Source organism: Onychostoma macrolepis, chromosome 19 (genome assembly GCF_012432095.1).
Source record: "Onychostoma macrolepis isolate SWU-2019 chromosome 19, ASM1243209v1, whole genome shotgun sequence".
In the NCBI taxonomy this organism is placed as follows: domain Eukaryota; kingdom Metazoa; phylum Chordata; class Actinopteri; order Cypriniformes; family Cyprinidae; genus Onychostoma; species Onychostoma macrolepis.
Genome location: NC_081173.1, coordinates 6,411,860 through 6,556,038, shown reverse-complemented (window position 1 = coordinate 6,556,038; position 144,179 = coordinate 6,411,860). Strand labels below are relative to the sequence as shown.

Here is a 144,179-nt window from a genome sequence, read left to right as displayed (position 1 = left end):
GGACGTGGAGGACTATATTGTGATAATGTGATAAGAGCTCACTCAAGTACTGAGGAGCTAAACCATTCAGGGCTTTAATTAACAAGATTTAAAAATCTATCCGATGTTTGATAGGGAGCCAGTGCAGTGTTGACAGAATCGGGCTAATATGGTCATACAGTACTTCCTGGTTCCAGTAAGGACTCTAGCTGCTGCATTTAGTAATAAACCTTCTGATCATGTTCGTGAATTTCTTTCACCATTTCAAATCCATGACTATATGTTGTTTAAATACTTTAGTAATTACTAAACCAGTCATAAGGGTCCATTTTTTTAAATTGAGATTTATACATCATCTGAAAGCTGAATAAATAAGCTTTTCATTAATGTATGGTTTGTATAGGACAATATTTGGCTGAGATACAACTATTTGAAAATCTGGAATCTGAGGGTGCAAAAAAAGTCAAAATATTGAGAAAATCACCTTTAAAGTTGTCCAAATTAAATCTTCAGCAATACATATTACTAATCAAAAATTAAGTATGTGTGTGTGTATGTATATATATATATATATATTCACAGTTCATGGAACATGCTACTTAAGACTTTTTTTTGTTTGTTTGTTTGTTTTTGGGATTTTTTTATGCTTTGCATCCATGCAAATGTCACGGACACGCCAGGCTCTTCCACCTATCAGCGCTCACAATCACCGGAATACTGATCACCCACACCTGACTGTCATTCATTAATCACCCACAAGCACTATAAGAACACATAGTTCACACAGCCACATCGTCTGGTCTCCCAAGTGGAAAAGGACTCAAACCTATGCAGTATTACCCTAGTGAAAAAGAAAAGAAAAGAAAAGAAAAGAAAAGAAAGAGAGTATACTTGCAGCCAGACTAATTGTCAGTATACTTAAAGTGTGTTAATGATTAGTTAACTTGAAGTGTGCTATTTTGGAACAACTTTTTTTGTGCTAAGTGTATTTTAGTTGTAATTAAAATATGCTAATTCACCCCCCCATGCTGAATCCACTTTTTAAGGTCATAACAATAAATACATAACTTCAATGACAGACAGAGACAGATTATTAACAATTCAAACAGTGTTTATGTAAACCTCAAATGGTTTTAGCATTGCAAAACATAAAATACACCAACCATGTTTTTAAATAAAAAGAACGCTGAAAGAAACAAACATTAAAAAAAAAAACATTTATTTCGAACATGTAAAATAAATAAAATTAAACAAAACAAAAACAATACAAAACCATTTTAAATTATACATGTCCAAAAAATATTGCAATTCTATAAAGAATTGCTCTTTGTTACATTTGCGACTGATGGCCGCTCACACATCGGATGTACAGGTGCATCTCAATAAATTAGAATGTCGTGAAAAAAAAATTCTTGTAACATTTCAAAAAGTGAAACTTTCATATATTTTAGATTCATTGCATGTAAAGTAAAACATTTCAAAAGTTTTTTTGTTGTTGTTGTTTTAATTTTGATGATTAGAGCTTACAGCTCATGAAAGTCAAAAATCAGTATCTCAAAATATTAGAATATTTACATTTGAGTTTGAATAAATGACCATCCCTACAGTATAAATTCTGGGTATCTCTTGTTCTTTGAAACCACATTAACGGAGAAGACTGCTGACTTGACAGTGATCCAGAAGACAAACATTGACACCCTCCACAAAGAGGGTAAGTCACAGAAGGTCATTACTGTAAGGTCTGGCTGTTTACAGAGTGCTGTATCAAAGCATATTAAATGCAAAGTTGACTGGAAAGAAGAATTTGGGTAGGAAAAGGTGCACAAGCAACAGGGATGACAGCAAACTTGAGAATACAGTCAAGCAAAGCTTATTCAAACACTTGGGAGAGCTTCACAAGGAGAGAACTGAAGCTGGAGTCAGTACATCAAGAGTCACCACGCTCAGACGTCTTCAGGAAAAGGGCTACCAAGCCACTTCTGAACCAGAGACAACGTCAGAAGCGTCTTACCTGGGCTGTGGAGAAAAAGAACTGCTGTTGCAAAGTCCTCTTTTCAGATGAAAGTAAATTTTGCATTTCATTTGGAAATCAAGGTCCCAGAGTCTGGAGGAAGAGTGGAGAGGCACAGAATACAAGTTGCTTGAAGTCCAGTGTGAAGTTTCCACAGTCTGTGATGATTTGGGCTGCCATGTCATCTGCTGGTGTTGGTCCACTGTGTTTTCTGAAGTCCACAGTCAACGCAGGAAATTTTAGAGCACTTCATACTTCCTTCTGCTGACAAGCTTTATAGAGATGCTGATTTCATTTTCCAGCAGGACTTGGCACCTGCCCACACTGCCAAAGGTACCAAAAGCTGGTTCAATGACCATAGTGTTACTGTGCTTGACTGGCCAGCAAACTCGCCTGACCTGAACCCCACAGAGAATCTATGGGGTATTGTCAAGAGGAAGATGAGAGACACCAGACCCAACAATGCAGATGAGCTGAAGGCCACTGACAAAGAAACCTGGGCTTCCATACCACCTCAGCAGTGCCACAAACTGATCACCTCCATGTCATGCCGAATTGAGGCAATAATTAAAGCAAAAGGAGCCCCTACCAAGTATTGAGTACATATACAGTAAATGAACATACTTTCCAGAAAGCCAACAATTCACTACAATATGCTTTTTTTATTGGTCTTATGAAGTATTCTAATTTGTTGAGATAGTGAATTGGTGGGTTTTTGTTAAATGTGAGCCTAAATCATCTCAATTAAAAGAACCGAAGTCTGAAACTACTTCAGTCTGTGTGCATTGAATTTATTTAATACACGAGTTTCACAATTTGAGTTGAATTACTGAAATAAATTAACTTTTCCATGACATTCTAATTTATTGAGATGCACCTGTACTTGTGTGTGGAAACTCCGCAAGAACAGCATTTGTTAAAGTAAAAGAGGTATGTTCAAACAACTTTTTCTTTTTACTACATCAGACTGTAAATATCCTGTATTAAACCCATACTACCTAATAGAATGAACATCATGATTAGCAGTGAGGAATTGTATCAGTATGTCACATCAATATTGCTTCTAGTTTATTAGTCAAACATACAGTAAGAAACGCAGTGTCAGTTTAACACTTAAAGTGTCAATTTTAGCACTACTAAAGATCATATATGGTCCCAATCTATCTATTGTTAAAAGTACACCATTCATAGTGTTGAATTTTTAGTGTTAATGTAGCACCTTACGGTGTAGAAAAATTACACTCCGAGTGTGAATTGTTACACTTGCAATTTTTGTTCAATTTTTACACTCTGGGGGTATTTAACACCCCTGGTGTTGTTTAAATCCTTTAAGTGTTATTAATAAAGTATTCTTTTCAGTGCAAAAATAAAAATGCTATTGTATGGTGTTAATGTACAAGATTAGACATAAAATCAAGAGTCTTCAGACAGATGTACAAATTCCAACGTTTATTTAACAAATGGGCAAAGTGGCAACTTTAAAGCATATACAAGATGTGTAGAGGTTAATTAGTCAGTCACATTCATTAAGTGTTGCACGGAAACATAAAATAGCTAATAAAACACAAAAAATCATCAAATGTACCTAGACATTAACAAATATGACAGGTAGATTTGAACAAGATTGCAGCAAGATACTTGTCAACAGTTGTGTAGCATCCATGAACGCTGTTCCTCGTTGTCCCATCAGCGAGCAGGTACGGCTGTGTGGTCTCTACAAGGTGTTCTTCTGGTTAGTGCCTGCAGATCAAAGACAAAAATAATAATTAAGGTCAGCTCTCCAATTGATTTTATTTTTATTAGTATTTCATAAACAACACATCTGGCATTATTTTGAGGCAGACAATAGGTAGTGACAGAAATTTACCTTTTTGAAGATGTTTTTCAGCTTGATAGGAGGACATTTCTCCAGGTCCCTTGCAGCCTTGTGGTGGTGGTGGAATCAAATGAAGGAGCAGACAAATTGATGCAATATTGCTGTCCCATTCTAAATAACAGATATGACAACTTCAGGAAAAAATGCATGAACACAGAACATAGATAATAAATGAATATAGATAATCTTATTCTGAAATATAGTCTAACCTTAAACATCGGTTTCATCCTCCTTTACAGCTGATTCCGAGGTCAATTGTGTCCTTGAAGGTCTTGAGAAAAGCCAGGAACTTGGCTTCTTGGGAAAATAAATAAATAAAAATAATGACTATGTCTCTCAGGAACCATTCTGCTAAACTGATTGTGTAGTCACACAGTGGCTCTGTTCACACTTGGCATTAGCATGCATCTTGGGTGACGCACAAGTGAACACACACAAGATGCATATGGCCACATTCTTTTATTACAGGGTTAGTTCAAAAATGAAAATTCCATCGTTTACTCAACCAAGACTTTCGTTATCTTTGAAACACAACAGAAGATATTTTAATAGAATATAAGATTTCTGTGCCTTGATTGACGGTCCACGCAACTACCACTTTGATACTTCATAAACTTGCACTCATTATTTGTCATGCACTCATTATTTTTGAGGGGGCACGAGTTGGGGGGGGGGGGGGTCGTCATGTGACACACAGCAGGCAACAGCACTTATGATTTATTTATTTTTTTCCTTTATATTCTAAACATTCCCAAAACGCATTAACTATATCATGAAATATCTTGATTCTCACCTTTATAGATTATGATCAAAGTAACCTAATAATGTAATCTATTAAAAACCTGTCTGTTTATGGGTGTCATGCCATAACATTTTTTTATACGACTGACTTTATATTTAATGTGAATTTAACATTGAAAGTTAATGTAACGTGTTTTCTGGTCTTGTCCATTCTTAAATCTGTTTTGGTCAGAAATACATTCTAGCATAGAGAAAATCTTGGAAATTGAGATAGAAAAAACAGCTATTCAGTCAGCGAGCGAGTGAAGAAAACGCCAACATTTTAGCGATGACTCATCTGAACGCCTATGATTGGTCATTGCATTCATAAGCTCAACAGAATCGCGTGTGATTGGTTATAATGCACAGCGCTGTAAAAACGCGTCTGTATCTGGCTCAGCGCCAGCCAGCGAATGCAGATTTGAATTTAGCAGCTAATGATATGATGCGCTGAACGATTTAATCACGCTGGTGTGATTGTATTAAATATAGAAAATATTAATCGGCTATTTTTTCTCTTTTGGAAGCTGCATTCAAAATCCACTTGGTTCAAAAATCTGAGGGGGCACGTGCCCCCTCCCCTTCAATGGGCATGACGCCTCTGCTGGTTGTGACGGTACAAATAAACTATTAACTACAGCGAGCGAGCAAAATAGGGGTTATAAACACTTGGAATATGGAATGAGTTGCATGGGATAGTTTTATGTTTGTAAAAAGATTGACAATTTTTACAATTTATTAAATGGATAAAAGTGCACGCATTTTTCTTTTCTTTTTTTTCTTTCTTTATTTATTTTTTGATAATGTCTTCCTTTTGTGATTCGAAAAAAAAAAAGGTAGCCTAATTTGGCTTTAGAACAGCAGCAAGTTGACTAATTACTGGTTGTGAAGGGATAAATAAACTAAAAACTAGAGCGAGCGAGATAGGGGTTAAGCATAAAAGGACACATAGTTATTGTATGGGGGCCCCATACCTGGAATTTGCTTAGGGCCCCCAAATCGCTAAGTCCGCCTCACGAACTTAACACTGTAAACCTGACAAAAACACTCGCAGTTAGTAATTTCCAGAGGTGGGGGCAAGTCACACATGTTCAAGTCTCAAGCAAGTCTCAAGTAAGTCTCAAGTCACAGTACAAACAAATCAAGCAAGTCAAGTCAAGTCAGTGGCTCACCTCAAGCAAGTCAAGTCGAGTCCTGATAAGGGTCAAGTCAAGTCAAGTCACAGTATCAAACAGGAACAAATATATTTTTGCCACACGACCTTATTCATTTTTCCTCAGAAATTAACTTTTTTAATTACACATTTTAAATAATAATGTTTTAAATATAACATTTTGAAAATAGGCAAAATACTACTTTGTATACTGATAAGTCTGTAATTGAGAAAATATTGATAAAAATACAAGATAAAAATATGTATCTCATATTTATGTTATATTGAGTTTGACCATCCTAGGAGATGAATTTGCACTAAATATCTCCAGTGAAGCCTGGGATTCAGTCTCGGAGCACGCTAAAGAAATTTCAATATTTTATTCAGAATATAACATAGATGATATATAAAATGTTTAAACTGAGAAAATGCATCATTTTAAGGGAAAAATAAGTTGATTTTAAATTCCATGGCATCAACACATCTCAAAAAAGTTGGGACAAGGCCATATTTACCACTGTGTGGCATCCCCTCTTCTTTTTATAACAGTCTGCAAACGTCTGGGGACTGAGGAGACAAGTTGCTCAAGTTTAGGAATAGGAATGTTGTCCCATTCTTGTCCAATACAGGCTTCTAGTTGCTCAACTGTCTTAGGTCTCTTCTTTGTCGCATCTTCCTCTTTATGATGCGCCAAATGTTTTCTATGGGTGAAAGATCTGGACTGCAGGCTGGCCATTTCAGTACCCGGATCCTTCTACGCAGCCATGATGTTGTAATTGATGCAGTATGTGGTCTGGCATTGTCATGTTGGAAAATGCAAGGTCTTCCCTGAAAGAGACGACGTCTGGATGGGAGCATATGTTGTTCTAGAACTTGGATATACCTTTCAGCATTGATGGTGCCTTTCCAGATGTGTAAGCTGCCCATGCCACACACCCCATACCATCAGAGATGCAGGCTTCTGAACTGAACGCTGATAACAACTTGGGTTGTCCTTGTCCTCTTTAGTCTGGATGACATGGTGTCCCAGTTTTCCGAAAAGAACTTCAAATTTTGATTCGTCTGACCACAGAACAGTTTTCCACTTTGCCACAGTCCATTTTAAATGAGCCTTGGCCCAGAGAAAACGCCTGCGCTTCTGGATCATGTTTAGATATGGCTTCTTTTTTGACCTATAGAGTTTTAGCCGGCAACGGCGAATGGCATGGTGGATTGTGTTCACCGACAATGTTTTCTGGAAGTATTCCTGAGCCCATGTTGTGATTTCCATTACAGTAGCATTCCTGTATGTGATGCAGTGCCGTCTAAGGGCCCGAAGATCACGGGCATCCAGTATGGTTTTCCGGCCTTGACCCTTACGCACAGAGATTGTTCCAGATTCTCTGAATCTTTGGATGATATTATGCACTGTAGATGATGATAACTTCAAACTCTTTGCAATTTTTCTCTGAGAAACTGCTTTCTGATACTGCTCCACTATTTTTCGCCGCAGCATTGGGGGAATTGGTGATCCTCTTCCCATCTTGACTTCTGAGAGACACGGCCACTCTGAGAGGCTCTTTTTATACCCAATCATGTTGCCAATTGACCTAATAAGTTGAAAATTGGTCCTCCAGCTGTTCCTTATATGTACATTTAACTTTTCTGGCCTCTTATTGCTACCTGTCCCAACTTTTTTGGAATGTGTAGCTCTCATGAAATCCAAAATGAGCCAATATTTGGCATGACATTTCAAAATGTCTCACTTTCAACATTTGATATGTTATCTATATTCTATTGTGAATAAAATATAAGTTTATGAGATTTGTAAATTATTGCATTCCTTTTTTATTCACAATTTGTACAGTGTCCCAACTTTTTTGGAATCGGGTTTGTATATCGCGGGAGCGGGTGGGTGCGGGATATAACTTGGGTGGGAGCAGAACTTAAAAAAATAGTCCCGTGCAGACCTCTACTTTGATGTGTGTACGTCCAGAGAGAGAGAGAGAGAGAGTCCTCATGGACTCTAATGGAAAATCCCTGGACCCTCAGAAACTCTTTCCACACCAAAAAATCACTGAAAAGCAATGTAGCACAACAGGCCACGCCCACCAGATCATCAGAGACTTCACAGGACACCCCTCATGTATTATCATTCACACTGGGACTAATGACCTTCACTCACTGCACAACAGTACTTCTGATGCAGTGAGGAAAATGGCAGAAATCACCAGCAAAAAGCTCCCAGAGTCCCGAATCATAATCTCCACGCTTCTCCCAATGTACACCTGGCTCACCAACACCACATCGGCTTCCAACACCTGTATGATGGACTTCACCTACACAAAGACGGAGTCCGTATTTTTGCAAAGACTCTAAAAGATGCAGTCCTGGGCCACAGTCCAGCATCACTGAGACATCTCTTACCAACTCCACAATACCACCGGCCCATTCACACCTACATGCCCAGACATCCCCCTCCGGCCCCGTTGAGGACAGACATCGCCTGGATAAACACCGCACGTCGTCCACCACACCCACCAATGGCTCCCTACACACCTGTAAACCTGCAGTCATCAACTTCACATCCACATGCTGCCCAACAAACCCCGTAAGAAAGAAGAAACCAAAAACCACCTCACACCAAGAGAAGCCCCCATAGCCAAGAGCACAAAGCTACGCTGAAGCTGCAGCCCGGCCCCCTGCTGCACCCAGCACCTCCACACCTGCCAGCGAACTGAGCCAGATCAGAGAGATGCTGCAGACACTGTGCAACCAGCTCCTCAACAGATAAGGACAATATGCACAAACACAGTGCGCTAAGATTGACAAAAAAAAAAAGTGCACTAGATGTAAATTTTCTACCATATACATTCTCACAGATTATTTTCTCTGTCTTACCAAATAGGTTTATCTTTAATATTACTAAAATAATAATGCGTTCATTTCATATAAGTTGTTGGAATATTCAGGGTCTTCATTCTTCAACCTTTGGTCCTAAAAGCACAGACCCAGTTTTCCTGAAAAATAATAAAGATGCTGACATTATCATTCCCACCGAGACCTGGTGTAGAAATGATGCGCTTACCTACTGTCCCTCAGGCTACTATGAAGTAATTGTACCCTCAGTTAAATTAAGTACAGTCCACCGTGGACGAGACTCGGGAGGAATTTTGGTGTGGTACAGGGAAGCTCTGGCCAAACACATTTCTATTATTACACTTAGTAAATTTCATTGTTGGTTAAAACTAAACAATCAAATTGGCATTTCAACCACTGACACTTATCTTTGTGCCATCTACATTCCTCCAGCAGAAGCCCCTTACACATAATGAGGAATATCTGAACAACATCCACACAGAGATCAGCTGTTTCCAGGCCCAGGGAAACGTGCGGCTGTGTGGAGACTTTAACGCAAGAACTGCATCTGAACCTGATAACATAGATCCAAAGGGCAATGAACATGTATTTGGCCAAAACCCCCTGAGTCTCACAAAAATCCTCCCACCAAGAAACAATCTTGACCAAACTGTAAATAAAAACGGTAGAGAATTAGTGCAGCTCTGCAGAGCTTGTACATACTTAATGGCAGGATCAGAGGGGACTCTTTAGGGAGGTTCATGTGTTGTTCAGGTCTTGGAACTAGTGTAGTTGACTATGCCATCACTGACATGGACCCCTCCTCCTTCAGTGCATTCACTGTCATACAACAAACTCCACTTTCTTACCATAACCAAACTAACATTTATATTAAAACACATCACACACCAACACAAAACATACCCAAAACCTCTAAAATGTATCAAATCCAGCCAGGATACAGATGGGCTTCAGACAGCACAGACAAATTTATTCAAGCCCTCAATTCTGAAGAAATGAAAAATCTAATCACTACATTTATTAACAAAAAATTAAAGAGGGTGTTAATTCGGCTATAAATGAAATAAATTACATATATAAAAAAGCAGCTTGTAAAACTGAGTTGAAAAATATATATATTTTTTTGTAAAAATACATCAAAAGATGAAAAATGAAAACAACTTAGAAAATTATCAAACCTGAAACATAAAGAACCAAACAACACTGACATAAGAACTGAATACTGTTCAAAATTAAAACAATAGAAAGACACAATCAGAGCAAAAAATAAACACCATCTGACTAAAAGTTTACAAGAAATAGAACATTCAATAAATCATAATTAGTTCTGGGATATGTGGAATAATCTGAGCACAACAAAACCACAAGACATATCAATACAAGATGGAAACATTTGGACACAACATTTTGAAAATTTATATAAAGAAATCCTACCAAAACAACTCATTAACAATTCTGGTCAGATCAAACAAAGTCTACAAACTTATGAAAACACAATTAAAACTAATCAAAACCCTCTTGACTTCCCAATTACACATGAAGAATTGATGAAAAAACTCAAAAACCAAAAATGTAAGAAATCTTGTGGTCCTGACAACATTCTAGGTGAAATGCTGAAACACTGAAAGCTTCAGACAGCTGTGCTCAAATTATTCAACCTTGTACATAGTTCAGGCTGTTTTCCTGACATCTGGAGCCAAGGACGTACAGTTCACAAGAGTGGAGACAAATTGGACCCTAATAATTTCAGAGGCGTTTGTGTGAGCAGTAATCTGGGGAAGTTATTTAGCAGTATTTTAAACAATAGAATAGTAAACTTCCTTAACGAACACAGTGTCCCGAGTCCTAGTCAGATTGGCTTTCTTCCTAATTATAGAACTACTGACCACATTTACACCCTACACACCCTAATCAATAAACACGTAAAACAAACTAAACACGGAAAAATATTTGCATGCTTTATCGATTTAAAAAAAGCATTTGATTCTATTTGGCACGACGGATTATATTATAAACTTTTACAAAGTGGTGTAGGGGGTAAGATTTATGACATTATTAAATCAATGTATTCAAACAACAAATGTGCAATACGAATTGGCAACAAACATACAGAATTCTTCACCCAGAAGAGAGGAGTGTGGCAGGGCTGTAGCCTGAGTCCAACACTGTTCAACATCTACATTAATGAATTAGCGGTGCAGTTGGACCAGTCTACAGCCCCCTGGACTCACTCTACAAGACAAAAACATCAAGCTTTTGCTGTACGCAGATGATCTAGTGCTGCTGTCATCCACCCCACAAGGACTACAGCAGCACCTAGACCTGCTGGAGAACTACTGCCAGAACTGGGTCCTGGCTGTAAACCTCAAAAAGACCAACATTATGGTCTTTCAGAAAAAGCCCAGATGTCAGGAACACAGATACCGGTTCAGTCTAGGCAGCACCGCCCTAGAACACACGATGCAGTACACTTACCTCGGCCTGATCATCACTGCGTTTCAGTACGGCAGTGAATGCTCTCAAAAATAAAGCTCGAAGAGCCATAATATGCCATTAAGAGAAAATTCCAAAATATTGATTTACCAATTCCAATTTGGTGTAAAATCTCTGATAGTGTAATTCAGCCCATAGCGCTGTATGGAAGTGAGGTATGGGGTCCACTCAGTGATCAGAGCTACACTAGATGGGACAGACATCCAACAGAAGCCCTACACACAGAATTCTGCACAATGATTCTAAAATTACAAAGGAGAACACCCAATAATGCATGTAGGCCGAGTCCCATCGATTATAAATGTACAAAAAAGATCCCTCAAATTCTGGATGCATCTAAAATCAAGTCCCACAGAATCGCTACATTTTGAAGCACTACAAACCGAAGAACTGAACCCCGAAAAAAGTCCCCTAAGTCAGCTGGTTCTGAGACTTACTAACCTGACTAACTCTACTAACACTAACCAGTCTCAGACCAGCACTGCTTCTCGCCCAAACATCAAAATAACAAACAATCTAAAAATATATATCTGGAACATTGTATATATAAAAAAATTAAAAATTAAAAATTAAAAAAATAAATATATATATATACATATTATAATCTTATATTTAAATCAAACAAGGACAGTAATGTAACTTCATAGAAACTGGTTAAAGAACCATTCTATTTGAGGCTTATGAATTTGAATTGATGAGCATGGTTTGCAGTCAGGAAGAGCTTTATATACACAGTATTACATTCAAGAATATGATCCTCTAAATGCATTTGCTTTATGATCTTCCTTTTGGTTCACAATAGTAACAATGCATTTAGTAAATTATGTTAACCCTATATTAAATAGACAGAGCATATGAAGTCTTTGTATCATCAGTGCAAGAAAAACTGAACCACCGTGCAATTAATATTATTGCTTGCTTGTATTAAAATTCCAGGAACACTGCATTTGCGGTGCACTTCTAAGTATTGTTGTGATAGCTATATTAAGTTTCTGTGGCTTTTAAGTATTATTCTGAGCTTCAGCATTTCACACATCAGTTGAGCTGAAGTGAAGTGCATTTAGCACTTCTCTCTGTCATGCACACCACTTTGGGACTTATCATAAGAGAATCAAACTTACTGTAGCAATAACCACACTTGTCCTATTAGTTGCTATATCAAAATATTTGAGCCTCACAAGAGCATCATTATCATGAAGGCAAAACTAGTGCTGTTACAATGGATTTGTTTTTTGATTCATAATGCAAGCATAGTTATGCTGGTATGTGCTTTATATTGTATATGCTTATATCCTTGTATCTATCAATCAAGATCTTACTCCAAGTGCACATTTTAAAACCACATTTAAAATAAATTTATTTGTTTGTTTGTTTTGTTTTAGTTGGGTTAGATTAGGTTAGGTTAGTGATTAAAGATGTAGCAGCGTCGTCCGTCCCTCCAAAACACATATTTACGTCCTCTCGCGACGTCACAGTAATTCACAATTGTGATTGGCTGCTGCAGAAAGGCGGGTCTAATCTACAGCGCCTAGGAAGAAGAAGACGGCCATCATCGTGAGGTCGCAGGCCTTTGTGGTGAGTTTTATTGGTGATTTTGAAGAGAGAAATCGCAGCATATTATTTTCTAGAAAGGCAGCCAGCATTTTTATTGAATAGCATGGGCTTATACTGGGTTCAGATGACCAGCTTGTTATTTATCGCCTCAGGTATCGGCTGTTTTAATAGCCTGCTATGTAGTTACCTAAAGACGACATACAGTCCCAAACACACCACATACATGAGCTGACAGCGAGACATATCGATACGGGCGATCGCCGATAGTCGGCTGCTTGGAAAACTGCAAATACAGAAAAGTTTACGATAAATGGTCTTTTTACCATCATATGGACTGTCAGCAAATAATTGCCACGAAATTATAAGTAAGACAACTCAGGAAAACGTGTTAGGTTTAGAGGAGTCTGTCAAAACCTAAGATGAATAAACTAATTACTCTTAAGTGATACACATCTTGAAGTGTTTGTGTTATTGAAGTTCTTTATTATTATTATTATTGGTGTGTTTTTTTTTTTTTATTATTCTTTTACATTCTTTTACGTTATTACATTATTATATATTAGATTATTATACAGTATTTCTATAATTTTAAGTCTTTTTTTATTTATTTTTTTACAATTTACATTTCAGTGCATCTTATTGACATTTTATTTGATCTAAACTAATTTAATTAGATCATTAAAAATGCTGGGATAAATTTGTGTGATTTAAAAAAAAAAATTTTAAAAGTATGCTGGGGTGATCAAAGTTAGCCAGCCCTGTAGTGCACATGTGGTGTTGTTTTTTACAAATTTGTTTAAAATTTTGTTTTTGTTTTTCCCTAGATGCCAAGACATTGTTCTGCTGTAGGTTGCAAGTCACGTGACACAAAAGACATTAGGAAATCTGGGATCACTTTTCACAGGTGCTGCACATAGATATTTCCAAATCAGTAGTCAAATTTACCAACATTTTATGTGCTTTTAGCATTTTATTATATGCTTCCTGCTGTTCCTGTCCCTATCAGAACAGACCTTTGATCAACCAGTTGAGAACCACTGCTATACAACATGTTCAGATTTCCAGATTTGTTTATGTGGTTTCATTTTGACTAAGCATTAAGCAGCTCATTTTCATTGTAACAACTGCTGTAAAAAGTTTATGCAATGACTCAGCATTCAATGCATAGTCTGGTAGTTTGTATACTACCATGCCCTCTGGATCAAAATGTAGCAATTTGGTCCGCTCAGGACAAATTATAATGATTGCTATCTGCCTCCTAGTGACCAATTCACTGAACTACATGTTTACAATCATTTGCATCTCAACTCATTGTGAGTTTTCTTGTTTTATGTAATGAAAAGCAGTATAAAAGAATATAATGTGTCTCAACAGTAGTTCCTCAGGGGGTAATTAAATGATCTTAACTTGTTGTTTATTATGTTTTCCAGATTGCCAAAGAAGGGAAACCCACGACGCACAACGTGGATTATCAACTCTCGTCGCAAAGGCCCTGAGGGAAAAGGACAGTGGGACCCCCAGAGTGGATTCATCTATTTCTGCTCTAAACACTTCAACCCCGATAGCTTTGAACTCTCTGGTGTCAGGTCTGCAAATAATTACTCTCTTTACATTTCCTTCAGAGTCACTGAGGCAATGACCAAAACAAGTTTAAGGTTAATTTTGTTGTTGAAATACAATATATTATGTATGTATGTACAAATAAATAAATAATTTAGATTTTCTCCTTTTTTAGTGGCTATCGCAGACTGAAGGATGATGCCATTCCCACTGTATTTGAAATTCAGCCTCATGAAAGAGGAAATGCTGGGAAATGTGCAACAAAACGGAGAGGCAGACCTCGAAATGTGGACAAACATATCAGGTATTTTACATAAAGCTGAAAAAAGAAAAAAGAAGTGTGCTTAATTGTATTCAGTGTGCACTTGTAGTGTACTTCAAACTGAAACATGACTTTGCCTTGTCCAAATACCCACAACTTATTTGACGTATATCCTGTGTTTGGCCCAAGTGTTCAAGTGAGGATGAAGACCACAAGTGTGTGTCAAACATTTCATTACTTGATGGGACACACTATAGTGTTGTAAAAATGCAAGTGTTTACACAGCTTTATTTGAATTTGAATTTTAAATACTTTGCATTTTAAAATCAACTTCTAAATGTCTGTTCAGTAGTCCCTATAACATGACATTATTTTAATTTGTGGTGCTTCTAATTAAATGATAAAAAGCAGTTGCAAATGTACAAAATAAATATTACCACTATGCACTATCTATGCACCAATAAAACGTAAAAACACTGTTTTTCTGCCAAATTATTTGTAATATCTAATTATTATTAATATTTAACTTACATTGGAAAGGTTTCCGTGACCTCTCGCAAGATCTCAGCAAAAAGTCTCACAATTTATTTCCAGAACATGATGCATGATGGGATACACTTAACCTCTACACTTAGTGTGCATTAAGGGTACTGCGCTTTGCCGTTTTTAAGACCTGTGACAGTCTTGCGCACTTACTTCCTGTCGCGCACGCGCTCTCAAGTGGCCAAGCCCGTAAGTGTGGGTATTTGGACAAGGCATTTGTTTCTTAACATACTTAAGTGCACTTTACAATAATGTCAAGTAAATGTTTTACTTTAAAGTACATTTTATATCATTATGTTTTAATAATCTTGTGTTGTGCTTTAAAAAAGTATACTTACTTTGGTGAGTCAACTAACATACTAAAGCACAAGTACTTTATTTGAACTATAATGTGTTACTTGATATTACATTTAAAGTTAGTATATTTTAAATGTACTAAATTGTCAACTTTACAATTAAAAATGTGTAATTACGGATATAAAAACATTTTAATAGAAATGGCATTCAAATATTTTAGTTTATCATTGTCAGTGTATTCGGCAGTCCACTTTAACCATATTTCAAAGACATAGTAATTGAAATTACATTTAAATATGTGACCCAGGACCACAAAACCAGTCATAAGTTTTTTTTGTTTTTTTTTATTGAAGCTGAATAAATAAGCTTAGGATAGGACAATATTTGGTCGAGATACAACTATTTGAATCTGAGGGTGCAAAAAAATCTAAATATTGAGAAAATCGCCTTTAAAGATGTCCAAATGAAGTCCTTGGCAATGCATATTACTAATCAAAAATTAAGTTTTGATATATATATACGGTAGCCATAAAAGAAAAATCGATAATTTTGACCCATGCAATGTATTGCTGGCTATTGCTACAAATATACCCGTGTTACTTATGACTGGTTTTGTGGTCCAGAGTTGCATATGTACTTAAGTCTTACTTAAATGGGTCAATAAAGCACTCTTGATGTCAGCTAATTGCAGTTAAACTATAATAATTAATAAGCCATTAGGTGTACTGTTAGATTCTGTTTGCAGGTATATTCTATTTAGTAGACTCTTTTTATAATGTGTACATTTTCACAAACATTTGTGTTTTTTTTAGTGTATGTAGGTTTTTAACCTGTTTAAAAAAATACTAAATGTGCATATTTTACACCAAATCTCTTCAGTGTCAAGAACTCCTCCAATAATGAGGACTCAGAAAGCCAGGAGATCTTCAACAATGAGAGTGTATTGCAAAAAGTAGCAGAAAATGAGTGTGAAAAAGGCGAAGGGGAAGACAAGCGTGCTCAGACTCCTCCTCAGCCTTCATCCGAGGCTCCCCAAACCTCTGAAGAGACGGCACTAGATGACCAGCCGCCTTCTCCTCCTCGTCCACCTTCTCCATCCTGCTACATGAGACGTCTCCCGCCTCCTCCTGGATTTTACTTGCCCAAAGAGCACAACTACGCTCAGCTGTGCCCTCTAGTGTGGCGCAAGCGCTACGACAAAGCCATTGACAGCTTGGAAAAAGCACTGCGTCTTCTGAGTGCCGCTCGACGGCGGGAGAACCGCCTACGCCACGCGTTACTGCGCCTCAGAGAGAACCGACTCCGAAGCACGCTGTTTCGCACACGAGACGGAGCCAAAGGAAAGGAGGCCCGAGCAGGCAAGTTTTCAAGCTGGGCTGCTCAAAAGGGACAGGGGGCGAAGGTGGAGAGAGGTTGCAATCTTGAGGGATTGGAGGAGAGCGCGAGTGATGAAATAGACCTTCTGGCTGAGGGCTGGAACGGACAGGCACAGACGAAAGGAAAAGTCGCTGGGGAAGAAGAAGAAGGGTGCTGCTTTTACTGCGGAAGAGACAATGAAGGAAACAAAGTAAGTGTATACAAAGAAGCAACTGTAGGACCCGATGAGATTCAAGGATCCCATACAAGACATAAGCCCAAGAGAATCCAAGCAATCAAAAAGAAAGCCAAAGTGCTCAAAGAACAAAAGTCAGAGACCTCAAAGACTGATGTAGCGCCTGTGGAGCAACAAAGCTACTATTTATATTACTGTGAGAGCGCAGAGAACGAGGACACGATGCAGGTGGTCACCATGGAATTGCAACCGCACCAGCTGAGCACCGAGGAGGAGACATCTCTCGAGCTTCACAGCGATGCAGAAGAAATCCAGCAACTCGCTCTGCTGCATCCTCAGACTGACATGCACACTGCGCCTGGGCCTGTTCAGTACTCCACAACTCTACAGGAAACTTCTGCACCATTCCAGCTGCAGCAAATCCAAGTGCTTCAGCCGCAACAAGGACTTCTTCTCCCTGACCTCAACGCTAAGGAAAAGAGCGAAATGGAGCAAGGACAGCAGTTCTTCTGGGTGCAGGAAGGGACTGATGATCACGTCCTTCTGATGCCGGTTTCTGCCGAAGTGGGGGAAAGCAACAGGGTCAATATTGAGACTGTGATTGAGGCTGTGCAGCCTCAGGTGATATTGGAGAGGTATCAGTCAAAGGACTCTGAAGAAAGGGACGGACTGGCTGTCAAGTGTGATGCTACAGCGTGGGAAAACGGTCAGCTCACACATCAGTCGGACCTGAGGCCCACGGCAGATGTCAGAGAGAGACTGAAGGAACATCTGGAGGGGTTTCAGCTTGAGCTTAGCAGCGAGTTTATTGACTGAACCGATCGACATGACACGTTTTAATATTTTTTATTCTCCGGTTTCAGAACATGCACAGACTGTATCATTTGAGATATTTCAAAGACATCAGCATAATTTTCATATGAAGGCCGATTATTGATAAAATTGAATATGCTTGTATTTCAATTGGAAAGCCATAATACAATAAAACTCTTCAGTCAGTAAAATGTGCATGTTGTATATGCAGTGTTTAGTAAATTGGATTCACTAATACAGATAAATGCATCATTTGACATCGTAGTTAGACTGTTCAGAAATGCCAAAATTACACAGTAAATCATTTGCATTCAAGTTTGAAACTTGCTCCGTTATTCTTCCCTGTCTGCACACCCACAAACATGGCTTACTGTAGTGGGTTTTGAAGCACTTGTTTGTTCCCTCAACCATGATGATCAAGTTTTCCTGTCATAAAGAACAAACGAATATTAACTGCCTGCATTCCTTGTTGTTTTAGGATGGGCTCCAAAGATTTTAATCATTATAATTTTTAATCTTACTAGAAGAAAAACAATAACACATTACATAAGTTCTTAAATAAAAACTTGACTATTATTTCACAGATAATAGAACTAGTTAAAGTATGGACATTGATTTAAATACGTCCCAGGCCAGAGATTAATGGGCTTGTCCCAGCTACCTTTTTTTTCCTGCATGGATGCATTAAATTGATCAAAGTGACCATGCATGCATTTATGCTTTTCTGAAATCCTAACAAAAAAAAACATGCATAACACAAAAATAAAATTAAAATTGAAAAAAAAAAAAAATTTTGAGGATATATGCTGACTTTATTGAACTTTAGTTTGCCTTTTTCATTTAAGAAAGCAAGAGAGGGCTGATTCGGTTTCTCTTTGAACATTCTGGGACTAAATAATGGAGTGAAAAAGAAGAGTTTTTGAGCGTTATGTCTGCTGTTTTGCTGCAACAGAAGTTCAGTTTGCCAGGTTTACTGTCTCACTCAGATTCTGAGCTTATGTTTCCAGATTAATATAAAACCTACAACCACTCAGTGATCTTCTATTTCTGCCCATTTTATCTTATGTGAGGTGAAGTCCTTTAAACACTTAACCATATCATCTTTCGGATGTAAAGGTGAATCTCTGTATTTTCTGCACTGGTGGGATGAAGGAGTTAAAACATGTCCATGTGACTGGAAGCGCATATTGCACGTAGGTCGATTTACATGTAACAATGGACAATATTACCATAACGGCCCTTATTACCATAGTGAATTTCCTCTCATTAGATCTCAAAAACTCCCTTTCAGTATTTACCAACACTGTATTTTAGACTAGTTTACATTTAGTCTGCTTTTTAATTTATCCAAATGTTCTGTTTCCGCTATTTGTAAATAAAAAGCTTGATTCCCCGTCATTTGTTAATGTGACCACCAGAGGGAGCAGATTTTATTCCTTACTCCTGAAATACGAATAGATACATTTGTGTTATTTGTCACATTTTATTTAAGACTTAAACACATATTAAAAACGTAAATAAAAAAAAAAGAAGAAAAGAAATATATATATATATTATTATAACATTTTATTACAAATGTATTAGGATATAACATAATGTTGATCTTTAAATTTAAAGGAGACAGATGTCTTGCCCAAAAAAATATATATTTTTTTAAATTGTCAGAATTGTTTCTCCACGAGGCGTCGCTCTTTATTAATTAATAGAGTAGCCTATGCTGTTGTTAAAAAGGACTCAAGGTTGCAGCAGAACGATATTCATAGTATGAACACAGCAGTGTAGTTTAGAGCAGGATCCGAACTACATGGTGTATATTTTAGAAAGAAAAAAAAAATGCAAATTTTAAGCAGAAAGGCAATGGCCTATGCATCTGGAGAATTACTGAACTACTAAAGTATTGTCATGAAAAAGCATTTGCCATAACAGTTTAAGGAGGGCTATGGCTCTGTGTTGAATTGCTAATTTAATGTCGCGGTAAGTATTTGCGAAAGACAACTTGTCATTTAGAAGCATTTGCAATTCATAGCCCTTCGTAATTGGTGTCATGCCTTGGCAAGACCCACAGCAGCTAGTTACAACCTTACTGAACTGTGATACGCACTGAGTTGTAATAATAATAATTATAATAATAATAATAATGTAATTTCATGAATTATTTTATTGCTGACATCCAAATATTCCATATATTTCACAATGGCAGATTCGGAAATGAATTTCGGTTTTACTGTTTATCAACCTTAAATACTGAACTTTAAATAATATATATATTTTTTTTTTTCATGTGCGCTAAAAAAAAAAAAAACCGTGCTGTACTAGCTCAAGAACAGACGCTCTTCGCTCTGATTGGTCAGTATACAGAAAGCCCCGCCCACACATATCAAGCCTATTTAAACGCGCTTTCTGCCTGTGCTTCTCTATGTTCAACACCTGCTCATTGTGGGAATCTACCAACAGGCTTTACTACCCACCAATGGTTGTTCAAGTGAAACCACGCATTCGCTACAGCAGCAAAACCATGGAAGGCAACCAGCAGAAAGTGGAGGCCAACATTTTGTTACTTGGAGCTGAGAACGTTGGAAAGTCTGGTGAGTTCTGCTGCAAATGTTGCCTGCTGTTTTCATGCATTTAGTCTGAAATACAGCACTAACAATCTCTTCTTCTTCACAGCTCTCACCGTGCGCTTTCTAACCAGGCGGTTCATAGGAGAATATGGAGATATAGGTAAGCATAATCACTTACTGCGCTTGATCTCCAGTATGATCTGCAGTGAAATAGCCTTCATTTTGCTTAACGGTTTATTTTCATCCACAGAATCAATATACAGCCACACTGACAAGATCGACGGGCGTGATATTTGTTTCAACATATGGGACTCACTTTGCCCGCAGGTAAGCATCTTTTTGCACATTCCGAGATAAAATAATGATTAAACGTGTTTTGCATGACATATGGCAAGCTATTTTTACATTAACTCCTTCAAAAGAGGTACTAGCCTATCCATTTTATCTATTGATAACTTATTAATTTTATAAAGTAAATTGTAATTAATACTTGGGAAATATATTTTTGTGTCTTTTTTTTATTTTTTTTTTAATTTTTTTTATAAATTGAAAACTATGTACTAATAACTTGAGGATATTTGCAAGCAACTAAGAAATAAGTAAAAGAACCTAAAGTACTAGTATAGAGCCAGCAACAATTGAAATGCATGCTAGTCAGAAGTGAATAGAAGTAATGCATACATGTCTTGTTTCAGAATGGAGAGGAGTCGGGATATATCAGCGACAGACAGCTGCAGTGGGCAGACGGCTATATCCTTGTTTACAGCATCTGTGACCGTGCCAGCTTCAACGTTGTGCGGCAACAAGTGCAGTGCATACGACAAGCCAAGCAGAAACTGGCCAGCACAGCTCAGATCATCATTGTGGGGAATAAGAGAGACCTCCAGCACAGACGTACAGTGTCCAGTGAAGAGGGCCGGCTGCTGGCGCTCTCGGCGGACTGTGGGTTTTTTGAGGTCTCCGCTGCCGAGACGTACCACGGCGTGCTGATGGTGTTTCACGAACTGTTTGAGCTCATCCGAGAGGCCAGGGCACTCAAGAAGGGCCCCGCGGGGTTCAAAGGTATCGTGAGGAGCATGTCGGCAGTATTTGGAAGGAAGCGGACTGAATAGTTTCCCCTCAAAGCGGTGGAAGAATCAGGGTTAAGCTTTTTATGGAATCCATATTGGAACAAAGACAGACTATTGAGCTCAACTGGATTTTTGCAAGTTGACAATCTTGGGGGGCCGTTCACAAAGTTCAGTCTGTGCTGTTTTTATTTGCTGGACAGACATCTTTGGCCATTGCATCGCTGTGTTTTTTTTGTTTTTTTTTTTTTTGCATCTCACACCATGAGCATCACTATTAAGTTGCCTGTCAAGTTAAAAGTAGTTCATCTTTTCATCTTCCAGTTCCATTTTTCATTCTGTTTTGGAATGCAGAAACATGTTCTGTGTGAACGGCCCCTAATTCCTGAATGTTCTAAGAATGTTCAAATTGGATTTAAGTATACAAACAATACTGTCTCGTTGCTCACTGTGTTCCAATATATTATAAACTGTCAGTTCTCTCTTTTTACCACTATCAGTTTTACTGTAGCTAATAAGTGCAATTGGTGGCTCAATCCTTCTTAGTCCCTATGCAATTAAATGAGACCGATTATAAAATGTGGCCTATAACATGTGATGCATGAATGTTGTAGTAATGTAGCATTTCTGTGCTGAAATGTTCATATTTAAATTTTCTTGCCCTAAGTTGTCCATGCATTAGGGTCCTATAAAGTGCTACAGTCATAAATTGAAGTGATGTGGTAGAGTGTTCCATTTCAAAATGATGCCCACTTTTGCATTGGTTGATCTTTAAATTTGTTAACTATAATGTGTTTTTGAAGTCCTCTTTCATTCGATGCATACTGTCAAACACAGATTGTTGTGTATATTGCAAGTGTAAAAACGTATGCTTTATATTGTTTTATAATAAAACATGAGAAAGATTTTAATATCTCTATTGCTTTTTAAGGTAGTACTAGTCCAAATGAGCCATTTTTGGTATGTGACAAACGATATGTTTTGCCAAATGCATAAACATGATACTTGGAGCAGAAAGGTAGCCGTTAGAATCTGCAGGTTGCCCATGTTTTAGATTTGGGATTGGCCTCGTTCCTCCCAGCTAATAGCTGACTTTAGTTAGGGCTGGACAATAATTCGATCTCAATATATTTTTGTTTCAATAACGGTGATATGATTTTTAAACACATCTCTGATATTTCGATATACATTACCAGTGTTTCCCATACATTGATTCATTTGTGGCGTTTGACTTCGTTGAATAAACATGAGCACTGCATGTTTCAAAATCAAAACGCGGTGTGGGTGATTTATATGAATGTATCTCTGAAGGAAACCAACTGTCTTCAGAATAGTTTTATATAGAAATGATATAAATTAATACTTTTATTTAGCAAGGATGCTTTAAATTTGCATTTATGTTACAAAAGATTTCTTATTTAAGATAGATGCTGTTCTTCTGAACTTTCTATTCATCAAAGAAACCTGAAAAAAATTATACTCTGCTGTTTTTGACATAAGAATAAATGTTTTTTTGAGCAGCAAATCAGAATATTAGAATGATTTCTGAAGGATCATGTGAGTGGAGTAACACTAAAAATTCAGCTTTGAAATCACAGGAACAACTTGCATTTTAAAATATTTTCAAATAGAAAAGAGTTATTTTAAATGGTAATAATATTTCAAAACGTTACTGTTTTTATACAGTCCATGGTTTTTGCTGTATTTTGGATCAAATAAATGCAGGCTTGGTGAGCAGAAGAGAATTCTTTAAAAAACTAAAATCTTACTGTTCAAAAACCTTTGACTGGTAGTGTATGTTAGCCTATAGTTTGAAGTTAAAGATATTAATATTAATAAGGTGAGTCTGAGATGTTTATTTGACAGTAATTTCACATTTCTTGTTTGTATGAAGGCCAAATACAAATAAAAGGTGAACATTAATTTATTTGTGCTGTATTTTTCCCCCCTAAAATATTATATAGTTTAATAGGAGTTCATAGACTTGGAAAATTCATTTTTCATAAGTTTGTAGGTACAGACATCTGTTGTGGGCATTCTTGGCAGTTTTTATGAGGCTTTTTTTAATAGTGTTCATATCGATATCGGAATTATATCATATCGACGGAAATTAAGAAATATATCGTTATATAAATTTTGGCCATATCGTCCAGGCCTAACTTTAGTCACCACTGACAATTGCGTTATATATTAATTCAAGATAAGCTGGACAATGTTCTGCTCATTGGATGAACACCAACAGCACATACATTTCAGACTTTACTGGATTCGCTGGTATCCACAAAGTTGGGTCCTAGAAAACTGACCTTGTTTGACCCGTGATTGAAAATTTTTCAAAATGTAATTGAATCATTAGCAGAGAAAGACCTAGTAGACTAAATAACAGACTGATTTGTAAACTACACTGAACAAAATTATAATTGCAACACTTTTGTTTTGCCCCCATTTTAGTACACTAAAGGCCTATTTCTCTCAAATATTGTTCACAAATCTGTCTAAATCTGTGTTAGTGAGCACTTCTCCACCTGTGAGATGGATGGAGTATTTTGGCAAAGGAGAAGTGCTCACTAACACAGATTTAGACAGATTTGTGAACAATATTTGAGAGAAATAGGCCTTTTGTGTACATAGAAAAAGTCTTAGGTCTTTGAGTTCAGCTCATGAAAAATGGGGGGAAAAACAAAAGTGTTGTGTTTATAATTTTGTTCAGTGTACTTGTAAATATACATTTACATTTAGTCATTTAGCAGGAGCTTTTATCCGAAGCGACTTACAAATGAGGACAATAGAAGCAATCAAAATCAACAAAAGAGCAATGGATATACAGACCACCAAACCCTGTCATTTTATTAATATGTAGACTTTGACCATATGAACTACTGACCTAGTGTGCATTTTTCTCACCTTTTAAGTTCCTTGCATGTCACAAACCCTAAAAATAAGTTAGTTACTGGCTCAACCTTAATCTTGGCCCTTTGAAGTTACTTCCTCTCAGTTCTTTTGTAAACCAATCCATTTATATATGTAAATAAAGTTAAAATGGACTTCCCTCTAATGGAAGTAAAGCTGTTATGTCTCAAGTCCAGAAACCTGAGCATCACATGTTCATTCATTCACATATTAGTGAGCTCAGAGCGGATAAGATCACATGTAGGGCCCATTGCTCGCAGTTATGTGGGATTTCTGTAAATGACTTTAATGTTCCTACAAGAAATATGACTGACTAACACATACGTTGAGTGCAATGAGTGCAAATGTGCATCATATGTGACCCTGGACCACAAAACCAGTCTTAAGTCGCTGGGGTATATTTGTAGCAATAGCCAACAATACATTGTATGGGTCAAAATTATCCATTTTTATTTTATGCCAAAAATCATTAGGATATTAAGTAAAGATCATGTTCCATGAAGATATTTTGTAAATTTCTTACAGTAACTATATCAAAACTTCATTTTTGATTAGTAGTATGCATTGCTAAGAACTTCATTTGGATAACTTTAAAGGCGATTTTCTCAATATTTAGATTTTTGCAACCTCAGATTCCAGATTTTCTGGCCAAATATTGTCCGATCCTAACGAACCATACATCAATGGAAAGCTTAGTTATTCAGCTTTCGGATGATGTATAAATCTCAATTTAGAAAAATTGACACTTAAGACTGGTTTTGTGGTTCTGGGTCACATACAGTATATGCCAGACTGGTCAACGCATATAGCCTAATATATATGAAACCTTCAGCATGTACAGGTTTTCCACAATTCAAAAGCTTTGAGAAGGCAAAACAGTGCCATTTTGCTTGTCTGTTTGCACTTGTAATAAAATCATTAAGAGTGAATGGGAGTATAGCTATATATCAAGTCTCATCTCCAGTATTTTGATACAGAAAAGAATGAAATGGGAAAGAAACAGATTGAGAAAGAGTAAGGGGCAGCTGGGTCTTTCTGAAAGACCCCCCTCCAGCCAAGTGGGCGCTTTGCGGGGGAGCTAACTGAGACCGTGAAAGCTGTTGCTACGCGCACCACAATAACCCTCGTCGGTGAGTAATGACATCACTGACGCAGACGTGTCTCCGTCCACAGAACGCCTCGGTGACACACCAGCCTGAATTCCTCCCACAATCATGTGTACGCTAACGTTTACACACAAGCATACGCATGAATATTCACGATGGGCCATGAGGCACAATGTTCTGGCATATTTTATCATGCTTTCGCAGCAGAGACAACAATAAAAGGGTCTTCCTCAGGAAACGGTGCCATCTTTAACATTTATTGATTTCATTTGAAAAGGTTACAGCAAATCATATTTTTTCCTCCTCAAGCACTAAATGCCAGGACTGTAAGTGCCATAGACATTGGGAGTTCACCTCAGGAGGCACAAAATGAAAATTCACGTGTAAATGCATGTTATAGGTCTTTTTTTTTTTTAAAGTTTGACCTAAAAATTTAAGTAATGTTTTCAAAATGTCAAAAATTAAATCTTGCAATTCTCATGGTGGCGCATACAGGACTTCTCCAGTTATTTGGTCTGCACGTCACAATACGGAAGAAAAGAAGAAGAAAACACGTGAAAATATCTGCTTCATTGCAAATTTAAAACTTTTAACACCCCGTATGTCTTTAATTCACATACATTTTACATTTTGAATATGTAAAATAATGATGATAGTATTAGCTTTATACTCAATCAGATTATAACTAACAAAAAATTTTTTATAACTAATGGTATGTTTTAGTCAAAACACTTTGTGTCACTTGTCTCAGTGTTTTGGGGTTGAATGCGACAGGTTTGAAGATCAGTGCAAAATCTAATATTAACAAGGAAGCCAGAAAATATAATCTCACCACACACCACACTATTTAATTATTATACTTTGTTCCAAGAGCAATATTTTTTTTTTTGTAAAAATGACTATGGTCACTATAATGAATTTTAAATGTTACTGTTGAACTTGTTAATATCAATTTAAGTGTAAATATTATAAAATACTGATAAAATACTGATATTGACCGTAAAAGGAGCTTATGTCTAAACCTTTTTTTTTCAGTTTTTAATTCATCAATAGCAAAGGTTTAATTTCAATCAATAAAACATAAGAAAATGGGGATACACAAACTGACTGATATTCTGGATGAAAAATAGTATTTTTAGAAATAAAATCAATGTTTTATTTAGAAAATAGTTCAAAATAGTTTTTAGTTAAACATTTCAGTATCGTTTTAATTATATTAATATCATTTTATAATATATTGTAAGGCACGCACACTGTGATTCACGTAGTAAATTTCAATGTTTCCTGAGAATGACCTGCCCTTTAGATCAAAATAATGATATTCAATTAATTTATTCGTTATTGACTTTTTATTTACGTATTTTGCATTTTGTCAGTGCAGTGACACTTTCGGTGCCTGTGTGTTCAGGTTTTGACCTTAAATTGATAAAAGGAAATCTCTCTCTACCATAGAAAAGCCCAGATTGCAAGGTCATATTTGCCTTTATATGAGATAACAACATCTCAAGGTCCTCGACTGCAGAGGCAGGGGAACAATGAAGATGTTTCTCCAACCCTATCTCTCTGTCTCTCTCTCTTTGTCCTTTTGCTGTTCTCCCTAATTTCATTTTAAGAGATAAAGAGTGCCTACAGACTCTTGGTGATCTGTACCTCAGCATACGGTGAAGTGTGTGAGGTGAGTCAGGGACATCAGGGATTGTGGGAACAGACAGGCTGTGAACATGTGGGATCCTGTGCGTACGGATGTGGTACACTGAGTCAAGGGCTCTTCAGGAAGGAAGAGTGTTCAAATCAAACAACAGCCACTGGGTACAGTGTGTAGAGTCTGTCACCATTTATTTGAGGAAGATTCATGGTACAATCTGAATGAAACATGATTGCATGAACATCTTAAGTTCTAAATGAACAATACACAAGCAAAAAAATAAACAAATAAGCAATCCACGATGTAGAATTCATGTAGTTTGTGTAAATTGCAACAGACATGCCTTAGAATATCTCTAAACACAATGAGCCAGGATTATAACTCTGATTTTGAGGAAGATGGGCTGAAGAAACAGGGTCATGTTCATATAACAACAATAGCAGGATGCAGAAAAGAGTTGTGCAGTGCAGATATTTGATTTGAACCGTTTGATTTAATAAGAGGGATGAGATGAGAGAATAATTAAGGTGATGGCTCTTGACCAGCCACTGCATTACAATGAGGCCTGATTACCGGATATTGTGCCTCACTGTAAAATGTCTTACCTAACGCTGAAGAGAGAGAAAAATCTGGTCCAGTCTAGATCGAGAAATGATGTGTGCATAATTTCCTTTATGGGCTAATGAATAAGCAAATTAGGATGTTTTAAATGTCAACTTGCCTGAGGGAGAGATTTTTGTGCTTTTTGATCGTTTCTAAGATTTTTTTACAGATTTTCTCTCAGAAAATAATAAGCCTTCATCATGCTCCAAGTGGGATTTTACCAGGAATTCAATTAAGCTTTTTTTTTTAAGGCAATGAAGCAATAATTATAGCATATTATTTGTAATATATACAGAAATTAAGCATATCTTTTGGTATCCACCATGTTTGTGAAAAACAAGTGTGCTTAATTGTATTGAATGTGAATTCAAGGTATTAATAGTATATTTAAAAACTGGGCGACACTTTATTTTACAGTGTCCTTGTTACATGTTGCATGTACTTACTATATTAATAACCATAAATCATACATAATTACATGCAATAACCCAAAATCAAATCCTAATCTAACCCTAACCCTATAATTGGTACATGCTGTTAATTAATATTACTCAATACTAAAAAGTACAATTACACTGTAATAAGAACACCGTAAAATAAAGTGTGGTAACACTTTATTTTAAGGTGTCATAATACGGAATAATTACCTAATTAAGTACTTCGTAGTAGCCGTTGTACTTACATGAAACAAAATGTACTTACCATGTAACTAAGTTATGGAACAGAATGTACTTACAGTTTGTAATTATGTAGATGTAATAGGCAGCTACTGTTACACATATGTAACAGGCCGAGTCTGTTACACAGCTACAAGTACACTTAAGTACAATCTTGATACACTTTATTTTAAGTATCTTATGTTTGTGTAATATTATGTAATTGTAATGTAATAAGAAATGTATTACATGTATTTAAGCTGTGTACTGGTGGGTTAAATCAAACTAAGATGCAGCTGGATAAGGTGTATAGTATAGATACACATGAAGTACACTTAAGTACAATCTTGATACACTTTATTTTAAGTAGCTTATGTCTGTGTACTTAACATTTATAATTACGCTGTATAAAGTCTGCAACACATATGTAACAATCTTTTGGTTACATAAGTAGCTGTGTGACAGACTCGGTCTGTTACATATGTGTAACAGTAGCTGCCTTTTACATCTACATAATTACAAACTGTAAGTACAGGCTGTTCCATAACTTAGTTACATGGTAAGTACATTTTGTTTAATGTAAGTACAACGGCTACTACTAAGTACTTAACTACACTCTCAGAAATAAAGGTACAAAAGCTGTCACTGGGGCGGTACCTTTTCAAAAGGTACACTTTTGTACCTATTAGGTTCAAATATGTACACTTTAAGTACTAATATGTACCTTTAAGGTACCAAAATGGACCCTTTAGGTACAAACATGTACCTTTTGAAAAGGTACTGCCCCAGTGACAGCTTTTGTACCTTTATTTCTGAGAGTGTAGGTAATTACTCTGTATCATGGACACCTTAAAATAAAGTGTTCCCTAAAGGGTAACCAAAAACTGTACTTGCAGATAATATAACCAAAGTGTACTTAAGGAGAGTTCACTTTTAAAAAGTGCACACTGAAATAATGTCAAACTAATTGAAACTTCATTATAAATGTGTAATTAAATAAGTAATAAAATAAAAAACACTTCAAGTATATTATTTCCATAACAAGTGCTCTTATTAAAAATATGTTAAAGTGTACTTCATTTTTCACAAGGGTTTAACTATTGCGGTATAACTCCACCCAATCTCTATAATGTCCTGGTATTCAGTGTGAATTAGACCTGTGCTCGTTGCTGGCTCATCATAGTCAAGTGTTTGCTTTCTACCAGTCCTGAGTGTTTTTTAAAGTGTTTAAGGTCATTGCACTTCTAGTAGACCCATGACCTTTGACACACACATGGCTTTATGATCCCGGGTTTAACCTTGTGCTTCAAAGGCTTTAGCAGTGATTTCATGATGCCATTCGTATATACAAGGCAACAGTATCTGTGTCCCAATTCAGGGGCTGCATCCTTAGAAGGCTGTGAAGGCTTAACTGAATGTTGTTAAATGGGATTGTCTATAGCGTACGGAGGATTGCTCTTGTCGCCTTGCAACTGTGACAGCTGCTGTTGATAAGCGGCACTAACTTTTGTACTTTTTTGAAAGTGAAATTTAACTATCTGAATAAATATGTTCACCTTGGTGTACTGTATTTGTGTATATAATTTAAAAAAAAGCCTAAACTATCTATAAAATCACAGTTTTGTAAGATATGTCGATATTTAAACCACTTTTTTGTAACATTAGATATTCGATGAAACTGAAACCCAATACTTACATGTAAACCTGATCCTTGTTCTTTAAGATGCTATGAGACTTTAGCCCTGACCTTTGACCCCAAGTGGGAGGCATATACATGTAAACCTTTTCACCTTAGCCTGATGGCCATCCTATCGCCTACATACATTGATTCACAGGAATGTGACAGGAATTTTGACATAAACTGACCAAACCAAAGGTTGTTCCTGTTATGAGTCACATCATTGGAGTGCCATAGATGTACTTGTGCTTGGGTTTTCACTTTGTAGTGGAAAATTACTTGAAACTTGTGTGTAACTCATTAACATCCACCAGGGGAGTATGCAATGGACTGGTATGGCTTGGAAAACCTTTAAACTAATTTTGTAGGCAAAGAAAACCTATTTTAATTTACAAGGTAAGCTAAATATGAGTTTAATAATACAGATCTTTATGACTGGTGTTATACAGTAATATTAACTGTTATCATGGCTGCATTTCCTTGTTCAAGTTTGTGGGAACGATTAGGATTTTGGAAGCCTGTTTAAAACATATGACTGAGGCGATCAGAAAATAAAAATATATTTAAGGTCCCATAATAAAGCTTCTGAATGTATGAAGTCTTCTACTCAAAGCTATGGCAAATCACTGAAGTTCATTGTGTTAATGTTGATTCAGCTGTAAATCTTGGCCTCCCAAGAGTGTAATGGACCTCAAGCAGCGTAAGCTAATGATTAAACTCCGTGCTAAATCCTTAGGAATGTCAATAGAAGTCAATACGCAAATACAGCACAATAATAAAAAACAAGTCTTATAAATAATGTAGTGAACATATTGCATTAAAAGTATATTCTGGTTTTAGAACAATCTGTAACATATGCCATTAAATACTACCTAAAATGATTGTATTATAATTATCCCTTGGTTTATGAAAATAAATAAAATTGCAGTAATTCTATTGGCATAGCTTAACATCTGAACCTGGAATGTTAATTTGAGGCCTACAGATTGAATTAGTTATGAAAAGGTGAAAGGCAATTTAACATTGACAAATTTATTTGCAAATACATATTTGGACAAATCTGGGTATGCAAGAAGAAGATACAACATTAGTAAAGCTGCAGTGGCCTTGTCACGGGTCACACAGGATATGCAAGTGTCCTCATCAGTCTCAAGGTTTCTATTTTATCCTTCCTCTGCATCAATGGGGTGTCCGTTCTTCAGGACTCCACTGGGAAATGAGACAGGCCTGAATGAAAAGAGGGATTTGGTTTCTTTATCTTTTAATACTAAATAGTCTGTCGTATCATATTTTGTCACCAGCATCACTAGTGACCATCTCAATGAGCCACTGAATGCAGGACTCACAATGGGATCTCTGCCTCTGCAACAGCAACATTATCTGAGAATCATTGCATTTTTATTTTTCATTTAAGTTTGTGTAAATTGTTGTACTATTTTGGCTATCAATCAAGAATGAGATATTAAAGGAATAGTTTACCAAAAATTAACAGAGCATCCAAGATATTAATGAGTTTGTTCATTGGAACAGATTTGGAGAAATGCATTGCATCACTTGCTCACCAATGGATGCTCTGCAGTGAATGGGTGCCGTCAGAATGATAAAAACATCACAATAATCCACAAGTAATCCACACCACTCCAATCCATCAGTTAATGTCTCGTGAAGAGAAAAGCTGTGTGTCCGTAATAAATCCATTAAGATGTTTTTAACATTAAACCGTTGCTTTCTGCTAAAATACAAGTCCTCATTCTCCAGTGAAAACAGTGAAGAAGTCTTGTGTGAATCAGGAGAGAAATATGCACAGATCGAGCACCATTTACAAGTGAAAATAGTTCTAAACAAGTTGGTGGGTTTTGATGTGAGAGGACAACAGGAGATGGACTTTTTCACTAGAGGAAGCGTAATTATGGATTATGGACTCATATTTTGTCCAGAAGATATGGTTTGAAGTTAAAATGTATTAATGATTTGTTGATTACAAACATGCAGATTTTCACTTCACAAGATAAATTAATTGATGGACTGGAGTGGTGTGGATTACTTGTGGATTATTGTGATGTTTTTATCAGCTGTTTGGACTCTCATTCTGACTATTGACTTTGTAAATGTCACAATTAACTCATAATGTCAAGCTGCAGACTTCATGAAAGAGCTGGTTTACTGACGTCTCTCAACCAACAACCCATTCTCACACACAACTCGTCACATATTGAAGCTTGGTCAGGACCACTTGGCGTCGCTTTTTGACGCTCAAGGTACCCCTTAGCGTCATTTTTCGACTTGCAGGGTCCTCCGTTGTTTTAAATAGGAAACCCTTAGCGTCAATATGCCGACGCCATACTGGGAATTTTATCGTCATTATTAAATTATATATTGGGTAATAACAGTGCCATTATTGCATATATGTTGGGGTGTGATTTTTCAATGTAAACAGCCACAACAGTTTTATTTATATTACATTATTTACACATTTATGAGCACATAACCCAACCCCTGCCTCTAAACCTACCACTTGTCAATAAAACACAAGATTTATTCAAAAAATATTAATATTCCAAGTCTTCCGAGGCAAAACATTTGATTTGTGAGAGGAGTAGACGCGATCGCCGTCTCCGTCCGCCGTTAATCCTGTGTGCTGCAGTCTGACTCTGTGCGCGAATTCAAAAAATGCCGCCAGAAGAAGCCTTACGTCAGCCTTGGTTGTGAAATGCTATTGGCTCTTGTGTGTCTCGTGACCAATTGCGTCACGCTACGGGACGGTAGTATCTTTTTGAATGAGATGTGAGCACGTTAACAGAGCGGGGTCATTTTCAGCGATTAAAACCTTATGTTTTGCTCTCTTCTTCGCATTGTTACGTCCTGTGACGTAATTTGTACTGTTCTGGAGTCAGTTAAGAGTTTTTTTTTTTGGTATGTTCTCTTCTGTGCTGCTGCTTTAATAGGAGTGGATTACTGGCACCTGATACTCGTTTGCTGATGACCAACCAACTCCTCATTCATTGGCTCCCTCGGAGAGGAAACCAGCTATAAGAGCAATCAAGAAAGCACAGTTGAAGAGAGAGAGGAAAGGAGGCTTGAGCCATCTCTCGCTCTCCACATGGACCTTCTCTGCAGCCCCAGACAAGTGTTGTTAGTTAGTTAGTTAGTTAGTTAGTTAGTTAGTTAGTTAGTTAGTTAGTTAGTTAGTTAGTTAGTTAGTTAGTTAGTTAGTTAGTTAGTTAGTTAGTTAGTTTAAAGTCAATCTGTGCTAGAGTTCAAGTTAACATACTGTTGTGCTCCTGTCTAGATTGTTAAATCTAGCTCCTAATAACGCTGACTTTTTGATAGTTCTTTATTTTATATTTAAGTTGTTTAATTTATAATTTGTAGGGAGGTGGGTGCCATTTTCTTTTGTCAATCCTTTTGCCTCTGTTTTTGGGTAAGTTAGGGAGTTAAGGAAGTGCTATTGTCTTTTTGTTAATTTTATTTTCCCCTGTGTTAGGTAAGTTAGGTTTAAAATTGAGTAAGATTCTATTTTGTTTGTTATTTTGGCCTTGCCCCCTCCTGAAGCTTATTTGCTTTGTTTCTGTGGTTCTTTTATGTAATCAAAATTGTAGTAAATCTTTTAGTGGTTGGCAGTGTTCTTTAGGGCTGGGACTGGGATGAGAGGCTCCATGTGGACTTTCCTTTCATTTTGTTATGTATTCCTTAATTCCCCTAGACTAATTATAGAATGGGAACGTAACAAATTGGGGGCTCGTCTCATGCATGTTCTGGTAACAAGTGATTGTACATTTAATTTTCCTTACGTAGGTAAGTTTAGTTTGGCTGCTTTGAACTTTAGTGGGTGAGGAGATTCCATATTGTTTTTGAGCAAAAATGGATTTCGATTTAGTGAAGTTCTCACTGTCTCCTATGATAGAGGAGTTTAATCGTGGTAGAAAAAAAGATCTGTTAGAGCTAGCTGACTTCTATAACATAACGCTACACAGATCCTACACTTGGAAAATGTGTTCGTTGTGCAGTAGATCATGGCAATCTATTAACAGCAAGGGTAGGTTACTTTTGGGATGAGGGAGTTTTAATGCACAAATGGGAACCAAAATCGTTAGAACAAAATGATTGGTTGACTATATATCAGGTTGTTCTGCCTGCCAGTTACCGTTCTCAAGTTTTGAAATTGGCACACGAAAATGTTCTCGCGGGGCACCTCGGTGTAAACAAAACTTTTCAGCGCATTACAAAGCACTTCTATTGGCCCGGAGTAAAATCTGCTGTGTCAAATTTTTGTCGCTCCTGTGACGTCTGCCAGCGGGCAGGCAAACCAAATCAAACCGTCCCAAGAGCTCCCCTTAATCCAATTCCTATTATTGGTGAGCCGTTTGAAAGGTTGTTGATTGATTGTGTAGGACCTCTTCCAAAGTCAAAACATGGGCATCAGTACATTTTAACAATGATGTGTACTACTACTCGTTACCCCGAGGCTGTACCGTTATGTACATTAAAGGCACAGGTGGTGTTGAAGGAAGTTTTAAAGTTTTGTACAACATTTGGTTTGCCCAGAGTAATTCAAACGGATCAGGGGACAAATTTCACCTCAAAAGTTTTCGGGCAGATGTTGAAAGAGTTGGGTATAGCGCACCAACTGTCTAGCGCCTATCACCCTGAGTCACAGGGGGCGATAGAACATTTTCATCAAACCCTGAAGTCCATGATCCGCATTTATTGTGTTGAGACTGGAAGAGACTGGGTGGATGGCTTACCACTACTCATGTTTGCTGTGAGGGAGTCTGTTCAGGAGTCCTTAGGATTCAGTCCTCATGAGCTTGTGTTTGCTCATACGGTTCGTGGACCTTTGAAATTGCTAAAAGAGCAGTTAACCAGTAAGAGTAGCCCTGCTGTCCCAATTTTAGACTATGTCACTTCTTTTCGTGAACGCTTACAAAAGGCTTGCAAGATAGCCAAAGCCCACCTAACCACAGTGCAGTCTAAAATGAAAAGTCATTTTGACAAGAAAACCGTACAACGCAGTTTTCAACCGGGTGACTCTGTTCTTGTATTACTTCCTGTTCCCGGCTCAGTTTTTGATGCCAAGTTTTCTGGTCCGTATGTCATTGAGCAGAAACTTAGTGACACAGACTATGTTATAAATACCCCTGATCGTCGTCGTAAGAAGAGAGTGTGTCATATTAACTGTGTTAAAACGTTATGTTGCACGTAATTCTTCCGAGACTCCTCTTCCCTCACCAACACTGAAACCCAGTTTTACAGTAGCTCCCGTTTGTAGTCCTGATGTTGAGGAGTTGTTAGTTGAACCTCATTCACCTGGTGTTCGTTTGAATAATTCAGCTATATTGAGTAGTTTGGACTCTTGTTTATCTTATTTACCTGAAGATCAGCGTAAGGATGTTGAAATGTTGGTGTGGAAATATCCTACCCTGTTTGCTGATGTGCCTGGTAGAACCAGTATGTTGTTTCATGACATCGATGTAGGGAATTCAATTCCAATCAAGCAGCATCCATACAGAGTGAGATCTCTGCATTTGTAACACCTGATGATTTCCTACAGTATAACTGTATGGCATTTGGGATGCGAAACGCACCTGCCACATTTCAACGTCTTATGCAAAAAGTTTTGCTGGGCCTGCCTAATTGTGAAGCTTACTTGGATGACATAGTAGTCTATTCAGATGAGTGGGAAGATCACATCTGCAGTTTGGAGAAACTGTTTACAAGGTTAAGTGACGCTGAATTAACCCTCAATTTGGCCAAGTGTGAGTTTGCTAAAGGTGTTGTAACTTACCTTGGTAAAAAGGTTGGTCAGGGTTATGTCAAGCCTACTGAAGCAAAAGTATCTGCTATTATTGAATTTCCTACACCCAGCACCAAGCGTCAGCTACGCAGATTTTTAGGAATGGCAGGGTACTATCGAGGATTTTGTAAGAACTTCGCAACAATTGTGTCACCCCTCACTGATTTGCTTAGCACTTCAAAGAACTTTGTTTGGAGTCCTGAGTGTGACCGTTCCTTTGTTGCTGCCAAAGACCTTCTCTGTTATAGTCCTGTTTTATCAGCTCCTAACTTTTCTTTGCCTTTCAAGCTTCAAGTTGACGCAAGTGCTGTGGGAGCTGGTGCGGTTTTGCTGCAGGAAGACAGTGCAGGAATTGAGCATCCTGTCTGTTATTTTTCTAAGAAGTTTTTAAAGTGTCAACAGAACTACAGTACCATCGAGAAGGAAGCTCTGGCATTAGTGATGGCACTCAGGCATTTTGAAGTATATGTTGGAGGTAATTGTACCCCTCTTGTTGTTTACACTGATCATAACCCCCTTGTCTTCCTGTCTCGCATGTGCAATTGGAACCAACGTTTGATGCGTTGGTCCCTGTATCTGCAAGAATACAACTTGGACATTCGACACAAGAAAGGCTCTGAGAATGTTGTGGCAGATGCACTCTCTAGAGCCTGTGATGGGGACTAAAGTGTATCATATATGTAAAGTATTAACCGTTTATAAGCCATGGGTTATAAACTTGGTGATGGGGGTGTTACGTCCTGTGACGTAATTTGTACTGTTCTGGAGTCAGTTAAGAGTTTATTTTTTGGTATGTTCTCTTCTGTGCTGCTGCTTTAATAGGAGTGGATTACTGGCACCTGATACTCGTTTGCTGATGACCAACCAACTCCTCATTCATTGGCTCCCTCGGAGAGGAAACCAGCTATAAGAGCAATCAAGAAAGCGCAGTTGAAGAGAGAGAGGAAAGGAGGCTTGAGCCATCTCTCGCTTTCCACATGGACCTTCTCTGCAGCCCCAGACAAGTGTTGTTAGTTAGTTAGTTAGTAGTTTGTTAGTTAGTTAGTTAGTTAGTTAGTTAGTTAGTTAGTTAACTTAAAGTCAATCTGTGCTAGAGTTCAAGTTAACATACTGTTGTGCTCCTGTCTAGATTGTTAAATCTAGCTCCTAATAACGCTGACTTTTTGATAGTTCTTTATTTTATATTTGTTAAGTTGTTTATTTTATAATTTGTAGGGAGGTGGGTGCCATTTTCTTTTGTCAATCCTTTTGCCTCTGTTTTTGGGTAAGTTAGGGAGTTAAGGAAGTGCTATTGTCTTTTTGTTAATTTTATTTTCCCCTGTGTTAGGTAAGTTAGGTTTAAAATTGAGTAAGATTCTATTTTGTTTGTTATTTTGGCCTTGCCCCCTCCTGAAGCTTATTTGCTTTGTTTCTGTGGTTCTTTTATGTAATAAATCAAAATTGTAGTAAATCTTTTAGTGGTTGGCAGTGTTCTTTAGGGCTGGGACTGGGATGAGAGGCTCCATGTGGACTTTCCTTTCATTTTGTTATGTATTCCTTAATTCCCCTAGACTAATTATAGAATGGGAACGTAACAGCATAAAGACTTTGTATGGCTTCAGAAGACTTGGAATGCAACACGACTTGTTTGTAATGCTTTTATACTGCTTGTTTATGGTCAGTTTTTGCAGTAAATACCTGTGACTGCACTTACATTTGCCTGTTACGTGTTTTATGTTGTTCAGAAGTGGGTAGGTTTAGGGTAGGGGTGGGGTTAGGTGATCCAATAAAAGTATAAATGTATATAAAATTATTTATATTTTTTACAAATGCATGCAAACCATTAAACTAAGACAAACAACTGAAAACAACGGAGGATAACGTTGTCATTTTCCATAAGCGTCTTGACCTGACGCATAAAGCAAGCAATTGAAAGCAATGGAGATCCTATTTTGTCATATAATGACGCCTAGGGGCACTTTTGGCGTCTTCATAGTGACGTGAAAGGCGTTTGACCATGCTTCAGTTTTTGACGCCTCGGGAGTGAGAATGGGTTGCAACCAAGGCTCAGCATGAGAACAGCTTTATGAACTTGAGTTGAACTCATTTTAGGAGGGGTTGTTTATTTTCATGCATATTCAGCTTATTCATATAAGTTGAACCAAACAGTGCCATTTTCTTCCTAATAACACCTAAATATGGCATATGTTGTCTGTGTTGTAGACAAGCTCCAGCTGACTGTTTAAGTGTTTTGTAAAGAAGTGACTCTTTTGGTGTCGGTGAGGTCATAATGATTTGACTTAAAATAGAAAGCATTCCATTCATTCCATTCTCTGCTGCAATTCTGACGAAACTCCAAAGCCTTCATCTTCCTTTTAAAGCAGATTCATATTAGCTGAGAACCGCTGTACTTTGCCCCCTGTCAAACTACGCAGGGGATCCGAACATTTGCTGTTTAGAGTTTGACCAAGAGATTAATAACCAACCGAAAACAGACTCTCAGTCAAGGTTTAACTCAACAGCCCCCTAACAAGGAATAACACCCTTAAAACTACAGTTCCCTCCACATTATTAACTTAAGCCAACACAATGAAATCAAAGTTCACAGTAAACCAAATCTGAACTGCACTTCCCTGCTGAGAAACTCTGAAATCATGAGAGCAAGACAAACATTAAAGGCCTCAACCGTGACCTATTCAAGAGTGCTTCCTTTCGAAAAGTGTTCTTTATTGTGTACTTAAAATCATAAAAAATATATTTTTTAAAAACAGTACTTGCAGATGTAAATAGGGTTTAAATCATTGTTTTAATAAACTTTTACAGCGCTTAAAAGAAATACATTTATTTTGATGTGTTGACTAACATACTAAGCACATGAAAAGTACTTGATTATAATTTTAACTGTGTTTTGTTATTCAGTATTACATTTATTTCAGATATTTTAAAAGTAATAAGCTGCAACATCATCTTTACAAATGTGTAATTACAAATATATATAAATACAGGTCAAGTTTTAAAAGAAATGTAAATAATTTTAGTTTTTTGCATAAATGCTTGATAGTACATTCAGCAGTACATTTTAATCATATTTCACAGACAGCAGAAATAATTATGAAATTGCTATTTAAAGTCAGTCTTATTTTAGATCATTTATTTTAGAATAGTTATTTTTAGATCATTGAGATACTATTATAGTTTTTAATATTTTTAATTAGTTTTTGTACTCTCTATTTTCAACATAATTTTAGTTAAAGTTTTGGTCATTTTGTTTTGCATGTTTTTCATTTTCATTTTATTTTTTATTTTTATTTTTTAATATGTCTATTTAGTTTTGGTTTTTATTTCAGTTTTAGTTATTTTAGAACATTGAGGTAATAGAAAATGGTAAATAAAAGAAAATAATAAACGTTGCTTTGGCAACTAGCTCAAAAAGTTTTTTTGTTTTTTTTCAGTTAATGTCTATTGTATTTCAAGTAATGAAAAAAACGTGTAATGTAATGACAACCCTTTGTAAAGTATGATACATTTTCATTTAATTGCATTTTGAAAATATAATTAATTGGCAACAAAACAAAACATATTCTTTAAAAGTAAATTATTTCTATAATAAGTAAACATTTTAAAAGTATGCTAAAGTTTTCACAGAAAATCACAAATGGTGATCTCATTATCTCAGCAGGCTCTCAAAGACTAAATGGACAGCAAATGGAAATGTCTTAATTAACCCTCATGTTCTGTTTTGTGCTGCAGGGTCATAAAGAAAAGACTAGAAAAGTACATAGCTGGGATTGAAACCTAGTTTCATTAGATTCTATTACGCCTCTTGAGCTATGAAAGAGCAATAAAATTCTCCTCTGGGCTGTGACCTCCACAGTGTCCGCCGAAACCAAGATGCAGATAAAAACACCCTGAGGCTTACAGTAGGTGTGCTCACACTGAGGCACTGTAGGCAGGTGTGTGCTGAGACGGGCATTCCTGGCATTCCAGCGGGCACCTCGTCCCCCTCCGATCCAGAATTCCACTCATTTTAGCCTGAATGCTGTGAGGCAGCGCCGCACAGAGCTGCTTCTCACCGGACCACGCACCTGTTCAGCATGACACCTGTGCACCTGTGCTGCTGATCGCTGCCGCTGACGGCTAAATTATACACACGTGCGAGATGTTCTCCTGCGGTCTGATTTTAATTTGACAAAAAGTGAACAGTAACAGCTCAATCTGTAGGAACTAATAAGCAGCAGGCCAATATCAGCTCCGTGGAGAGGTAGACAAGTGAAGCTAAACGCTCGCATGCTTCACTGATCCAGCATGCTTTCAGATGGTTGGATGTCCAGCATGTTGTACAAGTATGACAGACACAAGCACTTGCACCTGTGAATGGAGCCCATCCGTCTGAAAAAGAAGTACAATTTAGCATACTTTTAAAAAGAGTACTTTAAAGGAATATACTTAAGTCTGAATGTAATGTTTTTGGACACTTATTATGTTATTTACAATTAAATCAAAATGTATTATAGTTCAAGTACTAGTTGAACTTAAGTGTGCTTTTCTGACCCACCTAAATAGGACTTAAATACATTTTTATATGTAATTTCATAATTACTTCTATTGTTATTGAAATATGCTTAAAGTGAACTGCTGAATGAACTGACAAGCATTTATGTAAATTAAAATATACTTTAATGCCATTTCTATTGAATTGTGGATGTCATATGTTTGTAATTACACAATTTTAATGATAATTTGTAATTTAGTACATTTAAAATGTACTAAATTAATGAAATATTAACTTTAAGTGTAACATCGTATAATGCAGTTAAAAATATAATCAATGTGCTATGTTATACATCACATCAAAATTAGCAAACTTCTTTAAATCACAACAAAAGATTGAAATGATTGAGATTTAAAATGTACTTTAAAGTAAAACGTTTAATTTGACATTATTACATTAAAATTGGAAGTACACTACAAGTGCATAAAAATATTTGATATATTACATAATCTTGCATATTCTAGCATTTTATGCTAAAGTTTAGTTGAGGCAACTTTTTGATGCAGAATAAGGAATCTATTCAATAAACATGTTTCTGTCTTACTTTGTGGTCATGTCTTCTGAGTAAAAATGGCAGAGGCTATTTGCATACAGTAAGTGCAAGTAATGTAGAAATGCTATTTATAGTTAAGTGCCAGATTTACTAAATGGGCAAATTAGCAAACAATTAACAAACAAGGAGAGCCGGTGATAATCAGGTGTGTTTATACTAACGGCATTGACGCTTCTCATTTACTTTGAATGGGTGATATCATGCGTTGCCAAACTGAATTGTGGGACTGTTGTGTCGCACCACTGGCGTTGCTTGAAATAAGAAGGAAAATCAGAAAAAGTAGATTCAAATTTGATTCGGTAGCATTTTGCAAGCAAAATTCACTCTGCTTTTTTCCACAAAAACTGTCTCATTTACCAGTTTGGTTTCAAAATTAGTGGAAATAGCTTTTGCCAACAAAATGGCCAATTTGTACTTATTGTATATAGATACTCTGATAAAAAAAAAACACTGTATCCATCTCAAGCGAGTGCATAGGTTTCAATGCATATTTTGGACAGTTTATTCACATCTTTGTGTTTCCATTTATCATATACAATTTCCCAAAATATCAAGCAAGGCAATGCCAGAATGTATCAGGACAAACTTCGTATAAAAAAACAATCACTATGGCGGACCGCTGCACTGCATTTGGCCAGATGTGTCTCAACATGTCTCCAGCTGCAGCAAAGAGATGGCAGAATCGATAAAGCAATGGCTGCCAGATCTCTCTCTCCACAATGCCACCTTTGGTTTTCACAGCACGTCTTACACGTGTACATCGTTCAGTGCCAGGCAACATCAGAGCATGCTGTCCTCAGTCTGAAGTGCTACTGCATGTGCTTGTTTTGCTCACCTAGGCTTGTTAAATAAGTTTCTCTGTCAAACTTTACTCTTTTCTTTTTGAGAAACTTTAGATGTACCTCCAGACACGTTATTTTCCCCATCTGACTGAAATAAAATGATTACAGACAGAAAGTCTATTTTAAAGGGGCCATGAACTGAGAAACATATAAGAGGTCATTGTACTATAAAAACATCCTGTAAGTTTCAGAACTCAAAACTTTCTCATTAGTCTAAAAACAGCTTTTATTGAAGCCGATCTGCCAAAAAGACAGCTTGTGGAATGTTCTACTCTATAATGAGTAGAACATTCCACGTCACAGAAGTCAGTTAACTCTCAGCTCATAGAAACTTTTTCACCTAGATATCACTCTATAGAGACTGTGCTTGTTCCCCCGAACTAGAAAATACAGAAAACGTCCAAACCAAAGTAATAGTAACAATTTAATTGATGTTCAACAAATAAAAAACCAATATAATACAGATAAACACATGATAAAGCTCGGCTTACTGAATATTAGATCACTTTCTTCAAAAGCACTTTTTGTAAATGATATGTTCACTGACCATAAACTAGATGTGCTTTGTCTGACAGAAACCTGGCTAAAACAAGATGATTACATTACTTTAAACGATTCTACACCACAAGATTACTGTTACAAACATGAACCGCGTCCAAAAGGTAAAGGGGGAGGTGTTGCTACAATTTATAGTAATATTTTCAGTATCTCTCAGAGGTCGGATTTCAAGTATAATTCGTTCGAAGTTATGGTGCTTCATATAACGTTATCCAAAGAAACAAGTGTTAATGATAAACCCCCTGTGATGTTTGTACTGGCTACTGTATACAGGCCACCAGGGCACCATACAGACTTTATTAAAGAATTTTCTGATCTTCTATCGGAGTTAGTGCTGACTGCAGATAAAGTCCTAATTGCTGGTGATTTTAATATCCATGTTGATAATGAAAGAGATTCGTTGGGATCAGTATTTATAGACATTCTACCTACTCATTGTCGAAATCATACTCTAGATTTAATACTGTCACATGGAATTGATGTCAGTGGCATTGAAATTTGGCAGCAGAGCGATGATATCTCAGATCATTATCTAGTCTCCTGTATATTCCATATAGCTAAAGCTGTAAAGCCAACTCCTTGTTACAAATATGGTAGAACCATTACCTCTACCACAAAAGACTGCTTTATAAATAATCTTCCTGACTTATCTCAGTTCCTCAGCATATCCAATAGCTCAGAACAACTTGATGATGTAACTGAAACTATGGACTCTCTCTTTTCTAGCACTTTAGATGCGGTTGCTCCTTTACGCTTAAGGAAGATTAAGGATAAGAGTCCAACACCGTGGTATAATGAGCACACTCGCGCCCCAAAGAGAGCAGCCAGGAAAATGGAGCGCAGCTGGAGGAAAACTAAATTAGAGGTATTTCATTTAGCTTGGTGGGAAAGTACCCTATCCTACAGAAAAGCATTAAAAACTGCTAAATCTGATTACTTTTCGTCTCTTCTAGAAGAAAACAAACATAACACTCGGTATTTATTCAATACAGTAACTAAATTAACGAAAAATCAAGCATCAACAGGTGTTGGCATTTCCCAAGAGCATAGCAGTAATGACTTTATGAACTACTTCACTTCCAAGATCGATACTATCAGAGATAAAATTGTATCCTTGCAGCCGTCAGCTACAGTATCGCATCAGATAGCGCACTATAGATCCCCTGAGGAACAATTCCATTCATTCTCTACTGTGGGAGAGGAAGAATTGTATAAACTTGTTAAATCATCTAAACCAACAACATGTATGTTAGACCTGATTCCATCTAAACTACTAAAAGAGCTGCTTCCAGAAGTCATAGATCCTCTTTTGGCTATTATTAATTCATCATTGTCATTAGGATATGTCCCCAAAACCTTCAAATTGGCTGTTATTAAGCCTCTCATTAAAAAACCACAACTTGACCCCAAAGATCTAGTTAATTACAGACCGATCTCAAATCTCCCATTTCTGTCAAAGATACTAGAAAAGGTAGTATCCTCACAATTATATTCCTTCCTAGAGAAAAATGATATCTGTGAGGAATTCCAGTCAGGATTTAGATCGTATCATAGTACTGAGACTTCTCTCATTAGAGTTACAAATGACCTGCTTCTATCATCTGATCGTGGTTGTATCTCTTTATTAGTTCTACTGGATCTTAGCGCTGCGTTCGACACTATCGACCACAACATTCTTTTGAATAGACTAGAAAACTTTGTTGGCATTAGTGGAAGTGCCTTAGCATGTTTCAAATCGTACTTATCTGACCGCCATCAGTTCGTAGCAGTGAATGAAGAGGTATCATATCGATCACAAGTGCAGTATGGAGTACCTCAAGGCTCAGTACTAGGGCCGTTACTTTTCACGCTTTACATGTTACCCTTGGGAGATATTATCAGGAGACATGGTGTTAGCTTTCACTGTTATGCTGATGATACTCAGCTCTATATTTCTTTGCGGCCTGGTGAAACACACCAAATTGAGAAACTAACGGAATGCATAGTCGATATAAAAAACTGGATGACGAGTAATTTTTTACTGCTAAATTCTGAAAAAACAGAGGTGTTAATTATCGGACCTAAAAACCCCACATGTAATAACTTAGAACATTATCTAACACTTGACGGCTGCTCTGTCAATTCTTCTTCATCAGTCAGGAACCTAGGTGTGCTGTTTGATAGCAATCTTTTATTTGAAAGCCATGTTTCTAGCATCTGTAAAACTGCATTTTTTAATTTCAAAAGCATATCTAAATTGCAACCAATGCTCTCAACGTCAAATGCAGAAATGTTAATTCATGCGTTTATGACCTCAAGGTTAGACTGTTGTAATGCTTTATTGGGTGGTTGTTCTGCACGCTTGATCAACAAACTACAGTTAGTCCAAAATGCAGCAGCTAGAGTCCTTACTAGAACCAGGAAATATGACCATATTAGCCCGGTTCTGTCAACACTGCACTGGCTCCCTATCAAACATCGGATAGATTTTAAAATCTTGTTAATTACTTATAAAGCCCTGAATGGTTTAGCTCCTCAGTACTTGAGCGAGCTCTTATCACATTATAGTCCTCCACGTCCAATGCGTTCTCAAAACTCTGGCCGTTTGATAATACCTAGAATATCAAAATCGACTGCGGGCGGCAGATCCTTTTCCTATTTACGGCCAAACTCTGGAACAATCTACCTAACACTGTTCAGGAGGCAGACACACTCTGTCAGTTTAAATCTAGATTAAAGACCCATCTCTTTAGCCTGGCTTACACATAACACACTAATACGCTTCTATTATTCAAATCCGTTAAAGGATTGTTAGGCTGCATTAATTAGATCAACCAGAACCGGGAACACTCCCCATAACACACGATGTACTCGTTACATCGTAAGTAGAATGGCATCTGCGCTAATATTTGTCTGTTTCTTTCCTATTCTGTTTCTCAGTCCGTATCCGGTCAGATGGTGGATCAGCACCAAGAGATGATGTCTACAGCCCTGATCGTCAGCGGAGACCAAGACACCCAGATGACCCCCAGAGACATATCCCCAGCGAAAACCTCGATTGAATACAATAAAACTAAAAAAAATATAACAAAATAACTAAAATATAATAAAATACCTAACTACATAATACTACTATTGTTAACAAAATTAAAATAGAAATATAAACTTTTGAACTGCGGGTTTCGTCTGGTCAGAGGAGAACTGGCCCCCCGACTGAGCCTGGTTTCTCCCAAGGTTTTTTCTCCATTCTGTCTCAGAGGGAGTTTTGGTTCCTTGCCGCTGTCGCCTCTGGCTTGCTCAGTTGGGGACACTTAATTTCTAGCGATTATCGCTGATTTGATTGCACAGATAATATTTAAGCTAAACTGGGCTAGACAATGACATCTCTGAATTCAATAATGAAATGCCTTTAACTGAAAATTGAAAATTGAGTGTTTAATCTTATCATTATACATTACTGACACTCTATCCTCTAATTTGATACTGTTAAGTGCTTTGACACAATCTGTATTGTTAAAAGCGCTATATAAATAAAGGTGACTTGACTTGACTTGACTTAATGTAATAGTGTGGATAAGCACCGCTTCTGCAGAAGAAGATCAACTGCTCCTACATTGCTGCCTGTTTAGCCCCGCCCACCGATTCTACATCACGCTGCCTGTTTAGCCCCGCCCACCGATTCTACATCACGCTGCCTGTTTAGCCCCGCCCACCGATTCTACATCGCTGCCTGTTTAGCCCTGTCCACCGATTCTACATCACTGCCTGTTTAGCCCCGTCCACCGATTCACGTATGTAGTGTTTTACGAGAGAGGCCAACGCCTAGAAACCAAATGATAAAGATCTGAAGACAAGGCACTGTACAGTTGCATTGTTGTGGAAAAAATAGTCTTTGTATCGCCTTCCTTCTGATCCCAACATTAGGAAAGATTGGATGAACTTTATTTTTAATGAAAATCCAGACCGCATCAGTAAGAATTTAGTCCTTAGTCCTTAGTTCACTTATTTTACCACGGATTCGTTTACAAACAAGGCACAATTCAACATGGGATTTTCAGAACGATTGAAACTAAGGGTGTATTCACACCTGTCTTGTTTGGTTCGATTGAATTGAACTCAAGTTCGTTTCCCCTCTTGGTGCGGATCTTTTGGGCAGGTCTGAATACAGCAATCGCACTCAGGTGCGGACCAAACAACTGTACCGAGACCCAGCTGAAGAGGTCCGCTTCCAAACGAACTCTGGTACGGTTAAATGGGTGAACCAATGAATGGATGACCTTAAGCACACATGTGGTTTTGTTTACAGTTTCTAGTTCACTTGCAAAAAAGGCAGTGTGAAAGCGAACCGCATCAAACAAAACAAAACAAATTGTATTTGGTCCAGACCAAAGCAAGTGAACTAGCCGACTTTCCTGGTGTGAATACACCCTAAAAGACGATGCTGCGCTGACTATATTGAATCCGACGGTAATGTTGCACCACACAGGTGTGTTTTTATTACGTGATCACTATTGATTTGTCTGTTAAACAGAGTGTTTGATATGAGCATTTATGCGTTTTTAACCTAAATCATAGCAGCATCCATCTGTGAAGGATGTAGACTGTCAAAAAAAAACAGCCTATTACTTCTAAATTATGTTTTTTGATGTAAATCTTGATAACATTGTAAGTGGACCTCAGAGGCAGTTCATGACCCCTTTAATTCAACAGGATAATATATCCCGCCTTAATATTTAATACCTTTCCCTCAAATCTGAGCCTTCTAAATCTTCTTAATTAGTTTAAGTGAATACAGTTTAAGTGAAGCCCCTCATGGTTGTTTATTCATTCTGTGGTGAACTAAAGTTGGCATGGCTAAGACTAAGAGGGTGTTGACTGTATGAAAGCCTCTAAAGTAGCTTTTTAATGCTGAACTTGAGCATGGGACTAATGTCAACCAGTTTATGCTAAATCTTGTTGTTGTTTTTTTCTTTTTCCATATGATCCAGTCCCTCCAAATGAGGGGTCACATAAAGAGTCGATGTGGCTACTCACGTGCTGCTATAAAAATCAACACTGTTCCCAGTTAATGACAGGAATAAGTAGCCATAAGCAAACATTAAAGTAGGAATCAGATTAAATGCATTCTTGCTGCTGTAAAACCCAGCAGAAGTTAAAGGGGTAAAGAAAGGGATAAAGCAGCAGTTTTGTAATCCTCTTAGATAGTTAAGTGTTTCAGATATTTAAGCAAATTAATAACTGTATGCTGAGGAGAGAAACGTGAAACATTCTCTCTCCAAACTGCCATGATATCCTAAATCAAAATTATCAGATAAAAAGTCATAATTATGACAAAAAAGACAAAATTATTAGATTCTAAGTCTAGTCAAAATGACAATTATGACATACTGTCATAATTTTGACATAAAAATACAAATTATGACGCAAGTCAAGTTTATTAGCTAAAAAGTAAAAGTCATCATGAGATAAAAGTTTAAAATTATGATATACTGATAATTATTCAATTAATTTATGAAATGAAAAGTATGACATAAAAAGTTGAAATTCTAACAGTCATAATTATGACCAAAAAATATGACTGTCATAATTACGATTTTATATTTCATAATTATAGACTTTCTATTTCATAAATTAAATTAAATTAAATTAAATTAAATTAAATTAAATTAAATTAAATTAAATTAAATTAAATTAAATTAAAATTATGAAATAGAAAGTCTATAATTATGAAATATAAAATTGTAATTATGACAGTCATATTTTTGGTCATAATTATGACTGGGTTAGAATTTCAACTTTTATGTCATACTTTTCATTTCATAAATTAATTGAATAATTATCAGTATATCATAATTTTAAAGACGCTTTTATCCAAAGCAATTTACAAATGAGGACAATAGAAGCAATCAAAATCAACAAAAGAGCAATATGCAAGTGCTATAACAAGTCTCAGTTAGCTTAATGCAGTACACGTAGCAATTATAATTATATAATAAATAAAAAGAAAACAGATAGAATATAGAAAGAATAGAGCAAGCTAGTGTTAGAGGCCTTTTTTGCTTTTGTTAATTGTATAATAAATGAAAAGAAAACAAATAGATAGAATAAAAAGGTTAGAAAAGCTAGTGTTAATATTTTTCTTTATTTTTTTTTAAGAAAACAAGCAGTAAATGAATAGAGTGCAAGTCTAAAAGGGACAAGTTTTTTTTGTTTTGTTTTTTTGTTTGTTTTTTAAGAATAGAATTAGAATAGAGAGTGCTAGAGTAAGAGGGTCAAATAAAGATGGAAGAGGCGTGTTTTTAGCCGTTTCATGAAGATAGTTAAGGACTCAGCTGCTCATATTGAGTTGGGCAGGTCATTCCACCAGGAAGGAACAGTTAATGTAAAAGTCTGTGAAGGTGATTTTGTGCCTCTTTGGGATGGTACAATACAGTGACGTTCACTTGCAGAAAGCAAGCTTCTAGAGGCACATAAGTCTGAAGTAATGAATTTAGGTAAAGGGGTGCAGAGCCAGTGGTGGTTTTGTAGGAAAACATTAATGCCTTGAATTTAATGCGAGCAGCTATTGGTAGCCAGTGAAAATTGATAAACAGAGGTGTGACGTGCATTCTTTTTGGCTCTTTAAAAATTAATCTTGCTGCTGCGTTCTGGATTAATTGTAAAGGTTTGATAGAACTGGCTGGAAGACCTGCCAAGAGAGCATTGCAATAGTCCAGCCTGGACAGAACAAGAGCTTGAACAAGGAGTTGTGAAGCATGTTCTGAAAGAAAGGGCCTGATCTTCTTGATGTTGAATAAAGCAAATCTGCAGGACTGGGCAGTTTTAGCAATGTGGTCTGAGAAAGTCAGCTGATCATCAATCATAACTCCGAGGTTTCTGGCTGTTTTTGAAGGAGTGATGGTTGATGTGTCTAACTGGATGGTGAAATTGTGATGAAACGATGGGTTTGATGGAACCACAAGCAGTTCTGTCTTGGCAAGGTTGAGTTGAAGGTGATGGTCTTTCATCCAGCAAGAAAAGAAGCTGAGATGCAAGCAGCTATCGTCGGATCATCAGGATGGAATAAGAGGTAGAGTTAAGTGTCATCAGCATAGCAGTGATATGAAAAGCCATGTTTCTGAATGACAGAACCTAGTGATGCCATGTGAACAGAGAAGAGAAGTGGTAAATTAAATTAAATTAAAACTTCCAATTCCTCAAGCATGGATGTTCACTGCTATATAAAATGGTACCTGGATTTCAATACATGTCAGTTTTTTTCAACAAAATGTTCCATTTCTAAACAAATGGAAATTTAATGTACACTGGGTTGTTTCTACTCCAGTATGCAAATGCGATTAGTACAAACAAATCTTTCCAAAGATAGAGCATAACCTGCACATTAACACCAGCTTCTTGATATCATTGCACAAATAGGCCTACATCAAAGGGATTTCAAATTAGAATCCTAATCACTTTAGTCTCGGCACATGACCATATTATACAGTATATCCCACTGTCAGATCTCTTCAAAGGCACACTACAGCTAGAAAAACATCTCTCTGGGTACAAAACCACCCAAATAAATGTTCCAGGAAAATCTGGCGTTGTATTGACATAGAAATGGGGACTGGTAGGGCAACATCAGGAATCTGAGCAGAATGAGGGGGCGGCCTGGATCATGGGAAAGAACAGTTTGTGAGAAGTCACCCTTTGGTGCGATCAGAGAACAGGTTTACGCTGCCTCTTAAAATATATACGAGTTTAGGTTTGAGTAAATGAAACTGGGTCTGGAACAGTGGAAAAAGGCACGTCATTCCCAGGACACAGAAATACTTCCTTACTAAATATAATGGAGACGTGCGTGATGTTTGTGCACTGTGAAGTACATGCGTGCAGCCACTGCTGCCAGAGGAAATGAGCAGTTATTAGAAAGAATGTTGGACAAAGATATTTTGAAAAATATTCAATTCAATTCAAGTTTATTTGTATAGCACTTTTCACGATACAAATCGTTGCAAAGCAGCTTTACAGGAAATTAAGTTTCTGCAATATATTTATATATTGTAGAAACTTAATGTATTTAACTTATGGCAAAATTTGGTAATTCTGTATGTTTGAGTATGTCCAAAGTGTTTTTATCCATACAATGAAAGTCAATGGGGTCCAGTGTTTTTTTAGACGCGTTGACTAATTGCATGAATAAAAACAATTGAAACATTAAAAATATATTATTTTGTGTTCTGCAGGAGAACATTATAAAATTATCCCTTTAAAGGAATAGTTCAAATGAAAATTTCAATAATCCACAAATAATCCACACCACTCCAGTCCAACAACTGAAGCGAAAAGATGCGTATTTGTAAGAATAGCCACTGTTTCCAGCTAAAATACGAGTCCTCTATCCATAATGTTCCTTTATTTCAGTGAAAAAGTTGCCTCATTTGAATCAGGAGAGAAATATGCACAGATGCACAGATCATTTACAAGTGAAAACAGATCAAAACAGTTCTAAACAAATATGTTTTGATTTTGATGTGAATGGACTACAGGGAATGGACTTTTTTCACTGGAGGAAGCATTATGATGCATTATGGACTGGTTTAGAAGTGACGTTTTGAAGTTAAAAACATCTTAATGATGGATTTGTTTCTTACAAACATTCAGCTTTCCACTTAACAAGACATTAATTGATAGACTGGAGTGGTATGGATTACTTGTGGATTATTGTGATGTTTTTATCAGCTGTTTGGACTCTCATTCTGACGGCACCCATTCACTGCAAGAGGATCCATTGGTGAGCAAGTGATGCAAAGCTGCATTTCTCCAAATCTGTTTTGATGAAGAAACAAACTCATGTACATCTTGGATGGCCTGAGGGTGAGTACATTTTAAGCAAATTTTCTTTGTTGGATGAACTGTCTCTTTAAGTCTCTTTAAATTGGCATGACCACCCTAGCTGGACCACCCTCATCTGAGCAGTCCTGTATAATGTAATCACTGATACTCATTAGAGCCACCAGCCTCCTGACCTGCATCTCTTGGCTGCTTTTCATAGTTTTCATTACTGCTCCCAGGTGTCCAGTGGCTGCCGCCCTTGTTTTCTGTGAGCTGAGCTCTGGAAAACGAGACAATAATGGCTTTTTCTGTGTCCCTGTGTAACACAGAGAACAGCAGACAACAGCACATTCTCAGATTGCATGAGATCTTTGATTTGTGCTATACTGTGTGTGTGTGTGTGTGTGTGTGTGTGTGTGTGTGTGTGTTTCTGAGATCCAGACCTCTTTGCTGTTGGTCCTTTTAGGGCTTTCTGCCCAGCCATGCCAAAGTATCTGTGCATTCAGGGGTGGTGAGGCTGAACCGTGTGGAGCTGAGTTAAGCAGACAAGAAAAAAACGGCTATGAAACTAAGAAAGAGAGGAAGAGAGAATGAGAGAGAATGAAATATACTGTTCATATAAACCATGAGCGGAAGTCCTTTACATCAGTTCAATAAATAGTCAAGTCAATCTAAAATCATCACATCTCATGGCTTTAACGTGACTGCCTCTTTTTATAAATCATTTCTTTTTTATCCTGGAGCTAATATTGTCAGTCAAAGTTTCTTTCAACAAAAACAGTCATAATTTAGTTTCGCATGACGATTTTCCACCCACTCTTTGACCCTGAGGTTAAAATGAGCCATTTTTTGCTGCTGTGCCTTCACACTTTTGTGTAAACACTGAAAAATAACTCTTACTCACAGCTTGTAGGTTTGCAAACTCCAGATAAAAAAAAGAAAAGAAAAAAGAAGTATGTTTAATTTTATTGAATATATGCTTGTAATGTACTTCAAATCTAGCGTATAAAAAATGTAGTAGCAGAAAATATAATATTAAAGAAATTAACGTATAAGCAGAGCTGGGTAGATTACTTACAAATTGTAGTTCGTTACCGATCCTAAATTACATGACAAAAATTGTAATTAGTAACGTAATCCATTATATTACATATTTTAGGTAATATAATCAGATTACTTTTAGATTACTTTTATCATAACTCATTTATCAAATTGATTTAAATAGAATAATATTGTGCCATATTGATATTAAAATACAAAGAAAATATATTCCATTTGTTGTTAAAATAAAGTGAATTAAGCATTACATTATGTCAAGGTTTCCCAAACTCGGGTTCGTGAAGGAACTGCAGGAGGTTTGTGAGTTTAATGAAAAGCTAATAATTAATTAAGTCATTAAAATCGAAAATTAAAATAAATAATTTTAAAATAACATCAATCAAAGTAAATCAATCAACAAAAACAAAGTAACATCAATCAAAGTAAATCAAAAAGTAATCAATCACTTACTAAATGTCATGTATTTTAGAAAGGAATATTTAAAAGATGAAAAAGAATTAGGGAGAATCAATAAATGATTAATAATTTGTTGCTATTGTGTGAATATATGATTTCAAATCATCAATAAAAAAGTAACTGTAGTCTGATTACGAGTATTTTAAAAGGTAATTTAATCTAATTACAAGTACTTAATTTTTGGAATCTGATTACATAATCCAGACTACATGTACAAGACTTGCATGACTGTTCTTAGCACACTTAAGTATTTTTAATATGTGCACTTAGTAATAATGTCAAACTAAAAGTTGTATTTTAAAATATATTCCAAATTTATTATGTTTAGTCATGCTTTAAAGTACACTTATTTTAATGTGTTGACTAACATACTAAAGTAAGCACTTTATCATAATTTTAACTGTAGTGTGTTATTCAATATTACATCTCAAGTTAATATATTTTAAATGTACTAAAGTGAAACTTCATCATTACAAATGTGTAATTACAAATATATTTAAATACATGACATACAATTTTCAATAGAAATTACATTAAAGTATATTTTAGTTTACCACACTGTAAAAAAAAAAAAAAAAAAAAAGTTGAGCCAACTTAAAATTTTAAGGCAACCAGCTTCAGCAGATTTTTGAGTTCTCAACTTATTTTTTTTTTTTTTACAGTGCATAAATGTTTATCAGTCCTTTCAGCAGCACACTTAAGTCATATTTCAAAGACTAAATAATTAATTATGAAATTACCTATAAAGATGTACTTAAGTAGGCCTAAAACACTTTTAAGTATTTGCATTTAATATTAATTTAAACTCTAATGCATTTTAATTAAAGTTTACATGCAAATGAGTGTCTGAAAGCATTACATTCAGTGTTCTTTTAAAGTATATAATAAGTACTCTTTTTTTAAAGTATACTAAAGTGTACTTCATTTTCACAAGGGTTACTCTGTTTTGTAGCCTTATTTTTCATTAACTGACCCTTTTCATTTTATATTTTGGTCACTTAAACTGTAAAATGACTAACTGTCACTATAAACTGTAAAATGACTATAAGATAAGCTGCTGTTTTGTGAAATCAGCAGTCAGTAAGCAGCTAAACAGTGTCTGTGTTTCAGCTCAGTGTGTCAGTGGCAGTGGTCTGTTATCTCCACATCTCTCCTCTCCTGCTTTATCTCAGCGTCTCTGTTGGACAGCGCTGAGCCTCAGACCTCACGTAGGCAGAGCAGAGGTTTCATATCGAGCAGCGGATCACTCTTCACCCTCACACAGACCTGAAAGAAGACTGCGCTGTTTATCAAGATTAGTGACAAAGGCCAGCTGGATGCACAGAACACCAAAACATCCACTGCAAATATGACAGCATTTAAAGTCTATATTAAAATCTGCCGTGAAGCACATGGAAAACAAGATATTTATAGATAGTACTGTATTCTGGTCTGTTTGTCATACCAAGGTAATATGTATATACTCTTTAAATAAATAAATAAACAAACACAAATGTATAATAATTATTTTAATGAATTAAATTAAATTAATTAAATGCAAAAAATTATATATATATATATATATATATATATATATATTTATTTATTTTAATTATTATTATTATTTAATTTTAGTTAGCTATATTAATTTTGTTGCGTTTTTGTCATTTAGTTTTTTGTTTTTGTTTTTTCAAATGTCAAAATAGATATATATAGCTAATATTCTGGTCTGTTAGTCATTCCAAACTAATATGTATATACTCTTTATTTAAATAAATAAATAAACATGCAAATTTGTAAGAAGCATTTTAATAAATTAAATCAATTAAATGCCAAAAAAAAAAAAAAATCAAAGTTCAAAATTCAAGTTTTTTAATGGTTTTAGTTTTAGTTTGTTAAAATAACCCTGGCATAATGTGTTGAAAACTATTATTTTAACTGTATTGTGGATTTATTTAGCTTTGTCTGTTTCCATGACCATTTATGCTGTATGAAGTGCAGACACTACGTCCTCCAGCTGTACACAGACTTTCTCAGAGGATTGTGGGACACACTGCACTGGAGAAGGAGGCTTGGCGGGCAACACGTAGCTGTAGTATTTTTATTCCCCACTGACAGGAGGACAAACAGGGCTGGGCATATTTGGTCTTCATTCCCTTTCTTCAGTCCCAGAGGGATCTGTACTGCAGGCCCCGGCCCACACAGAGCCCGAGGACAGTTCAAAGACTGCTGCCCTCGTAAACCCACAACACTGTTAGTGTTTGACTGTTTCAGCAGTAGTTTATTTCACAAATATAGGAATGAAAATATTCTGCATAGTGACTCTGATGTAGTCCAGGAAATGAAGTGAAATGCTTGTTATGGTGATAAAAGCATTGGTTTATACCATTAGCTGTTGAATCCATTCAATAGGAAACAATTTAAAAGGTTTGTTTCGTTTCAGTTTAAACATGTCATGTTATGAAATTCAAATGTGGCCCAAAAATGTCTTTAGAAGATGTTCACAGTTAATGCATACAGCATGTTTTGTTTGCAGATGCTGCTTAGTTTGATATTTTGATTCCTACTTAAATTGTAAAAAAAAAAAAACTTAAAAAATTCACTTTTATTTTAATGTTACTTACCGTTTCTTAGTAATTATTTGTTGAATTTACAAGCAATTTCTGATTAAAAAATTCCAAGTCCAAAATTCCACAGCTATTATTATTATTACTACAGTGTAGTACTGTTAAATGCATACTGCACATTTTAAGTGTGGAAATACTTTTGGGATGACTGTACTTGTAATCTCTGTGGAGTTGATTGCCATTCTGAACTGGATTTTTTTTTTTTTTTTTAATAAAAATCTTCATGCACTCAGATACCCTTTCTTGATGCCTTTTTTCTGGCCAAAATGTGTTGCTATGGAGATAAAGCTGACATTTTATGCTGCTGCTTTATAAAAAAGAAAGACCAGAATAGAAAGGGAAGAAAAAATAAGAAAAAGCCCTGACAAACATGCAGCTCTCTAAACCACAAATGTCAAAACATGTCTAAAGGATTTTACTTAAATATAATATAATTATAAATAAATAAATAATGTGCACCACAGTATAGTTATTTTTTTGATCTCTCATGCTCATCAAGACTGCAATTATTTGATCAAAAAATAAACAGTAATATTTTAAATATTACTATAATTTTGTTCGATTTGAATATACCTTCAAATGTAATTTATTCCTGTGATGTAAAGCTGTATTTTCAGCATCATTACTCCAGTCTTCAGTGTCACATGATCCTTCAGAAAGGATTTGCTGCTCAAGAAACATTTCTGATTGTTATCAATGTTGAAAGCAATTGAGGAAAATGTGACCATGATGATTTGATCATGATTTTCATGATCATGATTTGAAACAGAAATCTTTTATAACACTATAAATTTCTTTACTGTCACTTTTGGTCAGTTTAATGCATTGTTACCGTATAAACATATTGTCTTTAAATATATTATAATCTAATCTAATCTTACTGAATCCAAACTTTTGAAAAGTACCTTGGGTACCTTTATGAGATATAAAGGCCTTTGTATATAAATTAGATTTTATGCCCCATTTTAACTGCACAAGCTACATTATATAAACCATAAACATGACATGTTGACCTTTTTCAAGATACTGTTTCTATCTTGATGTGTTGAATGGCAGGTATTCATATCGATGCACTTCACCTCACATCCCCTTTGTCATTCAAAATTTTACACAATGGTGTCCTGATAAAGCCACAGCGCTCTGTTTATCTTCTGCATTGATATGACAGAATGTCAACCGTGAGCTGTCCTCCCGTGTCCCATCAGCCCCGCAGCTTGTATCCGGTTCATATGGCATCACAGGACATGAGGGTCTAGGGGGGGACATGAGCTGGATCCTAATCACCACACACATCTGATAGGATTGTGTGCATATAAAGACACGTGATCCGTACACTGAAACACATTCTGTATGAATCAGCTGTCCACAAAAGATAAACCACATACCTCAGGGCGGATTATTGTTCAGGCAGGATAGATAATATGACCTTATACAATGTACAGTGTGTGATGGGGAAGTCCAGTCAGAGACGTGTATCATCTAAAATGATGGCGGGTAGATTATACTCATGGGAAGGAGTGACTCCGACATTCCTTACAGGAAAAAAAGAAATTAAACCATGTTTTATGTTCCCACACCTTTTCCCACAAATAGTTTAAAAGAACCTAAGAAACTAGAATAAAAAAGAAATAAAAGAAGAAATAGATAGATAGATAGATAGATAGATAGATAGATAGATAGATAGATAGATAGATAGATAGATAGACAGACAGACAGACAGACAGACAGACAGATAGACAGATAGACAGATAGATAGATAGATAGATAGATAGATAGATAGACAGATAGATAGATAGATAGATAGATAGATAGATAGATAGATAGATAGATAGACAAGAGACGGACAGACGGAAGGAAGGAAGGAGGAAGGAAATAAAAGAAGTAAGGAATGAAGTAAAAAGGAAGGAAGGAAGTAAAGGGAAGATAGATAGATAGATAGATAGATAGATAGATAGATAGATAGACAGACAGACAGACAGACAGACAGACAGATAGACAGATAGATAGATAGATAGATAGATAGATAGATAGATAGATAGATAGATAGATAGATAGATAGATAGATAGATAGATAGATAGATCCTTATCACTTTATAGATATTGCACCGGCAAAGAGAAATTTATTGAATTATTTAGACTATAACCCATGACTATCTAAAATTAGAATCTTAAAATTCATATAGAATTAATTAAAATTGTTTTGTAGCTTTAAGTCCATGCTATCGTATTTCAATCACTGTCAAAATAATCCTTTTCATTTCAGTTTGCAACAGTCAGTAGTCAGTATTTTGTACTTTGTTTGGCAATGATGTGACGGTCTGGAGCTCAAACATGAGCTTATGTAAGAAAGACTTCCAGTGGGGTCCGTGTTCAGAGACAATCAGTTGTCTATTAACACAGCATTAAGCTCAGCTTGGCACAGACTCATGAAGAGACATGCACTGCTGGGACGCGCCAAACATTACTCATCCTCTCTCTGTCTCTTTCTGGTTTAATGTTACTGTCTGCAGCACGGTGTGTGTCCAGATCTTCGTTGGCGGGGTTCAAACGTCTGAGACCACATTGCAAAGTACTGCTCTCAGACCTGTTCCCCACTGCCACAAAGCCATTTAATATCTCCATGACTACCACATTTTGGGAGCCTAATAAAAGAATAGCTTATGTGCCAGTACAAAGAGAGCTGCCTGATAAGAAAGGGTGTAGAATGAAATATAAAGAGAGCGAGAGAGAGTTGAGAAAGTGTGGGTGACTGTGAGTGGTGTTGATGACCACCTTCACCCTTTCCTATCCTGCTCATCATTTATGTCATTCGCTTCCTACTGAAAACACTCCAGATCAATACAAAGCCCAACAGGCATGTGTGTAACTACAGCATTTCCTATTATTACTCCGACAATGGCCTCTCTTGAAAATCAGCTGCTCAATACTGCAAACATTCTACTAGCAAACAAGCACTGGATAATTAAAAGCGATTTTGAGCCTGACCGAGAGAAAGAGAGAGGGTTGGGGGGTAATGCAAACAAATGCACCCATGTGGGAGTGACACAGAGCTTGTGAATCAGTGTGATGTAAGTGTGTTGAGAGAGTAGGAGGAGGACAGACCTCCATCACCACTCATTCACAGCAGGAGACTGTGCTCTCAATCTGTGCAATTAAACACATTACAAACAACCACAGAGATTCATAAACATATTAAACACTAGTATGTTTTTTTTTTTAAACCCTAGTTATTAGTATGTTCTGTATAGTATGAATGTAATCTGGACGTACTACATGCTCCACGTTGTCATTGTCACGTGACCTTCCAGCGTCAGTTGCGTTGTGTGTCACTGGCCTTGCCCCAAATAGCACACTTCATGCGCACTTGCAGCCTTGTGGCCTTACAATGGCCGCCGCGTGCACGTGTACATCAATTCCATTCGTCATTTTAGCTTTCAAAAGGGTGCTTCTGAGGCGAGCTCCATGGCAGGCTTCTACCCAACAGTACGTCACGAAAGTGTGGAGTCAGAGAAAGACCGCAAGGGATTAGGTTGCGATTTGGGACAGGGCCACTGTCATTCACTAATACTCTCTCGTGGCCTCATGGGATAGTAACGTGTCCATCGTATGCACACTTCAGAATCATGTCGGAAGTAATAGGTCATCCGGGTACTTTTTGCCTACACTTTTATGAGTACTATGAATTCGGACATACTTCTTTTGTCACATACAGTTTTTGCATACTATATAGTGAGGAAGTATGCGAATTCAGATGCAGTCATCATTTTCTGTTTCAAGGTCGTTACATACTAACTTTACATCTTTTAAATTAAAATAATAGTCTACTGTTTGTGTGTACTATTTAACAAGGCATAAAAGTGCTCAGGATTGTTTTGCACCCAATTTGAAATGTTCCTGAAATTACGCCTTCACACCTCAGATATGAATGAATTTTTAAAAAATAAATAAATGTATAAATAAAACTAAACAATCACACTTGCACAATTACATTTGCAGAAAGTACGCTACATACTTTTTCCTCAAAATGAGCTTAAGTGCAAAATAAGGATCGATTTCAAAAAACATAAGCATAAAATTTATAGTAAGGAAAAAATGTTAAAAATTATTTAAACATAAAGGTTGTTGCCATTGTGTGTTTCATAATTTTGTTATGATATAGGCTAATACTGTTTTGATCTGTTTGCTATTTGCAGTAGTTACTATTTAGTTTTTCATAGATATTTTTGGAGAATTGTATTAGCCTAAAGCTAGTGTCAGTTTGCAAAAATCATTAGGCAATAATTACGCCTATTATTTATGATATAATTTGGAAGACACAATTAAAAAAAAAAAAAAAAACATTGTCCCCCTTTTTTAATTGGTAGATAATCACAATTAAGATTTAAATGATATTTTTAGCACTGAACAAGGATATGATTTCAGAAATCTGGTCACCCTAACATATTTTCTTGTCAGAAAGTTGCTGCCTATCGAAACGAGGTCATGTTTCCGGTAGTAAATGTTGGGTTGTGTTTCCCTCTAGTGGTGAGATGCAGCTTAGCAAGACAAGGACAATCAAGAGTAGAAAATACAATTCAAGGCATTATTTATTTCAAAAGTTAGATTCACAGCTCCATCATGTCACCGTCAGTAACCCCAGTGATGCATAGCATTAACATTCAAGAAGTTTCAAAATATGGTTATGTTACGTAAAACTCTATAAGTCATGTTTACACGCATAAAAAAAAAAAAATCTGCATTATAGCTCTGTGTCAGTGATTTAAATTAAGCAAGAATCAGTTTATAACATATTACTTCTTAACCATTCCCCAAATCCTTTTTGGTTGATAATTTATTAATCACTGCAAAAATGTAAACTACTAGTTTTGAAATTTGTTTGGTAACAAATTACAGAGGCTCCCAGTAATTGAAAAACAAGAAACAGCCTCAAACATGGATATAGGCTTTAAAAGGATGAAGTATTACGTTTTTAACAGTAACCATTTCTGAACTCAGCAGTAAGTTTGACAAAAAGATGCTTAATGTTCAATAAAACGCTGCAGTTTAAGATACATGTGCACTCTTTTGCTGTGACATTTTGAATCTAGCAAAGCTGTATTATTATTACTAAAATACAATTATTTAAATTGTAACGTACGTTTGTAAAGGTCATATATTTGTTGCATTACATTTCATTTATGCAGATTTCCCATTGATTTTGGGGTGAAATGTAACCCTGACATTTCTTCATGAGATTCGTCATCAGGAGAAAATGTGATTGTGAAAGTAAGTTTGTCATTTTTAGTTCTGTGCTGAATTGCAAGAGCACTCGAACACCCCCACACTGAAAACTACAGTATTAACATGAGAGAAATGACCTCAATTGTGGCCAGACTAGGACTGGTCAGATCTTGTTTTAAGTTTTTCCACATGTAGGACAAACGGTTTTGAATGTGCAATTAAACTTGAAAGAAGGACAGACATTCTCCTTCCTGCTATCTACACAAGCTCGAGAGAGGTTCTCTCCAGAAACACAGCCACAGCACAGGTAGTTCTCACCCTGGGACTCAGGGCTTGAGTTTGAGCCAGGGGTGAACTATAGTGAGGATGGACAGGACGGAGGAGGTGAGGCCGCAGGCCCCCACAAAGCCCGAGCCCGTGGGGTACAGGCCCAGCCGGTCCAGCGGGATGAAGACGTCACACAGGTTCTTCAGCAGGTCCAGGAGCAGCGGAGGGTTGTTGCGCAGCACCGTGATCAGGAGCTGGAACTGCTGGTTGAGTCTGGCTGAGATCATGGGGAGGGGCGGCAGAGGAGACAGAGCTGAGGAGGGCGGCGGGGTCAGAGGGAACTCTCCTCCGTTCTCTGGGCTCGGCGTGAGGGGAGACGGACTGGAGTTAAAGCTTTTCGCTGAACTGCTGCGGGACTCTCTCTCCATCAGCAGACGGATTTCATACGCGTCTCGCGTTAGATTGAGGATGAGTGCGAACAAGTAGTATCTGTTTACAGGAAGCGAGAAAAAGTCGGGTTATTAGATTGCAAATTTCATGCTATGTTCAAAATATTCAATCAAGTGCAATCATCTCCATATAAATAAAAACACATGTACAGCAAAAAACTAATTCCAGGAACATTTCTGATGGGTAATGCAAATTCAATCACGGATTTGAATCAAATTTAAACCTGCAAAATCAATTAAATAGAAAAATAAACAAAATATATGTATATATATATTGGTTATTACAGGAAACCAAAACCATATAAATAACATAAAATTTCATAAAATTAACTAAAATAAAATGTTTATTGTATTTCCGTTAATGTTTATTTAACGAATCAAAATTCAGTATCTGACGATTTTCTGAAATTAAAAAATGTTTCATTTGTAAAAATGTTTCATTTGGGTTTTGTTTTGGGCTTCAACATTTATCATTTTCATTAAGTTTCACTTGATCTCCTAAAATAACTAAAACTACACATACATTAAAAAATATTAATAACAATAAAAATGACAAAAACACAACAAAAGTACTCAAATGTAACTAAAATTAAAATAAAAACAGAAAATACAAAACTAAATCTTAATTAAAAAAAATAATAATAATAATAATAATATATATATATATATATATATTCTTTTTTTTTTTTTAAATGTGTGTATGTGTATTAAATTTTTGGAATGATTTCATTCTGCTAACATTTTAGAAAATTTTGCAAAAACAAAAAAAACCCATAAATGAATCTAGCACTCACCTAAAAGACCTCTGGCTCCATTTGTTTTGGTCCAGTTCGGGCAGCAGTCCTGTTTTGCCGGCCCACAGTACATTATCACAGGCAAAATACATGGCTCTGTTCAAATGGGCCACTGTGATGCAGAGCCGCAGCACACAGTCTGACAGATGCACAGTGCGTTTGGCTGCTTCCAGAGCTTCAGCAGAGTTCCCTAACCGCATCACTGACACACAACACACACAGACTCAATCAATCAAACACTGAGCGAGTACAGCAACATACACAGATTCTGGGAGTGACGAGAGATTAGGCATAATGCAACCACTTCACTAATTAATAGTAATAATAGGTATAATCAGTTTAAACCCCTCACTCAGAGACCCAAACAATGACTTATTATCATGAAGTATTATTTTTTTTAACATGTCAAGCCATTAGTTAGGCAACTTAGGCAAAATTTGCATTGGGCTATTGGAAAAATGTTGCAAAATTACCGGTCATGAAAAGTTAAGAAAAGTTAAGAAATTTCTGTATTTTAATCACTAAATTTAAACACCATATGTTGTTATATAAATGAGACAATAATGATTAAAGAGTTTAGAAAACAGCTAAAAAAAATAGATATTTTTGGGGGGAAAAAACCCTAATGCCCAGTGTTGCATTTTTGTTAAGTTTTTTAATTCTCATTTTTTGTATTAATGCTTTCTAATGTTCAAAATATCAGGGCATATCATCCATCACTAGCCAAATAGAAATAAAATTTAAACAAAATGATGCACATACTTTGTATGTACTCAACTACGTACTTTGCAAATATACAAATTTGTTCAAAAAGTGTTAAAAATTGTGTCTGCCACCATTTGGTGCGACTTTAGAAAGTTAATTACAGTTAATGTTATGCATGATATTTACCCATATTTAGAGAAAATTAAGTATTGTTTAACTGCTGTATGCATATGTTGCAATTCTGTTACACTGTGTCTCTGAGGGTTATTTATGCCTTTGTATTTGGCTCCAAAACTTCTCTGATGAAAATGTGTGACTGAGCTGAAATTCCTTAAAATGCAATTCAGTATTCCTCTCCTGCTATTCCAATTCAGCATCCTGCTCATTCAAACTGTAACTTATAATCAAAAGGAGACCAGTGATGCCCAACCCTGATTCTTCTGACCACTGACTTCAGCAGAAGATCTTAAACGTACATTTTCTGGTCAGGCTCATGTGAGCTTCCAGCTGTTTGATGGTGTTTAGCAGCTCTGATCTCGCTCCTCCTTTCTGCAGTGTGTATCCCAGCAGTGTGCAGGCGTACTGGGCAGCCCTGTTCAATCACAGTTACAGAAAATCAGCATTTAGACCGCACCAACAAGTATTAGATCACTGCCAGTCAAAAGCTTTTGAACAGGAAGATTTTTAATGTTTTTTTTGAAGTCTCACCAAGCCTTGAAATATTTTTACTATTTAAATAACAGTTTTCTATTTGAATATATTTTAAAATGTAATTTATTCCTGTGATTTCAAAGCTGAATTTTCAGAAATCATCCTAATATTCTGATTTGCTGCTCAAAAAAAAAATATTATTATGTTGAAAACAGCCGAGTAAAATTTCAGGGTTTTTTTGATGAATACAAAGTTCAAAAGAACAGCATTTATCTGAAACAGAAATCTTTTGTAACATTATAAATATCTTTATCATCACTTTTGATCAATTTAAAGCATCCTTACTAAATAAAAGTATTTGTTTCTATCATTTCTTTCCAAAAAAAAAAAAATGATACTGACTCCAAGCTTTTGAATGGTATAGTGTATAATGTAACAAAAGCTTTTTATTTCAGATAAATGCTGATCTTTGGATCTTTCTGTTCATCAAATAATCCTGAAAAAATGTACTCAGCTGTTTTAAATATTATTAATAATAATAAATGTTTCTTGAACAGCAAATCAGCATATTATTATGATTTCTGAAGGATCATGTGACGCTGAAGACTGGAGTAATGATGCTGAAAATTCAGCTTTGATCACAGAAATAAATTACATTTTAAAATATATTCAAATAGAAAGCAGTTATTTTAAATAGTAAAAATATTTCACAATATTACTGCTTTTGCTGTATTTTGTCTGGTATTGTGTACAACCCTACAAAGGTCTGAAAATCGTCGCATTAAATCACAAAAACACACCACAGCATTAGTGCTCAAATATCTGGTTACATGAAAATATGTTACCTCTTTTCTTGTAAATGTTGCTTTTAGTATTCCTTATAATATGATAATATATATTGAAAGTAATAGGTGTTAATTGTGACATGGTACTGAATGGGTTTCATATTCATATATGATATTTACATGGTACTCAGAGGCATTTTAGTAAATACTATTACCTAAAACATGCTAGTAATGCTGTGCTTTGTTGCTAGTATTACTAATAGTGAAGTAGTTGTAAACAAAAGCATTCTCAATGAGCACAACTTCCAATGCAGCGCTCTCAAGTCTCTAAACAGGCTGCAAATCTCATGCTGTCAAGGACCCTAACTAGTGTAGATGTGTTAGTTAGTGTTTGTGCACCTGAAGATGCGCTCTTTGGCTTGACTCTGCGCGCTGAATCTCACCCACGACTCCATCATAAACACACGCGCTGGGCCTAGCGTCTTCACGCGCCTCTTCACGCAGACTCACGCGCCAGATACGCGTTAAACAGCTCACCGTGAAGATCCTGGATGTTTTCAGAGAATACGCACTTTTGACTGTAGTCTGTGGCTGGGATTATGCGGCATACTTGCTGTGTTGCACTTGATGTTTTTGTCGCTTTGACACTTTAATCCATGGACGGCAGACGAAGAGGGACATGCCGTGCGCGTTTGGATAAATTGAAAGCGCATCGTGCGGTTTTCCTTGAATAACAGCGAATCACGTTTTGGCAGATGTGTTTAATACCTATCGAGATGTCACAAAAATAACCTAAAAGTGTCAATTTATTTTATTAGAGACTAGATCAATTTAATATGTAACGACAACAAAAGTTCAATGAATTTACTGTTAGTTTCTGGCGACTAACAATAAAAACAACCACCAGGTGTCGCCAAATAAATTAAAGGTATACATTTAATATTACCGATATATGTGACCCTGGACCACAAAACCAGACATAAGGAAATTGAGATTTATACATTATCTGAAAGCTGAATAAATCAGCTTTCCATTGATATACGGTTTGTTATGATAGGACAATATATGGCTGAGATACAACTATGTGAAAATCTGGAATCTGAGGGTGCAAAAAATCTAAATACTGAGAAAAAAGCCTTTAAAGTTGTCCAAATGAAGTCTTAGCAATGCATATTACTAATCAAAAATTATATTTTGATATAATTATAGTAGGAAATTTACCAAATATCTTCATGGAACATGATCTTTACTTAATATCCTAATGATTTTTGGTAAAAAAAAAAAAAAAAAGAAGAAAAATGGATAATTTTGACCCATACAATGTATTTTTGGCTATTGCTACAAATATACCCCAGCCACTTAAGACTTAAGGTCCAGGGTCATATATTTAATATTGTTTTTAATATTACTGATAATAACTATAAGAACAAAACAATACAAGTCAAAAAATAATAATAATAAAAGAATAATCCGACTATGCTATAGATTGGTAAAGTGAATTTTTATTTGAGAATCTCTGATAACAATAAATAAAGGAAAATATAGTAAACCCATTCTGCTTAAAAATAAAATCTAATAATCACAAGAAAAACAATGACATGAATTTGCATGAAATGCCAAAATGAACAGACTATTCATCTGTGATGCGCAGTAAGTGCACAACATGTGTAAGAGGAAATCCTAAACCACATTAAAGTCTTTCATTTCCTACACATCGACTACAGAAACCACTGGGAAAAAAATTATCTTGTGAAAAAAGGAAACAATTTTGTTTTCAATCATAATCAAGTTGGTCAGCCTGTTAATGTGCTTAAAGGTGGACCTGAATATTGCTCAGCAAAATTAAAAAAATAAAATAAAATCATTCATACAGTGTATTTTGCAACTAGTTCATACAGCTCCATCAAACACATCCTAGTTGACTGAATCTCACGTGTCCAGGTCATATTTCAGGTCAAAATATAATAAACTCTATTTTGATTTAAGAAGAGTGCATTTTTAGGAGCATTTTTGCATTATTTCCATGACAATAAAGCAACCCCACTGTTACACTTGCATCACGGTTAAAAAAAAAAAAAATCTCATTACTGTATAATGAAAAATATATTAAGTTGTAAAATACTACTGTATTACAGTAATGAGAATCTAATAAAAGAAAATTGTGAATAATTGTGAATTACAAACTCAAAAGTATAACATCCCAGTATTTGGGGTGAAAAGTGCTTCCAGTTATGAAAATATTTTGCAATGCATCCCATTTTATTAATTATTTATTAAATTATTTATTTTAAATAATAATAATAAAAATCACACTTTTGGGGTGAAATGTGACCCGGACATGTTACTGACCCAGTTTTTTAAAAAGAAGCTAAAGAACAGAGTTGCGAATCAACTACAGCAAGGGTTTTTAAATGTGTCTAACAAAAGGAATGGTTCACAGTACTCATTATACTGGCAGATTATTAATATTTCTACCATAAACCCATCCTGCAACGCATCGCTTTCTTTTCCTTTTTTCTGCTCTACACAACATGCTCTCTGAAACTCATTCGACCTTCATTTTATTCCAACAAGCAAATCTCTGACCCGTGCCTCTCTTCTCAACCTTACCTCTCTTCACTTCAAAAAACACATCCATGTAGCAAATCCTTCTACGTTCCCATCCGTTAAAATATGAGGTACAACATTCCCCCAGACAGTCACCTTCACAAAGTATAATGCTGTCCAAAAATAAAAAATAATAACTACTGTCAAGTTTAATATTTATTTCTGAATCTCTAACATCAGTAAATCAGCCCACGTCCCAAATGATGACAGTGAGTGTGTCCTGCACAGCGAGGGTTTAGTCTAACTGAAATGATTGGGAGTGCATCATTGCAAACAATCAGATACAAACTATAAATACAGTTCTCAAACCATCCGAGGGCGATGGGACTAATAGAGCTGCAGGTGAGAGAACCATCATCTGGAAGGCCGTGGTATCCCATCATGCCCTTCTTCTCTGTGCCTCTCTCAGTGCTCGGACTGCTGTTTCTTATGGAAGGGGGCTTTAAGGCGACTCCAGAAGGAATGGCTGCGCCGGGTTTTCCTCTCGCTGCCCCGCACCATCTCGGCCTCGTGCTGGCGGATCTGACGCACCAGTGCAGCAAACACCTCGTCGATGTAATAACGGAACGCAGCAGAGGTCTCAAAAAACGGGCACTGGAACTCCCTCGCCAGCTGTTTGCCCTCCTCTACAGACACCTGAGCGTGTGAAGACAAAACAAACAGCCCTTCAGTCTAAACGGCTTCATTTGTGCCTAGTGTGTCTCTAGCGTTCGTCAATGATTAGATATGTAAAAATAGTGGGTCATTCGTTTACATAAATTTATACACATAGTATATCCATGCCTCTTAAGCTCACCAAAGCACCTGCATTTATTTAATCAAAAATACAGTAAAAACTGTAATATTATGAAATATTATTGAACATTTTAGTGTTATATATATATTGTTATAATTACTATTATTAATAAAATACATTAGTTATATTTAATGATATATATAAATGTATATAAACCTATAAACGCATAGAAACTACTGCTCAAACTACTGTTCAAAGGTCGGTGAGATTTTTTAAAGAAATTAATACTTTTATACAGCAATGATGCATTAATTTGATCAAAAGTGACATTAAAGACATTTATAATGTTACAAAAGACATTTTATAATGTATAGAATGATTTCTGAAAGATCATATGAGGAGTAATGATGCTGAAAATTCAGCTTTACATCACAGGAAAAATTGTAATTTATTATAATTTTTATTGTATAATTGTTTATAATTTATTATAATTTTTGTAATTTATATTCTAAATTATAGATATATATATATATATATATATATATATATATATGTATGTGTGTGTGTGTGTGTGTGTGTGCGTGTATATATATATATATATATATATATATATATATAGTTAGTATATATTAATAGTTAGTATATAGTAACAATTACAGCCTTTTATGGACATAAAGGAATGCAGTAACTAACAGCATCATGGTAAAACTTTACAGTAAGGTTATTTCTTAACATTAGTTAATGCATTTGGAATCATGAATTAATTAACAACAAAAATACTTTCACAGCACCGGGTTACTGTTAATTTCCACAAGCACTATCTAGAACACCCTCACAACCATCCAGAACGCTCTGGAATCAATTGCCCAGTGATTTTGTTCTTCATCTAAAGTATTTCCAAGAGAATTCTACATCAGTGTTTCAAGCTGATGTGGGACACGGTTTAATGTACAGTTAAGGTACATTAAAAATGTATAAATATATTCGAGAAACTTCATATATCCCAATGCACAGTGCAGCCTGTCTCTAAAGGAAAGTGACACAACTTTGAATGTGAACAGGCTGGCACATCCTTCAAAATCATGTCTACAGCCAATGATAACCTTTGAAAGAGAGGCCATCAAGAAGCCTACAGCGACTCTGTAGAAGTTACAGTTCTCCATGACAGAGATGAGAGAAACTGTCTGGCTGGTACTTAAGATTGAGGAGCTCATGCTATCTTGACTAGTGTCTGCCCAAAGACATGTGAAGACCAGGAAGAGTCTGTTCTTCTCAGATGGCACAATGCTAGACCGTGTTTGGCTCATATCAAACAGAGCACATCACAGTGAGACATCAGCCCTACAGTGAAGCACAGAGGTAGGCAGCACTGTGCATTAGGGATTCATCCCTGTGGCAAGGAATTGAGACATCATAAAGACAGAAGGAAAACGGTTGGAGCTGAGAACAGAGAGAAGACCTCCAGGGCAATGACTTTGAAAAATTACTTAAAATCAAACAGGTTAAAGTCCTTGTCAAAATCCAGACCATGAGCCACCAAGAAGCATGTCCCAATCTGCTATACAGTGCCGTAGGGATGATGTTTTTTTAGGACAAAACCCAGAAACAAGTTGCATTTTAGCATTTTTGTTTTCATCGTCCTGAAGTCAATGGGTTTTTTTAATGTGTTTTAGCATAAATGCCTGAAATAAGGTCTGTGGTGAACACAAAGTCAAGAAATTTTCTCGATTTATTCCACAACATAAAATACATCAGTAAAGCTTTTACTAGTTTTGAAAAAGGTGGTTGCTAGCAAGTGTCTAAATGGGACTACAGAGGCTGTTGTGGACATTGACATCACACCGAACAGATAAACTCGTATGATCACTAGTCGCTTTCACAGCCTCATTGTGTTTATAATCACGCACCTGCAAACAATTCTAACTCAGAATTTCAGGGGAAATGTTTTTAAACAAAAGTTGTCAAAAGCTTAGTGTTTAAGTTATGTGACTGTGGTGTAGTTCATTTACAGCCTACGTTCAGCTTTTTACTGTATTTAGGCTTCAAACTTTTGTGGGTCACAGAGCTTATTTTCTGCAATAATCAAAAAGCCAAGGGAAAATGTCAAGGGAATCAGGGCGATGCTAATTTAAGGGTTGGCCTACAAAAATACATTATCATACCGTTATATAACTGCTAAAATATCTGTCACATTATAGCCTATAGTATTTTGAATGGGATACACCATGGTTCCATTACGTAACACAATATTATGCAATACAGTCTGAATATTTCTGAGGTACAGGGGTTTCAGGTAAAGCGTCCCACCTGTCTGAGATGGGCCAGGTCAGACTTGTTTCCCACCAGTACGACGGGGGTGTCGACGGTGCGCCGCACGCGGTAGATCAGCTGCTTGAAGTGGCGAGCCTCCTGGAAACTGCGGCGGTCCGTGATGGAGTATGAGATGATGAAACCTTCACCCGCTCGCATGTACTGATCACGCATGGCTGTGAACTCCGCCTGGTTTCAAACAAAGAGATCTTCTTTACAAACTCACTGTCTTGTATCCTTGTGTGTATCGTGCAAAATTACAGGATTTATCAGATTTACACAGTCATGACAAGAGCAGTTAGAGCTGGACGCTAAAACGGTATCTTATCGAAATTGCGATAAAATTTATGTTGATAACAATTATATGTTCTGGACATTTTTGCTGGATATGGATTAATCTAACAGTCTATGACACAGCAGAAATAAGGCGACAACATCCAGTCAGTGCATGTCTCTAATAAGTCTGCATGTTACACGTGACGGTCACTGATTTCAAAGTCTGCATCTCAATATATGAGGACATGAACACATTAACTTCAGTCTCCAGAGCTGCTCTGAGAGTCACTTTACCAGCTTTACAGATTTTCATTTAAGAAAACTAAATACACACTGAAACTGAAAGAAAAACTGAAAGACCATCGTGACAACCCATCAAAATAAAAGTCTGGTTTAACTTTAAGAAATTATGACAGACATATTCTACTACTGTATAGCCTACTAAAATATAACTCTCAAAATAATAATAATAATATTTTTGAGGAATATCACACAACCAAGGTTTTTTTTTCATTAATTTATGCAGGTCTGTTGTGCAGCATCTTGCTTGACAATAAAAATGCAATGTTTTGTTGTAAATTAATTTCATTTGATTACATTGTTAAAGAATGATCAAACTGTTAAAGTTTTACAAATTAATTTCACTAGACAACTTTTTTCAAATGTGAAATTTCCTTCCCCATTAACAGTAGATGAATATTGCGATAAATATTGTAAGATATAGAAATATTGTGATAATATTTTTGGCCATATTGCCCAGTCATAAATGGATATAATTTTACACAAACAATGTTATTTAGCCTTGTGGCTATATTTTTGGCTGCATTCCTGTAAACAAGATTTTAGTTTGCTTTAAAAAAACCAAGAGATTACTTTATACTGGTCAAAACTTATGTTGTAATCAACATTATACCACAGATGCATTATGAAACATTCCCTGAATGTTTCAACAATGTTCCCAAATGAACCCTAAACACTACATTATTATACTGTAAGCGAATTTTCATTAAACTCGTGATGAGATGACTAATGTATTTTATAACATCGCTGAGTGATCCAATGACGAAAAAGATGCTGATTCAGAAGGAGAAACATTGTGCCTGATGTGTGTTTGTGTGTCTTGTGAAGTGACAACCGAAACGATAGACACAGAAAAAGGGAAGTGAGACACATTTGAGAATGAACTTCTTATAGTCTGCAAAGTAAAGTGTTAAGTTGAGCACCATAGTTTACCACAGACAGGTTTTTGCACTTCACTGTTTCATGTTTTGTTTTCCATGTGTCTGTCTTTATCACACCACCTCTACCGCCTACCTGTCCTGCTGTGTCCAAGATGTCCAGGTTTGCTGGCTCATCGTCTATGCGGATCTGTGTTTTATAGGCATCCTCTAAAAACAGAAAAACACATGCATGGAGGTTGATGAGAGGACACAACAACATTAAACAGCTAAACAGAAAAAAACCCTTAAATGGGAAGAGACATCAGACATATATATAAAAAAAAATTTTTTTTTTAATTATATATATATATATATATATATATATATATATATATATATATATATATATTATAGGGGCATCAGTGTTATATTTAAATGATGTGTTAAATTAAAATACATTAAATTAAAATGTGAAGAAAGTCTATTTCAAATAAATGCTGTTCTTTTCACCTTTCTATTTATCAAAGAATCCTGAAAAAAAATAAATCCCAGTTTTCACAAAAATATGAAGCAGCAAAACAGTTTTCAACATTGATAATAATCATGTTTCTTGAGCAGCAAATCAGTATATTATAATGATTTCTGGCTGGAGTAATGATGCTGAAAAATCAGCTTTGATCACAGGAATAAATTACATTTTATTAGATAATATTATTAAATGAGATAAATTAGAAAAAAATATATATTACAAAATAAAAAATAAATTAGACATCAACTCAAAGTGTCATTTCTGTGCCACTACCAAAATAAACAAGTTGCTCATTAAAGGAATAGTTCATCCAAAAATTTAAATTTGCTGTAAATGTACTCACCCTCAGGCCATCCTAGATATAGATGAGTTTGTTTCTTCAAGGAACAGATTTTGAGAAATTTAGCATTATGTCACTTGCACATCCTCTGCAGTGAATGGGTGCCGTCAGAATGAGAGTCCAAACAGCTGATAAAAACATCACAATAATCCACAAGTAATCCACACCATTCCAGTCCATCAGTTAACATCTTGTGAAGTGAAAAACTGTGTGTTTGTATCACTAAGGAGTTTTAACTTTAACTTTTGGTGAAAATTTGAGTCCATAATTCATAATAACGCTTCCTCTAGTGAAAAAGTCCATCCCTTGTTGTTCTCTTGCATCAAAATGCACCTACATATTTGCTTAGAGCTGTTTTGGACTCTGTTTTTCACTTGTAAACAGTGCTTGGTCTGTTCAGACAAGATGACTTTTTTTACTGGAGAAGCAATATAATAGATAGAGGACTCATATTTTAGCTGGAAGTTAAAACAGTTAAAACACCTTAATGATAGATTTGTTTCTTACAAACACTCTGCTTTTCACTTTACATGATATGATGGACTGGATTGGAGTGGATTACTTGTGGATTATTGTGATGTTTTTATCAGCTGTTTGGACTCTCATTCTGACGGCACCCATTCACTGCAGAGGATCCATTGGTGAGTCCGTGATATAATTATACATTTCTCCAAATCTGATGAAGAAACAAACTCATCTACATCTTGGATGACCTGAAGGTGAGTAATTTCAGCAAATTTTCATTTTTGAATTAACTATTTCTCTAAACATAGATAGGGAAAAGAATTAGACTAAGATTCACTGGGACACTTTTTGACACTCATCCAGAATTCACCCAAATTCTTTGCTCATGTTTACTTATGGTGTCACAAAAACGTAATGCAATATCAATCTGAAATGTAAAAGACTTGACTGATGAGTTATGAGGACATGTTAATAATTTCCTTACCGATAGTGGGGTCATGATCCTCTGGAAATCTGTGACTTATAAACTGCATGATGATGGCTGCGAGACAAAGAGAACAAGACAAGCAGAGTTCTTACATAATTGTGGTACCATGAAATTCAATGAGAAGAGTGTAAACATCTCCCCCTTCTCCCTCATGTGCAGCAAACACACCCTGCTGTCGGCATGTATTTGCTCTGTATGCACTCTCTGCTCTGTTCCCATGGAGACAGCGATATAAAGAGAGAATATCAGTCACCCTAAAGAACCTTCTGCAGTGCACTCGAACAATGAGATCCTCACCAGGTGACCTCCGCTCATCTCCTAGGCAACAGACTCCTGGAGGGGAAGGAAGTTGCTAGGCACCTGTGCCTTCATAACGACCAGACTGAAGCACTGAGCCAACACCCACACTTTTATTGTCTGCCCGCCTGTGACTGTACGTCTAAGGCTGTGAAACCAGCCCACTGTCTGACCACAATAAAGGGCTACAGTGAAAGAAAAGCACTAAAATCTGGCACAAGGGTCAATCTCACAAAATTAACTCATGTCAAAATCAAAGAAAGAAATTAGAAATGTAAATTTTAGTTGAAGGGAAGTCGATGTAAAGAGACAGTTCACCCAAAAATTTAAATATTGTCATCATTTATTCGCCCTCAAGAATTTCCAAACCTGTATGAGTTTCTTTCTTTTGTTGACCACAAAAGAAGATACTGTGAAGAATGTTACAAACATATTTCAAAATATCTTCTTTTGTGTTCAACAGAAGGTTTGAAAAAAACCTTGAGGCTGAGTAAATGACGACAGAATCTTCAGTTCTGGGTGAACTATCCCTTTAAGGACTTTTTGCACTGTGTCATTATTTTCAATTGTTTTAAAATTAAGCATATTTAACCACCACAAATTAATAGGCAAATGGATACTGGACATTTGTTCCCCATCATCAAAGGCCAACTTTAGCCCATAAACCTGTTTTGGGGCCTTTTTGCAGTAGACAGAAAAACATTTATGCTTTTAAGTGCCTCTAAAAACGACAAAAAAAAGTCAATATAATGGATATTTGAGACTGAGGTTGCTTTCAAATAAAATTTTGAAAATTAGATTTTTTATTTTCCTAAATGTTAATTTTCCTAAACATAGTTTTATGCAAAACTTCATTGCCTTTATTAAAAAAACATAATTTCTTATAGAGGAAAGTGTTCGCTCCTAAAAAAAATTTGCACCTCTGCTCACTGGAGGATTTAAGCATTATGAAGTGACTTTCTAGCAGCTCCCTGTTTAATTGACTGCTGATTACATTTAGAAAAACTTACAAGACCTTTAAGGAAACAATCATATTTTTGGTAATACTTTCTGAGAACTGCTTATTCTCACTTAGAACAATACAGACTGATTGGGCTGCAACAATTAGTCAACATTATATCGTCAACGTCAACAATAAAAAGTTGTCGACACATATTTTTGTTGTCGAATAGTCATGTGATCTAATGGCCTAATGTAAGAGCCAGCAATAACACGGTGTGAACAGTGTGGCACTGCAGTGCAAGAACGTCATTCAGCTCTCCCAAACGCAGAGAGCAAACACAGCCAAATGGCATTAAAATGAATGTGTAAATAAAGGCTGCATGAGCGCTTTCCTCTCAATAATGAAATAAACACAACAAAAATGACAGCGGTGAGAAAGCAGCAGTTAAGAAAGCATCTAAATATAGCAATGTGGATATGTTTGTACAAGCTCTGCAGTTCAGCACTCCATTAAAGTCCAGTCACATCATGTTTATTTATATAGCGCTTTATACAATAGATTGATTTAAAGCAAAAAGTTTCACAGTATTTAACATGAAAGAAAACAGTGTGAGTGTCACTTTCAGTTAGAATTATAACTAGATTTTCTGTTATAAAGCATCTCTCTTGTGGCACTAATGATAAAATCTTTTTATTAGTGAATGCAAAAATCCATAGTTTGATAGTTTGGTTTGCAGAGAGGACTGTTTTGATTATTGTAACATTATAAGGTATTTTAAGAGAGATTATGTTGTGAAATCCAAAAATTAAACGTCTTATTATTAGTGGTGTCAAAATTAGCACGTTAATGCAGGCGATTAATTTTTTCAGTTTAAAAATATTTAACGCAGGGGCGGGGCTAGGGTTGGCAATCCCTCTCACAACTGCTGTTTCTGTCACTTTTTCTCTTGACAAGAAGTGCATTTATTCAGTCGCAGAACGTCACCACATCAAACTTGAGACATTTCAGACACTCCAACTTAACTTCAGCACCAGGCATGAGTCAAACGAGCGCGGAAACGGCGCCAGCGCACGCTGAAGCCTGCATCATTTCATATCATATAAATAAACTATGTGCATGCAATGTCGTGGTCAGTTAGTCATGAAGTTACCAAAAAGGCGATTAAAGCTGCCTCAAAACTGTGCGTGCATGTAATATGAGTCACATTTAAAAACATGTCTCTGAAATGGTTTTCAAAACTGTCCTGGAGCAGCTCATCACTGTCTCCCTCATCTAACACACCCAATTCAACTCATCAGCTCATTAATAGAGACCTGAAGTGGGTCAGAAATGGTAAAAAGAGTTTAGAGAAAATATGATGCATGTCAGATCCGTGCCATGTTCAGCAGCGGCAGCTCTTAAAGAAATAACAACCAAAATAACCTAATAACCAGCTGCTGTGATGTCTATTAATCAAAGGACAAAGAAAAAAAGAGGAAAAAAATAACTTTTATAGCTTTAAGGATTCATCTGTATTTAATTTAGAATTTAGTGTTTGATAACTTCAACTTCAATTTCTGTATATTTCTGCTGAAGGGCACAGGTAAATATGACATTTATTATAATGGGTTTATGTGAAGATTGTTTTAAGTTCACTTAAATTAGAAGTAATTTTTTTAAAGTCTAATAAATGTTCAAATTGATAGCTCTCAATTATACTCTAATGCTGAATGGCTGTAGTCAATGGTTAAATATAAGGGGCCTTCAGTCATAAAAAAAGTAAACAAATATTAAAAAATATATTGTCTTTATGTTGTTTGTACATTAATTTGAAGATTGAATGTAGAATTATTGCAATATAAAAGTATATTTAAAAACTTTAATGTTGGGTGGGATTTTTCAGAAAAATGTGTGATTAATTAGTTAATTTTTTTTAATTGATTGACAGCACTACTTATTATTTACCTGTATTTTGTTTCATAACCATATTACTTAAAAAAAAAGATGTTAGGTAGAAAGTTGTCAGTTTTTCATATATCTAATTAAATGGTGAATGTCACTCGTCTGTCATCACATTTTGTGTGCCAAATATACTGTATTTATTTGTATTGTAAAAAATAATAGTAATTACACAATATTAATACAATTTTCAAAAACAGAAGTGATTACTATATTTTATTTATTTGTTACAATGTTTATAATACTCCACATTTTAACTAACTGCAAAAGCTGAATAAAATGATCAAAGCCTACCGATTTAATCAGTGAAAAAATTTGCCAATTAGTCGATTAATCGTTCTAATAAACATTAGATTAATCGATTATCAAATTAATAATTTGTTGTAGCCCTGCCGACTAATATTTATATTTCTTATAGTTGCAATAAATTAAAATTGACCCTATCAATTTGCTAAATGCATGTTATACCATCCAATAAACGATTCATCCATGTCTGGGTTAAAACCTTGTAGTGAACAATGAAAATGAAAAAATGAGATCTTCTGTTGACAATGACAGATGCTGACTTGGGAATGGGAACCGATAAAACCAAGAGAGCAACATCAACAGCAGAGAGAAGTGACAGAGAAAAAGAGAGCGAGAGAGAGAGAGAGAGAACTACATTACTCACCACTTTTGCCCACACCTCCCTCTCCTAACATCACCAATTTGTACTCGCGGGAGTGACCCCCTGCGCTCCGCGAGGACTCCATCCAAATAACTGAAACAAGACACAAGCAAAAACCTGTTCAAAATAGTTTTAAAAACTTTAAAAGATTAAGTTGAAAGAATGATAGATAGATAGATAGATAGATAGATAGATAGATAGATAGATAGATAGATAGATAGATAGGGTACTCTGAGTGGTTGCAAGGCATTACTAGGTGGTTGCTACACAGCTTTTAATATAGTTTGCAAGTTCTAGTAGGAGTTGGACTCTTTGTCAAGCCATCATAATAAACAATGAAACACTGAGCGTTTGATTCCACAGCTGCACCGCTGCATGAATGCAGGCCTGTAGCGGAACACGGCAGAATGTGACTGACTGCACCCAGAAAAAACAGCACTTGTCGAGGCTGTGTTTGACACCAGAGCTTCAGTTTGATGGAGAAGAGGAAGTGAGTCATTCTGTCGAGCTATTCATGTGACAAAGCGAAGCATCCACGGGGGGGTGTTACATTAACCACGGTCAATAATAGATTATCTGCCAGTGTACCCCTGTCTGATGTATTTTTCCATTGTCATTGACTGTGATGCTGCATTAGTTACTTCAGAGCAGCCCTTCTACGTGATTTTCAGTGGAAATAATATTAGACAACGGAACAACACTGCTGAGTGGCGTTTTTTGAGCAGCTCTGTTTAATGATGTGTCTTGTGTGCGTGTGTGCAGCTCCCCTCCATCTCATTTTATACTGTATATGTATATCATTTTAATAGAAAAATTAATTGAGTTTGTTTGCAATTTTGTGTTCCTATAATAATTGATTGTTATCTTTTATGGGACACCTGTAGAAAATGTTATTCCCCCAAAAATGGTCTGAGCAGTTCTCCATGGTTTGTTAGTTTGTAATAAACGACTCAGCAATTTATTATAAAATAAATAATAAATTATTATTCTACAGCCTCTATTACTGTCAGTTTACAAAATCATGAGAAACATAAATTCCACCCAAAATTTGGATAGTAGTGTACATTATTTACAGTGCATATAGATTTTATATAATGTATTATAAATATTTACAATTTACAGTATTTGTTTACTTTATGCTTATTTCTATAAAAACAATAAGAGCTTTAAACTGTATTTACACATGTCACAAAATATGGCTGCAAAAACTACAAGGTTGCAACAATGATAGCACAGAAAACTGAGAAAATAAAGCAGCTAATATAAAATTTAGTTTGACCTTCACAATCAACTTTTCCTGAAGGTTAGGCCTGTCCCTTTAAAGACCATTTGTTGTAAGCATTTCAAAGTACTGTAAAATCATAATTAACGTGGGGTCTTTTTTTAAACAGTGTTAAAGCTTTCGTAATATTTGTGACAATTTATTGATTAGTGTAATTTGATGAAAGTGGTGGCTTATACCTTTGCCAAGACTCCACACGTTTACTGTAGGCTACTTAACGATGTTAACTATAGTAACTGTGGCATGTTGGCGGAAACTATGGTTACTACTGTACATGTTCAAAAGCGCATTCTTTTAATATTAAGGCCTTGAGTCATTGAGTGGCAACTGCACCTCGAAACCACTGTGTTAAAAATGTCGGAAAGGAACACTTACATGACCCCAAGAAAAAGTCTTTTAAACCACCCAAAGATGAATAGATGTGAATTAGTACTTAATGACCGAGTTTGAAATGAATAGACCGACAGAACTAGATGAACTGCAATGAAATCATAGTTTGTGATATTAATAGACCGAACGCGTCGACGACTTGGACTGAGTTTACTTCTGAGAATACATCAAAAACATATATGTATATGGATCATTTTATTAGTTATATTTACCAAGTGTAGCTTATTTTATAAACTTTTAGTGATCACCAAAAACCATGCGAAAGTTTTATCACTCTTTTGAAGTTGTTGAAGAACTGCCCTCAGTTAATCGATGTGAATGACTAGGCTTGTTTATGAAGCGACAGAGTCGCATTACAACAAACACTTGAATCGTTCAAATAAAATAAATTAGTGAAACATAGTAGCCGCCGCGGTTACAGTCATTTTGCTTTAAAAGTGTGATTCTGTACATGATAAAACTATGGTTAGAAGCCGACTGAGTTACTTGATGGCTTACCTGTGTCACAGGATCTCTGTCTCCATTGGGACTTTTGTATCGATGCAAATGATGTTTAAATATTTGATGTTAGAAAATTCCTGCCATACAATTCTCACTGTAAACATACAAAGCCATGGAGGACTGAGCGCAGACGGGTCCTAAAGCCCGCAGTGTTACATTCAGGCCATCGATATATTCAAGTACTCCAGAAGTGCAATCTGGACGATTGGGGCGTGGCGACACGTGTGACTCCGCCCACCCCCAATTCCATTGGTTTATAACATGGCAAATCTTATTGGTGTAGACCCGAGCATGCGCATTCCTTTGTGTAAAAATATTATGTGCTAACTCTAGAATCATAGGCCTATCTTAATTATTATCTGTTTAGTAACCATGGTAATTTTAGTCGGATGAAGTCATTGTTTACAAATAAACTCTTGATGGCGTCACAAAATGTAAATCTGTTCAATATAGGTAGGCTACGTGAGCACTTTTAATGAGTAAAAGAGACCTTCTCTGTGATTAATATTTTTTTATTTATTAAAGACTATAATAACTACTAAAATCTAAAATCAGTAGGCCTACAGTGATTCCTGGTTCTTTTTTAAAGGATTGAGTCACAAAACCAGTAATTTAATTTGTGCATATAGCCTATATATGAAAGTATAAATAAAAATGTTGCAGAGAAAATATATGAACATTTATTGCTTAAATACGCACTAAAGCACATTAATAATAATATTTGCTGTAGGTCAGATTTAACAGCTGTTTTAGTAATCAAAATCTTTTTAAAATAGGCATATATCCTCCTGAGACCCAGCTATGGAGTTTTTGCCTCTGTAGTGGACGTTCTATTTTAGTGAATTTCTCTGAGACCTCACATGTAACAGTTTTAAGCCTGGATGTCCTGTACAGAGCACATTCAGGGCTTTTCAGAGATACCAAATGTTTGGAAGTTTGACCATGACCCCTCCCTCTCCTAGGCCTTTAAAGATGGCTAAATTTAATTTAGTGAAAAATGTAACATCCTTATGGAAATATGATTATATTTTGTAATTGTCATTTAAATCTAAATAATTTTAAAACATTTTGTCATAAAGCAACATCTCAGGAAAATGTTATAGGTTTTCAAATTCAAATATGACTTCCTGTTATGAAACAGGACATCATTTCATACATGTCCACTGTAGAGGACACCAGGACTAAAAGCATGTTTATAAGGAGACATAACAATTGAATAGGAAAATAAATTATATATAAATTTTCTTATGAAATATTAGATATTATTATGAAAATCTGGCCAATTATTACTCCCATTATGACAATTCTTTTTTCAACATGCTGTCCCAACAGCAACACATTAATATGCAAATTAGATACAGTGTATAGATACACTGTGTTTAATGGGAAAACCAGATTATGGACATTTTTACACACATATTGCATTAAAAAAAATGGTATATCAAATCATTTTGTTATATATTTTATAACATAGTTGAGAATCATCCTTAAACAAAGTTCAGTATAAAAAAATCCTGAAACCTAAAAATTGATTGTTTTTTCCTTTTTGAAGTCTTGTCATGCCATTTTATTTTTAGAAAAACTTAGTCCAAGTGTCAATATTAAATTCACAAAGCTTTTTTTTGGGGGGGGGGGGGGGTCCTCAGGAGGATATGCAAAAAAAAAAACAAATTGTTTCAGCAAGGTTTTTATTAATTCCCATTATCCACACATAAAATCCCAGTTCACGCTGATGGGCTATTTGGTATTATTGTCTTATTTGTCACTGCAGTTGTTCTTTCAAATAAAACCATTTGCGGGTTTGTCTTGTCTTACTGAACTACAGTGAATTATCATCATATCCTAAGTTTTTGCTTATCCACTGATCCTAAAATAAAGAATATAGGCTACAAATATAGCCTACATTATACAAAGCAGCTAAATCTCAAACAGTGGATAATTTTTATCAACATTGCCCAGCTAAAACTGCTCAATGTTACAGTATGTCTGCTTTGTGTACTGTGAAAAGTGCAATAATATCTGACTTCATTTAGCTATAGCATCGGTAGGACTATATCATGGCCACCAATTAAGAATTTGTTCCCCAGACTTAATTCATGATACTCTGTTCTGCCCGAAGTACTCGGAGATCCCGTCACCAAGGTTTGACAGGAACTTAATCTAACTAATTGTAACTAAAATCGCTGTTGTTAGCACTTAATATTTCTGTTGTACAGCCAAACAGCATAGATCATTCATAAAAATGTATATAAAAGAATGCTCATGCGCAAACGTCTACACCAATAAGCTCTGCTGTATTATAAACCAATGAAATTGAAGGTGGGCGGAGCGACACGTGTCCAGTGTGCATTCTGTGGCTACTCAATATATTAGCACGGTTATAGAATGAAATATAAATATAAATACATTTTAATAAATGATGAGTAAATACGTTTGATAATGTCAAGTCACCTTTATTTATATAGCGCTTTAACAATACAGATTGTGTCAAAGCACTTAACAGTATCAAATTGGAGGAGTGTCAGTAATGTATAATGATAAGATTAAACACTCAATTTTCAGTTAAAGGCATTTCATTATTGAATTCAGAGATGTCATTGTCTAGCTCAGTTTAAATTAAATAGTATCTGTGCAATCAAATCGGCGATAATCGCTAGAAATGAAGTGTCCCCAACTGAGCAAGCCAGAGGAGACAGCGGCAAGGAACCAAAACTCCCTCTGAGACAGAATGGAGAAAAAAACCTTGGGACAAACCAGGCTCAGTCGGGGGGCCAGTTCTCCTCTGACCAGACGAAACCCGCAGTTCAAAAGTTTATATTTCTATTTTAATTTTGTTGCAATTTCTAACAATAGTAGTATTATGTAGTTAGGTATTTTATTATATTTTTAGTTATTTTGTTATATTTATAATGATAATAAATACATTTACATAGTTAAATCATCTATACATGCGTAAAGAAAGAAATAGCCTACAAAAAAGAAAAATAAATATATAGAGAAAAGATTGTACTATCCATATTAAGAAGCTTTCTGAATCTTCTCTATTTATTTTCGATGACTAAAATACTGTTGGTACCACAGTTTATGGTTGCACTGTGCACATGATACAAAATGATTACAGAATTCAAGTAACTAGTTTTGTGTAATTCTTGCGACTCTGGAGCCCCCTACAGTTAAGTGAGTGGAATTCACTGCCGTAATACACGTGCATTTGTTGCTGCCGTAAAGCAGTCTGCTCCTTTCGCGCGATTTCGTACCCGCTCACCAACACCGTTAGGTTGCGTCAGAAAACGTAGGCTGCTGATTTGAGGCCTCGCTGACTTTGTAGGCAGCATTTGCGCAGAAAAGGTTACCTCACAAAAGTGATTTTGGACAGACTTATGAGGCAGCATAACGGTTTAATGATCTACTACAAAACAGAGGGCGCTTTGGTGATAAAGCGAATAATTAGCCTATTTACTACAGTACTACTTTCTCGCAAGAAAAAGTTTGTCAAAAACCTACATTTACACTCAAGCTTCACCAATCACAACTTTCAGATGTTATTTTTATTTTTTAGCTCACGGAATTGAACACAGGATTGTGGGATATCAAAGGCAGCGAAGGATACATCTATGCTGCCTTCAAAAACCAACCAGATGAAGGCGTCTCAGAAGACAGGACGTAAAGCTAACAAGGTTTGAAGGGGAGCATGGGAAAGAAACAGAAGCCATTTGCCTTATTACAGTAGGTGTACCTTCAGAATGATTCTTAATTTATATTTCAAGGTAAAAAATGTAGTTGCTTTAAAAGTGGTGCTCAAATGTACTTCATAAATAGCATGTATTTGCAAGGTACTTGTCCAAAAAACATTCTAATACATTTTGTTAGTGCGCATTTTTCTTGTAAAGTAACCACAGTGGCCAATTGTGCAAACAGCTACAATCTGTGTCATAAAAACTTGTCTTACCAACTAGCAAGGGGTAAACAGTCTTACTTTTCAGATTCAGAGTAGACCCACCTACATTTTTATGTATCTGACTAAAAAAAGGTTATGACCTAGATGACTAACTTGTAAGACTAGTCTAAACAGCTTATGGAACCAGCCACAATTCTGCTTCGCAGGCTATTCCTATTTTTTGGATCTGTCACCTTATAATGGAAAATTTGCGGTTGGAGTAGGTGACAGATTACAACTCAAGTTATAACTTGGTTTTAATTCAACTTCAGAGCAGAGAAAGAGGGGAAGGTCTGATCTAGTGTGTCAGTTTTTATTTTATTTGCACGTCCATTGTGTTAACAACTTCAACATACAGTACAAGTCAGCATTAGTGTAACATACTGTATTTAGCATAAACTCACAGCAGTACGCAGATAACTTGCCCTCAAAAGCATTATAGTTCACACTTTATGTTAGATGTCCCTGAAGATCATGTAGTGAAATGAGCAGTATTAAGCTGGGCATGTAAAGTACATGTTATTCACTGTACTTACATTATACATAGACAACTTGCTTGTACTTACAAATATTGAAAAGGCCAGGTGACAACATGAATCACACTACAGTTGTGGTGAACTAACACTGTCTATCATCTAGGTACAGTGGTTTAAGGGACACCTAAAATAAAGCTGAATCGCTAACTTCATTCCATCTTAACCATATCAACATTGCGGTATCCAGATGGACTAATATATTTATTACAGTAATTTTCTTCTCAGCTCATTTTCGTCTTTGTTCAGCTTTCGATGTTTCTATACAACACACAACAGCAAAAAACTGAGGGATTGTTAGAGACCAGTGGCAGAGAGAAAAAAAGGGGCAGATAGCACTCCAAAAGAGGAGGTTTACACAAAAAGAAACCATTTCCATTCCAGATAAAACAGTTAGATACAAGAAGAGCAGAAAGTGCTGCTGCCCACCAGTGCATTGGAACAAACACTCATTTACAATTGGTTATATTCATCTTTATATCTATAGTTATTGATATAAAACAAGCTTTTATGCCCGAAAGATCAAAAAAGTTCCAAGTAACACAAGGAGCTGAGGGTTAAAATAAAGGAAAACACGCATGTATCATTTCACGTAGGTTGCATTGTGTACTTTGGGTTGCTGTTTTTACAAAAGTGGGTTTTGCTGTCATATAAACCACTAAAAACTGTAATATATACACCAGTTTTGAAGCAGAAATTTGAATAGTCATTGCATGCAGGGTTAAAAACATTATAGAGGGTGGAAGAGTTCATTTTTCTGTTGAAAATGTATAGAGTGAAATTGCAAGACGATGGGTTTCTTAATTTTCTTCAAAACGTAATTGGAATGTGATTCATTTTTCCTAATAAACAATGGTTAATCTCATTATGTGGCCTTAATGACTCACAATGAGCTTGACTGCAGATATCATGGAGAGAACGCTGTGGCTCAATTTACTGCTATATTAATTTCACATGTTAAATGTGAAATATCTCTAATGAGCCAGTCGATATCTTTTTCCTCCACTCACCCTCCCACTTTCTGCCTTATTAACTAAATATGCGCTCATGCGCTTTGGGAATAGAGCATGTAATCTGCCTCAGGGGCTGTGGGCACCGAATTACATCATTGGCAACACATCCGCACACACATTGCATGCCTTCAAACATGGACTCGGAGGCCTGTCTGAAGCTGCAGTGCGAGCTGCTTCATCACGGTCACCAACACACCACAAAACATTGGTCCATCTACTTTGGTTAGTTTTTGACAGCTGACTAATGGTTACTGGTTCATGCCAAAATCCTAACTTTGATATGGTCAGTTATTAGTCCTATCATAGTTATTAGGGTTTTGATATACATATATATATATATATATATATATTCTTTCTTTTGAACACAAATCATAAAAATAAATACAGTACTCTACGAAAGTGCAAAAATTGGTCTGAATCTGCATATATCTCAGCTATAATTCATAGAATAGAGAATAGACGGGCTTAAAGCCAAACTTATTGAAGTAAATAAGCTGGGGTGGCTAATTTTTGTTCTGTTACTTTCATGACAACATTTGTAAGTCAAAAGTTCAAATGTATTTTTGGCAATATTCAATTGTACTATGAAAAAAGAAACTGAAGAGTACCAGTGTTACGGCCTATGATACATTATGTACATTGTGACCAAAGATGTTAAAAATTAGTTGTACGGCCTAAAGAATTAAGTGTGGCCTTAAAAAAACATGTTTGATGGCAATAGAAACTGTGATGTTAGGTACAGTACATGTAAAATGTACAAATTTGACAATACGTTAATATGCTAATATCTGTCACATTTGGCTTTTACTGTTGTTTAATCGGTGTTTCCCTCCAACGTTTTTAACCAAACCTTCCCTGATCTCTATGCTATGGTTTAGCACAGCAACTGGGTTAAAACATCCTTTGCAGTACAATGGAAATGTGCATAGATATGCCTAAAGGAAAAAAAAGAAAAACTAAATTTAATTTAAATCAATGAATAGTAGATATGTTGACAACACATAGATCATAGAAGTGCTTTGTCCAAGTCATCAAGATGGAGAAATGAACAATAATGTATAAGTACAGCTACAAATAAATAAAGCAGCTACAGCATAAAAATGGGGAAAGTGTAGACTGGCTTTACTATATGGAACATCAGAGTGTTTTCATAAATCAAATTAATTTTTAATCCTGAGCTGACAGTCTCTAATTTTCATTTGGTGGTTGGCTGAAAACTGCCTTAACATCAGGTTTTGTTTAATTGGCATTTGGAGTTTTATTTGCTCCAGAGAATTTTCATCTCAATTTCAGCGCCATTAAAAGATTAAACATTACTTTTTAGCTGGATATGAATAATAGCCATATTTCAACCTTGTCTTCTGTGGTAAATATTAGCATGTTAGCAAAAATGCTCTCGATGGTGTCCAGTTTATCACATTTCATCCATTTTTATACTACACTGTCAAAACATTCACATCATTATTTTCTTAAAAAATGGACTTTAAAACTCACTTTTTCATACAACCCTCCTTCATCCCAAAAATAAAAGTGTCTCACTAGCTCTAGCATGCGGTTAATTGAAAGTAGTGTATGTATATTGTGAATATGCCGGTATACTGGTAAAAGGCTCTGAGGATACTGTGGTATAACTCTCATACAGGTATAATTCTCTTATAATCGACTTTAGCGTTATCTAATCAGAGCCAAAAACCACACTGACGTGGTTATTTTTGCTTTTTTCCCCTCTGTTTTTTTTTTTTTTTTTTATGAGTCTTTATGAGTATGAGTCTTTTTTTGCTACGAGTTCATTAGAGAACTTTCTAAGTGTCTTTTTCTGGTCTTACGTCCTGACACACATACTTATCCTCTCATAAACCTATCTGTACAGGGAAAAGGAGAAACTGTTAAATGGGCTTCTTTCTATAGAGGGGCTGACAGGAAGGAAGTGATATAATACATTTTGCTTTCCCCGTGTGTTAGCCAGACACTAGTACTCTATAAGGTTATGCCACTTGGCAATCTGCCGCCTTGGGTTGTCACAGACTTCCCTCCAGTGAGTCACCCCTGAAGGAATAGGGCTCTGACCACCCAGAACCAGGCGACCCACAACCTCATTCTTCGTGGTGCGGTCAAAATCAATGACCAAAAACTCCACAGAGATGTCCGGCATTAGCTCAGCGGGAACATCGTAGATAAATGATTCATTGAAAACGGGATTGAGTGTGCATTTCTTCACATGCGTCTTCTTCTTGGCTATGCGCTTGCGGCCGTAGAAGACGTTCACTTTAACATAAGGGTCTGTGGGTGGAGAAGGGAAATAAAGAATAAATCATTAGAATTTGTCAAGTTTTTGGCATCATAAATGGGATCATTTGAATATCTGTATATTTGTGTGTATGTGTGGTGTGTACTTACTGCCTGACAGGCCAGCGATGTCCATGGTTGGCAGGTGTTTGGCCTTAAGGACTACCACATTAAGCCTGTGAGTAGCAGGCTGGTAGGACAGAGAGACCAGCAACTCCCCACGACTTTCACACTGTGGAGAAACAGAACAGAAATTGAACACAAGAAATAGGACGCAAATGTTTATAGGCATAAAGCAAAAGTCTATCAGATGAATAAATAAGGACATGATGTTGAGCCATCCTGTAAATGATCACAGCACTGATAGAGAAGGATTGTCCCAATGGCTCAAGATACTCAGCCTCAAGGTGATGATACTTTTTTGAGCAATGTTGCTTGGGCAGCACTTTCCCATTGCGAATGGACAACAAATTCGGATACTTTAGATCAGTTGTGTGTCTCACCTGGTTGCCTGTTGACAGTAAGATTGCTCAAAAAGTTGCCCCATGTATCATCAACTTCAGAGTCTGTGCAAAAGTAAGGTAAGCCTGGCACAATCATCCATCCTTCCTAAAGCAGTACCGACAAGGGGAACAATACCCATCCCTTAGTGCTGTAGTCGAGACCAGCTATTTCGAGTCTGAGTCCAGGTAGAGACCTGAGTAAATTGAGTCAAGGGCCAAGTATACTGAGTTTTTTTACACAGTTGTACGCATAGCCTTTCAAAGTATAGTCCATTTGAGGTGTGTGCGAATGCAGGCGGTCTACACATGAACTCTAGAAAGCTTAATTTCTTTGTCTGCGCTATTTTTCTCCAGAAGTTATGACCGAAAAAATGTCTTTGCTCTATTTTAATCTAAAGTTGCTGCTATCGCACAACCCTTTAACACAAGCGTTCATCAATGTGGCCGTTGTAGTCTCCACTATTTTTTTGTTGTTCTGTCTCTTTAGTTTTCTACTGTGAAACAACGGCTCGGGCCAGTGTTGCCACCTTGTGGAACAACTGATTAGTGCAAAACCAAGTCAATGCACATGTGCAACCGGTTACAAAATTTGGGTGGTGCGTGTACAGTATTATTAAGGTGACAAAATTTGCATCACGCAGACCTTGTGTACATGTAAAAACTGAAGTATACTTTGGCTTTCAGAGTAATAACTGAGACCAGGTCGGCAGATAGCCTTGTGGGCAGCGTGTCGACATATAGCGCTGTTGCGCATTGGGCATCCTGAGTTAAGAGTACCGCCACACAGTCCTTTGCCAATCCTGTCCACCCTCTCTCTCCCACTTTGTTTCCTGTCAATATATATATACGGCCCTATCCTAAAAGGCAAAAAATTCAGTCAACACAGAGACCTGCATGTGAACTCTTCATACAGTTTAAATAAGCTTTCCTTTTAGGCTGAATGAAGTCTGGTTTTGCTTCAATGTCACACAAACCTGAGCAGCACACACAATAGCACAGAGCGGATCATATGAATCAATACAGACCGCAAAAAGTATCCGCAGTGTTGTACTACTCAAGACCGGACTGTCAAGACTGAGTCCAAATGCTCCCAAGTTTGACAAGTTTATGAAAACATGGTCTTAAGGTCAGGCTTGAGACACAGTTTTGTCTCGAGTACTACCAAGTACTGCCATCACCCTTGTGCAAGGGCTTGCAATGCCCATGGCCATCATAGCCAACTCAGTGTCAGACTATTGAGGGATCTAATGGTATCTCTGATCCTGCAACAAGGTCAGGTTTGCAAGTTATTAGATTAAGAGCTAAGGAAGTGTTGCAACGCAGGAAAACTCTGTTCTCTTGGCACTCCTGGCCTCTGGAACAAAGCCTGACTAAAAGTAAGATAATTATGTGTTGTCTGCCTTGTTTTTGGAAATGATCTTTGGAGTGTCCTTTGGCCAAGAACAGAGGTGTCCAGTCCTGCTCCTGGAGAGCCAATGTCCTGCAGAGTTTAGCTCCAACCCCAATTAAACACACCTGAAATAAGATAATCAAGGTTTACTAGAAACGTCCTGGCAGGTATGCAAAGGTGGAAAGTCCAGGTTCAGAAAGTAAAAGTCCTCCTCAGTATTTTGTTCCAATCACCTGGATTTGCTCATTAGCACAGTTTTTCAGCCAGGAGGTAGAACTAATTAGTGAAATCAGCTGGCTGAGTTCACGAAAGGAATAAACATATGGCAGGACTTTTACTTTCTGACCCCTGAACTTTTCTGCAGGTACGTTGGTAAGTTGTAGCTCAGCTCTGCAAGCCCTCCAAGACCAGGATTGGACACCCCTGGCTAAGAGAAGCAAAAGAATAACTGCAAGGTGCACTGCTTGTGTCAAGTCTTTGGAAATATTGGCAGGTACCTTATGTCACTTATGCATAAGGTAGAGTGGTAAGAGTGCGCGGGATTATTTACATATCGTTATAGTCGCGCCGCCTCTACTGAGCTGGGTGGAATAATCAAAGGCACCTGTCCATTGTCATAAGAGAAGAGGACAAAAGGAGCGTTGGCGTCTCTGCAAGCCATGGTCTAACTCCCACAGGACACTTATTTCTAAGCCTGTCTTTGTGAATACAGTAATACTGCATTCTGACACTTATGAGCCAACCCAATCTCATGGCAATTCGTACATATTATAAAAGGTGGCTAATCCATACATATTCGTAGGACCTCACTCGCAGCAATTTGTAAGATTTTAACTAAATCTAATGTATTTTATGAGTTCCTCAATTCGTATGAATTTGTATAAATGACCTACCCCTAACCTATACCTAAACCTATCCGTCACTGGGGTCTAGACAAATCAACCAAAATCGTAAGAGTCAGGTCATTCGAATTCGTACAAATTAGCCACCTCATAAAATAAGTACAAATTGGTTGTGAGATAGCGTTGTATGAGCACTGAAACATTCGGCCGCAACCACCTAAAACAGCTTAGGGCGACTTTTATCCCAACTCTTCACAGGACTTTTAACCATGGGTTATGAAGCCCTATCCCAGAGTAGTAAAAGCAGTACAGCAAATTATGATTTTAGCAAAGTTTGTAGGTATGGGAAGAAGGAGGCGGGAACTGGTGAATATTTAAACCATTTAATAATAAAATAAACAAACACGAAACGAAAGCGGCAGCCCCTCACGGACGACTGCCGCATAAAACATAAATGAAAACACAAAATAAAGCCCAGGCCTGGTCCTCTTTCGTCTTCCACTGTTGTCATTCCTCCTTTATCCTTCCGGAGCACATCCGTGGGACTTCAGTGGCGTGGGTATCGCTCATTATCATTAAACTCCACCGGCCTCGCTCTGCTCCCACGGCTCTCGGCCCCGCCCCACTCGTCACAGTGATGATACATGTATACAATGTATAAACAAATGCCAAGTGTAAAATAGTGCCAGAATGTATGCCAGAATGCATAGTTTAACAACAGACAAAAATAAACTGTCTTAATGAAGTGCAGTCCTCATTAAATGTTAATGTGCTTTGTACAGTTGCTGTGTTTAGTTTCAGTGCTGAACTTTCACTGTCCCTCAATGGTGGAACAAGCATCCAGCCCCAACCTGATTTCTGAAGCAAGATATAAATGAAGCCACTTAAAAAGACTTTTTAAAAAAAAACAGGACAACAAAAACAAACTTAATCAAGGTAAATAAAACTTTTACTGTCTCATGCAGTTTTGATTATTAGGAAAATATGCCTTGTTGTGCAGTAAAAATGTCTAAACATTTCTTAAACAAGACAAAAATACAGACTGAAAAAGAAAATGATTTTTTGTGACTGCTACAGTAGGTTTAGGGTTAGTTAGGCTGGTTAGGGTTAGGTTTAGGCTTAGGTTTCCTAATCTCCTTTGTTATTCCTCAGTCACTTTCTATAAAAGTATCTAATCAAATGAATACATGTAAAAAAAAAAATTCCACGGCTTCTTCCACACCGCATGAAAAGACTTTGCTTCTTATTTTTTCCTCTTGCCATCTCTGTTGTTTTTCTCTTCTTTGAGAGTTAAGATTCCAGTCCTGTTCCTGGTTATCACCATGGCAACTTACATTAGGAGGCATCCTGGAGCTAAACATGGACTTAAAACAGCCTACATCTTAATGTGTTTGTGATTTTCTTTTTAGCTGCACAATGAGGCACAGTCTCTGTGGGTAACTGTGCTTTTTGTATGCCTGTTGATTTGTGTATTTTGTTAATGTTACATGTTAATTTTACACCTTGTTTCACTTGTATGTCATATTTGCATATCCATGCAAAGCATTCAAATGACTGAATGTAATGTGTAAATAAATTAGCTATTTAACATTTTAAAAATGTTACCCAGATAATGTTTCTTAATTTATGAGATTTGGAGGTAATGCCATGAGCAAATTGTGGATTTGTTGTACATCTCTCAAGATGCGTGAGGGATTATGCTTTAGATACTGCCAATACATTGATTGTGTACCTTTAAGTGTCTATTCAAAAGTACAAAAATGTACATGAACACTTTAATACAGATGCCTACCAATATGAATGATGTTTTTGCCTTAGCTAAACCTCATTAACAAGCCACACACATTTATTTTCTTTATCTTCCATGAAAATATTCTTTAGGAAGAGCTATAAGCAAGCGTAATGAGTATGGCGCTGCCGCAGTATGTCACTCACTCTTCATAATCACCCATCTCTCTCTCTACCAGTCTCTCTCGCCACACGGACTGCACCCCATCTGTTCCCTGAGCTTTTTCTCCTTCCTTCTCTCCCATAATCCTCTCTCTCGCTCTCCTCTCTCTCTCTTGGCTGAATCGATTGCCCACCACTCCCAGCCAACACCCTAATGCTCCTGTCTGGTGGAGTCATAGGCACTGATTCAATTTAAGATTCTCTCTTTATAGAAGAGTATAAAGCAGACAGGAAGTTCTCTGATTTGAACAAGCTTACTCTGCATATTTTGTATACTGATTTACAAAGCCTCACACAAGCGGGAAAACAAGCTCAAATACTTATTTGCCTTTGAGCAATAAAGATTTCCTGCCGCCAGAGAGAATGAGATTATGAACATCGCTTATAATGCTATTGTTCCTGTTTTGATGGAAATACAGCAGCGTATTAGGCTATGATTACTTGTTATGCAACAACTTTTACAGTGTTCAGTTTGTGTTGGAAACAAATGGATGCAAAGCCTTCTCTCTCTCTGTTTCAATGGGTGTTTATTGAGGCCTCTTTTACACCTGCTGTCTGTCTTGTGTTATATGATCACAATTAAACAATGCAGTTAATACAGGTGCAAAAAAAGGTCCAAAACATTTTGTGATCACAAACTATAATACACTGCTCATTGGAGTGTAAACACTAATCTGTTCTGATGTCTCCCAGACAGTATCAAAGAACTGCCTAGTCACCTGTCAATCATCCATTACACTAAAAAAAAAAAGAGTAGTTTATACAGTTTATATTTTTATATTATAGTAGTAATATCATATATTATAGTAGTTTATATTTTGAAGTATTTATACATACTTCAAAATTTCATTCTAAAAAATAAAAATAGGAAAATCTTTTAATAGTATCCTGATATCCACAAAAAGCAGGACAACCATTTTCAACATTGATAATAATAAGAAATGTTTCATTCAGCATCAAATCAGCATATTAAAATGGTTCAAGGGAATAAACTACATTTGAAAATATTAAAAATTTAGTAATGTAGTAATAATAATAATTAGTGCTGTCAAGCGATTAATCGCGATTAATCGCATCCGAAATAAAAGTTTTTGTTTACATAATATATGTGTGTGAACTGTATATATTTATTATGTATATATAAATACACACACATACATGTATATATTTAAAAAATATTTGCATGTATATATTCATATTAATATCATTTATATTATATATAAATTAATTTAATATATAAACATAACATATTTTTCTGAAATATATACATGCATTTGTTTGTATTTATATATACATAATAAATATACAGAGCACACAAACACATATTATGTAAACAAAAACTTTTATTTCGGATACGATTAATCGCGATTAATTGTTTGACAGCACTAATAATAATGTAATAATATTTCACTAAATTACTGGTTTGACTGTATTTTTCATCAAATAAATGCCGCCTTGATAAGCAGAAGAGACTTCTTTCAAAAACATAAAAAAATCGTTCCGACCCCAAACTGTTTTGAACAGTAGTGTTGTTACAAAAGTATACAGTATAGTATAGTTACAAAACCAGATCCTCCCTTCAAAAAACAATCACAAGTGGCTAAAGTCGCATTTCCCATCAATAACATTCATCAATATGAGGTGCAAACAGGTGTAAGAGACCACAGAAGCATAGAAAGTATCAATCATTTTCAAAAATTGAATAGCTGAAGGGATGTTAATCGTTTGATTTGTGGGTTTCATTGCTAATGATGTGAGAATAAGCACTAGTTTCCAGATGGTTGTACTGATGGATGTACCCCCCTGCAGTCACTGGCCTTTATGGCTACACTCTCTGTCTGCTATAATGCCGCTTTAATAGCTCGTGGATCAATAGACGCCCAGCCCATACATACAAATATATGTGGAACAATATGGCATACATCTACATAATATAACATCTATAGTTCGAAACACAGGATGATTTCTGAAGGAAAATGATTGATGTTTGTCCATTCAAAATGCACTGATATACAACTGAGATGCGATTAGGTGTCTGAAAACATTACATTCAGTTACGTAAAGTATTCTTATAAAGTATATTATTGTTGCTTGTCTAAAAACCCATTTGTAGTCTCACAGTTACACATGCGCCTGCAAAGGTCTCACAAGTCGAAAGCTCATGTATCATCTTAAATGCCAAAAAAGGTTCAAAATGTCAACACAATAAAATCAGCGCCTCTTTGACTTGGTCTCGGAAAAACTGTGGGATAATAGCTTCACTGAGCTGGAATTGACGCCAGCGCTGCCACTCTGAAACTGCTTGTATCAATCACAGGAACGCTTAACCTGGGGCAAAATCCTTTCTTTTACCTCATTTCCTAGATCAGGTTTGTGCCTAGAGAAGCCGTAGGAAGCCTTTCGCCCACAATGGCCGCCGCTAACCGTAAAACATCTTGGGAGATCCATAAAGGTTCGAGCGGCATCTCATGGGAATGATTAAGTTTAACGATCGCTTTGTCGCATAACAGCCCAGGAATATGATGCCGTTCACAGGCCCAGCCACACCCAATACTGAACCAGAATTTTACTATGTAAAGATTGTAGTGATGCACCGAAATGATTTGACTGAAACAACAATTGTCAGTTTCTGATTAAATATTTTTGGAGGGATGAAATCATTAACAGAAACAGTGACATTTTAATTAGTCTTTCTCTCATGGTGCATTTTGACTGTGTCAAAGTTTATTTCATGCACACAATGTGGATAATTTATGACAGGTAAACATGTCAGCTGTGTGGATGCTATTACAGGATTAACAAAACTGATTGAACGTTTTTATTCGATATTGATATGCATTCTTGGTAACACTTTAGATTAGGGAATGCATTCACTAATAACCAAGGGTTTTCCCTCAATAAACTCCCAATTTGCTGCTTACTGATAGTAAGCAAGGTAGTTGTTGTAGTAGTTATATTTAGGTATTGTATAGGGTTAAGGGATCTAAAATATGGTCATGCAGAAAAAGGCATTAGTATGTGTTTCATAAGTGCTAATAATCAGCCAATATTCTATATGCATGCTAATAAGCAACTAGTTAATAATAAATACTGTTCCTAATCTAAAGTGTTACCGAATTCTTACATTTCAAGATCAATCTTTTAGTGCTGTTTTCAGTTGATGCATGAACAAAACTTGATAAAAGATTATTTACTAGCGTTCCTCCCATCCAATAAATTGCGATAAGCTTTATTCTTTGTTACTTCTGATATGTAACAAAGTTTCAGTTTATAGATTCTGTCAATTTTGTTATGAAATTCAAACAATAAATACTTTTTTGGTGCTCTTTAAAAGAATAGTTAACCCAAAAATTAAAAATTGCTATTCATTCAAGATGTAGATATCTTTTTTCTTCAGTAGAACAGTAAAGAAGATTCTTAGCTGAACTCATGGTCCTTGGTGTTTCATAAAAAGCAAGTCAATGGCTACCATCACTTTGAGAGTCAAAAAGAGCAACACAAGCAACACAAAATGAATACCCATGGCTCTTAACGAAATATTGAGGTCTTATGAAGTGAAACGTTTGGTCTGTGCAAGAAACTGAACATTAATTACAACATTATTACCTGTAATCCAAAGCCTCAAACAAACTGGGACATCCAATTATTTTCCACTAACTGGTTCTTTCAGACAGTTTAGTCATGCAATGGCCTAACATATTACGCAATGAAAGTACTCAATAATGTTGTGAAACATGGATGTTTTACATGTCTAAAGCATATAAAATGAATAATCTGGTCTTCATCAACTCATATGAAACTTATATCAGCTTGCATCGTATCATTTTCTCAGTTCAGTGACAAAAAACAGCATCATATGATCATATACGGCAGTATTTTGGCTCATTTTGAGTTGAAGTGACTGTCAAGCGTCCGAAAGTGAGTTTTGATTGAGTAACTTGTAGATCTGTGCTGCTCGAGCCGCCAACCATTTCAAATGATTCAGTCAGATTTGGTGAACTGGTTCAACTAGTTCACCAAAAAGAACCGGTTCAAAAGAACGAATCATTGGCAAACCAGACATCACTCCAGACTGTTTGCCTGAAGCTATGGATTACAAGTAATAATATTGTAAGTAGTGTTTAGTTTCTTGTACATACTGATTGTTTTGCTTCATAGAACCTTAATATTTCGTCAAGAGCCACGGGTATTATTTTTGCATCGCTTATATATGTTTTTTTTTTACCGTTAGTCTCTAACCTGCATTTTATGAATTACCAAGAACCATGATTTCAGCTAAAAATCACTGATCTACTCAAAAAAAAACAATATGTGACCCTGGACCACAAAACCAGTCATAAGTAGCATGGGTATATTTGTAGCAAAAGCCAACAATACATTGTATGGGTCAAAATTATAGATTTTTCTTTTATGCCAAAAATCATTAGGATATTAATTAAAGAAAATATTTTGTAAATTTCCTACGGTAAATATATCAAAACTTAATTTTTGATTAGTAATATGCATTACTAAGGACTTCATTTGGAGAAATTTTAAGGCGATTTTCTCAATATTATTTTTTGCACCCTCAGATTCCAGATTTTCAAATAGTTGTATCTCAGCCAAATATTGGCCAATCCTAATAAAGCTTATTTATTCAGCTTTCAGATGATGTATACATCTCAATTTCAAAAAATTGACCCTTATGACTGGTTTTGTGGTCCAAAGTCAGTGGTAAATACTGAATTTCCAATTTCATCCCAGAATTTTAATTCGGTGTATCACTAAAGATTAAAGTCACCCAAGATATCCCTCAATCCTGTGTAAGGTCAAGAAGCACTCACCTGTGTGTTCCTCTTGCTGATTTGCTGGGTGATGTGCGCCCGTCCCGTGCTGGGATCCACACCCACCAACGGCACCACCGCCTCCCCGATAACATCATCCCGTGCAAAGCGATCGAAGCTGAGCACCAGGAAGTGCAGCGAGAGCTCGGGCAGCAAGCTGTACGGGATGCCGTAGAAGGTGAACGTCTCATCGAACACGGGCTCCAAAGTCTTCCTCAGGACGCGCGTCTTCACCCGGTGCTTCTTCTCGGGCAGGATGGTCATCTTCACGTAGGGGTCGGAGCTGCCCGCCTGTTCGTCCACTGCAGGGAGCCCCTGCGCTCCTACGATGGTCACGACGAGGGCCTTCTTGGGGAAGTTGTAGTCAACGGCCAAACTGAGCGTTCCCAGAGAGGGGGAGTCGAGACTGTGGGGCGACGCTGTCTTACTGGGTGCTTCACTGCTGCTTCCAGAGCTGCTCTCCATACAGCAGTAGTCGGCCCGGATGGGCAGCGCCCTCTCCAGTCTGGGAGGTCCCACAGGCGGTACCAGGTGGTTCATCTGTAGGTGTGGGGTACCACCTTCAAGATCCGCATCCACAAGAAGCACGTCGCTGTTTTTGGACCCACGACCCCATTCTCTCAACAGGGAGCCCGATCCTGAGCGCCGGCCCACCCGTACGATCTTCTTGTTGTTGCTGAGGGTCTCGGGGTAGATGCTTATGCCTTTGAGCATGTGGATAAACTTGTACGGGGGGTCAACGGGTGGGTCGTAGGGGCCGCTGGTCAGCTTGTACGCGCCTGTCATTTGACGATATCGCCGCTGACAGCATGTCCAGAGGAAAACGGCCACAGTCACGGAGACGACCAAGACCCCTGCACCCAGAAAACCCGCAAGTACTGGGGACACATCTGAAAGAGACGGAGACAGAGCATTAGATCACTTTAGCAATCAGCATTTATACTGACAAGCATTTATTGTACACGCCTCTGTCCCAACTGTTTTGGAATGTGTTGCAGCTGTCAAAAACCAAATTTGTTCATATTCACAAAATATAATTACGTTGGTCAGTGAAAACTTTGGAAATCTTTTCTTTGTACTTTTGTCAATTAAATAAAAGTGCTGAACAAATCACAGATTCTTGATTTTAGTGCATTTCACAAAATGTCCCAACTTCTCTGGAATTGGGGTTGTGAACCAAAATATACATGAATGTCATTTATACCGAAACTTGTACTGTATATCATGTATTTAAATATACTTGTCATTACACATTTGTAATGATGAAATGGCACTTTAGTACTTTTTAAATATATTGACTTTAAAAGTAATATTTAAAAAAAAAACTCTATAGAGTTAAAATTATAATCTTAATCTATAATCACTTTACTTGTGATTGTTAGTCAGTATATTAGTCAGCATATCAAAATAAGTGTACTTTAAAGCACGACAAAAGATTATTAAAACAATGATTTAAAATATACTATAAATAAAAATTTGAATTTATCACAATGTGCACTTTTACTTTAAGAAACAGTCATGAAAGTGTCTCACACTTAAGTGGCATTTTATTTCATTAATATTATATTATCTGCAAGTAGAGTTTCATAAAAAAAAATATACTGTATATATACAGTATATACTTTGTTTGAAGTACACTACAAGTGCACATTCAATACAATTAAGCATCTTTATTTTTCACAAGGGACATTGTGATTATAAATTAAAGGAGTCTCAGATTCACAAAATCACACTTTAATCACACTAAAATTGGCATGAGACTTTGATTCACAAATAACTGACTCGAGACGCATGACATTTTTTTTTCAGAACACTGTTCTCTCGACCCTCTCTGTCATGGTCATTTCATGCCATATTCCTTAGGATGGTGGATCAGAAAAAAAATAGCACACAACAAACACAGCCTCTGTTTAAAAGAAAATACAAATTTTGTGAAACTTTTCCACATAAAGCATCATCTGATGCTAAAGGTATAAATACAGGTAACTACATGTCATGAGGGCAGGTTTAGAGTGACGGTTACATCCATTTACTATAGGGACAACAGAACTTTCCTATTAAGTGGACATTTACAGAAGAATAAACATTGTTCATTGTTTATTTTTTAAGGTAACTGGCCCCTTACTTGCCACCTAGACAATAAATAAACACTCATTTAAAAATGTGAATGGTATTAAAGATTTGTAAAACATTATACATTTTCCTTTAGATAAATGTAATGTAATAAACAAGGAAAATCCTAAAAATGCATGACATTGCCGCATGTGAAAAGGCTTGTAAAACTATTACCACGTGGAATTTGAGACTTGACTTGTGAAACAAAACTTCGGATTTGGACAGCGATGTGAACATGCCTGCGTTCAAGATAATAAAACATCCATATACAACATCACACCACAGCAAACTACCATGTGTGACCTTGAACAAATACATAAAACTAGATCTCACAGCAAAGCACAGTTTGCAGGCACCCACTCGTTTCAGAACGGCAGTTTTTCCCCTCAGGCTGAAGGTTTAAGATGCCAGAATATTGCAGAAATGGAGCAAAGCGTTCATTCATACTGTGCAAGCCATTAAGTTGAGAAATAAATATACTTGAACTTGGGAAACGTTTAAAGCCATTGTTTGAATTTTTTTGTTAGCGTACTGTAATGTGTTGTTTGTGCTTCTAATATGTATTTTGGACAAGCAATTATAGAAATGATTTGAATTTGTTACTGATTTTCATGTTGTCTTGCCTTTTGTCTATATGTACGACATGAATTTTTATATACAAAATAAGCATGCAGAGAACACCAACCATTTTAACATGAATGAATAGCATTACCAAACCACAGAAAGTAATTTCATGCAGAATCTCCTACAATCTTTGCGTATTAGGCACAAAGTATTTTTACATTAAAAAATGATACACGTTACCTTCAAAATTTGTATTCAAACAGCATCATTACTGCAGCAGAACTCAAACTAAATACTGTGCACAAGTCATTTCCTTCATAACTCCTAACTCATTATAGTTTCGTTTGGACTGTGACCCACATTCATAGAGAGTTGTAGGTGATAAAGACTTGGATGAGGTTTCTAGAGAAAACATCTGGTCTCAAAGTGAATTTAACAGAATAACAAACATGGCCACTGATGGCCTCAAACTGAGGTGAGAGACTGACCCAGTTAGATGCAGAACAGAGAGAAACAGGAGAGAACACAGAAAAAACAGCAGCAGCGCTTCAGGTCAGTTCAGGCAAAGGCAAAAACATGAATACGAAAAAAGAGATTTATGGAGTATAATTACAGAACTTGTTCACGAGGAAGAAAAAGCGCACTCAAATAAAAAAAAAAAGAGCTTTCTAGGTATTGAAATTATCATGGTAATGAAAAACTATTTTCTGGGTATTGCAGGATAATTCTTGCTCTTGGCTGCAGCTTGGATTCTTTCCTGTTTAATTCATGACTGTTTGCTTCTTGCTTGTTCCACAGCCATTTGCTAGCTAATGGAGCTGATGCTGAGCACAGCAGTTATATTTATGATCATGGATTCTTCATTGCAGTCCATGAGAGGATCCAGCAGTAACATTCACCTGACTGGAGTATTCACACAGACCCAGTCTGAACACACAGATGTCTCTACTGTTTCATTAAATGAGGCAAAACTGACAGCGCCAACAGAATCTGCTCATTTATATTGCTGTCATAACTGGCTCATTAAAACACACATCCCCCAAAACGTTCAAATGTCAGCAACAGACCATAACAAGCTTAACCGGGGCTGGCAGGTGCTGCTTTCACCCCATGCCGCAGGGCATTCAATTAGGAAACATCGCACTGTGGGTCCTCTGCCCAAACACCTTTAATAACAGACACAGAAACACGCTAATGTCCGGAGGCTTAGGACAACATGAAACATTAGAACCCCGTTTTATTTCAATAATGTAATGCATTTATGAATGGAACAAGATATTCAGCTAGGAAATTTATGTTGATTTTATTCATCACATTTGGTTGGTGCACAAAAAGTGGGCAATTCACAACTTGTTTGAGGGTTTGACCAGCAAATGCCCCCCATGATTCTGACAGGGCAATCTCAGCAATTCGGTGGCCAAATATTTTGGTAACTGGAACTGGTGCTACTTTCATAACTCATAGTATCTCAGATTTCACCTAAGCGCAACTGCCTTCATCCTGAATCTCATGGTGTGTTCAAGTTATGGCAGAAAGATTTTACAAGTTGAATGCAGATGAACAACACAAAATTGTAATTATGAGTGAGAAACTCAAGATTTTCTTTAAACTCAGAGTTTCTGAGTTGGGTGCAATTATCTAAGTTGCATGTACAAAATATAATAGTATTGTACTATAGATTATAGAACAATTCCATTTACAGCATCTTCATAATCTGAATAAAAACATAAAGCAAAATCTCACCTGATGCACATACTTTATTAATTATTTTGTAGATGTAGAGTTAGAAATTGTTGGATTTTATGTAGAAAAGGTACACTGCCATCTTGCTCTAACCAAAGTGATTTGAATGCTCACAACTCATAAATATAAATTTACCAGGACATAGTAAATGACCTTTAGTCATTACTGCAGTATTGTTTCAGTATTCATCGTTTTGGTAGGTCACTTGTTTTGGACATAGTTTAGTTTTTTTTTTTTTTTTTTTCATTTAAAATAACCAGAAATATACAGAAACCAGTAATACACAGAAATCACCATAACATTATAAAATTTCCTGCACAAGTATTTATTCATTTGTATTTATTAATCAGTTTTATGATGGCTGATAGCAAATTTATACATCACAATGTTTAATTTAAAGATTGTAATTAACGCATACATAAGAATATCTGAAAATGTAATTAATATATATATATATATATATATACTAAAATAATTAGAAATAATCGACAGGTGAAAAGAAATGATTTGAACTTGTTACAGTCTGTAATATAGATGCTTAGAAGCTCCTGTGTGTCTGTCAAAATAAAAATCCAGATGAGTCCGATGCTTATCAGCCAAACAAAAGCTCATACGATTGTCTATGATAATTTAAAAATTCCAAGTATATAGAAAGTGCTCAGGAAAGAGATTGAAATTATCCAAAATAACTATTTTACACCAAAGGAGTACAAGGAGACAGGGATCTTAATAAAACACAACACAACTACAATACTGGACAAGGAACGGGAGGAAACACAGGACTTAAATAAACAGATAATGATTAACTAAAACAGAACAGGTGTGAACTAATTAGGAACCAAGGAAAATAACAAGCAAAGAGAACTCAGGCACAACAGGAACAGAACACTAATAAACTGAACCAGAACATAACTAATAGTGACTGCATTAACTATTAAAGAGAATAATGAAAATGTGCCATCAGTTACATTAGCCTAAAACACGGCCAAGATGACATCATCAGAAAATGGAAGTTGTTTTAAAGGGCACCTATTAGGCAAAATTCATTTTTACATGTTGTTTGAACATAAATGTGTGTTGGCAGTGTACACAACCACCCTATAATGATAAAAATCCACCCGCTCCTTTTTTTTAAATCCCTATAAATCATAAGCAGTGTCTCAGAACAAGCCGTTCGCAGAATCCATAAAATATGACGTCACATTTTACACACCACACCCACGACTGTTGATGGACACTGTCGTATTAGCAGAGACCCCGCGCTGAGTGAGCCATACACAATCCTCCATGTTTATCTTCACGTTAGAGCGTTTAAAAGCAGCATTCAAGTAAGAAATGTCTTATTACAGCTATAGAAGTTATTAAATCAAGAGCAGTGCCAAACCAGTGCCAGCAAGGAAGCCTAGACAGTCATTAGAAGGGACCAGGGAGGGGCAGGAGGGTTGAGCCAGGGAGGCTCAGGCAGTTCAAGAGTCCCAGCAGGAGGCCAGGGCGGAGCCGGAGGGATGAACCAGAAAGGCTCCAGCTGAACAGAAACCCTGGCAGACGGCCAGAGCGGGGCCGGAGGGACAGCCCAGGGGATCTCTAGCCAGACAGGAACCCAGTTGGACGACCAGGGCGGGGCCGGAGGGACAGACCAGACGGGCTCTAACGCTTCTGGAGACCCAGCAGGTGGCCAGGGCGGAGCCAGCAGCTGGACGTGCAGCAAGGGCGGAGCCCACATCAAGGACAGAGCCAGCAAGGTATTCCTCAAGGGCGGAGCCGGCAGGGTAAGGAGCTTAGGTGGCGCCGGCATCAGAGCAAGGAGCTTGGGCGACGTCGGCAGAGCAAGGAAGCAAGGACGGCTCTGGGACGGCCTCTGGGCTGGCAGCGTGCTCCTAGATGGCCTCCAGGCCTTGTGGGACGGAGGAAGCCTTCTCCGACGAGAGCGAGGTGGTGGCATTACAGCCTCTGGGGGCGCTGCAGCCTCTTTAGATGCCTCTGGGGGCACTGCAGCATCTTCAGCCACCTCTGGGGGCGCTGCAGCCTCTTTAGATGCCTCTGGGGGCACTGCAGCATCTTCAGCCACCTCTGGAGGCACTGCAGCCTCTTTGGCTGCCACCAGGGGTGCTGCAGCATCATCAGGTGCTTCTGGGGGCATAGCAGCAACATCAGCCACTACTGGGGGCGCTGCAACATCTTCGGTTGCCGTCATCAGCTGCCTCTGGGAGCGCTGCAGCGTTATTGGCCACCACTGGGGGCACAGCGGCATCCTCTGCCACCTCTGGGGGTGCTGCAGTGTCAACGTTTCCGGGTCATTGGAGGGCTGGGGCTTCCACTAACTGCAGGTGGAAAGGGGGGACAGTCAGTGGAGTGCGACTTCGCTTGGGGTGGGGTTTCAGGCTCCCCACGATGGTAGACATGATAGACGAAGTCCCAGATTCCCCTGCTTCTCCATCTCCCACAGGCTGATCGAGGCAGATGTTAAATACCTCCTTAATATCAGCCTCATTGTAGTCCAGATTGTCCACCTCAATGAGGAAGTCGCAGGCAAAGTCCCCTGCTGACGGAAATAGCAAGCGTTTACTTGCTGGACCATTAGCTGGCGGGTGGAAAAAGGAAGATGCCCATCCTCTGTTGGCCAGTTCTTACTGTCAGGGTTTGGGTAGAGGGATGAGGCGAGGACTGATGCAGGAGAATGGGCTTTTATTGGCAAAAATAAACAAAACAAACGAACTAAAACTACCCCGTAGGGGAAAAACAGGACAGCTGGCAACAAGGCTTGGTAGGGCAAGACAAGGCAGAGCAGGACACAACATAACCAGGGTTGATACGATGACGAACTGGCACAGGACTGCAAACACAAGGAGAATAAATAGGGAGCAAATGAGGAGGGTAACGAAGGAGGACAGGTGGGGCAAATAAACCAATAATCAGGTAACAAGACAAGTGGGGTCAAGACAATTGACATGAGAGCACATGGCACACAGAAAACAAAGACAAAAGCCATGTGCTCACACGAAACAAAAACACAAGCAGCTAATGAGAATACTCATAAGCCGCATGTTCATACAAGACATGACAACATGAAAGCACGCAGCCAATGAAAAACACAAGCTGCGTGACACACAGCACAAGACAAGAAAAGCATGTGGCCAAACACGAACCACGTGCTACACAAAACACAACACACATGGACAGAAGAGCGCGCGGCCGAGCAAACTCGAGACCACATGCTCACACAACAAGACAGAACATGGAGTGCAAGTGTCCAAACCCCGACAAGAAATCGAAACTCAGGACATGAGTGCCAGGATCCGAACACCACGCTCCAACACGAAACAAGGCACGAAGACGAGAGAGCGCACGGCTCGAGCACACTCGAAACATGAAAACAGGACATGACGGGAGTGTCAGGGCTCTGTCACAAAACCATGAATAACACTAGACCGAAGTGACAGAACCCTGACAGATCTAATATAAACATGCGATTTCTTTCCCAGGTGTTTACCTTCACAGACATAACCGACTGTGCTTTTGTAACTCATGTGTTTTAACATTAACTTGTGTGTATTTGACAGTTTAAGCACAATAAGACATGAAAGAGAACTTAGTTTAGTACTCACATGTCGTGTGACAGTTGCTTTCTGTGCGTGTGCTTCAGATGTGTGCAGTCAGAAAACCCTATATCAGTAGTTTAAACTGATATGGCTTTGAAATGCATGATAGACATAATAATCAAAACCATACAGATGTTTTTTAGCAGAGTATCTGAGGTATAAGCTGTAAAGGCACAGCCCTATTCTGGAAAAGGGGGCGGGGAGCTGCAGCTCATTTGCATTTAAAGAGACTTGCACACAAAATAGGCATTTTCAAAATTATATAATAAATGATCTGTGTGGTATTTTGAGCTGAAACTTCACAGACACATTCTGGGGACATCTGAGACTTATATTATATCTCGTAAAAAGGGGCATAATAGGTGCCCTTTAAAAAACGCACTGGCTGGTTCTGTGTGTAGCACAGTCAGTTTTAAAAGTGCTTTCTTTGATAGACTTGCGTCCACTGGCTCCATTTTCTTTGTCATTCCCTTTCTGTCTCATCCTCTTTCATTTCTCCATTTACTGACTTGACACTCTTCCCTATTCTCTTTTTGTTATATTCATTTCACACCCTTCTTTCTTCGCCCCTCTCTCCTCCCCTCCTCTTCTCTCATCTCCTCTTTCCTCTTGCCAAACTCCGAACTCCAGGGCCTGGGGCGGTGAAGTGCTCGGGTCGCCGTGGCAACGACAGGTCCCTTTCTTTGCTCACGGCAGTCAGAGCTGACTGGAATTGTGAGTCGGGCCCAGCTTCAGTGAGCTGATGAGAACAGGATGTGCTCTCCTGCCCCACACAACAGCCTCCTTAAGGAAACAACAGCCAATGGGAACACAGAAACCAACCACATGCCTGAGCAACAACACACAACAATAATGTCTAAGGAGAAAAGCCACCAAAAACACTTCCTGCTGAAAATGTAGTTTAATGAGACAGTATGTCACAAAATAACATAGTTAAATGTGTTCTTTGTACTTTAGAATAATGATAAAATAAACTACAAAATTACCAAGTTAGAATTACCAGACTACTTTCAGAAGTAGAACATGAAAAAAAAAATGGCTGTAAATACCATTTAAACAAAAAACATGTACACTCTAGCATACTTTTAAAATGAGTACTTATTACAGAAATAATATACTTTAAAAGAATATACTTAAATGTGAACTGAATGTAATGTTTTCAGAGATTTAATTGAACGTTATTTGCTATTTAAAATAAAAATATTTTACAGTTATTACATCTTTATATGTAATTTCATCATTACTTATTGTCTTTGAAATATGGTTAAAGTTACTGCTGAAGGTACTGACAAGTATTTATGGTAAACTAAAAATACTTCATTTATTTCTATTGAAACTTGTATGTTATTAATTTAAATGTATTTGTAATTAATTACACATTTGTAATGAAGTTGCAATTTAGTACATTAAAATATATTAACTTAAATGAAATGTCAAAATACACACTACAGTTAAAATTATAATCAAGTACTTTACATGTGCTTTACTATGTTAGTCAACACATCAAAAAAAGTGTACTAATTTAAAGCATGACAATGTCTACTTAAGTGTGTTAAGAAACAGTGATGAACGTGTCTCTTGCACTTAAGTGCATATATAGTGTGTATATATATATATATATATATATATATATATATATACTTTTAAGATTTGAAGTACACTAAAAGTGTACATTAAATACAGTTAAGTGAACTTCTTTTTCATAAGCTTAGAATCTAAAGTTGAGTGGAATTTCATGGAAATTTTGTGGACAAAAAAAAAAAAAAGAAGTCCATTGCCTGTTGTTTATAATGTAGCGATGTATGAAGCACAGCTCACACAGAAGTAACTTTCAAAGCAAGCAGCTTTCTGTTGGCTAGCATGGTGAATCTGTTTTGACCATCTTGAACCTGCTACAAAACCGGCACAAAATTCCAGATTACATGGTTTCCTATTGAAATTACTGGATTTTGCCCACAAAAAAATCATCAAACAGCGTTCAATTATTATATGCAAACACCAATGACCTTAAATGTACTCACCTCAATTTCTACAAAATGTCTTACTTTTCACTATATCTCAGACTGTCTGTGTTTACTGCATTAAAACATGTACATTAAGTCTCAATTATACACTATAGCAAACATGTACAAACATTCACTCCACACACAGCATTCACCACATTTCTGACAGTAAATGTAGTTGCTTTAATGTAAAATATCAGTAATGCTCTGCTGGCCTCAATCTGAGAGGAAGATGGTGTGTTGCATGTCTATTACTGCAGATCACCGACTGACTCATGCAAGACCCTACAGGTTTACCGAGACCTCAATTAAAATAATGTGATAAAACATTTAATCTAAGGTGTTAGGTAATGAGTGATGGTTGCTCATGGAAAACTTTTAATTTGACATAATATGCACTTTTTAAAAGTGTACTTAAGTGTGTTAAGAGACTAATGAAAGTGAACTTTCCTTGAGCGCACTTAAGTGTTCTTTTATTTCGTTAATATTATATTATCTGCAAGTACAATTTATTATAAATATACTTTTAATAAGATTTTAAGTACACTAAAAGTGCACATTTAATACAATTAAGTGCACTTATTTTTCACAAGTGTATGACTTTGTTCTTTACTTTAGTAGGATTTTTTTCATGCGTTTTATAAAAAAATTTCATAGGAAAACCACATCAAGCCTCTCCTCAATAAGTGACACGATTTGGGGCTCAATACTTCAGTACAGGTAAAATCACTAGAGAATGAGCAATAGTAATATTGATGCTTGCATTAAACATTAAAGTTATCATTTCAGGTTCTGCATTGAGAGTAGTGAGAAACATCCAGACATTTTGTGGAATGATCAGCACATAGTCGTTTCATAATAAAAGACAAAGAGATGCGTAAGAAGGAATGAGCTATGGTGGGGGAAAAAAATTATATAAAGATACTGCGTGACAGACGGAGAAGAAAGAGCGATAGGGAACGCTAGATTAAAAAGAACAGAGAGACATAAGACGTTTGAAACTTCTGATTGAAAGCAGCATCTCAGAACACAATACAGAACTCAAAAGAAATTTGTCATTTTTCAGTCATGTGACTGTAGAGTAAATGCATCACTCTGACGTCTGCCAGCACAGACGTTTAATACTATTCTGAAATGTTTGTCCCTGATTTCGACCCCGTTGGCTTTATATTTCCTGTCATTTTACCTCAATTATTCGGGCTTTCTGTTTTTCCCTCTCTTTTTTTTCCCCCCAGCCTCGGTTGACCCCGCCCTGCTTCAGTCCACACAAAGGCCGGACCCTCCCCGACTCAACTGGATGCAATACGCCCCCCGGAGGGACTCCAAATCACATGATGTCACTTTTGGCTGCATGTTTAAAAGCCAGCTGCTTCTGTTGCTTAGAAACAACCCCTCTGAGAGACGAAGAGTAGGGGAAAAAATCATTTTGCCAGCTGATACACCCAACTCTCGCTCTGGTAATTGCTTTATAAATGATAAATTAGCGTCAGTATTCTAGCTGAAATCTGACATTGTAGTTACAAGGAAACAAGTATCTTAATGACCTCTGAATAACTATTAGCGGTGGATGCTAAAGGTATTACTATTGCTCATGTTTATAGTTATGGATTGAACAAACATCTAACTATTAGTATTACACCTTTCTGATACAAACATGAATGAGACCAAATCAAGTGTGCTGTTACTTTTCAGTAATAGCAATATCATTAAACTTTTGTCATTTGGACGTCATTTGGACATTAAAGGAGCCACAACCTCCTGTGAAAAATAAGTGCACTTAACTGTATAGAATGTGTACTTTAAATCTTGAAAGTATATTTAAAAAACTGTACTTCAAGATATTAATGAAATAAAAAGACAATTAAGTGCACTTGAATAGAGACACTTTCATGACTGTTTCCTAACACACTTAAGTACACTTTTAAAAAGTGCACTTTGTAACAATCTCATATTAAAAGTTTTACTTTAAAGTACATTTTAAATCATTATATTTTAAAGAAGTACACTTATTTTAATGTGTTGACTAACATACTAAAGCACACGTAAAGTATATTATTACAATTTTAACTGTAGTGTGTTATTCATTATTACATTTCAAGTTAACATATTTTAAATGTACTAAGTTGCAACTTCCTCTTTAAAATACATGACATAAAAGTTTCAATAGAAATTACATTAAAGTACATTTTAGTTCTAGTCAGTGCATTCAGCAGTAAACTTTAACCATATTTCAAAGACAATAAAAGTAATTTTGAAATCACATATAAAGATGAACTTAAGTCCAACTTAAGTAGGTTAAAAGTCACTCTTAAGTTCAACTAAATACATTTAATGTAAATTAAACTATAACACATTTTTATATAATTGCAATTAACTTTAAGTGTCTGGAAATATTACATTTAGTTTGCAGTGTATTATTTTAAAGTATATTATTTCCATAATAAATACTCTTTTTAAAAGTACACTTAAGTGTCCTTTTTTTTCCACAAACGTCAGAAAAGTCTGAATATCTGGTCTCTGATTGGTCAAAAACCAAACTTGACCTGGAACACCTTAGCAACCACCTTAGTAACACACTAAAATAGCAACCAGCATAGCGCAACTTCTACACACACGAACATCACTTCTGTTTTTTTCATTACATTTGAATTTTAAATGCGACGTCTTTTAATGCTCCAGAATGTGCAGCGGTCTCTCAACAGATATTAATGTACGTCAGCGAAGCTCATTCCTCAAAAAACCAATACATTATCTGCGCCAAACACACGCCTCTGATTATGACACCCTCCATAATGTGCTCCAGGCGCACAACCGTGAGCCCAATGAGTGTGTACGCGTGTGGGCGCACATGATTAATAAGCTGGACAAAATGGCCCACAAATGAGAAATGATGGCATTGTCTGTAGTCACAGCTGAGCTGGACGGCAGGGTGGAGTTCGTGATGAGTAGAAATGAAGAGAAAGCAGGATGGGAAAATGATGAGGTTAAGAAAAGAGCATGTGCTGGTGGCGGAGCGGACAGGTGTGAATAATGATGCTCAGCACTGCTAGACTCTCGGCTTTCGCTCGTTCTTTTGTTTTCGTTCATACGCCACCCGCAGTTTTGCTCTCTGTTCAGCAGGATCACAAAGAGGTTTAGTTAGCTGCCATGTCAGGATGGTTCCTCTCCATATCTGCTGTCAGTGGTAATATGACAGTACCAGCAGGGTAAGAACGAGGATCAGCTGCAGTCGTGTTGTGGAGAGACACTGTGTGCTGGATTTCAGCGGGGACAGAGAAGACGTGTCACTCTGACACCAGTCACACGCATAAATCAAGCCATTGTTCAATCACTGCAGCTTCACACACCCTCTACACACACACACTTAAGAGAGAGAGGAAAAAGAGGGTACAAGACATATACACTTTGCAGATATATGCAATAAGCTGAGATCAAATATAGTCAAGAACTTCACTTCAAAGCCTCTCTGTTCAAAAACAACTCTTGAATTGAATTATTAATTATTTATTCCTCTGCAGTAAAAAGGGTTGGGAAAGGGTTGGTTTTAATTGCTATCTAACAGTCCAAAAAATAAAATAAAATATGTCCACATAAGACATTCAGACACTCAGTGAACTGCAGAAACTTCCATCTAAAACTGTTAACCTACAAATGTGCTTCATGTGTAAATTATTATTTATATAATTTAATAGTGGAATAATTCTTAAATATTTAAGAATAATTACATTTAAGGCAGAAATGTTATATAGCATCACAGAATCAACCTAAAAAAATATTGTTACACAAATAAAACTAAGCAATAGCAATAAACTCCTTATAAGGAATTTATTACTATTGCTTAGTTTTATTTGTGTAACGATGTTTTTTGTTTTATTTACTAATATATATATATATATTTGGCGTAACACATTGACTTAAATATGAACTATTTTCTTGTAAAAATACTCAATTATTATTATTACTAATTACTACTAATACTACTACTACTGTTATTACTAATCATTTCTGAATGTTACCAATAAAGTAAGGCAGTTTTTAATCAGACTCAAGAAATATGACGTCACTCTATCTGCGTTTGCTGGCAACATTAATAATCCCAATCAGATGGTGAATCTCCATTAAACAAGCAAAAGAGAGCTGCTATTGACGTTTGAGACTTGACCTGGTCACCTTCCGTCCTGAAAGTATTTTCTCAATCCTATTTTGCTCATGAAAATGATGTCCTGCAAAGTCAATCGATTCTCTGCTCAATCAATGAAGGCACTGTTATTATCTGAGAGGACTAGACATTTGATTAATATTGATACGGACTCAATCTGACACAACTCTGTTTAAATACAGAAACCAGGTTCTTGGTTGGTCATTTTCAATCATTTCCACCCTTAACCAGGTGTGAGTTGTTTTTTCACACTGAAAGCAAAAGTCGTGCAACAAACTCAGAATGTAATAGCTGTGTAATGTAAAGTTATGTGGAAGTGGGATTTTGGACCAATGATATTTCAGGGCGGTTGTGATAATACAGTGTAAACAAGCTACTGACCACATGTCTGGAGGTTTGTGGCATCAGTATCTGTCATCGCCAAGTTAAGATACAGCGATATACAGTCTTATGTCATATATCAGCATTCTAGTAAACACTTATGAAGTGTCATAACCAGGCAATATGATGCAATAAAGTTATTATTGATAAAAGCTCTTCCTGCTAATCGGAATATCAGTACACTATAACATACTTTTAAAAAGAGTAATTATGGAAATAATATACTTAAGAGTGAACTGAGTATAATGTTTTCAACACTTTGATTAAAAGAAAAAGTATAGTTTACATTTATATTAAATGAATGAATGAATGATGCATTTATTTAGCGCTTTATTGTGTATTGCTGTACACCCAAAGCACATTTACAATCATAAATGCAATTAGCTGCACTTTAGAGTGCTTTTTGAGCCACTTAAGTAGGTCTTAAGTTCATGTATGAGTTTATATCTAAACTCATAATTACTTTGAAGTGTGCTGCTGAATGTACTGATAAGCATTTATGGTAAAGTAAAATAAACTTTGAAACTTGTATGTATACATATATTTTAATATATTTTAATTACACACATGGCTTATAATCAAGTACTTCACATGTGCTTTAGTATGTTAGTAAGCATATTAAAATAAGTGTACTTCTTTAAAGCACAACAAAGGATTATTAAAACATAATGCTTTAGAATGTACTTTAAAGTAAAGCTTTTATTTGTATAATCTGAAATTACTACAAAGTGCGCTTTTTTAAAAGTGTACTTAAGTGTGTTAAGAAACATAGTCATGAAAGTTAGCTTAAGTGGCCTTTTATTTCATTAATATTATATTACCTGCAAATACAATTTATATTTTTAAGATCTGAAGTACACTATAAGTGCTCATTCAATACAATTAAGTGCACTTCAAGATATTTTTGTTGTACTGGATAGCTCCGCCCACAGTCTAATCTCATTGTCCAAAACCCCATTTCACATAACTACATGCACATACATCCAACATGTCCTGATTTTCTATTGTTTCGTCACATAAAACAGCATTTTTGCTTTAAGAGCGGACAGACAAATCACAGAAAACCTCTAATAATGAAGGAGTAAAGGGTTATACTTCCTTCATGGCTTCAGAAATCCTAAATCTATGTTTATCTGGCTGGACTGGTTCTGGTTATGTTGTTCTCGAGCGCACATCTTGCTGCTGATTCCGTCTCCAGGCAACTCCCACGCGCTGAGTTGTGATCCAAGATGCCTCAGACGTGTTCCTAAAATACCTGACCCAAACTACATCACACGCATCCACCAGGAAACGCGTCAAAACTCTCCACCTCCCCCAGAGCATGACATAACCCCCATAAAGACTCGCACAAAACAGCTAATCAATCTGGCAGATGAGGATAATTATGATAAATAAAATCATATTTGAGTTTTTACTGAATGTTCTCGGCAATGTTTTCTGGGCAGTCCATTAGGCTACAGTGTATTTTCATATAATTTTTATATTAGCCTATATTGTATTATAGTCAGTAGGCAACTCAAGCAACAGTAATTGTTAAAAAAAAAGACATTGAAAATGTTGCTATTCATTTTTCCATTCAATATTTTGCCATTCAAAATTGAGTGGTGTTTTTGACGTAGCATATCATAACCGTTCAATTCTGTTAAAATCATCTATGCTCTGTGGTATAAAAAAAGGCCCAATAATAAAAGCGTGATGAGAAATAAAACATGGTCATATAAAGGTCTATTATACAGATATTCCATTTTATAATGTCTCATAACACACCCAATCCTAATATATTAGCATAAAACAGGATACTTGTATAGTAATATGTGTGACCCTGGACCACAAAACCAGTCATAAGCAGCACAGGTATATTGGTAGCAACAGGAAAAAATACACTGTACTGTAATTATAATTTTTTCTTTTATGCCAAAAAAATCATTAGGATATTAAGTAAAGATGATATTTTGTACCGTACCGTAAATATATCAAAACTTAATTTTTGATTAGTAATATGCATCGCTAAGAACTTAATTTGGCAAACTTTAAAGGCGATTTTCTCAATATTTAATTTTTTTTATTGCACCTAGATTTTCAAATAGTTGTATCTCGGCCAAATATTGTCATATCCTAACAAAGCTTATTTACTCAGCTTTCAGATTATGCATAAATCTCCATTTCAAAAAATGTTTTGTGGTCCAGGGTCACATATGATACATAGTAAATAAATAATAATATATGATCACAACATGTGTTCGTTGTAGGCTACTGTTTACTGTGGAATAGGCCAGCGATGTCTAACTGTAATTTAACTGTATGAAAAGATATAGGAATAATCACAATACAGATTATATGGCATTACGAATATCGTTGTAATGCATGATATACGGGTGTTATTACCCATGTGCCAGCTAAAAATAAAGTGAATAAAGCAGCTCGCGCTGACGCTCGCGCACTCCACAGACATGACGTCATGCACGCAGTGCCACAGCGACGCGAGACTCGAGCTGATCCAAACGCGTCCTTTCTGTAGAAAATACATTTATTTCTACTTTGAAACTCTTTTTAAATGGCATCGGTCATCATATGACACAGCATGCGTGTAGATAAACACACTTCATGCGTCCGTCAGGTGAATCATGTGCGTATGTTCCGGTGCTGCACTTCAGCTTTACATACTGTGATTTTATATTTTAGGCTACCTATTTTATAATCAGTTATTTCCTGGCCTAACTCACTATAATACAATATAATATAATAAACCGATATAAAAATGGCCTGTATAGGCTACTGTAAATAATGAACAGAAAATATTGCTCCGAATATTTCGTGAAAAAATAAAAATAAAAAATAATAATAATCCTGTAAAACTGATTCCGAGATGAATTAAGAACCGAATAAACAGGTGGCGAATCATTCAAGCTGGTGTTTCTATAGCGTCTCTATGTTAAAGCCCGGATCATTACGCAAATATAGATAGAGATTCACTTACCATATGTTGGTTTTAAATTAGTTATCTCAGACATTTTGAATTCCAATGGCTTGGCTGTGATCAGAAAACAAAAAATAAAAAGCAAAGGGAATGAATTTCTATTTGATTTCCATGAATTTCTTCAGGCCGATCCTCCAGCTGAATGGTGGCCGAGCTGTGGATGTTTTCTTCTGTGTCTGCGCGCTGCTTAAGGATGCGCTCCGCCTCCTCCTCCTCCTCCTCCGCTCCAGATGCGAGTGTGATGAAGATGATGGTGGTGATGAAGATGATGATGCTCAGGGCGGATGCAGCGCCGACTCAACCTAAAATCATATGCAAACCATTCAGCTCCCCCTACAGTCTAGAATGGGGAAAAAACAGAGCACACCCCGAACCTGAAGTCCTATTCTTACATTATAGCCTACTTTATAAACATTATTGATGTAGATTTCATTTTAAATGATATATTATTATAATATTTTATTTGTAAATACACAACATTTTTATGTTAATTAGTAGGCCTACATACTAATTATATTATTGTATAAAACTAAATATTAATTTAATATTTATATAAATATGGACTCTTTCACCAATTAATGGATTTACATGTCTTTTCCAGCTGTTTGTGATTACTGTTATTTATAAGTGAATTATTATTATTATTATTATTATTAATAATAATAAATAGAAAAATAAAATATATACTAATTCTTATTTTTATATATGTGACCCTGGACCACAAAACCAAGTCTTAAGTGTCAATTTATATAATAATAAATAAGCTTTCCATTGATGTATGGTTTGTTAGGATCTGACTATATTTATCCGAGATACAACTATTTGAAAATCTGGAATCTGAGGGTGCAAAAAAATCAAAATATTGAGAAAATCGCCTTTAAAGTTGTCCAAATGAAGTTCTTAGCAATGCATATTACTAATCAAAAATGAAGTTTTGATATATTTACGGTAAGACATTTACAAAATATCTTCATGGAACATAATCTTTACTTAATATTCTAATGATTTTTGGCATAAAAGAAAAATGGATAATTTTGACCCATACAATGTATTTTTGGCTATTGCTACAAATATACCCCAGCGACTTAAGACTGGTTTTGTGGTCCAGGGTCACATATAATATTTTATTTCTATAAATATGACATGTCTTTTCCAGCTGTTTGCGATTACTTTTATTTATAAGTGAGTTATTATTATTATTAATTTAATTAAATTTTAAGAAAATTACATACTAATTTGTTTTTTGTATAAATATGAACTTTTATACTAATGAATTTCCATGTCTTCTACAGCTGTGTGTGATTATATTTAATTCTAAGTAAATTATCATTGTTAATAATTCAATTGAAAAAAAAAAAATATATATATATATATATATATATATATATATATATATATATATATTAAAATATTATATATTTCTAGGTTTTCCATGATTGTATAACCACGTATTTAAGTTATATAAGATATATACTGTTTATAAACATCATTTGACATAAATAAATGCATCACAAAACATATCTGTATCAAAATGATTTTTTTTACTTTGGTGTACAGTCAACATACAGGAGCAGAATGTCCTTTAACAATAGAATAATTATAATAACAACAAGAATTGAAATGACAATATCAATAAAATAGTCAATTCAAATATATTCACACTGGATAACATACTGATAAATACTTGTAAGAAATAGTTTTCATATGGAATGCTGTTGATCTGACTTCCAGTTGGGTGATTGTCATGTTACTGACACACATGTTGGTTGTATCCTTACACAATACAGTATGCGCCATCAGTGAAAAAAAACACACACGTTCTAGTTAAAGTGTTACAAGGGACTAGGCCACATATTTTTGAGGAAAAAAAAAAAAAAAGTCATCCTTTGGACTTTTGGAGTAATTTCTAAACCTTTAATACAGTGAATGAAATCTAAATTACAGTGCAGAACACAGTAGCTAATGAGGGAGAAATCATGTGAAGTTACTCTACAATGGAAGTAGTAACTGTACGTTTGTCACAACGTCGTGGGCTCAATTGTAAAATATTTTCATTTTTTAAGGCAAAATAAACCGTGAAATGACAGAGAACCGTGTAATATAATTGGCAAACGGTTTAAGCCAATAAAATGTTTCGAATCATACCTGTAAGTCTAAGCAAGTTATGCACTGAAGTTGCTAATGACATTTAGATACCTGCCTATGTCTATTTTATAAATGTTTAATCTTTAAATACAACACGTATGTTTTTACACCACCGAGGTGTGTATTGGATGCGTAATGCGAGAGCTTAAATCTATTTCACCCAAAATGACCTCAAGATAGCATACTGGTTTAAAGATAACTCAACACTGATTGCGTACATTGCAAAGTGCCTTTGAAATCTGTATTAAAACTACAGCTTTACTGTAATTAGCATTTAATCCGCAGTGTATGTATGTGTAACACATATCCAATGAAATACAGCACAAAGGCACTCATCAAAACAATGAGCATACCTGACATCTAAATTGAATGTTTTATAGCAACCGACGGCCACGAAAAAGAAATAAAACAAGGCATTATGCTTTACAATAAATTTCCCGAAAGGCTCATAATTCTCTACGTGACCTGAGCCGATGTGAACAACCCTGCAGATGAAGAGTTTGCATCTTTTGCATCGCCCAATTTACAAACGTCATGTGGGGTCCAGACGAAAACCCGAAAACACTCGATGACTGTAAGACGACTAAAACATCCCTGACGTACTTCATTGCTTAAAACTACTGGAACATTTCAGACCAATAGAAGGTTTGCGATGTTCATAATCAACGTGAGAATCACTGGGAAGGGCTTTTTAGTAATTGCAGAATCTATCTATCTATGAACAAAGGAGCACAAAGGAAAGGCACAAAGATTACTACAATGGAAACAATACTGGGAACGCAGAACATCATACGATCCTCTACTAAATAGTTTCTCTTTAAGTTGTGACTAATCACAGATAACACTTTTCAAGCACTGATTAAAGTCAACATGAAATGCCATTTGCAAAGTATTTACTCCCGTAATGTAACATATTTCACAGCCAACTGCTGTAGTAAGTGGGCGTCGTAAACAATATTGTTCAGCAGTTTAGGGATGGTAAGATTTTGTAATGTTTTTATAAGAAGTCTGCATTTATTTGATCAAAAATGCAGTAAAAACTACGGAGGCCCTAAAGGGAGGAAAAATTGTATTTCAATGCTTTTGCGTTCTCTTGCTACAAGTGATCAAAGCAAATGTTTTGCATAAGAATGCAAAGTTTCTCAGTGGAACACTAACGAAATGTTTAACGAGAGATCGCAATTGTTTTATGAGAGATTGCAAATATTTTACGAGATGTTGTGCGAGATGTTCGCAAATGCTCAGGAGAAAATCACACGTTTTACAAGATCACAAATATTTTTTGTAAAAGATTTCACATTTTATGAGAATTGGCAAATATTGTGCAACATTGCAATTGTTTTACGAGAGATCACAATTGTTTTGTGAGAGACTTCACATTTAACGAGGGACGGCAAATGTTACGTGACCTCGCAAATGTTTTATGAGATTGCATATTTTTTTTGCAAGAAATCACAATTTTTTTTTTCATAAGAGATCTCAAATATTTTCCAAGAGATGGCAAATGTTTATAAGAAATCGCAAATATTTTGCGAGAGATGGCAAATATTGTGCAACATTGCAAATGTTTTACGAGAGATCACAATTGTTTTGTGAGAGATTTCACGCTTTACGAGGGACGGCAAATGTTACGTGACCTCGCAAATGTTTTATGAGATTGCATATTTTTTTTGCAAGAAATCACAATTTTTTTTTTCATAAGAGATCTCAAATATTTTCCAAGAGATGGCAAATGTTTATAAGAAATCGCAAATATTTTGCGAGAGATGGCAAATATTGTGCAACATTGCAAATGTTTTACGAGAGATCACAATTGTTTTGTGAGAGATTTCACGTTTTACGAGGGACGGCAAATGTTTTACGAGATTGCAAATTTTTTGCAAGAAATCACTTTTTCTTTTTTTTTTTTTTTTTTACAAGAGATTGCAAATATTTTCAGAGATGACAAATGTTGTGCAAGAGATCGCAAATATTTTACAAGAACGCACATTTTTGCGAAAGAATGCAAATTACGCAAATTTGTGAGAGAATGCAAGGTTTCTTGGCGGAATGCAATACTATAATACAAAATGAAAATAAAAATGTTATCATTTTACAAAATAGAATTTTTCCTCCCTATCTCATGTCTCCTAGGGCTCTGTAAAACAAAAATAATAATGAAATATTTTACAATCTAAAATAAGTGTTTTCTATTGAAATGTATTTGAAAATGTAATTTATTCCTGTGGTGTCAATAATATAAGATCAGGTAAACTGGATGAATCTTGATTTCATGTTGACTTTAACGTTCTATAATGAGGTTCCACATTTACTATTATATTTCAGTTACGAAATATTTGCATTTGTACTGGATGTACATCTTAAATAAACCAAAATGAAGGGTCTTTTCAATAAATGCATAATTTACTGTAAGTGTACAGTAAAATATAGACATTTCAATTTGGGAAGGCAGCAAAACAATAATGTTCATTGCTCAAAGTGTGAAGTTTAGATGTTCTACCCGTTTGCAAAAAGTTATAGTGGTATAGGGCTGAATTTTGGTCACAATCCAGACATGAGTTTCTGGGTGAGATAAATGCTAAAGCTGAGTAACTGGTGTTGGCAAAAACCCGTTGTTTGAAATCGGTCAGTCGGTGCATCAAGGCTCTACATTCGGTTCAAGACACGCCCTGTTTTGATTTGGTTAAAGAATGAGGTGAGCATGAGGTCCAGAAGGTAGAAGATTCCAGACACATTTTGGCATAAAGAAAAATCCACTGGGTTCATGCTTGATTATCATGAGGTAATCTGGCTTTGGTGACTTACACCACATGGCAAATGATTTGGTTACAAACACCGAACTGCATCACAATACTAATACCACCATTTTAAAGCTGAACAATTTTTTTCTTCTTTTTTTTGGTATGAAAATAAAGGAGCTGGAAGGCTATTGCAAGTCTAACTAATAAGATGCCTGGATAGTAAGCAGCATCATAGCTGAGTTGAGGTCCACATGTAGAGGAGCACAGCACAAGCACAGAGATGATGAGCATTTTGTTTTGACAGTTTGTCCTGTTATCTGTCTGGTTCAGTTTGTCTCTCAGAGGCAGGTTTGCATCAACATCAGCTGGTCCTTTCCAACGCTTCCTGAAGTGACCAGCGCCAATATAGCGATTTGCTCTGAGGCATTTAGTGCTACCAAACCCGTGGATCTCAAGATATTCTGAGTTTATGCAAAAAACTTGATTGGAGGTTGAAAAGTCTCTTCCTCACTTGTGTCGTCTTTGACCGTGTTGTGTGTATGTGTGATACCAGAGTGTAATGGAGCACAACCGTATGGCTCCAAAAGTAAAAATACCATTCATTTTCTCCACAGAGATTCGAGTCAATCTCACTACCCAATATCTGAACAAATATTTTGCCATAAACTTCAAATATATAGTGTACGAACTCATTTAAATTTAAAATGCATATGTTTTGCAATGTTCATCTTGTAGCTCAGAACTCTCATGGAGTGAATGAATGGAAAAATACTTCTGGAACCAAGGCCACTGCAAAAGCGGCAGTTACTCTTGCCTTTTGCTTTATGTTCAGACACTGACCCATAAATTAAATTTTAAGCTTTTTCTACCAGTATTGCAAAACTATTAGGCTCTAAAATTCTTAGTATAACTGCATGATGTGCAAAGCTAGAAAGGCATATGAACAATAAAGCTATTTCCCTGAACTTAATCTGCAATCAACCCTGTGTAAACTTGCATTCATTAGTAGACCTATAGCGCTAAGGTATATACATCTAATTTGAACGGATGAGTCTCACAAATCCCATCAAGAACATGTCAAGGCCATATTTCACAATAAAAACAAGAGAAAGAAATAGAAAATGATATTCTGTATAAAGAAAATGCAAAAAAATAAATAAAAATTACAGAATTATTTTCATGATAAATAAATCATATTCCCCCCAATTCTCATTGAAATAATATTTTTAAAATGATCATGATATATATATCTGACATTATTATTCTTTTATTCTTTATTATTCATTACTATTCTTATATAAATATATAACAATTATACTTTTAAATATTTAATGAGAATACTACCTGACAGTTCAAAAAATACCACGACTAATGTACAAATATTAATTATTATATTTGTATAACTGTAATTGTAATTATATTTGTTGGACCTCCCTTAATTTATGCTGAATTTATTAAAACAAATCATTGTATAAAAAAAAAATATACAGTAATCTGATAAGAATCACCATTGCATAAACAAACAAACTCAAAACATCTGGAAACAGTTCAGTTCTTTTGGCAGGAATGATTCAGAATTTGGCAGGAAAATGTGCTTAATTAATTAAAAAATAAATGTCATAATTAGGGCTGCATAGGGGCAGAAAACATCTGGTAAATTTCTAGAATTCTTTGGAAATTTGGGGAATTTTCCATTTTTGGGAAATTTCCATAAATTTTCCACCCCTTTGCAACCCTAGTCATAATGCAAAAAAATTAAAAATTTCCTAAAACCAGTCTTCATTGTCTTTAAGCAAATATATTTTTGATATTAGAGCGAAATATGACCTAGACATGTTTTTGTGAGATTAACCCAAAAAGAAATGCATCGTTTCACTATAGAACAAGAAAATGCACTGAAATATCTTTCCAAAACATGAATTTTAGAATAGTGAATTTCTGTGGTGTTTTCATTGGTATTCTAATGACTGATAAAAGTGCGAAGCACACTGTAGCACGTAATGCTCTTCGCACGCTTACTGTAGTGTGTCTAGTATCTGTGTGGTGAGTGTTTGCTGTGTATTGTTCGCTCTCAGTTAGCCGGTCCAGGGTCTGCCAGTGGCATAGTGTGCAGCACCTCGTCCAGCAGCTGCAGTGCCCGGTGCAAATGCACCTCCACCCAGCAGGGGGTGTGCTTGATGCTCTGCCGGGGGTAGTCAGGACCCCAGCCCTTCACGAAGCTCAGGCGCAGGATGCACAGCCTCCGGAGATCATCCACACCAATCCCTGCTGCTGCCGAGAGGCCTGGAAACAAACATTCCCAAAGTCAGGCTACAGAGATGACAAAAAAATCTATTACGTTTATATGATAAAACTGACCAAAACAGATTTCTGTCCAGTGTTGGCTTATTTTCTGTTGTAAAGTTTCAGATGTAACTGTCAGTTAAAGGGATAGTTCACCCAGAATAAAAATTCTGTCATTAATTATTCACCCTCATGTCGTTCCAAACCCATAAGACCTTCGTTCATCTTCAGAACACAATTTAAGATATTTTTGATGCATTCCGAGAGCTTTCTGACCCAGACAACAAGGATCCTTACACTATCAATCAAGGCACAGAAACGTAGTAAGGACATCGTTAAAATATTCCATGATACATCAATGGTTCAACCGTAATTTTACAAAGCTACGAGAATACTTTTTGTGCACAAAGAAAACAAAAATAATGACTTTATTCAACAATTCATCTCCTCCACGTCACCCTATAACGCAATTTTGGAGAGTATCACATACGTAAACATCATATGCAACATATGTACACGGATACGTTGTTTACATTCAGATCAAAGTGTAAACGATGTAAACAATGTATCCAAGTACGGTGCTACTGACACAGAACTGTTGAATAAAGTCGTTATTTTTGTTTTCTTTGCGCACAAAAAGTATTCTCGTAGCTTTGTAAAATTATGGTTGAACCCCTGATGTCACATGGATTATTTTACCGATGTCCTTGCTACGTTTCTGTGCCTTGATCGTGTAAATTACATTGCTGTCTATGGAGGGTCAGAGAGCTCTCAGATTTCATCAAAAATATCTTATTTTGTGTTCTGAAGATGAACGAAGGTCTTACGAGTTTGGAACGACATGAGGGTGAGTAATTAATGAGAACATTTTCATTTTGGGTGAACTGTCTCTTTAACTGGTGCTCTTTTTATTGCCTTTTTTCCCTATCAAATATTTTAGTAATCATTGTAAATTAGATATCAATCGAAAGCTTCAAAACACTCAAAATTCATCCTGTGAAAACCATTTTGCATTACCATGGAAATGGTTCTTTAAATCCTTTTAATATGCTCCTCCCTCTAGCTGTGTCAAGTGTCATTTTACAAAATTTGCTACAGTTTTTTTTTTTATAATCAAGACTTTGTTCTAATCTTGACAAAACACATTGTTGGAAAAGAGTCTCAAAGTTCCATATTTTGTGGTTATTTTGTGACGGACATAATATTGTGAGAAATTCACTAATTTGTGACGGGAAAATGCTTTTAAAAATTCAATGGAGTTTGGGTGTCACCTGGTGGATATTTTTGGTATAATGCCTAATCAAAACCTAAATTTTTGTAATATCAACTTAAAATTTGGAACATAATTTATTTGGACATATGGCTTTTATTTTACAGCAATTTAGGATTCCAAAATATTTTGTAAAATATTTATTTTATATATAAATTAATTGTACAGCATATTTTCTCGACAGTAAACCTACGTAACGTTTTTACACTTTCATTTTTTGAAATTTAAATTTTAACTAAAGTAATATTGCAGCAACCAATGACTTGTTATGAACGTGATTTTGACTAAATTGTTCATGTTTGAAAAGCTGCTTCACAGAGCACGCTCTTGAAGGGTCGCCATGTCCACGTATTATAAGCAATGCTTTTTAAGCATCTTTGGGATTGTTGTTTGGGCTCAGCTTATAATGTGATCCAGTTTATGGAGTTAATAAAGTAGGCACGTGCAGGTCATTATATTTTGTATTTCCAAGATAATGCGTTTGGATTTAAGTTCATCATGAGTTTGTTCTATTTACTCTTTTTTCTAGGAAGATCTGGCAACACTAATGAGTCACAACATACCACCACACACAGAAAGACATAATGCGTTTAAATTTGTCATTAACAACTAGTTGTTCAATTCAGGTCTGTACACACTGCCTAGAATTTATGTAAATGTGGTTGTCACCTGTACCTGGGAATCAGTTCAGTTGTAGAACGTGGTTGTCATTGCCATAAATTACTAAACTGTGTTTTTACAGAACAGGATTAAGGATTAAAGGTGAATTGACAATTAAATTTAGCTGCAGTGCGTACGTGGCCACACAGTTAATGTTCCAAAACCCTCATTTTGACTTCACGGTGAATGAGGCAGACACTCACTGACTGCAGGAGCGATTCCACCAACACTTCCTGGTCCTGGAATATTCCCTGCCACCGCCGCGGCCTGCGCTGCCGCCGCCGCCTGTGCCGTGGCCGCCTGTTGCTGCATCTGCCTGTGGCACTGCCTGAGGTCAAAGACCTGCAGAAACCAAACAACACGCTCACACTTCTGCTATCAGCACAGCAATGACATACAGAGACCTCGCTGCGGTGTCCTGAAACAACGGCTGACGAAAAGTCATTTGGACAGGCTTAAAAAAAAAGTCAAGCTCTGGATCAAGCAAATCTAATGTGACAGGAAGCAAAAATACATACAGAGCTCTCAAGTGCACAAAGGTAGTCACTGCCCATCGAGGCTGGAATTACATATTAGGTGAACTTTTCCTTGATTATTTAAGATGTAATAATAATAACAGCATGATTGCACTACCATGTACTATGAAAACATACCCAAAAATCATATTTCAAAAATTAAATAAGGAACTTGTCTAAATTTATCTGATATTTATTTACATTTTTTTATATTTTATTTTGTTTGCATTTAAAAATGTATGTTTACTTTATTGTTACATGTAACTACATTTTATAATTTAACTACACAAAAACAATCATTCAAAAATGTAATAACCTTTCAAATGGACAAACAGACATTGACAAGTTGCTTATTTAATTTTTTTAATACCGTTTTTTTACATAAAAACAAAAGGTCAAACTTTTCTAATTGACAATAAATAGATTTAAATGCTTGTAGATGCTTTAGTTGCTTTATTTTGTTACATGAACTATGTTTTTAACCACAAAAACATTAATTTTTAAAAATAAATTACATAAGCAGCTGGTATAAATTAATCCATTCATTTATGTAATTTATACAAAAATTTCCGTCCATTTATTTATATATTCATATAAAAATTCATCATCATTTAAATCATGAAAAGTGATTTATTTACATTTTGAATTTTGAAGTGTTACATTTTAACTACAAAAAAAGCAGTATTTCAAAGATTAAATATAAATTACTATAAACTAAATATATCTATTTATTAATTTGAAAAGTGATTTATATTTTAATCATTGTATTTTGTAATGTGTTTAATCTATGTAGTCTTTTTTGTGATTTATTTATTTATTTTGTAGTTAACGAGTAAAATGTAGATAAAAAAAAAAACGCTAAAATATACAATAAAAAAATTCAAAGCTAAAAACTTGCATCTAATTCCTCATCACCCACGATCTAGTTTTCTACAAAAGTCAATGCTATTTGACTGGCACTATTAACATTGCACTATTTCGTCCCATAAATAATTTTAAAAATATGATGACCCCCTTAAGTGTTTCATCTTAGCCATCCACAGTTTTCATGGGTTCAAAGCGAAGCTGGTATTATTTACCTTTATGTAGGCCCCTGGATAGATTTTGTGCACTGCATCTCCTGGCGCCCGACCCGCTTCTCTGTCCAGGTAGTAACTCTGCACAAAGACAGCATGATCGCTCATGCAGCGCATCCACACATCGCCCTCGCCGCGGCACTCTAGCTGCACTCCTTTACCTATGTGCAACCTGCAGACAGAGCGACAAGACACTGAAACAGCACTGCCTTTACAACATTTCTGCTTCCATCAGATAGTTACGTAACACACATAAACACATATCACCGAGTGTCATAACCAAAACCAGATGTGCCTCTGTCTGTTGATACGCTTACATTTCTTTTCATCAGTTTCTTAAATCCAGTTTTTCCCGGCTGTTATTCTCGCATAATCTGTTTGTTTATTATTGTTTATCACAGTGTCAATCTGGCACAGTAAGACGTTTTTTGAGGCGTGTGTTAAGACAAACATAAAACCTGTGAAATTCATCTATACACAAATAAACACATATCACACACATACAGCCATTTTGACTGGACAATATAGCTTGATATTTTTCAGCCTTTTGATGATTTTCATCATCGCATATATATAGATAGGTGTGTGTGTGTGTGTGTGTGTGTGTGTGTGTGTGTATATATATATATATATATATATATATATATATATATACAGATTTTATCTTTTAAGAGTAATCAGTATTATTTCAGCATGATTCACATATTGTGTTTTAGTATTTACCGGTATTAATATTTTGAATTAGCTTTTATTTTAGTTTTTTTAATGCAATTTTTTATTTTTGTTTAAGTTTAAATTTTGTGATGTGCTTTGGTCCTTTTCGCTGTATTTCAGTTAACAAAATGTATTTTTAACAGTTTTGATTATTTAAAATTATTTTATAAATTTATTTTTACAATTTATCACCACTATTCTAATTCATGCAGCTTGTTATTGTTGTTAGGTAAAACTAAAACTATTTATTTCATTAATCAAAATAAAGCTTAAATAAAATCTAAATATTAAATTTTTAAAAACTTAATCTTAAAAATAAATTACTAAAAAATGAAATAAATAAGTTACTAAAACTGAAATGTTAAACTAAAACTGAAGTCAAATAGAAATAAGTAAAACAACAAAAACTAATAAAATGACAAGCACATCAAATTATTAAAACATAAATTAAAATAACATTAACATATCATTTTAATTATTTAATTAATATAATTTTAAAATTCTTTATATAATTATATATATATATATATATATATATATATATATATATATATATATATATATATATATATATATATATATAATATTTATTTAAATATTATTAAATTAATAAATACTATAATTGTATATAAGTAATATTAAAATAACATTCAATTCACATCTTTAACATTAACACCACGGTGCAGTGAACTGTAGCCAAAAAGTCATAAATTGCATTAAAACATGTAGTCAGTGCCCTTTTTTTAATGCTAAAATATTTTGTTGATTCTCCTTGCTCCAAAAATGTCTTTCTTCAATAGCTTCAAACTGTCTGCATCTCTACCTTTCTTTCTTTGTTTGATGCCATTAAAAATTTAATTTAAGTTGTGATAAAAGAATAAATATGGAACAAGTGTACTGGCATTGGTCTTTAAAGCTTAATAGCTAAATAAAAAGGACATTAAAATCCTTATCATATTCACACTGTTGGCTTTACATCTGCAACAAAACAATATTGAGTAAATCATAAATATTCAGTATATGACTCAGCTCTAATAACCACACTGAGATGTTTAATGGCTGGAACAGTTGTGTGACACATACCTGGCGCGCTCACTGGCGTCTGTGCGGTGCACATTACTGAGCTGACCCAGGCAGAAGCGGTCGCCTCCTGAGGGGTCCACATACCCGTCAATCGTCACCACCGGACAGCTGGACAGCACTTTAAACATCTCCCCCACCTGCACGTCCATCTCGAAGTAGGAGATGGAGCACCAAAACTCGGGACCTGTGGATGCACATTTGATCAATTTAATGTGTCCTTGCTGAAAAGAAGTATTCATTTCTTCTTCTTTTTTTATCTCAGATCATTTGAATGTGTTGTATTGTGTGTTTTAGTGGAGATGATATAAAGTATAAACCTGGATGGTTGGAGACTGGAGGGGGGAAAGATGCTGAACTGTGATGTTGAGACCCTGACAAAAGAAGAAACAATAATGGATGAATTCAGTTCTATTAAATATAATGGTATATTTGCATCCATGTTGTTAGCAATGTTTAAGGCAAGCGTACAGAAGTGTGGGTGGTGGAGAGGAGGCTGGTGGCCACGTCCGTTTTGCTGGGGTCCTACAGGAGTGTAGGAGGCTGTGCTGCTGCCTGTCCAGGTTGCTGCAGCAATTTAGAGATTAGAAAGTATAAGCAGTGAAAAGATCGTAACACCTAAACAGCCATGACACAACAAGTTTCCAGTGACATGTATTTTATCTTACACTGAAAGAGTAAGTACATGCCAAACCCACGGCCAATATACGTGATGTTTGATATACACTGTTTATTACATACATATACAAGGTTTCATTAAATTTAAATAAAGCTGAAATAAAATCAAAAATGTTAGATGAAAAACTTCAACTTAAAACACAAATTACTAACATCACAACTAAAAGAAAAGAAAAAAATATAAAACTAAAGAAAAATATTTAAAAAGTAATAATAATACAAAAGTAAAAAACAAACAAAATTACTAAAATGTAAACAAAATTTAAAATAAAACTCAAAATGTAAAAATAAAGGTTATAAAAAATATAAATAACTTTAATAATACATAAAAATAATAATATTAATATTAATTGACAGAAACAGGTTTTATTTATTAAATAATATAATAGTATAAAAATAATACTTAAATAACTTATTACTACAGGGTATCTGCAGGATTTTAAAATTTAATTACATATATATGTATATATGTATATTATATTGACTTTTAAAACCTTTTAAGACCTGCACAAATAAATCTAATACCATATGAGCACTGTAGGGCAATGTCTATGATAACACATTAAACTGCAAAATGACTGTAAAAATCTAAAAATCTTAATTGTTTAGATTTCTATAATGCTTTAGCATTAGATTCTTGTCGATCCACTGGTTCACATTAATAACTGTGTGTTTGCTGCATATGGGTTGATTTTTTTGTTCATTGGTCTGAACAAAAACAGCAGACAGGCTTACTGAAAATGCAAATTCAGGTTACTTTATTTTAAGGTGTTCTTGTTACAGTGTAATTATCATTTAAGTACTGAGTAATATTCATTAATAACATGTACTTACTAAATGGTTAGAGTTAGGATTAGGGTTTGTCTTAAGGCCCCGATATACTCAAAACGAAGTTCCTTTTCGTTCTTCATTTAGGGGTAAAACGAAGTTCGAAATACCTGTGCAGCGGTATACTGTTAGCGAACATCCCGACGCCGCCCACTCTGATGAAAGCAACGTTTAAATGAATATGTAAATATGTGCTGCGCACTTTCCCCTCAGTAAGAAAATAAACAACAAATATTTAGAAAACGGCAAGCATTTCTTTTTAAAAAGCATCTGATCATAGCAACATAATTATGTTTGCACAAGCTCTGCAAATAGCATTCCCGTGAAGTCACGTCACATGCATTTACATGGCACTTTATTCAATAAATTGCTTAAAAGCAATCGGCAGTATTAAACATGAAAAACAGTGTCAGTGTCTCATTTCATCAGAAGCACAACTTTATTTTCTTTTAGGCTATAAAGCGGCTCTCCACTGTGTTCATGTTTTTACCTGCGGACATCTCACGTCAAAGGACTCGACAGATGAAAAATAAACCCAGAGAAGAGTTCCACGTGAAAGAAGGCGGGGCCTCAGCACACACCTCCTATGACGTAATCGTCACGGACCAATGGTAGAACGAAAGTGTTTGCAGCCAGAATGAACTTTTCTGGAAAGTTTGCTTTGGCAAGCCGTTTCGAACTTCGTTTTGGCCAGATTTTGTTCGAAATGACGTCACATCAGTTCGTTCTTCAATTTTGTTTGAAGTATATGGAAGCCTTTAAGGTTACTTGCTTGTAATTATGCATCATTTATTGTTATTATAACCTTAATCAGAAAATGACGTACATGTAAACATGGTATTTGTAACACTGGTCAAAAACCCAAATTAACACAAACAGGATTTATCACTAGTCGCGTTGTGATTGGTTAGGACGTGGTGTGATACTCACTGTGAAAGGAGCTTTGCGTCTGGGAGTGTTTGGAGCTGTTGTAGCCGTTCTGGTTGGGTGGAGGCTGGGGTGGGACGGGGGTCTGTGGGGGTCCATGTGTGGGGGTGGAGGGGAGGTGTAGGGGCCATGACTTGACCCTGAGGAGACGCAATCTGAAGTAAGCCTTCACCGTGACCTCCCTGCATCGGCATCATAGAGCCTGAAGCTGAAACACATGAGAGTTTGGAAGATGATACTGTGATTACAACAACTGTGAGTCCGGCGTGGCCAGCGGTCAGCACTTACCGGTGGGGGAGAGGGGCATGTTGGAGTAAAGGGTGACCGGTGGGGGGGCGCGGCTGGGTTCTGAAGGCAGCTGTAGAGGAGGCAGTGGCTGGCCGTAGTGGTCCGGAGGAGGGAGTTTCATCGCCCCCTGGTGGTCCTGCTGAGGAGGCAGGCCTGGGGGAACGTCCATCTGAATGCAGTCGTGGCTGTACTCTTCCTTTATTAGTCTGCCAGTGGGACCTACATACCAGCCAGAGGACAAATTGAATTTATTTTACAGAGTCAGTTCATAATTTTTTTTTGTTTGTTTTTTTAAATAACAGATTCATTTGGGACTTAAGTGAATCTTTTTTGAAATCGTTAACATTTTCAGATTTAATGACATTTTTTTTCTCAGTAACTGTAACTGATTACTATTACATTTATTTTGTAATTAAATTACGTAATTCCATTACATGTAACTAGTTACTTCCCAACACTGATTATTGCATAACTTACCCGTGTTTTGAAGACTGAGACCAACTTGATATGAGAGGGGGAAAAAAAGAGAAAAACTTATTACAATATGTTTTCCTGCACTGATAGAAAAGCATGAGACTGTATTTTTGCAGACTCAGGAAGTGCTGCACACAGCTCAGTAATCTCTTAGCTCACGGTGATGAATGAAAGGACAGCAGACTCACCGATGCCTGGTGACACCACTCTCTCGTAATGGTAAGGGTTGACACAGACATTATCGTATTTGAGGTCAAATGCGTACTGGCAGAATTTCACATGCTTCAGCTCGTTCTTGTGAAGGTCAGGCCAGCGCCACAACCGCGCGTAGATTACATGAGGAAAACCTTTACGACCGGCAACCTACAAAAAGAAAACATGAGGAAAAAAAAGAAAAGGAAGAGTTAATGAGGATTACAACATAGTACAATAATATTGAAGGAAAAATAATCTCTTAAGTACTGCACAATAATAATGTAGATATTAACCAGTCATGGAAAATTTTTCCAATGTTCCAAGCGTTAATATAAATGGATATTAGTGGTTTAAATATTTCACACAATTAAATTAATAATTTTTATAAATTATTGTCGAAATGATGCAGCCATACACCATGATATCTGAAACATGATTTCAGGTCATGATTTGGTTTAATTTGATTATTTTCATAATCATTAAAGCATACCTTATCAAACACTAGCAATTTTAATCTATTACTAAATGATGTGATCATCACTACAGTGTTATTTTAATATTATTTACTAACTAATTATAGTTTAGTAAATTATAATTAACTACAATAAATTATAGCATTTGTATTTATATTTTCAGTTTTCATTTTGTTTTAATAATTTTATGTTTTTAAAAAATTATTCAGTTTTTTAATGTATTATACATTATATTAACAAATGTATATATTTATAGTAATGCATTTCAGTAATTACTTTTTATTTTTCCATCTAATATTTATATTTTATTTTATTTCAGCCTTATTTCAATAACTTTCAAAGCTACATTTGAAAGCTAGCTTTAGCTTTAGGTAACAATAATATCGCATTTAATGTATTATAATGATGTATTTTTATTTTTTATACATATTAGCATATTTAAACTGCGTGAAATACATGCGATTTTAAAATCACAATTTGTAAAACATACATTTTATTTAAGTTTTATATAATGTAATTCATTTTGGTTAACTATTGATTCCTCACACTCTTCGGCAAAGGCATTGTTTTAAATTTTACTTTTGGCCTGCAAGTCTATTATTGAAAGATGGGAACCGAGATCAGGAACTGAACAAACTCATGTTGCCCATATGAGTGATATGGCTCAGTGCATTGGATCATATGACCAAACGCAATGCCACTCTGAAAAGCACAATTCAAACTTCTGCTAAAGACGCACCAAAATGTTTGAACACAGCACGTATGTGACAGGAACGCAGTATAACAAAAGAGCGTCACATGATCCTGAAAGCACACCGAGCGTAAGGTCATGTGTTGAGTTGAGTTGAGTGCGTATCACAGCTGCCCGTGTGTGTTTGGAGTAGCGGGGCAGCAGGAGGACGTGTGTGTGATATGATAATCCTCTGTAGATTAACACTAGAGGCATGACGCTACAGTTGTGCGCTAGCAGCATGATACGAGAGAGAGCTGAGCAGAGGGATAAATCCAGCTGTCAGTGCCATTTAGGCAGATGGACTGAAACAGAAACAAATGTGATGGGGCTGCTAACCAAAAGGGCCAGGGTTCAAACCCCAGAGTCTCGCTGGTCACTAAACTTACCTACACCAGGTGGACATCTCCATTACATTATACATTAAAATTATACATTACATTATATACAAAAATGCTAATGTTATTCATTATTAAAAATTGCATTAAAATTTGAAAAGTCAACTTGTTTGTCTTTATAAAACCTACATATTGAAACACATCTGACAAACATTGGTGAACATGTTCTGATGAATAATACTACCAAACATCTATTAACGCAATAACCATGTGCTAGTGATTTTACTGTGGTTTTGGGATGTTGTTGCTCAAAACGCTTAAAATTGCTTTAACGAATGTATCGGGGGTAAAATCCACAAAATTGAAGATCAACTTGTGAGATTTTTGATGTTTATTTCTAAATATCCAAAAATTATGTTTACATTCATTCATTGTGGAACGAAATGTAGGAATATTTTTCATTTCCGTTTAATAGCATGAAATATCTTGATGGATATCAACATCCAAACCAGAAAGAATCAGAAAGATATGTTAAATGTGGTTACACTGTAATATAAAATAATATGTGACCCTGGACCACAAAACCAGTCTTAAGTCGCTGGGGTATATTTGTAGCAATAGCCAAAAATACACTGTATGGGTCAAAACTATTGATTTTTCTTTTATGCCAAAAATCATTAGGATATTAAGTAAAGATTATGTTCCATGAAGATATTTTGTAAATATATAAAAACTTCATTTTTGATTAGTAATATGCATTGCTAATAACTTAATTTGGACAACTTTAAAGGTGATTTTCTCAATATTTTGATTTTATGTACCCTCAGATTCCAGATTTTCAAATAGTTGTATCTCAGCCAAATATTGTCCGATCCTAACAAACCATACATCAATGGAAAGCTTATTTATTCAGCTTTCAGATGATGTATAAATCTCAATTTTGAAAAATTGACACTTAAGACTAGTTTTGTGGTCCAGGGTCACATATAGTAGGTCCCACTTTTTTAATATAGGTGTCTTTAAATACTAGTATGTACTTAATAATAATAATAAAAAATTATAATTAATTGTTAGGCACACTGTACTTATTGTGTTCATGTTGAATTGCAAAACACTTTGGGATACGGTTAGGCGCAGGTTTGGTGGTTTGGTTAGGTTTAAAAAAAATAGAGGCAGGTTCAACATTCAAATGTAAAAATATGTATGTACACAATAAGCGCTTTGTATCAAATGGTTAAATTAAATGTAAGTACATAGTAGTTAAGTACACTTAATATAAGCCGGGCCTAGTACCATTATATAATAATATAGTATTATTTTTAAAAAGTATAATAATGTAATATTTTCAGACTATTTTTGCATGTTAATTGCAATTAAATGAAAATGTATTACAGTTCAAATTTATATTAAATGCAACCTTTAGCTGACCTTTAGAGTGCTTTTTGACACAATTAGGACTTAAGTACATCTTTATATGTAATTTCATAATTACTTATTGTCTTTAAAATATGGTTAAAATATGCTGCTGAATGCACTACCAAACATTTATAATAAACTGAAATATAATTTAATGTCATTTCTATTGAATCTTGTACGTCATGTATTTAAATATATTTGTAATGATGAAGTTGCAATTTAGCACATTATATTAACATTAAATATATTAACATTTGCTATATTAGTATTTGTGCATTTAATGTTAACATATATATTAACATTAACTGAAATATTGAAGAACACACTACAGTTAAAACTAGTGCTGTCAAATGATTAATCGCATCCAAAATAAAAGTTTTTGTTTACATAATATGTGTGTACTGTGTATATTTATTATGTATACATAAATACACACACATGCATGCATATATTTAAGAAAAATATGTTACATTTATATATTAAATATATTTAAATATGATATAATTTATATGAATATAACATGTACATGTAAATATTTTCAAAATATATGCTGTATGTGTTTGTATTTATATATACATAATAAATATACACAGTACACACACATATATTATGTAAACAAAAACTTTCATTTTGGATGCGATTAATCTAAACTAGTTAAAATTATAATCAAGTACTTTACATATGCTTTAGTATGTTAGTCAATACATCAAAATAAATGTATTTCTTTAAAGCGCGATAAAAAGTTATTGAAACATAATGAATGTTAAAATGTACTTGAAAGTCAAAATTTATTAATTGATAATATTTTTAAACATACTTTTAAGATTTGAAGTAGGCCTACACTACAAGTGCACATTCAATGCAATTAAGTAAACACATAAATAAATAAATATATATTCAAATAAATTAAAATATATATATATATATATAAATTATAATTTTAAAAATCCTATACCAAGTAATATAGTTCATTACTATAGAGTACATCATAAAGATACATACTTGGTGCAATAATAATGTTTGTGTAAAGAATATTGGTGATAAACAGATAGGCTAATAATATCTGTGCAGTCAGAGGTGTGTGTGTGTATCATACAGCTATTTTACAATAGTAACTTAATGTCTCTTTTTTTCCCATACATTCACCGTCTATGATAAGGTCAATAAAGGTGACACATTATGTCTTCACTCAGTAGTTGGGCTTTACAGCATCAGATTCTCTATTACTGCACATACGCTGCTTTTTTCCCTTGTGTTGCCTGGATATCATCACATCTTGTGTGTAAAGAACAGCACGGACTATCAACCAGCAGCCCTTCTACACAGAGGAAAAAATAGACGGCCTTAAGTTAACCCGGCCCCTTTCCTGTGTTTTAGACAAAACAAGCTTCACAGCCTCTCCTACACCCCTCCCTCTAAATCTGCCCATACCGAAGGGTGGGGAAACCGCGCAGACGCCATCCTTCTCCATATAAACCACCACTTTTACTTTGAGGTTGTTGAGGTTTACAGTCAAAGGCCTTGTGATGAATGTCTCTCTTTGTAGCTGCTGTCAATCATCTAGTATCCATGGAGACCGATGCTACAGGCAGGAAGCTATTAGCATTGGCTGAAGCTGCGACTGCATCCATCTCCCATAAGAAAGCCGTATGTTCAGATGTGGGTGGTGTGGATGCGATTAGAGCCGGGCCTCAAAGCAACACCCAATCACTACGTTTATTCAACGGACAATGCCTTGATTATTTACATTGTCTGACTTTATTTATCGCAGGATTCACAAATAGATTTGGGGAAACACAATTGTGTGAACAATGCAGGAAAACACACTTTCCAAAGTTATTCTAGACTGGAGAAAGGGAGTTTATACAGTGGTTGACCGATATGAGTTTAAAACGGCCGATTGCAAAACCGATATCTACAGAGCGGGACAGATGATGAATCTTAGATAAAATCTACAACAATTTTTGTATTTTCTGGGCCGTTTTTCAAGGAAGATCTGCGGTATGGATTTAAATATGATCAAATATGTTTACTGCATGTGATTACTACACTTCCGTTGCTTATGACTTGTATTTGCCATCAGTATAAGTTCTATGTCTGGTTTTATTCAAAAATTTGGGGTCAGTAAGATTTTTTTTCTATTAATACAGTGATGCATTAATTTAATCAAAAGCAACAGTAAAGACATTTATAATGTTATGTTCATAATCATGTTTCTTGAGCATTAAATCAGCATATTAGAATGATTTCTGAAGGATCATGTGACACTGAAGACTGGAGTAATGATGCTGAAAATTCAGCTTTGCATGAAAACAAAAATATATATGCAAATAGAAAATTGATATTTTAAATGGTAATAATATTTCACAATATTGCTGTCTTTACTGAATTTATGATCAAATAAATGCAGCCTTGGTGAGAGATTTCTTTCAAAAATATTTAAATTTTTTTACAAAGGAGTGTGTATACATATATATATATATAATTTATTGATCCTAAATAAGATGTGAATTTTAAATTTGTGGGAATTAAAGGAATTATTTTACACAATATTTACTCAGAAAAGAGAATCAATCTGCTGTAGTTTGCATGAACAAAATTGTATTTATTTATTTACTTTGTTTGTTTTGTTTAATTCGTGTTTAATTTGTAACCGCTGTCACAAATTAATGAAACAACGGAATCATGACCAAAACATTGCTATCTCCATAAAATATTGGATTTCTTAAACATTTGAAAGCATTTGGGTATGCAGGGGGGCATTTATTTATTATTATACTAGATTTACTCTTTTACATATTTACACTATATTACGCTTTTTCTTTTATTTATTTTTATTGTATACATTGTTCATTGACAGCACTAAATGGCCAATATCTACCAAATAATCGACTTGGCCAATCTAGTCTAGTTTTTTGTGACAAAGACACATCCTCACCGAACAGGTCCCATGAAACCCTTTAAACACCTTTAAACACCTTCTGTGTCATGTCCGATCAAACCTTCACATTGACAGAATGACAGCCTAAAACAGCAATTCAGTACCTGTCTGAAAAAGCCATCTAACACAGAGTAAAGCAGACAAGAAAAACCTGCCAAATCAAGACATGACTCATCTACTCAGTCCATTCAGCATTAACATTTGGAGGGATTCCTGGAATTCACTGCAGTAAAGCAATAAAGCGAATGTTAATGGTTGAACGTCAGTTACTGTAAGCGTGGTTCACCTGTAGGCGTCCGTCCAGCGTCCTCTGGATGGTCACACACTTGCTGGGATGGACTCCGTTGGTGGTGATGGCGGTGATGAGGGAGTCCAGCTCGTCCTTCTTCTCCTTCAGTTTCTTGACCAGGCTCTCGATGGCACGCTTGGCGAAGCCCTCATTTTCGCCGCCCTGCCTGTGGCACATGAGGCTGTGCACGATACTGAGGCAGGCGTCATTACTGTTGGGAGGGTTTACGGACATCCTGCTGCTCTGACAGATGGGAAAACAGAACAGCAGCATCAACACATGACACTTACACGCTGCATCTAGTGTGCCAACACACTGTCAGTAGCGTAGTAATGCTTCATGGACATTAGTAGTATAATCGCTCAATATAGCGTAGTTATAATTATGCTCAGTTTCCTAAAATAGTTCACCCAAAAATGTAAATTCTGTCATTAATTACTCACCCTTGTGTCGGTCCAAAGCCGTAATACCTTTGTTCATCGTCAGAACACAAATTAAGATATTTTTGATGAAATCCGAGAGCTTTCTGACCTTGCATAGACATCAATGCAACTGACACATTCAAGGCCCAGAAAGGTTATAAGGACATTGTTAAAACGGTCCATGTGACATCAGTGGTTCAACTGTAGCAAATGAAGCTACAAGAATACTTTTTGTGCACAAAGAAAACAAAAATAACTTTATTCAACAATTTCTTCTCTTCCGTGTCAGTCTTTGAACCACTGATGTCACATGGACTATTTTAACGATGTCCTTACTACCTTTCTGGGCCTTGAATGTGTCAGTTGCATTGATGTCTATGGAAGGTCAGAAAGCTCTCGGATTTCATCAAAAATATCTTAATTTGTGTTCTGAAGATGAACGAAGGTCTCACGGGTTTGGAACGACATGAGGGTGAGTAATTAATGACAGAATTTTCATTTTTGGGTGAACTGTCTCGTTAACTGTGCATGTCTTTTTAATTCCTTTTCCTGAATGTCAAGATGATGCTCTGTCATTTTGTATTGTTGTATTACATTTTGTATAAAAGTGTCAGTCTTGTGGCAGTTTGATCAAATAATGAGTCACACTTTTGTCACACTGGGAATGGAAGTTGAGTGCATTGGATTATGGGATACAGTATTGCATACGGTGTGCTTTGTCATATTGCTGCACACTGTAATAGGTCATTTGCTCCATGTATACAAAAACTGCATATTTGCACAGCATGCATACTGCGGAAACAGTAAGAGTAGTAGATTAGCATGCAATTCCAAATATTCCAAATGTTTAAAAAAGCCAAAAAGCAGTAGCATTTAGAGTAAGGAGCCAGCCAACAAATGGCTTATGCTGCCTTCAAGTTCACCTTGGAAACTCGTACTTCCAAGTCAGGCATTCGTTCTTACGAACGAATTGCTATCCTCTCACTGATCTCTATAGGTTACAGATAGGCCTATGATATCTGTTATAGATCAGTGTTTCCACAATGACAACATCACAACTCGGCAACTCGCGTTTTATCAAGAAATCTGATTTCCTGCACTCGTAAATATGACTTTGTTTGGTCAGAACTCGAAAATACGACATTTAGGCCACATACTCCCAGTTTTCCATGCACAATAAACCGAGATATCAAAAAAAATTTTACCCGCATATGCTGCAAGTGACTGAGGTGGTTTATACAGCAGTGATGAACTTGAATTTGTATTCCGTACATAAGAAGCAGAACTTCATGTTTCTGTGATGAAAAACCCCTGTGATCTTTGCATGAGATGTTGCAAGTGCAAAAGTGCAAGATTTCTAGAGTGCGGTGGTAATTGAGAGCTGGTCGGATCCTGACACTTCAGATCTCTGAGCATCATCAACTCTAATCTGGGGGGAGCTTCTCTGAGACCCTTATTATCAGACTCGGCGATGCTCTCCATGTCTGCGCAAGTGGCCCTTGAGGCAGAGCACCAGAGGAACAACTTTACATTAAGACAGAATGTACAATGCTATCAGATGAAGTGATTTCACAAGCTGTAATATTTGAGAAAGCGGTTTCTTTTTAGTTTCTTCTGACAGAAACACTCATGCATTATTCCTCTCTTCTTATCTGGGTGTATTACTCTGTTATTTCATCATATATATAGTAGTACAGTGTACGGTGGCCTGATTCTAGAGAACATTCGGATCCAAACCCAGCTTTAGATATCACATAATAACGAATGGTTGTTAGGCTCCCATTTTAAGACGCAGACTTTAACATGCAATATTGTATATATTACTTGAAATAATTATAATAACACTAGGCCTAATGCAGTAGAAAGCCCTCATGTTTAAACTACACACAATACCTCATCCAACACATCCCCAGCGTACTGTAGGATGATATTACAGCTCATAAAATGTCATGCAAAGTTAAAGCCAAACTGTTGAGTGCTCTGCAGGCAAACAAACGCAGCGGCGCAGATGCCATATTTGGTCACATGACGTCATCGAGTCCGCGGTCTAAACATTTCACGCGCTCGCGCTGGATAAGAGCAAGTTAAGGTGCCATGCAAACCAACTAACTAGTCGGGTCAATAAAATCAAGGCGAACTGTTGCATGAACAGCCTCCTGCTCGCGAACTTGTTGTGAGAGGGTGGACATGTCAGCGTCTCGAGACAGTAGGCTATTCAAACGCTAGACAGTTGCGAAATATTTCGGAGCTCAGACAAGGGCAAAGATGAGTTATTACGACACGGCCAGACGCAATATGCTTCCTAACGAGCGAAACGTATCGCAGAATCCGCTCAGTTTCTGATACGGTCTCGAGCGGTGCAACGTGCATTTAAAAATGAATAAAACAGACGCACAGAAAATGTTAAAACACTCACACATCGGTCGTATTGTTGGAGAATAGCGAAAAGCTGTCTTCTGGACAAGGACGGCGAGGTAGTAAATCTTGTCCCCCTTCCCCCTCCAACATCTAATTTGAGTGTATCGGAGTCGATAGCGGACTATCAGGCTCGCTGTCTCCGCATCCTGGCCGCTCGCTACAATAACAAAAGCGGGTAGACATTGTGCGAGTGAGCGTCTCGCCCGGCTCCAGCCAATAGGAAGGCGAGTCTCAAAAGGACGGCGGCGCTCAGCCAATCACGACGCGGCTCTCACGGCTGGGCCCCAGGGCCGAGGTCTGTCTGGGTCGCGTCTGCATTGACATATCGGCGCGACTGTTTTTTTAAGGTGGCGCCGCTGAGATTACTCCGCCCCGTATCGGCTCTCCCCGCCCCATTCATCCCTCCTCAGTTTCCATCGATGATTGAAATTTACAACAACCAGTGATGGCTACTTTTAGACTTGCACTCCAGTGCCGCATGCAACGAGCACTAGAGAGGTGCGTCCCAAATCGCGCACTTATGCACTATTGCATGACGTTTTGTAGTATAAATAGTGTAAGTGTGTGTAAAGAGTAGTGTTCACACTGAAAATGAAAACCTAAAGCACATTTTTTGAGATGTTAACATAGGTTGCACATCAGTGAAAACAATAATATCACTCATTATGTCTATTATTAAGGGAAAAGTGGCTTTTTCCCCCCATTTTTTGGAGGAATTTCGTTCTTCCGGTTCAAAAAGCAAAGTAACCGATGGTTGAGTACATAGTGCATAAGTATATGAACTGTGTCCCAAATGACACACTATGCACTTATACACTATGTGTGCACTATGTACTCAAACATGTAGTGTATGAATTTAATAAAGTTATTTTGTCATTCATAATCAGAGTCCGATAGCCTCTCCCCCTTCGCTACGTAATTAAAGATGTGACATTTGAATGCATGAAGTGTCCAACATTCCAAATTTAAAAAAATGTCTCGGTCATTTAAGTGCATCATCCGGGTATAGTGTACTTTTTCTTTTTGGGATTTTCAGTGTGAACATGCTACTCGCACTATTCATAGGCCTACTACAAAATGTCACAGAATAGTGTATAAGTACGTGATTTGGGACACACTGATAGTGTGTAAGTAGTAAGTACATATGTATACTATAGTGTGTCATTTGGGACACAGTTATATTCTTTTTAATCCCCACTGACAGCTTTAATAAAGGACTAAAATATACAACGGTGCCCACAAATCCACGGTGAAAATCTGGGATTTCGTTCATTTAAACCTTGAAATAAACAAAAGGTGTAGGGTTATAAAACAAAGGCGGTATAAAATACAAAAGACCAGATGTTCTAGCATTTTCATTACTTTTGGACACAAATAAATATATTTCACAGGAACATACAGTGGCATGCACATCTTTTAGCCAAGTTTGCATATGCAGGGAGCATCAAATATGAGCAGACTCCAAAAGGCTTTTACGCGTTCATTTTACTTGTTGCAGTCAAGTGATATCCAGCAATCTGTCTTTAATCTCTCATCAACAGAGCGACTTTTAGGAGGCCCCTCATATGATTCCAACTTCCTCCTTGATAGATTCCCTCCCTTGACCTTTAACCTGTCCTGAAATCTTTTCCTAACCCTCTCCCTTTCAGCTAAAACAAGAGGTCACCTTCATATACCCTTTCTCATATCCACTTACAAAGCATCCACTATTTACATAAGACACGTGCATGCCTAAGATTTTAGTGCTGATTAAATTATAATGCAATGCCATGCCACGGATACCTGGGGAATTCCATTTTTTCCCCTAAAATTGTTGGCTTGATCTATGACTATATATATATATATATATATATATATATATAATTCTAACACTGTTAAATGGACAATACGAGTTATGTTAATGAATAGTATTCAGTCTTCAGAGGCTAAATATCTATATGTAAAAAGAAAACATAAATATTTTTAAGATTCAAATGTTTTAGAATATATGTTTTGAATGTTTTTTAAATGGATAGTGCACACAAAAATGAAAATTCTGTCAAATTACTCGCCATTCTAAGGACAAAAGAACTTGAGACATCATTTGCTCACCAATGGATCCTCTGCAGTGAATGGGTGCCGTCAGAATGAGAGTCCAAACAGCTGATAAAAACATCACAATAATCCACACCACTCCAGTCCATCAGTTAATGTCTTGTGAAGTGAAAAGCTGCGAGTTTTTATGAAATAAATTCATCATTAAGATGTATTGAACTTCAAACTGTTGCTTATTATCATGGTAGTTTGGCCAGAAGCAACCATGTAAAGTTAAAAAGTCTAAATGATGGATTTGTTTCTTACAAACACGCAGCTTTTCACTTCACGAGACATTAACTGATGGACTGGAGTGGTGTGGATTATTGTGATGCTTTTATCAGCTGTTTGGGCTCTCATTCTGACGGCACCCATTCACTGCAGAGGATCCAATGACAAGCAGGTGATGGAAAGCTAAATTTCTCCAAATCTGTTCGTATGAAGAAACAAACTCATCTACATCTTGGACGGCCTGAGTACATTTTCATTTTTGGGTGAATGATTCCTTTGAATACATTAAGCACATTTGCAACAGAAAATAATTAGATAAAAATGTGTACAGAGTCTAAACCCAAGAAAAAAAAATATGGTAAGACTGGCAGCACAATATTTACAGGTAAATTAGACTAGATATTTTCACCTGGCAGTTTTGATAAATAATAATAATTATTCAAATTCTACATTTTTGCAAATAATTAGCAAATCCAAAGCATTGCATTTTTCAGTAACAGTTAAATTCATTCAGACAAATATTTTATTAAAAAGTCATATGTTCAAGAAAGAAATGAGTGCATATTTACACTGCTGTCTCCCTGACTACTCTTAAGTGAACTGACATTAATGCTGCAGTGTTCGGTTAGCAGTGCTTTGCATAGCCCAGCGCCCTTTAATGATAAGAGGAAGATTCTGCAAATCTACAGCGTTGGTCCTTGGCATTGAGCACAGTGTAATGGTGCATTCCCAATATGTGAGATTTCGGACATCATGGTTTGCTGGGAGAGCGTGGAGTAAATGCTCCAGATGCCTCAAGCATGGTCTTCCTGCGTGCCGTCTCTTTAGCAACATTATGGTTCAGCCTTCGCAAACGCTCCTGCAACATAAAGATTGGAGAAGATGAAGAGAAAGATGGCAAGCAAACTGATGTTTTATATTCAAAGTCTCAGTCTCTTACCTGTGCATTCTGGAGTATGTTGTTGACAAGCACCACTCTTCGCCTGGCATTAAGGAGTTTTTTCACATATGGGTCTAAGTCTAGTGCCACCTTCTGGTGTTCGTTGATCCTACACAACTCTGCAGAAGAAATGCTCACATAAGATGACATAATATTCATGAATTGTGCAGAAAGGGGCAGGAGAGTTGCATTTATATTTTTTAATGTGGATGGATTACTAAATACTTACTAATACTGCAAACAGACACACAGTCACCTTTTATATTCTTATATTCTATGCCAAAGGAAGTTATAGTCATAACATGTCATTTTCTAGGATGACAATATGTTCTATTTTTCCCTGACATGTCCTGGCTGTGCTTTCTAAATGTCTGGGTTTTTTCTTTGTTTTCCTATTGATGTGCTCTCTACATATACATTAACATATTGGTTTGCATTGCATGATTCTCTGTAGATCCCACCTTCTTGCATGCACATTGACCGATTATGTACAATGCCTGCACGCCTTCTCCTCAAAAGGTCAAACTGCTTTTCATTCATTACCTTTTACAAATATGAAAACAATAGGCAATTTATAAATCCCAGCCAGGACATGTCTGAAAAAGAAGAAGTATGGTCACCCTATTCAATTGCTTTGTTTTGTTTTGTTTTATATATATGTGCTCAAAATTATTCATACCCTTGATTATATATATATATATATACTAGTCAACATTTGAAGTGGATCAAAATCTTTCATCAAAGTTGTCCTAAAACCAAAATGCGTTCTTGTCTTAGGATAACTTTGATGAACTTTTTTGATCTAGGCTACTTCGAATGTTGACTACTGTATATGCTTAATTGGTATGATTGCGATTACTAAATTATTACTATGGCATGTCATTTGCCAATTTAGCAGACATCAACAAATATTCCATGTCACAAATATTTACAGAATATACATGTGTCTGTCAGATTTTTTACAATTAAATGTTTATTTTACATGTGATGGCTCAGAATATTAGAAGTTGTGAATATTATGACAATTTCACTCAGAATCCCCTTGAGCTTTTGCTTATTGTGCAAATTACCCTCACTATTTTGCACACAGGTGCCACAGAACATGCAATCTGCTAAATTGAAAAGAAATTCAACCCTGGTGTGTGACCTATAATTGACTATAATTTTACTAACTGCCCAGAGGTAGGAACTTAACTTACCGTTTTGAGAAAAATAAATCTCATTCAAGAATTAAGAAAAACTGTAAATGCATAATCACCTCAAACCAACTTACCAGATGCCAAATTATCAATGTGTTCCCTAAGTTCCACTTGGCTTTCTCTGCGAAGATAAATTTACAGTATATAAACGATATAGCTGTATATATTTATGCACGCTTTGAAATGCATGAATATGAACCATATCTCAAACGCAAACATCGTGCGAAAAGGTAAGAAAGAAAGAAATGAACTGCAATTGTTTTGCATGGCACAGCATCTCTGACTCCGAGTCACAAGACCTGTCATGTTGACAGTCATTAGCATGTTAGCACACAGAACTAATCGTTTTGAATTAAACATTTCTCGGGTTTAAAAAAAAAACACGCATGTTTCCCAAAATACACTACCTGACTGAGTGCACATGTAAGTCAAGCTGCTGTACAGCGGGACTCAGGAGGTCCAGCAAACCCTCAGCGAGAGCATCTTTCCCTGAAGGGGTTTCCAGCACTGCTAACGCTGCCATCTTTACTGAGCGCGGATTTGACAGCGCTAGACACTCACTGCGTCTTTACAGATATTACAACACAGCGCGAGTGGCCTACAAGAGCTGTGCGATGATTTGTAAATCAGCGAATCTCCAAATTTGCATACTTCTGCGTCACACATATGGCTGTGTTCAAATACAATAGTGGCCTAATACTAGCTTATTGCTTACTACCTGCGACGCAGTATACATTGCATGTGAAACTAGCACATGAAACGGCATGAAATGATAATGTGAACAGTATACATAAAGCAGAAATATTAGTGACACAGTTTTGAAATGTGCAAATTAATACAGCATAGATTTGGGATATACAGTGGTGGCTGTCTTTTAAATTTCAGAATAAGGATCCTTGCATGAAGATGATCATTTGAGGGTCTGGGGCATATTACCTTTTTAATAAAAATAACAATAATAATTTTACATGTTTTATACAAGGTTATGACCTGATGAGAATTGAGCTATTGCATGCAATATTTGTCATTTTAAATTCTTTGAATTATTTTGTCTCACCGCAGGAT

At 36.1% G+C, this 144,179-nt stretch overlaps 7 protein-coding genes and 1 long non-coding RNA gene across 8 annotated transcripts; 3 read left to right on the top strand and 5 right to left on the bottom strand.

Annotated features, from left to right (window-relative positions):
- The first annotated feature begins 12,608 nt into the window (after positions 1–12,608).
- On the top strand, positions 12,609–18,185 carry thap7 (THAP domain containing 7). Its single transcript, XM_058753636.1, has 5 exons — positions 12,609–12,726; positions 13,530–13,609; positions 14,136–14,291; positions 14,441–14,569; positions 16,247–18,185. The coding sequence occupies exons 2-5, from the start codon at positions 13,530–13,532 to the stop codon at positions 17,733–17,735; spliced, it is 1,854 nt and encodes a 617-aa protein (XP_058609619.1). The 5' UTR covers positions 12,609–12,726; the 3' UTR covers positions 17,736–18,185.
- Positions 18,186–20,135: 1,950 nt separating this feature from the next.
- Positions 20,136–22,288, top strand: zgc:64022 (Ras-related and estrogen-regulated growth inhibitor-like protein). The gene is made up of 4 exons (XM_058753627.1): positions 20,136–20,317; positions 20,400–20,453; positions 20,544–20,620; positions 20,989–22,288. The coding sequence occupies exons 1-4, from the start codon at positions 20,149–20,151 to the stop codon at positions 21,403–21,405; spliced, it is 717 nt and encodes a 238-aa protein (XP_058609610.1). The 5' UTR covers positions 20,136–20,148; the 3' UTR covers positions 21,406–22,288.
- Positions 22,289–59,731: 37,443 nt separating this feature from the next.
- pex11b (peroxisomal biogenesis factor 11 beta) lies at positions 59,732–64,888 on the bottom strand. The gene is made up of 4 exons (XM_058753575.1): positions 64,424–64,888; positions 63,065–63,180; positions 61,884–62,085; positions 59,732–61,129 (listed from the first exon to the last, which is right to left on the bottom strand). The coding sequence occupies exons 1-4, from the start codon at positions 64,480–64,482 to the stop codon at positions 60,700–60,702; spliced, it is 807 nt and encodes a 268-aa protein (XP_058609558.1). The 5' UTR covers positions 64,483–64,888; the 3' UTR covers positions 59,732–60,699.
- A 618-nt stretch (positions 64,889–65,506) lies between these two features.
- On the bottom strand, positions 65,507–79,109 carry rit1 (Ras-like without CAAX 1). Its single transcript, XM_058754568.1, has 6 exons — positions 78,950–79,109; positions 76,783–76,872; positions 72,932–72,988; positions 71,268–71,341; positions 69,675–69,866; positions 65,507–67,267 (listed from the first exon to the last, which is right to left on the bottom strand). Exons 2-6 carry the CDS (start codon positions 76,862–76,864, stop codon positions 67,037–67,039), a joined length of 636 nt encoding a protein of 211 aa, XP_058610551.1. The 5' UTR covers positions 76,865–76,872; positions 78,950–79,109; the 3' UTR covers positions 65,507–67,036.
- A 2,295-nt stretch (positions 79,110–81,404) lies between these two features.
- LOC131526087 (uncharacterized) lies at positions 81,405–83,805 on the top strand. The gene is made up of 2 exons (XR_009267376.1): positions 81,405–82,300; positions 82,512–83,805. It is a non-coding gene; the product is annotated as an uncharacterized LOC131526087 (long non-coding RNA).
- syt11a (synaptotagmin XIa) lies at positions 83,187–114,008 on the bottom strand. The gene is made up of 4 exons (XM_058754195.1): positions 113,771–114,008; positions 96,230–97,119; positions 86,833–86,953; positions 83,187–86,715 (listed from the first exon to the last, which is right to left on the bottom strand). Exons 1-4 carry the CDS (start codon positions 113,802–113,804, stop codon positions 86,405–86,407), a joined length of 1,356 nt encoding a protein of 451 aa, XP_058610178.1. The 5' UTR covers positions 113,805–114,008; the 3' UTR covers positions 83,187–86,404.
- A 1,284-nt stretch (positions 114,009–115,292) lies between these two features.
- smad10a (SMAD family member 10a) lies at positions 115,293–139,008 on the bottom strand. The gene is given in 13 exon segments (XM_058753885.1): positions 115,293–120,939; positions 123,073–123,211; positions 124,464–124,632; positions 126,258–126,441; positions 126,575–126,628; positions 126,726–126,821; positions 128,691–128,803; positions 128,805–128,895; positions 128,976–129,194; positions 129,453–129,476; positions 129,638–129,812; positions 135,829–136,069; positions 138,670–139,008. Coding segments are annotated over 13 exon segments (1,809 nt in total). The 5' UTR covers positions 138,762–139,008; the 3' UTR covers positions 115,293–120,727.
- A 2,472-nt stretch (positions 139,009–141,480) lies between these two features.
- On the bottom strand, positions 141,481–143,724 carry snapin (SNAP associated protein). The gene is made up of 4 exons (XM_058753661.1): positions 143,522–143,724; positions 143,189–143,235; positions 141,916–142,034; positions 141,481–141,834 (listed from the first exon to the last, which is right to left on the bottom strand). The coding sequence occupies exons 1-4, from the start codon at positions 143,635–143,637 to the stop codon at positions 141,727–141,729; spliced, it is 390 nt and encodes a 129-aa protein (XP_058609644.1). The 5' UTR covers positions 143,638–143,724; the 3' UTR covers positions 141,481–141,726.
- Between the last annotated feature and the right edge of the window lie 455 nt (positions 143,725–144,179).

What these genes read in the sequence shown, in the direction of transcription:
- snapin (XM_058753661.1), bottom strand. Translation starts at nt 143,637, where the DNA reads ATGGCAGCGTTAGCAGTGCTGGAAACCCCTTCAGGGAAAGATGCTCTC. An exon ending in TTACATGTGCACTCAGTCAG is followed by an intron (nt 143,236 to 143,521) that starts GTAGTGTATTTT and finishes TTATCTTCGCAG; the next exon opens with AGAAAGCCAAGTGGAACTTA. An exon ending in CATTGATAATTTGGCATCTG is followed by an intron (nt 142,035 to 143,188) that starts GTAAGTTGGTTT and finishes TTTCTTCTGCAG; the next exon opens with AGTTGTGTAGGATCAACGAA.
- zgc:64022 (XM_058753627.1), top strand. Translation starts at nt 20,149, where the DNA reads ATGTTCAACACCTGCTCATTGTGGGAATCTACCAACAGGCTTTACTAC. An exon ending in TGAGAACGTTGGAAAGTCTG is followed by an intron (nt 20,318 to 20,399) that starts GTGAGTTCTGCT and finishes TCTTCTTCACAG; the next exon opens with CTCTCACCGTGCGCTTTCTA. An exon ending in AGGAGAATATGGAGATATAG is followed by an intron (nt 20,454 to 20,543) that starts GTAAGCATAATC and finishes TTTCATCCACAG; the next exon opens with AATCAATATACAGCCACACT.
- syt11a (XM_058754195.1), bottom strand. Translation starts at nt 113,804, where the DNA reads ATGTCTGAGATAACTAATTTAAAACCAACATATG. An exon ending in TAATTTAAAACCAACATATG is followed by an intron (nt 97,120 to 113,770) that starts GTAAGTGAATCT and finishes CGTCTCTTTCAG; the next exon opens with ATGTGTCCCCAGTACTTGCG. An exon ending in CATCGCTGGCCTGTCAGGCA is followed by an intron (nt 86,716 to 86,832) that starts GTAAGTACACAC and finishes CTCCACCCACAG; the next exon opens with ACCCTTATGTTAAAGTGAAC.
- thap7 (XM_058753636.1), top strand. Translation starts at nt 13,530, where the DNA reads ATGCCAAGACATTGTTCTGCTGTAGGTTGCAAGTCACGTGACACAAAA. An exon ending in TTTGAACTCTCTGGTGTCAG is followed by an intron (nt 14,292 to 14,440) that starts GTCTGCAAATAA and finishes CTCCTTTTTTAG; the next exon opens with TGGCTATCGCAGACTGAAGG. An exon ending in AATGTGGACAAACATATCAG is followed by an intron (nt 14,570 to 16,246) that starts GTATTTTACATA and finishes AAATCTCTTCAG; the next exon opens with TGTCAAGAACTCCTCCAATA.
- rit1 (XM_058754568.1), bottom strand. Translation starts at nt 76,864, where the DNA reads ATGGAGTCCTCGCGGAGCGCAGGGGGTCACTCCCGCGAGTACAAATTG. An exon ending in GGATCATGACCCCACTATCG is followed by an intron (nt 71,342 to 72,931) that starts GTAAGGAAATTA and finishes TTCTGTTTTTAG; the next exon opens with AGGATGCCTATAAAACACAG. An exon ending in ACCTGGCCCATCTCAGACAG is followed by an intron (nt 67,268 to 69,674) that starts GTGGGACGCTTT and finishes TCACACGCTCAG; the next exon opens with GTGTCTGTAGAGGAGGGCAA.
- pex11b (XM_058753575.1), bottom strand. Translation starts at nt 64,482, where the DNA reads ATGATGGAGTCGTGGGTGAGATTCAGCGCGCAGAGTCAAGCCAAAGAG. An exon ending in GCCAAAGAGCGCATCTTCAG is followed by an intron (nt 63,181 to 64,423) that starts GTGCACAAACAC and finishes GTGATTGAACAG; the next exon opens with GGCTGCCCAGTACGCCTGCA. An exon ending in TGGAGCCAGAGGTCTTTTAG is followed by an intron (nt 61,130 to 61,883) that starts GTGAGTGCTAGA and finishes TCCTGTAAACAG; the next exon opens with ATACTACTTGTTCGCACTCA.